General features: G+C 47.1%; 1 protein-coding gene and 28 non-coding genes across 29 annotated transcripts; 1 reads left to right on the forward strand and 28 right to left on the reverse strand.

Moving 5' to 3' along the window:
* The first annotated feature begins 21,090 nt into the window (after window positions 1-21,090).
* Window positions 21,091-54,795, forward strand: YWHAZ (tyrosine 3-monooxygenase/tryptophan 5-monooxygenase activation protein zeta). The gene is made up of 6 exons (XM_048841380.2): window positions 21,091-21,230; window positions 23,917-24,220; window positions 49,931-50,054; window positions 51,604-51,767; window positions 51,875-51,970; window positions 53,745-54,795. Exons 2-6 carry the CDS (start codon window positions 23,927-23,929, stop codon window positions 53,802-53,804), a joined length of 738 nt encoding a protein of 245 aa, XP_048697337.1. The 5' UTR covers window positions 21,091-21,230; window positions 23,917-23,926; the 3' UTR covers window positions 53,805-54,795.
* Window positions 54,796-93,012: 38,217 nt separating this feature from the next.
* On the reverse strand, window positions 93,013-93,085 carry TRNAA-AGC (transfer RNA alanine (anticodon AGC)). The gene has a single exon. It is a non-coding gene; the product is annotated as a tRNA-Ala (tRNA).
* A 1,134-nt stretch (window positions 93,086-94,219) lies between these two features.
* Window positions 94,220-94,309, reverse strand: TRNAY-GUA (transfer RNA tyrosine (anticodon GUA)). Its single transcript is given in 2 exon segments — window positions 94,220-94,255; window positions 94,273-94,309. It is a non-coding gene; the product is annotated as a tRNA-Tyr (tRNA).
* Window positions 94,310-97,235: 2,926 nt separating this feature from the next.
* TRNAY-GUA (transfer RNA tyrosine (anticodon GUA)) lies at window positions 97,236-97,325 on the reverse strand. The gene is given in 2 exon segments: window positions 97,236-97,271; window positions 97,289-97,325. It is a non-coding gene; the product is annotated as a tRNA-Tyr (tRNA).
* Window positions 97,326-98,113: 788 nt separating this feature from the next.
* On the reverse strand, window positions 98,114-98,186 carry TRNAA-AGC (transfer RNA alanine (anticodon AGC)). Its single transcript has one exon. It is a non-coding gene; the product is annotated as a tRNA-Ala (tRNA).
* A 1,133-nt stretch (window positions 98,187-99,319) lies between these two features.
* Window positions 99,320-99,409, reverse strand: TRNAY-GUA (transfer RNA tyrosine (anticodon GUA)). Its single transcript is given in 2 exon segments — window positions 99,320-99,355; window positions 99,373-99,409. It is a non-coding gene; the product is annotated as a tRNA-Tyr (tRNA).
* A 1,994-nt stretch (window positions 99,410-101,403) lies between these two features.
* TRNAY-GUA (transfer RNA tyrosine (anticodon GUA)) lies at window positions 101,404-101,493 on the reverse strand. Its single transcript is given in 2 exon segments — window positions 101,404-101,439; window positions 101,457-101,493. It is a non-coding gene; the product is annotated as a tRNA-Tyr (tRNA).
* A 787-nt stretch (window positions 101,494-102,280) lies between these two features.
* Window positions 102,281-102,353, reverse strand: TRNAA-AGC (transfer RNA alanine (anticodon AGC)). The gene has a single exon. It is a non-coding gene; the product is annotated as a tRNA-Ala (tRNA).
* Window positions 102,354-103,486: 1,133 nt separating this feature from the next.
* TRNAY-GUA (transfer RNA tyrosine (anticodon GUA)) lies at window positions 103,487-103,576 on the reverse strand. Its single transcript is given in 2 exon segments — window positions 103,487-103,522; window positions 103,540-103,576. It is a non-coding gene; the product is annotated as a tRNA-Tyr (tRNA).
* Window positions 103,577-105,569: 1,993 nt separating this feature from the next.
* On the reverse strand, window positions 105,570-105,659 carry TRNAY-GUA (transfer RNA tyrosine (anticodon GUA)). The gene is given in 2 exon segments: window positions 105,570-105,605; window positions 105,623-105,659. It is a non-coding gene; the product is annotated as a tRNA-Tyr (tRNA).
* A 1,993-nt stretch (window positions 105,660-107,652) lies between these two features.
* On the reverse strand, window positions 107,653-107,742 carry TRNAY-GUA (transfer RNA tyrosine (anticodon GUA)). The gene is given in 2 exon segments: window positions 107,653-107,688; window positions 107,706-107,742. It is a non-coding gene; the product is annotated as a tRNA-Tyr (tRNA).
* A 1,993-nt stretch (window positions 107,743-109,735) lies between these two features.
* On the reverse strand, window positions 109,736-109,825 carry TRNAY-GUA (transfer RNA tyrosine (anticodon GUA)). Its single transcript is given in 2 exon segments — window positions 109,736-109,771; window positions 109,789-109,825. It is a non-coding gene; the product is annotated as a tRNA-Tyr (tRNA).
* A 787-nt stretch (window positions 109,826-110,612) lies between these two features.
* On the reverse strand, window positions 110,613-110,685 carry TRNAA-AGC (transfer RNA alanine (anticodon AGC)). The gene has a single exon. It is a non-coding gene; the product is annotated as a tRNA-Ala (tRNA).
* Window positions 110,686-111,818: 1,133 nt separating this feature from the next.
* On the reverse strand, window positions 111,819-111,908 carry TRNAY-GUA (transfer RNA tyrosine (anticodon GUA)). The gene is given in 2 exon segments: window positions 111,819-111,854; window positions 111,872-111,908. It is a non-coding gene; the product is annotated as a tRNA-Tyr (tRNA).
* A 787-nt stretch (window positions 111,909-112,695) lies between these two features.
* Window positions 112,696-112,768, reverse strand: TRNAA-AGC (transfer RNA alanine (anticodon AGC)). Its single transcript has one exon. It is a non-coding gene; the product is annotated as a tRNA-Ala (tRNA).
* Window positions 112,769-113,901: 1,133 nt separating this feature from the next.
* Window positions 113,902-113,991, reverse strand: TRNAY-GUA (transfer RNA tyrosine (anticodon GUA)). Its single transcript is given in 2 exon segments — window positions 113,902-113,937; window positions 113,955-113,991. It is a non-coding gene; the product is annotated as a tRNA-Tyr (tRNA).
* A 787-nt stretch (window positions 113,992-114,778) lies between these two features.
* TRNAA-AGC (transfer RNA alanine (anticodon AGC)) lies at window positions 114,779-114,851 on the reverse strand. Its single transcript has one exon. It is a non-coding gene; the product is annotated as a tRNA-Ala (tRNA).
* Window positions 114,852-115,984: 1,133 nt separating this feature from the next.
* TRNAY-GUA (transfer RNA tyrosine (anticodon GUA)) lies at window positions 115,985-116,074 on the reverse strand. The gene is given in 2 exon segments: window positions 115,985-116,020; window positions 116,038-116,074. It is a non-coding gene; the product is annotated as a tRNA-Tyr (tRNA).
* A 787-nt stretch (window positions 116,075-116,861) lies between these two features.
* On the reverse strand, window positions 116,862-116,934 carry TRNAA-AGC (transfer RNA alanine (anticodon AGC)). The gene has a single exon. It is a non-coding gene; the product is annotated as a tRNA-Ala (tRNA).
* Window positions 116,935-118,067: 1,133 nt separating this feature from the next.
* Window positions 118,068-118,157, reverse strand: TRNAY-GUA (transfer RNA tyrosine (anticodon GUA)). Its single transcript is given in 2 exon segments — window positions 118,068-118,103; window positions 118,121-118,157. It is a non-coding gene; the product is annotated as a tRNA-Tyr (tRNA).
* A 787-nt stretch (window positions 118,158-118,944) lies between these two features.
* TRNAA-AGC (transfer RNA alanine (anticodon AGC)) lies at window positions 118,945-119,017 on the reverse strand. The gene has a single exon. It is a non-coding gene; the product is annotated as a tRNA-Ala (tRNA).
* A 1,133-nt stretch (window positions 119,018-120,150) lies between these two features.
* On the reverse strand, window positions 120,151-120,240 carry TRNAY-GUA (transfer RNA tyrosine (anticodon GUA)). The gene is given in 2 exon segments: window positions 120,151-120,186; window positions 120,204-120,240. It is a non-coding gene; the product is annotated as a tRNA-Tyr (tRNA).
* A 787-nt stretch (window positions 120,241-121,027) lies between these two features.
* Window positions 121,028-121,100, reverse strand: TRNAA-AGC (transfer RNA alanine (anticodon AGC)). Its single transcript has one exon. It is a non-coding gene; the product is annotated as a tRNA-Ala (tRNA).
* A 1,133-nt stretch (window positions 121,101-122,233) lies between these two features.
* On the reverse strand, window positions 122,234-122,323 carry TRNAY-GUA (transfer RNA tyrosine (anticodon GUA)). The gene is given in 2 exon segments: window positions 122,234-122,269; window positions 122,287-122,323. It is a non-coding gene; the product is annotated as a tRNA-Tyr (tRNA).
* Window positions 122,324-123,110: 787 nt separating this feature from the next.
* Window positions 123,111-123,183, reverse strand: TRNAA-AGC (transfer RNA alanine (anticodon AGC)). The gene has a single exon. It is a non-coding gene; the product is annotated as a tRNA-Ala (tRNA).
* Window positions 123,184-124,316: 1,133 nt separating this feature from the next.
* On the reverse strand, window positions 124,317-124,406 carry TRNAY-GUA (transfer RNA tyrosine (anticodon GUA)). Its single transcript is given in 2 exon segments — window positions 124,317-124,352; window positions 124,370-124,406. It is a non-coding gene; the product is annotated as a tRNA-Tyr (tRNA).
* Window positions 124,407-125,193: 787 nt separating this feature from the next.
* Window positions 125,194-125,266, reverse strand: TRNAA-AGC (transfer RNA alanine (anticodon AGC)). Its single transcript has one exon. It is a non-coding gene; the product is annotated as a tRNA-Ala (tRNA).
* A 1,132-nt stretch (window positions 125,267-126,398) lies between these two features.
* TRNAY-GUA (transfer RNA tyrosine (anticodon GUA)) lies at window positions 126,399-126,488 on the reverse strand. The gene is given in 2 exon segments: window positions 126,399-126,434; window positions 126,452-126,488. It is a non-coding gene; the product is annotated as a tRNA-Tyr (tRNA).
* Window positions 126,489-127,275: 787 nt separating this feature from the next.
* TRNAA-AGC (transfer RNA alanine (anticodon AGC)) lies at window positions 127,276-127,348 on the reverse strand. Its single transcript has one exon. It is a non-coding gene; the product is annotated as a tRNA-Ala (tRNA).
* Window positions 127,349-141,019: the final 13,671 nt, after the last annotated feature.

Genomic DNA, 141,019 nt, shown 5'->3' on the forward strand with positions numbered 1-141,019 from the left:
AGAAGTAGGGCATGGGAATGGTGCACCTCAATACTGTGCGTACACCTGCTTTCTGTTTGGAAACTTTCTGAATACTGCTATATCCCTGGAGCAATTTTGTCTCATTGATTTAGAGCTTATCTACACAGCAAATTAGTGCACATCAAGCAAAGGTGTGAACCTACAGCACACCAGCTTAAAGCAGTTTGCTAAGCCACACTCTGGAACTTTCACTGTGCTGTAGCAATGTCCACATGGTGAGACAGTGTAACACAGACAGACCCTGGTCGTCGGCAGGCAGGATCAAACCTGGGGCCACTGGAGCTTAATGCATGAGCTGCTACTGGATGAGCTAAGAGCCATATGGCTGCTGGCAGGTGTGCTCTTCAGCCTTAGCTAACTTTCACACAGTAAATAAGCACCCCAACTTTCACAATAAGCCAAAAATCAAGCTAATCCCATTTCAAAACAAGGCCAAAACAAGCCAATCCCCAAGAACTCCAACACTCTATGTGACTAGATCCCCCTGGCGTGCAGTCTGTGACTGTGGTGGGCCCACTGTGCACCCCTGACTCTCTCCCCCGCTTCCCAGGAGCCGATCCAAAAAAAACAAAAAAAGCAGCAGCAACAAGCTGCAAGCCAAACAAGCGACAAGCTGCAAGGCAAAAACTAGCCCACAAGCAACTCACAAGCCAATTAAGCCAAAAACAAACCCAATTTCTGTTTTTTTTCACAGGTTTGGCATGTCTGCTATAGAAAAGACTCATTAATCTCTCTAAGTGATCTCAGTGCCACTAGATACGACAGAACACCACACCCAGAAGGTGTGTGGGTTACAATAGCACATGGCAAGCTGGTGCACTGTAGATTTATACCCTGGTTTGCTGTGCACTAACTTGCTGTGTAGACACACCTTAGAGCGTTGGGATTTTGGAACTAGAAGGTTCTGTGGGAGCTGGGAAAGAGGTCATGAATTGCATGAGCAGGAAGGTAGGGTGTGCCCAGCTACCACCCAACTCTTCCTGGGAGCAGCACACTGTACAAGTGTCAACAAAGACTTTTCCTAGTTACATCAGAGCCTCTCTATCTGATAATGTTTAATATAATTTGTTTCTGGAAAATCTGAAAGGAGGGACAAACTAATCTAGTTTTGTTCCTACCTGTTGTAAGGAGCAGCTTTTGTGTTTTTAAACAAGTGCATGTGCATTTAAAGTTTAAAACTCAGAGGCTTCAGAGAAGTGTGATGGGGTGGTCCGCTCACCGCTCTGTAGCACTTCCTTGTGGCTTATCTGGGGAATTAGCTCTGCCACCTGATCAAACATTCCTTCCTGGGGTTACTCAATCCATCATTTCACCCACTAACTCTGTAGCCTCTAATGCACTGTTAGCAACATCACTGTCCTCTTCATAGCTTAGCCCCCTGGTTAAGCCACTTTAAAGTTCTCCCCACTTCCAGGGTATCGCAAGCCCTTTGAGGCAAACTGTCCCAGGCAGTCTGCTCCCCATTGCCTGGTCTGTGCCACCCCCCCAGTGGCTAGTGAAGAAACCCAGGCCCACCCTCTACACCTGATTCCACTCTAGGGACTCTCAACCCACAAGCTATAAGCTTTTACTCTCCCAGCCCTTACTGTTCCTTCTCTGGACCGCTTCTTGCGCTTCCCCCTTGTATCAAGGAGTGCAACTGCAGGTCTCCTTCCCCAGCCTGCCAACTTCCTCTCTTGACAGATCCTGACCAGCTCCTCCCCCAAGCTGCATTTCATCTGTAATTAGGCCATAGCATGCCCTACGTTTCCTCCAGGTGCAGCCTAAGGTTAATTGACTTAATTTACCCCTTCAGGCCTTGTGTGGGGCAGACACCACACCACAAAAAGCTAATGATTAGCCATGCCTTTTCATTACTGCTGCCTGGATGGAGGGGATCAGAAAACAATGATTCTGGATAGCACTGAGAAGAGAGTTTGACTCTACATTACCATTCAGTTCTAAAGCACGTATTCTCCATGCATATCCACATGCATCCTTCAGTGCATTCTAACAAGTACTCTTTGCTTGAGTATCAAGCATGTGTTTAGTTGAAGATTTGAAAAATCTCCACCTTGTCATCTGAAGTGTACATAAAAATATTAACCCCATCCTCAGAAATGTCCACTGGCTTTCTAATCATTTCAGAATCCAGTACAAAAATCTTCCTCTTCCTTCAAGACCGTCCATGGACTTGCACCACACCATCCAGTTGCTTCCTTTTCTCTAACCCAGTTCTCAGCTGCTCAAACATCAGACTTTTTTTTGACCTTTTCCTGTCTCTTCACAGTGAATGGTAGAATATTCTCTACACCTATGGCTTTTCTCTTCAGATCCTGTCCCAACACTTCACTTCTCTTTGGCCTGTAACGCCAAAGCGTCTCTAGCTAAACAACTAATCCCTGCTCTTTGAGCTCCCAGTTTTCCTGCGCTCAGACATCATCCCTAAACCTTGGCCTTTGTACTCATTTTAAAATCGTGCCCCCATCATGTCTTTCTGCGTGTTATATTGATACCTGCACACATTGTTCATATTTGCATATATGGACTGTAATTGGCTACGTATCGTGTTGTGTGGATGAGGTACGCTAAAGACAGTGTTGTATAAACACTATGGATCAACTGACTGACAATTCTACTTGTGAAGTACAGAGACACTTTTCACTCAGAAAATAATTTACTGCTCTTATTTTCTCTTGCATACTGCTTATCAGTTGCAGTGATCCTATGATTACTACCTATTTGTGCTCCAACTAGCCCAGCCAGAAGTCTGCCAACTTTAACTTATTTGAAAAGAAATAAATGTTTAACTGAGAAGTGAGACATTAACTATTTGAGAGGTAATAGCGTCCATAAGCATGTAAGTCTCCTCCAATAGCTTAATTTTCTTCCCCTTTAAAGCTATTTCAGGTTGAACCATGAAGCACTGCCAGTAGAAGCCAGAAGTTAGAAAAGAAAGAGCACGAGCCCAGTGAATTGCAGCCTAGAGTTTTTACTCCAGAAATCTGCCATTAAGCTCTGGGCCTTGAAAATCTGTCCCAGAAGTATTATCTAGGGGTTCATATGGTAAAGATGCTTTTGCGTTTAAGGCACTGGACTGGAACATACAGGATCATGGTCAATTCCTGGCTCTGTCACAGATTTTCTGTGTGACATGGACAAGTCACTTTGATCTTGTTTACTGTGCGGCTTGATTCTCCCGCCCTGTCCCTCCAAGAACAGGGGAACAGGTGTAGCTGTCAGTCTGCTGCTGAACTTCAAATTCTAAAAAACAGTCAAATTGTAACATGGTGACACTGCAACCATTCCCACTAATTTCATACTTCCCGTGGCTTTATCATACAGAGTCATATTCAGCTGGCTGGGAAAAGGTGTGGGAGACCAGATTTTGACCTTGTTGGCATAATGGTATGCATAGAATCATAGAATATCAGGGTTGGAAGGGACCTCAGGAGGTCATCTAGTCCAACCCCCTGCTCAAAAGCAGGACCAATCCCCAATTAAATCATCCCAGCCAGGGCTTTGTCAAGCCTGACCTTAAAAACTTCTAAGGAAGGAGATTCCACCACCTCCCTAGGCAACGCATTCCAGTGTTTCACCACCCTCCTAGTGAAAAAGTTTTTCCTAATATCCAACCTAAACCTCCCCCACTGCAACTTGAGACCATTACTCCTTGTCCTGTCCTCTTCTACCACTGAGAATAGTCTAGAACCATCCTCTCTGGAACCACCTCTCAGGTAGTTGAAAGCAGCTATCAAATCCCCCCTCATTCTTCTCTTCTGCAGACTAAACAATCCCAGTTCCCTCAGCCTCTCCTCATAACTCATGTGTTCCAAACCCCTAAGCATTTTTGTTGCCCTTCGCTGGACTCTTTCCAATTTATCCACATCCTTCTTTTAGTGTGGGGCCCAAAACTGGACACAGTACTCCAGATGAGGCCTCACCAATGTCGAATAGAAGGGGACAATCACGTCCCTCGATCTGCTTGCTATGCCCCTACTTATACATCCCAAAATGCCATTGGCCTTCTTGGCAACAAGGGCATACTGCTGACTCATATCCAGCTTCTCGTCCACTGTCACCCCTAGGTCCTTTTCCGCAGAACTGCTGCCTAGCCATTCGGTCCCTAGTCTGTAGCTGTGCATTGGGTTCTTCCGTCCTAAGTGCAGGACCCTGCACTTATCCTTATTGAACCTCATCAGATTTCTTTTGGCCCAATCCTCCAATTTGTCCAGGTCCCTCTGTATCCTATGCCCTCCAGCGTATCTACCACTCCTCCCAGTTTAGTAACATCCGCAAATTTGCTGAGAGTGCAATCCACACCATCCTCCAGATCATTTATGAAGATATTGAACAAAACCGGCCCCAGGACCGACCCCTGGGGCACTCCACTTGACACCGGCTACCAACTAGACATGGAGCCATTGATCAGTACCCGTTGAGCCCGACAATCTAGCCAACTTTCTACCACCTTATAGTGCATTCATCCAGCCTGTACTTCTTTAACTTGCTGACAAGAATACTGTGGGAGACAGTGTCAAAAGCTTTGCTAAAGTCAAGAAACAATACATCCTCTGCTTTCCCTTCATCCACAGAACCAGTAATCTCATCATAGAAGGCAATTAGATTAGTCAGGCATGACCTTCCCTTGGTGAATCCATGCTGACTGTTCCTGATCACTTTCCTCTCATGTAAGTACTTCAGGATTGATTCTTTGAGGACCTGCTCCATGATTTTTCCGGGGACTGAAGTAAGGCTGACTGGCCTGTAGTTCCCAGGATCTTCCTTCTTCCCTTTTTTAAAGATTGGCACTACATTAGCCTTTTTCCAGTCATCCGGGACTTCCCCCGTTCGCCACGAGTTTTCAAAGATAATGGCCAATGACTCTGCAATCACAGCCGCCAGTTCCTTTAGCACTCTCGGATGCAACTCGTCCGGCCCCATGGACTTGTGCACGTCCAGCTTTTCTAAATAGTCCCTAACCACCTCTTTCTCCACAGAGGGCTGGCCTTCTATTCCCCATGTTGTGATGCCCAGCGCAGCAGTCTGGGAGCTGACCTTGTTGGTGAAGACAGAGGCAAAAAAAGCATTGAGTACATTAGCTTTTTCCACATCCTCTGTCACTAGGTTGCCTCCCTCATTCATTAAGGGGCCCACATTTTCCTTGGCTTTCTTCTTGTTGCCAACATACCTGAAGAAACCTTTCTTGTTACTCTTAACATCTCTCGCTAGCTGCAGCTCCAGGTGTGATTTGGCCCTCCTACATGCCCGAGCAATATTTTTATACTCTTCCCTGGTCATATGTCCAACCTTCCACTTCTTGTAAGCTTCTTTTTTATGTTTAAGATCCGCTAGGATTTCACCGTTAAGCCAAGCTGGTCGCCTGCCATATTTACTATTCTTTCGACACATCGGGATGGTTTGTCCCTGTAACCTCAACAGGGATTCCTTGAAATACAGCCAGCTCTCCTGGACTCCTTTCCCCTTCATGTTAGTCCCCCAGGGGATCCTACCCATCCGTTCCCTGAGGGAGTCGAAGTCTGCTTTCCTGAAGTCCAGGGTCCGTATCCTGCTGCTTACCTTTCTTCCCTGTGTCAGGATCCTGAACTCAACCAACTCATGGTCACTGCCTCCCAGATTCCCATCCACTTTTGCTTCCCCTACTAATTCTTCCCGGTTTGTGAGCAGCAGGTCAAGAAAAACTCCCCCCCAATTGGCTCCTCTAGCACTTGCACCAGGAAATTGTCCCCTACGCTTTCCAAAAACTTCCTGGATTGTCTATGCACCGCTGTATTGCTCTCCCAGCAGATATCAGGAAAATTAAAGTCACCCATGAGAACCAGGGCGTGCGATCTAGTAGCTTCCGCGAGCTGCCAGAAGAAAGTCTCATCCACCTCATCCCCCTGGTCCGGTGGTCTATAGCAGACTCCCACCACTACATCACTCTTGTTACTCACACTTCTAAACTTAATCCAGAGACACTCAGGTTTTTCTGCAGTTTCGTACCGGACCTCTGAGCAGTCATACTGCTCCCTTACATACAGTGCTACTCCCCCACCTTTTCTGCCCTGCCTGTCCTTCCTGAACAGTTTATAACCATCCATGACAGTACTCCAGTCATGTGAGTTATCCCACCAAGTCTCTGTTATTCCAATCACGTCATAATTCCTTGACATCACCAGGACCTCCAGTTCTCCCTGCTTGTTTCCAAGGCTTTGTGCATTGGTATATAAGCACTTGAGATAACCTGCTGATCGCCCCTCATTCTCAGTATGAGGCAGGAGCCCTCCCCTCACAGACATTCCTGCATGTGCTTCCTCCCGGTATCCCGCTTTCCCACTTACCTCAGGGCTTTGGTCTCCTTCCCCCGGTGAACCTAGTTTAAAGCTCTCCTCACTAGGTTAGCCAGCCTGCTCGCAAAGATGCTCTTCCCTCTCTTCGTAAGGTGGAGCCTGTCTCTGCCTAGCACTCCTCCTTCATGGAACACCATCCCATGGTCAAAGAATCCAAAGCCTTCTCTCCGACACCACCTGCGTAGCCATTCGTTGACTTCCACGATTCGATGGTCCTTACCCAGGCCTTTTCCTTCCATGGGGAGGATGGACGAGAACACCACTTGCGCCTCAAACTTCTTTATCCTTCTTCCCAGAGCCACGTAGTCCGCAGTGATCTGCTCAAGGTCATTCTTGGCAGTATCATTGGTGCCCACGTGGAGAAGCAGGAAGGGGTAGCGATCCGAGGACTTGATGAATCTTGGCAGTCTCTCTGTCACATCGCGAATCTTAGCCCCCGGCAAGCAGCAGACTTCTTGGTTTTCCCGGTCAGGGCAGCAGATAGATGACTCAGTCCCCCGGAGTAGAGAGTCCCCGACCACCACCACGTGGTGTATGTATTCCTTATTTTGACTTCATCCCTTCCCAGCTGACCTACCCCTGAATTCAGGGCCTGGAGATGGCACCCATAAGAACCACCACTGTAGGAAAAGCTGTTCAACCTTATTGAGGATCCCACAGCCAAAAGACAAAAAAGGGGTGAAGTAATTTCTTTTTGTATCTTCCACTAGTAAACTCACTTGCAAACAAACAAACAAACTCAGATATTATTTAAAAGCAATAAAGATGACACTTCCAGACAATTCTAAATCTCCACTTCATATAACATTCTGAAAATGTCCTTATCTTGTGGTGAAACTAAGTTTTAAAATTTGTATATAGATTAACAAATCCATTATTCTCATTGATACCTATAATCCCCCAAATTAGAGCCACCGATACTCCCAACCAGATCGCTAAAATACCAGAGGCCTAAGGGGGACATTTTAAGAGTCCACAAATATTTGATGAGTGTAACTACCAAAGAAGGAGATTTAGGGTGGGACAGGGGGCTATAACAACTAGAAATGGGCTGGGGCTGTGGACACTGATCATCCAAAGCCATATTCTAATTGGCCAGTTGAACCCATTCTGATAGTGAATGGCTGTGACCCTGGCTCCCAACAGTGCACTGCTGGGATCTCCTGACAATCACACCAACAAAATCCCTGCTCTCATTATATTCAATGGATTGGTAGGGGGCTGGAAGATGTTGGTGGGGAAGAACAAAGGATAAGATGCCCTGTGGGGAGGAAGGGGTGAGAGAGGTTGTTTGGGGTGAGAGGAAAGAATGAGGGGCAGAAGGGGGGGGGGGAGGAGGAATGATAGTTTTAAATTTCTGCTGCCCTTCAAGCCTGTAGCTTCTTTAACATTTCAGCAGCAATTTGTGGCCCTTAAAGTGTTGTTCCACTCACAATCAGCTGTATAAGCTAAATTGGGAATGGCTCGCTAGACCAGATTTCATTTGTATATAAGTCCAAATTGGCTGCTGGCCTACAAACTGATATAAAACAGCAGCTGAGCTTCAATAGGTAAGGGTGTATAGTAGCAGAGCAAACAAACAAATAAAAAACACCCACAAACAAACAGATAGAGACTGAGAGAAAGGGATAGAAAAAAAAATTAAACAAGAAATATTCAAAAAAAGTAGTACTTAGTGTTTTCCCCCCCTACCAGTTTATCTTATACTGACACGATGAAAAAAGGTTCTAATAAAGAATGCCACATACATTCCAAAAACTGCTTAAGAAGGATTTAAAAAAAAAAGTAAAATGGCAATAAGCTATGCCAAAGGTGATCACCAATCACTCACTAGTGCAGAACTTGTGGATTTTTGCAGCAGTAGGGGGAATGAAATTAAGAAAGGGAAAAATTAAGGTATATATTTCGGATACATTTCATGACAGATCTATTTGGCTGTGGAACAGACCCCCCAAAAAAGTGGAGAAAGTCCCATCACTAGGGACTTTTTAAATGTGACTGAACAAAACCCTAGAAAAAGTACCGTAGGGAATAATCCTTTATTGTTAGGGAAATGGAGTGGATGTCCTATTAGTGTGTCTATGGACACTGGTTGTTTGAAGGCATATTCTGAGTGACCAGATGGTCATTTCTGATTATGTCACACCCATGCACCAATTGTAGTGATGCACAGTTGGGATCAATGTAATTTTCCACAATAATATTTCTGAGTGAGTTCTTTAGATATGATGTCAGTGCATAAGAACTGCCAGATTGGATCAGACCTCAGGTCCATCTAATCTAGTATCTTCTCTCTGCCAGTGGCCTGGAACAGATGCTTCAGAGAAAGATCCAAGAGCCCTGCATTAGGCGGCTGCCCTCCACTTTAGGTTTCATCCTAATCTCGAATAGCTAAAGATTGTTTTAAACACTGAAGCATGATCTTTAATAGTCCTTCCAAAATTTTTATTATCATTAGCTATTACAACTTTGGATATTCTTGTTATCCATGTAAATGTCTGATTCCTATTTGAATGTTACTAAATCCTAGGCCTCAAGGCCTTTCATGGCAATGAATTCCAACATTTAATTAGGAGTTGTATGAAAAAGTGTTTATCAGTTTTGAAATCCCTACGTTTTCACAGAAACTTTTCATTGAAATTACGTTCTTATATTATGAGACAGGGAGAACCCAATATATCTTCTTTAGGCCACTCAATTTATATACTTTTAATATGTTCCCTCTGATTCATTTCTTTTCTGAAGTAAACAATTCCAATCTTTTCCATTTCTCTTCATATGACAATTTCCCTATTCATTCTCATCACCCTTCTCTGAACCCTCTGTGATATTAGCAGACCAGGTGCCAACTCTTGCCAAAGTTCCCATGTGTCCATTGAACATGGAGAAATACATAGCTGGATGCAACCTGGCTCGTGTGTTAAGTATTGTTAAAATAGATATTAGAATTATACAAACATGTTTAGACTTTACTGAATGCTTGTGAGTTGCTGCATGCATTAATCTCACTTATAACATCTGTATCCCATACTGCAAGGTAATATTTAATTGGTTGTACTGTGAGCATCTGTGATGTGTAAGTCACCAGACAGGACAGAGACATAAACTAGTCTGCAATGCAGATCTCCAACAGAAGGTGTTATGTCCTGCCCAACGGGAAAAGTCCATTGACACCAGATGGTCTACAGTGGGATGTTGAAGAGGACCTCCATGTGAAGATGAGTCATGCAAGTGGATTCCTCCCCATCAGTTGAGTTTACAGCTCAGAGCACAAGGAAAGAGGGGGATGGAAACTCCTAACAAGAAGGAACTGGATATCTGTGCTGCTTTGACTTGGTGAGGGCGGGGGGCAGCTTTCCTAGGCATAAGCAAGAGATCCCCAGCTGCCTAGCCCAATGGACATGTACAGATTACTTATTATAGAAACTTCTATTGCCTTTTGAAATTTAAGATTGTAACTCATGTGTGTATATGTTTACCTGCTTTAACCTTGCAAATAACTTGCTTCCTTTTCCTATTTAATAAATCTTTATATAGTTTATTATAGGATTGGCTACAAGCATTGTCTTTGGTATGAGATCTAAGGTGCAACTGATCTGGAGTGACTGGTTCTTTGGGACTGAGAGTAACCAGAATATCGCTATGATTCTTGGTGTAAGGGACCAGCTATCACAAAGGTACACTCACCTGGGTGGTAAAATAGATCAGAGTACCCAAACATGCATAATCTGTGACTATGTTTAGACCCTGAAGAGTTTATAGTTGATGGTTGTTTGGTGAAATCTAAGTATAGATCTCACAACCAGGATTTGTGCCCTGGTTCTTAACATTCTGCCCTGAGGTTGCTACTCAGGCTCTTGAGTAACTGACTGCAGGCAGCATTACACCCCCTCTAATTGTACAATATAATTTTGGAGATGCAGTAACTTGTACAGCACACAGTACTCCCAAAGAGTAATTTTATATTATGGCATTATACTATTCTCCATATTATTCTCATCCTCTTCTGTTTGCATCCTAACATCTTGTTTGCTTTTTTTTGAGCATAGTTGCATATTAAGCAGAGTCTTCATTGAGCTATAGACAGTCATGCCTAGGATCCTTTCCTGAGCTGATACGTTCATTTAAAACTCTAAGATGTACAAGTATTTACTTTTTTCCTTCCAAAGTGCATTACTTTGTATTTATTAACAATGAACATTGAACAAGTCCAACTTCCAAATTCCTAATGCTTTTTCTTCTTAGAAACAAGAGGCAAGAGTTCATCCTCAGTTACTAAATCCAGAGGTATTTCACTGGAGTGTAACTGAGGATGGAATGGATGCATCATTAGGTTCTCAGATCTGTATACTATTTACTTAAGCTGTAGGGACTCATGTCTTCAGTTCTGGAGGTCCCTGGTTCAAACGTTGGAGTCAGCTACCAGGATGGCCATCACACCTTCATATGTGATAGGACATTGTATGTCATCTTCAAAAGCAGTGACAAGACTATATGTTTCCTCCTGTGGAGAGAAATGGAGAAGGAATTTCATGTGATACATGTTAGTATTTGTTTTATGTATCTTTGGAATACATAGATATACCACAGTGATAGGCATGGTGTAAGAACCAGAAAAGAATAAAATATTGTGATTTAAGTGATATGTAGGCCTCATGCTGGTTCCTACACACGGATATGATCTATTCTAGACCCATGTTTTCAAACATTACAGCTTAGATCGCCAGTAAATTACTGGAAGCCTGCTTTATGACTGGTAGGTCTATTATATGACTTCTTGTTGGTTCCAATGGTAACAGTACCCACCCCAAATCCAGTTCTTCATTTACACCCCAAAGTGGCCTAATTAGTTTAGTCAATCTAATTCTAGAGAGAGAACTTTGTTCTTCCATTTTGTATCTCAGCTTGCATTTAATGCTGTCACACCAACTCCAAACACAGGAATAAACTGATTCTCCCCCAAGAATATTAACAACCCCCAAACAACATCAAGCTGCCTGGTTTTCAAACCAAGCTCCACTGGATCCAAGAACCCACCGGGCTGCATAATTCCCAACTTAATATAACAGGTGCTCAGACACCACACTAATGGAGGCCATAATAGAGTAATCCATGATTTACACAGTGTACATGTGACACCCATTAGAGACTTATAGAGTCCTCTTCCTTCTCATCAGAGTCTGCAAATTTGCCTGCAGCCCTTCAGACTCAGCCTGGACTCAGATTCAAGCGAGGTTCTATTCATTTCACATATTTATCACCACTAACAAAGGTTCTACAGATCAAATTAAGCCCTTAGTGACACCTTTGCAAACCCACTGCCTTCAGTAGGTTTGCAAAGGTGTAACCAATTGGAACTTTTCACACACAAGACAAGAAAGAACAGAATCCAGCTTTCTCTCTCAGCTGTGTTAGCTCTGCAGTTCTAACAGGAGTAAAAAGCAGTATACACCTACTTTTGTCACTCAGGCAACTAGATAAGCTGAGTAAGAAGTTGTTTTACATCATTTCTTTTCAGAAAATAACTGCATGTTAAGGTTACAATTTATGGGTTCTATGATATTTGTTTGCAAATATTTGTTGTGTATCTGAAGAAGTGGGGTGTTTTACCCACGAAAGCTTATGCCCAAATAAATCTGTTAGCCTTTAAGGTGCCACCGGACTCCTCGTTGTTTTTGTTTGTGAATGGTATGTTAAAATTCTATCATTTTTCTTTATCACTTTCTATCGTTTGTAAACAAACATTTGTAAGATATTTCCTCTCATGGACTGGTAACTGATTAAAAGATAGGAAACAAAGGGTATGAATAAATGGTAAGTTTTCAGAATGGAGAGAGGTAAATAGTAGTGTCCCATGGGGTCTGTAGTGGATCTAGTCTTATTCAACATATTCATAAATGATCTGGGAAAGGAAGTAAAACAGTGAGGTGGCAAAATTTGCAAATGATACAAAACTACTCAAGATAGTTAAGTCCCAGGCAGATTGTGAAGAGCTACAAAAGGATCTCTCCAAACTGGGTGACTGGGCAACAAAATGGCAGATGAAATTCAATTTGATAAATGCAAAGTAATGCACATTGGAAAACACAATCCCAAATACACATATAAAATGATGCGGTCTAAATTAGTTGTTCCCACTCAAGAAAGAGATCTTGAAGTCATTGTAGATAGTTCTCTGAAAACATCCACTCAATGTGCAGCGGCAGTCAAAAAAGCAAACAGAATCTTGGCAATATTAAGAAAGGGATAGATAATAAGACAGAAAATATCATATTGCCTCTATATAAATCCATGGTACGCCCACTCTTGAATATGGCGTGCAGATGTGGTCGCCCCATCTAAAAATATATATATATTGGAATTCGAAAAGGTTAAGAAAAGGGCAACAAAAATGATTAGCGGTATGAAGTGTCTGCCGTATGAGGAGAGATTTGTAAGACTGGGACTTTTCATCTTGGAAAAAAACAAACTAAGGGGGGATATGACGGAAGTCTATAAAATTGTGACTGGTGTGGATAAAGTAAATAAGGAAGTGTTACTTACTCCTTCTCATAACACAAGAACTAGGGGCCACCAAATGAAATTAATAGGCAGCAGGCTTAAAACAAAAGGAAGTATTTTTTTCACACAACGCACAGTCAGTCTGTGGAACTCTTTGCCAGAGGATGTTGTGAAGGCTAAGACTATAACAGGGTTCAAAAAAGAACTACATAAATTCATGGAGGATAGGTCCATCAATGGCAATTAGCCAGGATGGGCAGGGATGTTGTCCCTAGCCTATGTTTGCCAGAAGCTGGGAATGGGCGACAGGGAATGGATCACTTGATGATTACCTGTTCTGTTCATGCCCTTTGGAGCACCTGGCATTAACCACTGTCAGAAGACAGGATACTGGGCTAGATGGACCTTTGGTCTGACCCAGTATGGCTGTTCTTATGTTCAAATAAATTGAACTTCTCTATCAGATAATGTCTGAAGTATCCCCAATGTGGACATCTGCAACCAAGATCTGCATTAATATATCACTCCATATCCAAAGTCATCTGAAGATATGACTACAAGGATTACCTAAACAGGACTTGAGGTTGTACTGGTTCTTTGCGTCTTCCGAGGAGGATATATGTATTGTTTATTTAAGACTTCAGAAGGAAGCCAAGCAGGAAAGAGGGCTTTGGAGAAGGTTCTAGGCCAGTGGTTTTCAACCTTTTTTTGTTTGCAGACCCCTAAAAAATTTCAAATGAAGGTGCGGATCCCTTTGGAAATCTTAGTCTGCTGACCCCCACAAGGGGTCCTAGGCAGAAGCTTTTCAGTGAAGCAGAGAGAGCAAGAATGTGTATAGCTTTAGGGGTAATACTCCTCATCTTATCCTAATCTATCACTGAACAAGGAAAATGTAAAGAAGGAGCTCTTTCTGTGATTTTTTTTATACCATTGTCACATGACATGGTGTTTGCATTTGATTAGTTTGGGACCAATACAAACAGAAGGAAGAGAAAATTCAAAAATTGAATGCCCCAGAAGTTTTTTAGCTTGATCAGCTGACCAAATATCCTGAGAGGAAGGAACATGTCAGTAGATTCCAAAACACAGCCAAGCTTGCCACAGAGAGTGATGAAATACAGGTCTGCTCGTTAATCTACATCATGAGGAATGAGGCTGAAAATATTTATAAATCATTAGCCTTTGCTGAGGAAGGAGATTGGAATAACTATGACACCTTCTTAAAAAGTATGAATGTTCAGTTCCAAAAAGGAATGTAATACACAAGCAGGCACGCTGTTACTGAAGGATGCATGCAAGCCTTTGTAAGGGTACTATAATGTACAAGTACAGCCTTGTGACTTTGATTTCAATAAAGAACATATAAAAGACCATCTAGTAATTAGAATTTTAAGCAAGGAACTGTCAGAAAATTACAGTTAATGTTTGACTTAACTCTACAATAGGCAGCGCCATAAGCACAGAATCATGGAACTGGAAGGGACCTCGAGAGTCCAGTCCCCTGCACTTGTGGCAGGACTAAGTATTATCTAGACCAGGGACAGGCAAACTTTTTGGCTTGAGGGCCGCATCGGGTTTCCAAAATTGTATGGAGGGCCGGTTAGGGGAGGCTGTGCCTCCCCAGACAGTCAGGAGTGACCTGGCCCCCACCCTCTATCTGACCCCCCCTCCCCAGCTTCTCACCCCCTGACGGCCCCCCTGGGACTCCTGCGCCATCCAACCCCGCCTGTTCCCTGATGGCCCCCCCCCAGGACCTCTGCCCCATCCACACACCCCTGCCCCCTTAACACGCTGCTTGGAACACTGGTGGCTGGCGGCGGTACAGACGCACTGCCCAGAGCACCAGGACAGGCAGCCACACCACCTGGCTGGAGCCAGCCATGCCACCGTGCAGCATAGAGCACCAGGTCAGGCTGCAGCTGCGCTGCCCAGCAAGAGCTCACAGCCCCGCTGCGCAGAGCATTGCGCTGGAGGCACAGTGAGCTGAGGCTGTGGGGGAGGGGGAACAGCAGGGGAGGGGCTGGGGGCTAGCCTCCCCGGCCGGGAGCTCAGGGGCAGGGCAGGAGGGTCCCGCAGGCCGTAGTTTGCCCACCTCTGATCTAGACCATCCCTGACAGGTGTTTGTCTAACCTGCTCTTAAAAGTCTCCAATGATGGAGACGCCACAACTTCCCTAGCCAATTTATTCCAGTGCTTAACCACCCACCCTGACAGTTAGGAATTTTTTCCTAATGTCCAACCTAAACCTCCCTTGCTGCAATTTAAGCCCATTGCTTCTTGTCCTATCCTCAGAGCTTACGAAAAACAATTTTTCTTCCTCCTCCTTGTAACAACCTTTTACATACTTGAAAACCGTTAACATGTCCCCACTCAGTCTTCTCTTTTCCGGACAACATAAACCCAATTTTTTCAATCTTGTCTCATAGGTAATGTTTTCTAAATCTTTCATCATTTTTGTTGCTCTTCTCTGGACTCTCTCCAGTTTGTGCACGTCTTTCTTGAAATGTGGCTCCCAGAACTGGACACAATACTCCAGCTGAGGCCTAATCAGTGCAGAGTAAAGTGGAAGAATTACTTCTCATGTATTGCTTACAACACCCCTGCTAATACATCCCAGAAGGATGTTTGCTTTTTTTGCAACAGTGTTACACTGTTGACTCATATTTAGCTTGTGGTCCACTATGACCCCCAGATCCCTTTCCACAGTACTCCTTCCTAGGCAGTCATTTACCATTTCGTATGTGTGCAATTGATTTTTCCTTACTTAGTGGAATACTTTGCATTTGTTCTTATTGAATTTCATCCTATTTACTTCAGACCATTTCTCTAGTTTGTCCGGATCATTTTGAATTATAATCCTATCCTCCTTGCAACCCCTCCCAGCTTGGTATCATCAGCAAACTTTATCAGTGTGCTCTGTATACCATTGTCTAAATCACCGATGAAGATATTGAACAGAACCAGACGCAGAACTGATCCTTGCGGGAACCCACCCACTATGCCCTTCCAGCATGATTGTGATCCACTGATAACTACTCTCTGGAAATGGTTTTCCAACCAGTTTTCACCCACCTTATAGTAACTTTATCTAGGTTGCATTTCCCTAGTTTGTTTATGAGACGGTCATGTGAAACAGTATCAAAAGCTTTACAAAAGCATGACAGACCTGCTGAATCTACAGGATTCTCACAAAGACTAGAGATTTGCAGATATTTCTGGGGGGCTGCTGGGAAAACCCCTAGCCTATGGGGAAATTCCCATTTGGCTGCTATAAGCTATTCCTCACATTCCTTCCCCCTGGAGAAAGGCAGTCAATCAAAACTGCTCTATAGACTGATGCATTCTTTACTCCCTTAGCACAGGGAGAAAGCAATGCTTTTATCTCCCAGTTGATGTGGTGGGACCCCTGTTTCAAGAGCCAGCTGGCAAGCACCTGCTCCCACTGGCTTCTTGTGCTGTCAACCCCAGTACAAGGCCTTCTCCCTGCTGTATCCCTCCTTCCCCAAGGGAGAGAGGGGTTGGAAAAAAACTGCCCTGCTGCCACCTCCGGAGGCCTCGGAGGTGAATAGCCTTGCTCTGCTTCCCCCATCCACCTTCTAAAAGGTTACAGTTGGAGGGAGGGATAATAATATTACGGGAGAAATAATTATGTGTTGTGGAGGGAGGGTGGTGGAATCTTCATCCTTAGAGGTTTTTAAGGCCTGGCTTGACAAAGCCCTGGCTGGGATGATTTAGTTGGGGTTGGTCCTGCTTTGAGCAAGGGGTTGGACTAGATGACCTTCTCAGATCTCTTCCAACCCTAATCTTCTGTGAGGGAAAGAGAAGGATATTTTGGGGTCATTTTCTGTCCACCCCCTCTTCCTCCCACCTGCTCTGTTTTTAATGTACTTTTATGCAAATCTATAAGTGTATGCAAGTTTCTATAATTTTAGAAATTCATGATCTATTGGTTTTTCCTTCCCGGATGTTGACAAGTATGCCTGACAGTCTGAGATAGTAAAAACACAAGTCATCCAGCAAGAAAACTGTAGAAGCACAGTGCAAAAAAGCAGCAAAGAAAAAAATTCTCTTGAGGGAAAAGGAAGCCCCCTGTAACAGGGGATACACACTTCTTAAGCACCTTCTGCTGCTGCTGCATGCAGTACTGCAGTCCTTTTCCTGCTCCTGGCACCCCTTGTAGGTTGTGAAACTCACTTGGCAGCTCTTTATGGCTCAGCCCTCCAGTCAAGTCACAAAGCCCAAATGAACCCCTTCCAAGGTGTTATAAACTCTGATAAATAATTTATTCCCCTTTGGTAGGGTCTTCAGTCCTAGCTCTGGGCCCCTTTAAATGCAGCCCTTTGTTTAGGGTCCCAACTCAGTCCTGCCCCTTAATGGGGTTTACACCATTTTCTGTGAACAGCAGGGGAACCCAGGCCCACCCACTACCCTAGGTTCCAACCCAGGGTCCCTCTTATCAGCAGCCATGTACCACTCACTTCAGTTCATTGCTGCTTCTTCCCTGGGCTTCTTCCTACCTGCTCCACCTGTACCTCTCGGTTAAGGGTCTTAAGATATAGATATAACTCTCTAGAAACCCAGCTAAGCAAAATGCAGCCAGAAGTAGACTGGCTACCAGCTCAGACTTCCTTAGGCAGAGAAGGCCCTCCAGTCCCAGCCAGGAACTGACTTACTAAGGCCTTGCCGCAACTTTTATCTGAGCCCTGTGGGCTCTGATTGGCTGCTCCATGCAGCCTCTCTAGGAAAGCCTGGAGGACGCACCTTCACTGCTCTTTTTCTCAGGTGGGGTGTAGTAGGACAGTGGGGCCTCGAAGGCCAGGTATACCCCATCACACCCCCTAACATAAGTCTTTCAAGAATACCAAGTTCCCTGGACAGAAATGTAACAAGCATGATAAAGTAGAACACAGGATTGATGAGGTTTTCCAAGCCAGTGGAAGCATGCAGGAAATGTAATAATAAAGGATGGTGGTGGGAATATATCTTGTTGAAGCAAATGAATCAGGGAGGCAGCACAAACAAAGGTGAGCAATGTATATCTCCTTGGATCATCACAGCTGCAAGGGTAATAATCCCATTGCTTCTAAAATTGAAACAAGAACTAGATATGATAGAGAAGAATAGTGTAACGGAACCTACAAAGTGATGTGCCTTTATGACGTATATTGCAAAAAAAAAATGGAGACCTCTGTATCTGCACAGTCCTACAGAGGTTCAATGAAGCAGTAAAAAGGAAAAGGTATATTCTTCAAATTTATCTTGAGCAATAATTTTTCCTCACCACATGTAACTAGTGAATTCTGGTGAGTTCTGCCCCACCATTCTGAACACCTTACTTTTGTTACCTCCCATTTGGTCTCACAAGTGCTCCAGAAATCTTCCAAAGGAAAAAGAATGAGGTTTTGTAAGTCCTGGGAGAAGTGAAAGTTTAAATGGATGACATTTTAATTTGTGGGAAATCCAAGAAAGAGTATCATGTAAATTTAAAACAAGGTCTGAAGGCAATTGGGGTGGTCAGAATAGAACAAAATGTACAATAGCCTCTGATAAACCTGACTACAGTTCTTAGGGCATGTGATAAAGAAGGGGCTGTGTCATATAAGAAAAAGTCAAAACTACTGCAGAAATGTCACCACCTAAAAATGAACAAATGATGTTCCTTGGTATGAGTATACTTTTGAAGAGCTAAACAATCTAGAGACAACATCCTCACTTCTGTCATTTTATTATATTTACAAGTCTACAGCCATTTCCGCAGTCCAGACGAGAAATAGAAGGAGAGGACATGCCTAGAAGTTGTCTAGGGAGTGCATGGATCAACAAGACAGAGAAAGGGACACATTGAGCCCCCGCATCCAAACCCCAACCCTGCTGAGCCTCACCTCCTGCAATCAGACCCTCCCCACTGAACCCCATCCCCTTCATCCAGACCACCCTCCCAGTGATCCCTCTGCACCCCAACACCCGCCCTGACGAGGTCCATGCACCCGGATCCCCAACCCACCAAGCCCCATTCCCCCAGCACCCAGACTCCCCTGCTGAGCTCTATCCCTCCTCATCCAGATTCTCCCTCTGAGCCCCAACCATCTTCACCTGGACTCCCCTGCAGAGTCCCATTGTCCCGACCTGGAAACCCCAAATGAACCCTGTGTATCCAGATCCCCCACATACCCAGATCCCCCACTGAGCCACCTGCACTCAGATTGCCCCACATAGAACTCTTTCACCCCAAATCTGGATCCTCCACCCCCCACTTGGATCCTGCTGGGCTGAGCCTGCCCGGCCACACCAGGTGCGGAGGGGCAGGGCCCCAGGCATTTCTGGGGTAGGCTCTGCCCTTCCACTGTGTCAAAGTTTGGTGCAGTCTCACCTCTGAGTCCGTGTCCCGGGGGGGCAGAGAGGGGCTGCAGGGTGATCTCCCACCTCCATGCAGCCAGTGGCCTGTGCTCCCCGCTGCCAGTCTGGAGCCTCCAAGTTTATTTATTGACAACAAATAAAATGTGCAGAATTTTAAAATATTATGCACAGAAATTTCTTTTGGTGCAGAATTCCCTCAGAAGTGTTATAACCTTTGACATATTTGAAGACTGTTATCATGTTGCCCCCAATATTCTTTTCTCTAGGTTAAACATGCCCAATTTTTTTAACCTTTCCTCATAACCCAGGATGACAAATGTGCGAAGTGGAGGACAAAGCATTCTCTGGCAAGGTGATCTGGCTGTAGACCAATTGATCGGGTGGATGCAGTCTGATCATTTTTAGATAATGTTGCAATTTTGTCAGAGGAACCCTTTCCATCATAAGTAATGCTCACAATTCAAACACACCTTTTATACTCAATACCCTTCTCAACCTTCCCCCACCCCTCCTGAAACCCCCGGCCCTATCCCCAGCAGAGATCTGACCGCATAAAGGGAGAAGTGCCAGAGACTCCAGGAAGGCCACTAGGGACTCTGCTATTGCTATTGATTTTCTGTTTAAGGAACTCAGATCCTCCAGTGATGGGCAATGGCATAAAACTCAGATCGATGGATGACAGCAGAGCACCGGCTTTGCTAGAGTGAAGGGTAAAACCAGCTTTCTGCTTCAAGCTCAACTCTCCTAGGTGCTCTAAAGCAGCCTTTTTCGGCATGTCAGGCACTGAGTCGCTCTGGTCAGCACCGCCAACCAGGACATTAAAAGTCCCAACAGCGGTGCTGCCCAGGCTAGTGCCTATCTGTTCCAATACCACGCTGCACCCCAGCAACGGGTCTGGCTTCTAGGCAGGGGGGCCACGGGGCTCCGCGTGCTGCCCCCATCCCAAGTAGCGCTGGGGGGAGGGGGGGCATGCATGCGGGCGAGAGTCATGCGAAGCCGCTTGCGTGCCTCCACCTAGTAACCAGACCTGCTGCTGGCTGCTTACATGGCGCAGTGCGGTGCGCGGTGCCAGGCCAGGCGGGAAGCCTGCTTCTGAACCCTGGTTGTGCCGCTGACCAGGAGCCGCCAGAGGTAAGCCTGTGCCCCAGCCCTGAGCCTCCTAAACCTGGAACCCCTTCCTGCACCCCAAACCCCCCATCCCCACCTCCAGCCCAGACACCCTCCTGCACCCTGAACCGCTCATTCCCAGCCCCACCCTGCAGCCCTCACCCCCCACCCCACTGCCCCAGCCCTGAGCCCCTCCCGCACCCTAAACCCAAGCGCCGTTGGGTCATGGGCATCAACAATTTTCTTCAACTGGGTCCCCAGAAAAAATGTTTGGAACCCACTGCTCTAAAGAGCTGCTGCAGGGTTACTCAGACTGCTTTGAAATGCCGTGTGCCACATGGAAGCCGGGGCTTCAGCCAGCCACATTTGGGGCTATTTGAACTGAGAGACGCCGCCCCACCGAGGGCACCTCGCACAAGTCAGCAGGAGGGATCCCCTCCCCGACGGAAGACGGCATTGTGGCAGGTCTGTGTGGGGGAAGGGAGAATCGGTGCGCAGCCTCTCCCAGCCCTACCGCCAGGGGGGCGGCGCGGACCCCGCAAGCGCTTGCTCACTCACACGCTGCAGTTGGAAGCAAAGGCGCGCGCCCGCGGCACAGGCTGTGGCGGGGCAAGGCGTGTCCCCCGCGGTGCTGCGCGCGCCGACGCCAGCGGCAGTTGGTGCGGCCCCCGCCCTGTGGGGCGGCGGGGAAGGCGCGGGCGCAGGCGCTCGCTCGCTCGCGGTTGCCATGGCCCCGTTTGACGTCACGGGCAGTGTGGTGCCCGTGCGTTGCGGCGCAGTGATTGGCGGAGACCCCGTGTGCGGCGCTGGGAGAGAGGCTGCAGCGGAGAGAGCAGCAGGGCTAGAGAGCTACAGTCCGTGCCGGCTACCCGCCCCGAGACACTCGCGCCGCCGCCGCTTCCTCCTTACACAGGTAACGGGGCCCACGGCACAGCCAGCCCTGCGGGGCGTCCGCAAGGGGGGAAGGAGCTGGCGGGATAGCGGCGCTCCCCCCCCCGTCCTTTCGCAGGCAGCAGGGCGGCTCCCCGCGCCGGGCTCCGCGGGCAGGGCGCGGGGGCGCTGGCCCCCAGGTAACTATTCCGCCGCTGCGGACGTGGCCTGCGCTGCACAGGTGAGGCCGGGTCCGCCCCTCCCTGTGCTCCCTGCCAGGTTGCTGCCTCGGAGAGGGGGAAGATGGAGCCGTTGTGGGAGGCGGGGGCAGCAGCGTGTGAGCCGGGGCAGGGGGTCAGCTCCTCTGGCAGGTGGGGCTGCTGGGCGGGGGCTCCTTCGGGCCGGGCAGGCAGCGGGGCAGGGGGCGCAGTCCCTCCGGGGCCGGTGCGGGCCGCCCCACCTGGGCGCGCGGGGCCCCGCCGGCAGGGGTGCCGCCTGCCTGGGGCCGGGCGCGTAGCTTGTGGGGCGCAGGCGGCTCGCTGGTTGGGTGTGGTCTCCCGCCGGCAGCGCTGCCTCCGCCTGGTCGAGCGGGGTTCCTGGAGCGCCTTGCTGCGGTGGCCCCGCCCCGGATCCCGGCGCGGAGGGAGCCGGGGTGTCGCTGGGGACCCGGGCCGCGGGGCGTGTAGTGGGCGCTTTGCCCGGGCTCCCGAGCGGCCACGGCAGCTCCTGTAGGGCGGCGACTGCGCTGGCGCCGCGGGGCGGGTTCCGCGCCCCCTCTCTCGCCCGTGTGGCGACTGCGCCGGGCTGCGGCTTTCCCCACTGTCGCTCTGTGTCGGGGCGGGGGCGGGGGTGCGGCCGCCTCCTCCCCCCGCCGCTGGGCTGAGGTGAGCGGGGTTAGCGCGCACGGTGGGCTGGGCTCTGGCACGGATCCGCCATGACAAAGAGCCCAGCCGAGGCGCTGCCTGTCTCGGAACCGGGCGGATGCGGCGGCCGCAGCGCGGGAGGGGCGGCGGGAGGAGTCTAGCCCGGTTGTCCCTCCTCGCCCATGCCGCGTCGATTTCATGGTGTAGCTGCCCCACCGCCCCGCGCTCGGTGTAGCCTTGCCGGCTGCAAGCGCGCACCGCGGCCCGGCGCTGCGGAGAGCTCCAGCAGCACCATTTTATGCTGTCAAGACGCGATCTAGTGTACAGAGGAATTGACTGGCATTTTTCCACCATCGCTGTGCTTCATGAAAGTAGCTTCTCTTCTGTTAAAGTGCAGCAGTGCTGTCCAGGATCCTGCCGTGCCAGTCAGCTAGCGTTAGCTGGCCAGTAATCACAGTTTGATCAACTGGCTTTCAGAGAATGTTTTAACCATATCTGCCCTGTCTAATCTATACTGGGTGGTATCATTGCTGTAGCTGCAACCATTATGTAAAATGGCTTCTTAACAGTGTTTGCAGTGTGGTCAAGGCCTTAATCCACCCTAGAAAATATTACAGAGAAATGGAGCAACTGTTCTTGACCAGTGTTGGTTGAAACAGCTACTGAAACGTCTTTCACCCTTGAGATGACCTGATCTCTGAAAAAAATCTAAATTTTTTTAAATTGAGTTTAAATACAAGAAATTCAATTCCAATAGTCTTATGTGAAGTATTACACTTATGTAAGACAAACAAAACTGTTGGGGAGCAATGGGATGGCAGTTGGAATAAGTAATATAAAAACACACTTTTTAGCCTCATCAGTTAAGATTCCAAGGAATCTTATAGCTAGTGAATATTGCAGGGCTTGAAATAATTACCAAATATTATGAACCAAAGACTAGTGAAATGAGTGTGGGGGGTGGTGGACTCTAACCATTCTGACATGCAAAAGGGTATATTTTAATCAAGTTAGATCGGTATGATTGAAAGGGCTTGTTAAGTTGCAGACCAAAAGGTCTACAACACACCCAGCTAACACTTGCATCTCAATGAGGGTTTTTACTCAAATTGGGCAATGTGCCCATCAAGCCATAACCAGTAAGGTGGAAGAGCAATGCCCAGGTGAGAAGCTCAGCCCCTCCCTTTCTAGGAGGGCTACAAGTGTATGTGGGTGTATGATTAGGGCCCAAGCTGTGATATCAACCTCTGGCTAGTAAGTATCTGAAAGTTTAAAAACTCCTCCTCGCTGTGGCAGAGTTATTTTTCTTCATTTTAGAGCCTCAACTTCTTGAGGGAGTTGGGAGTTTTGTGCAGCTAGTTCAGCCTGGAGTTGTTCAGGGTTTTTTTAATTTCTGTTTTTCATTTATTTTTTGGACTGGTCTTCCTCTGAACTGTTTAAGGGTCAGCAACTGATGCTGCTTCCAATTTGTTCTCCAATCATCAGAAAAATGAAACTGACCAACTTAATCATGCTGATGCTGCTTGGAAGTAGTCTGAAGAGAACTCTGAGCAGTGGCAAGAGGCACTTGAATTGTCTACATACTTGGGAAAGCACAGAAATGGTGCACCTTAATCTTCCAAATGTGATGTGATCTCTGAAATGAAAGATTAGAAGTGTTAATTAAAGGTTTGAATTTGTAGAAATGTCATGGCATGAAGACTTAAGTCACTGGTTTTATAAATATCCAAGCATTGAGAGCCTTAGTTGCATAACTGACAAGCTAGAATATTATATAATTTTAAAAAAAGACTCATTCTACATATGAGGCTAATTTGCCCTTGATGAATATTGTTTAAATAATGCCTTCCTATTTTCCTTCTTCAGAAAAATCAGCATGGATAAAAATGAGCTGGTGCAAAAGGCCAAACTGGCTGAGCAGGCTGAGAGATATGATGACATGGCAGGCTGCATGAAGTCTGTGACTGAGCAAGGAGCTGAGTTGTCCAATGAGGAGAGGAATCTTCTCTCTGTTGCTTACAAAAATGTCGTAGGAGCCCGTAGGTCATCTTGGAGAGTCGTCTCGAGTATTGAACAAAAGACGGAAGGTGCTGAGAAAAAACAGCAGATGGCCCGAGAATACAGAGAGAAAATTGAGACAGAGCTAAGAGACATCTGCAATGATGTGCTGGTGAGAGATAATAAAACTGTATTTAATTCGTGTTTGCTTAATATTGCAGGGTAAATAGTTTTGGCCCTGTTAAACTACTATTTTTCAGACCCTTGCTAAAAACTGAGGCATTCTATGCAAAGCATCCAAAATCTCCCCCATACCACCACTTCTGAAAAACAAAATTAGATAACCGAGTGACTTCTCTTCCTTGAATACATAATTCCAAAACTTCTATTAAAGTCTTCATGGGCATCAACTCTTACATATTTGCAAACTTGTTGAAACTCTTTATTGTACGTAGACCTTATATTCCATTGATTTCTTAATTATACACTTGTTTGTATATAAGCAAAAATATTGACACTATACTTATCTATGAATGAACTAATTAAGGGACATTGAACCTGGTTTCTTTTCAGAGAAATATTTTTTTCACATAACCCAGATGACTTTTGTATCTGGAATCTTCAGTATACTGTGCTGCTTGTATGAGGTTGTAATTCTCACTATGGAAATTGTGCCCCTCCCTGGGTAAGATGATGTAATGTTAGTTATGACTCAGCCATGCAGAAAACTGTCTGCACAAGGAGGCAGTAGCAAAGCTACTGATGCCCTCTTCAAGTTACAGCTTTGAGTGATAAAAAGCTATAACAAAGAAGGTGATCTCTAGAGTTAGCCTACTTTTATGGCTTGCAGTATAAAATAAGATTTGTTAACATGAGGGCTGAATGTTTAAGTTTCTAATTATGATGATTCAGGAGCCAAAAACGCTCTTTGAAGTATCTAGTTACCTACATTTTTCGAACTTTACAATAATACACACATACTGGTATACAATGAACTCATTGCTAGTGAGTGTCTTCCTTTTGCATGTGTGCTGAGGTAGAAATCCTATTGCTGGTGAGAACAGCGACAGTAAATCAAGAACTTCACTGAAATTTTGTGATATAAGGATTGAAGTTATACATGTATATGTTGTAAAATCAGCTAAGATACATGCAGGTGTTGATTAAAATGGTATGCACGCTTTAGCTGAACCCTTCTTTTAAACTTCTGTTAAGGTTATTGACTCACCTTAAATCTTGGCTGGTGGATAGTCACTAGATGAAATGCGATATCATTCCTTAGAATGAACTGAAATGTATGGAATACAACTTCTTCAAAGGTGTAGAAGAGAATATGGCAATTTCAGCATCATCCTGAGTGTCTAGTTCTATTTAGGGTCTATCTTCCTTGGAGATTGGCACACTAAAAGTACTCATGCAGAATGTGTCTTATCATTAATATAAGGGTAACTTTAAAGTGCCTATGGAACTGGGACTGCCTAGCTTACGCAGATGTAACACTATTAAAACAACTTTCTCAATGTGAAGTGTGCTTCAATCCAATTAAGGACTACTACCCAAAGCTGCTAATTCCTAATTTTATTTCAGTAGGTCTCATATTGGTGGGAGAGAACAGAATTTTTGAAAAGGACACTGCTTGGGCAGACTTAATACAAAACTCAGCCTTGTAAACTAGGTTCATAAAGCTTTAAGGCCAACAACTTCATAAAAGATTTCTTAATTCTGCTAAAAGATTTATTGGACACAGCAGTGTTTGCAATCAAACACTGAAGTATTTTTTTCTCGAGCATGAAAAACAGATTCTGAAACAAGGTTTTCATTGTTCCTGCTTAAAAAATAAAGCAGGAAACTAAAATATTAAACTATTTCAGCATGTTTTAATCTAAGGTATCTGTGTGTGGAAAAACAAGCCCAAAAAAAAAAAAAGCCTGTCAGTATCCTTCAGATTTCAGAAGGGACTTTAAATTGTTTGCTGTATTTGGTGATCAGAAATATAAATTATCTGTTTAGATCATTACTACTCAGCATACTTAACTGACTTCAGCCAGCTAAAATCTTACTCATCTGGGTGTGGCCAGTCCAGTTATTCTTAATCAAAACTAAACCTGTTTGGACTAAGCCACCATCCAGATGAAACAATGCCCTGGTCAGTGACTTTTTTAAAGAAAACTGCTCTTCTAAATGCTAGGTTTAAAAAAAAAAAAAGTTAGACTATTACTATCTTATGTATCCATGTGACTGGTTATAAAAATGCTTTCAAAGGTGCACTAATTATCAAGGTTAAAATTTTGGTTAAAGAATTAACATTTATAGCTAAACTGACTCTTGTTTCTTGATGGATAAGATGTCCCACATAGACTCATTAATTAAACTAGTATGTACCAAGAAGTTTCTGTACCAGATTCAATGACTTGAGATGGGCAAACGGGATAAAATCCAGTCCACATTCATTTTAGCCCATGTTACTAAGTGAGAGAATCAACTACAACAGCATATTTTAGCTGCATATTCAACATAGGTATCTGCATGATACTACTATCTGAGTGAAAATGAAAAGAGACTTACTTTAATTACAAGTTTTTGTAGTTGGACTCTATAGAATAGCCTACAACTATCCACATAGCAAACTAAATAATTTCAGAGGGAAATGAGACTGAACGGAGAGCATAGTTATTGACTCTGCTTTTATATAGACAACTGGATCTTAAGTGTGGGTAATAAAGTTCCAGTTATACACAGTTCATGGCCTTTACAAAGTTTCATGCAAAAACTACTCAGGCTCCCTATGCTTCCCTAACAAGCTCCATTTAAATGAATGTATTCGCTTTTCTTTCCCACTCTACTTGATCATTAAATAAATGACTTTTTTAAGCTGCTGCTCTCCCTCGGTATTTGCAGGGTCATTCAGGAAACACTGCAAAGTATGAAATATTGTACCACAATTCACTTGGAAGTAGTAGATATCCTAATCGCTAAATTGATAGATTAGGAAAGTGGTGGGGGGAAGCCCTTTAGTCTACTGTTTGTGACATTACCAGAATGTGGCGGCAATTGGTTGTGCTGGAGCTTTATGATGCTGCGTTCGTAATTTGCTGGGAACGTATAAAAGTGGTAGATTAAAATAAATAGCATGAACACAATCCATTTGTTGGGGCAGTGGATTGGGATTTGGGAGACCTGGGTTCTGTTCCCAGCTCTGCTGCTGACCTGCTGTGACCCTGGTATTACCAATCTTCCATTTAAACTGGAATTATTCTGATATGGAAGCGTGGGAAATTGGTCAAGGAATACTTTCTAAAGGATTTGGCACTTCATAGTATGTATACAGGTACTGGCTTTTCCAAAACACTTAACAGCTGTAAAGGAAGCGCAGGGCTTCAGACAAGCATTGGCCTACGCCAGTTGCTAGGTGCTCACTTAAAACACGAGCAGTAGCTGACAATTTACAATGGAAAGTAGTACTGGGGGAACGCATACTTCATAGATTCTCAAAAAGAACAGGAGTACTTGTGGCACCTTAGAGACTAACAAATTTATTTGAGCATAAGATTTTGTGGGCTAAAATCCACTTCATCGGATGCATGCAGTGGAAAATACAGTAGGAAGATACAGCTATAGATAGATATAGATATATTCATAGATCGTATAGGCCTAGCACATTGCACATACCAGGGGCTCCTTGCATTCCTCCATCTCCCTCTTAAGCTCCTTATGTGCTACCTTCCCTGCTTTTCTATTTCAGGGAGTCCCTGCAACTCTTCTGTGCTTGAGTCTGTGTCCTCCATTACCCCCCTGCACCTCCCTTCCCGGGCTCTATTTTCCCTTTCCCAGTCCTTCCACAGACTGCAGGTCACTGTTTCCATGCCCCTACCTCTTTTTTTTCCCTCTTCTGGGTCCCTGATTTCCCTCATCACCACTCCCACCTCTGTTCCCTTGTATGTCTCTCCTTTTGTCCACTCTCTAGAGTTGTCTCCCACAAAGCCACCATGTAAGACTCTCTCTTTGTCTGGCCTCTGACAGAAATATCTTCTCCACACAGCAAGTTAAATGGCTGCCACTGATATGTGTAGGCAGTACCAGGAAGCCTGATTATTCTCTGAATCCAGAGTCTCTGGTGTTTCTTTTTACATCAAAATTAATAGAGTTGTCTTTTGATGCCTAGAATACTCCCTGAAATTTTGGAATTGATCAATGCGATGTTCCATTTTGATCAATGCGATGTTCCAAGTTATTGTTAGAAAAATGCAGTTGAGTTTAGGGCCTTGTTTTGCTCAGCCAAAAAATCCAGGGACAAGTGGTCTGTCCAGGGACTCCTTGAATGAGGTAATGAGGCCTTCTTCCTCAGATTGTGTCTGTAAAACAATTGCTTCATACTAATTTCAGGGTCAGAAGTTTACAGTGGCACTTCTTCAGGGAAGTGCATCTACTTACATTTGCTGTAAGTACACACTGTAAACTGAAGCTAGGTAGTAGCAGAACTGAAGGAAGAGGGCAGAATTTAATCATCCACCTGTATTTTTTTGGTATACAGTTCTCTGAAGAGCATATATAAAACCCCCCAAATTTTATGTGTTTGTGAAGGAGCATAAGTAGTGTCAGAACAGACCCAAGTGACTGCTTGTTCTCAAAGTGCTGCAACAGGGATGTCTGTTGCCTTAGTTTTGGGAATTGGCCATTCTAAAACACTATTTCATATTCCATTGATAAAGATATATAGGTGTAAGAGGTTAATATGCTATCGCCTATTCATATTTACCACATTCCATCTGTACTTAATCATATTTCTGCATCAGATGTTAATGAGTAGTACTAGCAAAATTAACATCCCCCACTTGGCTTGTCTAGGGTTTGAGTTACCATTGAATGCTTTTGCAGATGGACATACATGACTATATTTTTACTTTAAAAGTGGCATCTAACATAGTGTCCTACTTCCAGCCTACTAATTTTTAAGGAACACCGCCGTAATTTTTCTGGCAGGTAGACTGGTGGGTTGCTGGTGGGCTCTAGTGGTGTAATAACAGTGAATCAGTTGGTTGAGTTCAGTGGGGTTTTTTTCAGCAGCTGCATTGCTTAACTCTTGTGATACAATATAATTCACTATACTGTGAAAGATTTTAACAAACTTGCCAGAGAAGATATTCAGTACTTCCATGGAAGTACTATCGCTGCATGTAATTCTATGGCCATTTAACATCTTTTCTAAATGTAGACTTGATATTTAGTCTCCATGTCAATTCATGTTTTTTGTCCTGTATTCAAAACTTTTTGGAGTATGCAGCAGAAGTTTAGCCAGAACTTGTATCAAGAACTTTATTTGAATTTTCAAAGGCATCTAAAGAGAGTTATGTGCTCCAATTATTAAAATTCAGTGGGAGTTGAATGCCTAGTCCCCTTAGGCTCTCTTGAAAAATCTTAGTCATTAGCAGTTGTAATATATCTGTGTTTCTGTTTTAGAACCATTAGTTAAGACTATTATATGCTAAAGAATGTTAGAAATTCTAAATTCATGAATTAAATTGTTAGTCTTTTGGATTTACAAGTGATGCATTGAAGGTAACCGGTATATTTCAGAGAGATTACTAGCTATAGTTCAATTTTTAGTTTTCCATTAAGGCTCTAAATGAGGTCTCCTCTTGATTTAACTGTCTATCATCAGTCTTTCCATTAGGCTTCAGTGTACAGTTGCCAAAGTATTGAATAGGAGGCCGGTGCAAACTCATTGAGTCTTCTGACTTTACACTGTTAATTTGTGAGAATTACTTCCTGGTTGTAGCTGCACCTATCTGAACTCTTTTCCCCATCACAAAGGTGTAGGAACTTGCTAAAATAACAAGATAGTTTTCCTTTAATTCTCTAACAAAAGGTTTCTAGTCAAACTACTAATATGCTGCTAACAGCTCCAAAATCACAAAGCGGAACTGAAACTCTGTCAGTCATCAATAACTTTGAGTTTGAGATGGACTGTTAACTACCCTGATCAGTTTGGTGTAATATAAATCAGAATGACTACATTTGATTCTATTAATTTTTCTGCAAAGGTATGAAACTTTGGCTCACTAACAGGGTAGCAAAGTGTCTGGATTCCAGCACAGTCAAGATACGTGGTTCATTCTTAACAATAAAGCTGTATGGACAAAGGAAAGGACAACTGTCAATATTGTGTGTTCTGGCCTTCTAGCTAGATGTATTTGTTGCACCAATCACCATAGTGACTAGGTGTGAGAGATCCCCTTCATAAGTGCAAGCAGGAACATGGAAAAAGTCAGTACAAGTTTCATGGAACAGTCAGTATTTGGAAGTGAGAACACATCTTTCTGATAGCCATTTGTTTTTCCCTCATTAATTCCCACCTGACTTTAATTTCTAGCATGAATACCAAGAACTACACACAGTGCTTGGTACTATATGATGGCATCCGAACAAAGCTTTTCTTTAACTTTTGCAAGAACTTAAAAATGAACTTGCCAGTAACAAGTAGGAAACTGACACTACCAAAATAAAAATGACACACATTTGGTCAGTTGCCTAATACTATGACTGTCTTTTTCCCTCTGACCCCCTGCTGTTCCTTGTAGCTTTCTACCGATTGTTGATGAAATTATTGTAATAAAGTTGCCTTACTAATAATCCATTCCTCCAGGCCACACTGCTTCTAGTAACCAGTTTTGCTTAAGCTCAGATAAATTTCTATTTGAACAGCATCTCTTAGGGTATGTCTGCACTACAGAATAAGGTCGAATTTATAGAAGTCGGTTTTTTAGAAATCTGTTTTATATATTCGCGTGTGTGTGTCCCCACAGAAAATGCTCTAAGTGCATTAACTCAGCGGAGTGCTTCCACAGTACCGAGGCAAGCGTCGACTTCCGGAGTGTTGCACTGTGGGTAGCTATCCCACAGTTCCCGCAGTCTCCGCTGCCCATTGGAATTCTGGGTTGAGATCCCAATGCCTGATGGGGCTAAAACATTGTCACGGGTGGTTCTGGGTACATATCGTCAGGCCCCCGTTCCCTCCCTCCTTCCCTCCGTGAAAGCAAGGGCAGACAATCGTTTTGCGCCTTTTTTCCTGAGTTACCTGTGCAGACGCCATACCACGGCAAGCATGGAGCCCGATCAGGTAACCGTCACCCTATGTCTCCTGGGTGTTGGCAGACGCGGTACTGCATTGCTACACAGTAGCAGCAACCCATTGCCTTCTGGCAGCAGACGGTGCAATATGACTGGTAGCTGTCATCATCATGTCCGAGGTGCTCCTGGCCACGTCAGCCAGGAGCGCCTGGGCAGACATGGTCGCAGGGACTAAATTTGGAGTGACTTGACCTGGTCATTCTCTTTAGTCCTGCAGTCAGTCCTATTGAACCGTCTTATGGTGAGCAGGCAGGCGATACGGATTGCTAGCAGTCGTACTGTACCATCTTCTGCCGGGCAGGCAAGAGACGAGGATGGCTAGCAGTCGTATTGCACCATCTTCTGCCGAGCAGCCATGAGATGTGGATGGCATGCAGTCCTTCTGCACTGTCTGCTGCCAGCCAAAGATGTAAAAGATAGATGGAGTGGATCAAAACAAGAAAAGACCAGATTTGTTTTGTACTCATTTGCGCTCCCCCCTCCCTTCCCCCCCCCCGTCTAGGGGGACTCATTCCTCTAGGTCACACTGCAGTCACTCACAGAGAAGGTACAGCAAGGTAAATCTAGCCATGTATCAATCAGAGGCCAGACTAACCTCCTTGTTCCAATAAGAACAATAACTTAGGTGCACCATTTCTTATTGGAACCCTCTGTGAAGTCCTGCCTGAAATACTCCTTGATGTAAAGCCACCCCCTTTGTTGATTTTAGCTCCCTGAAGCCAACCCTGTAAGCCATGTCGTCAGTTGCCCCTCCCTCCGTCAGAGCAACAGCAGACAATCGTTCCGCTCCTTTTTTCTGTGCGGACGCCATACCAAGGCAAGCATGGAGGCCACTCAGCTCGCTTTGGCAATTAGGAGCACATTAAACACCACTCGCATTATCCAGCAGTATATGCAGCACCAGAACCTGGCAGAGCGATACCGGGCGAGGAGGCGACGTCAGCGCGGTCCCGTGAGTGATCAGGACATGGACACAGATTTCTCTGAAAGCATGGGCCCTGCCAATGCATGCATCATGGTGCTAATGGGGCAGGTTCATGCTGTGGAACGCCGATTCTGGGCTCAGGAAACAAGCACAGACTGGTGGGACCGCATAGTGTTGCAGGTCTGGGACGATTCCCAGTGGCTGAGAAACTTTCGCATGCGTAAGGGCACTTTCATGGAACTTTGTGACTTGCTTTCCCCTGCCCTGAAGCGCATGAATACCAAGATGAGAGCAGCCCTCACAGTTGAGAAGCGAGTGGCGATAGCCCTGTGGAAGCTTGCAATGCCAGACTACCGGTCAGTTGGGAATCAATTTGGAGTGGGCAAATCTACTGTGGGGGCTGCTGTGATGCAAGTAGCCCACGCAATCAAAGATCTGCTGATATCAAGGGTAGTGACCCTGGGAAATGTGCAGGTCATAGTGGATGGCTTTGCTGCAATGGGATTCCCTAACTGTGGTGGGGCTATAGACGGAACCCATATCCCTATCTTGGCACCAGAGCATCAAGCCGGCGAGTACATAAACCGCAAGGGGTACTTTTCAATAGTGCTGCAAGCCCTGGTGGATCACAAGGGACGTTTCACCAACATCAACGTGGGATGGCCGGGAAAGGTGCATGATGCTCGCATCTTCAGGAACTCTGTTCTGTTTCAAAAGCTGCAGGAAGGGACTTTATTCCCAGACCAGAAAATAACTGTTGGGGAGGTTGAAATGCCTATATGTATCCTTGGGGACCCAGCCTACCCCTTAATGCCATGGCTCATGAAGCCGTACACAGGCAGCCTGGACAGTAGTCAGGAGCTGTTCAACTACAGGCTGAGCAAGTGCAGAATGGTGGTAGAATGTGCATTTGGACGTTTAAAGGCGCGCTGGCACAGTTTACTGACTCAGTTAGACCTCAGCGAAACCAATATTCCCACTGTTATTACTGCTTGCTGTGCGCTCCACAATATCTGTGAGAGTAAGGGGGAGACGTTTATGGCGGGGTGGGAGGTTGAGGCAAATCGCCTGGCTGCTGGTTACGCGCAGCCAGACACCAGGGCGGTTAGAAGAGCACAGGAGGGTGCAGTACGCATCAGAGAAGCTTTGAAAACCAGTTTCATGATTGGCCAGGCTACGGTGTGAAAGTTCTCTTTGTTTCTCCTTGATGAAACCCCCCACCCCTTGGTTCACTCTACTTCCCTGTAAGCTAACCACCCTCTCCTCCTCCCTTTAATCATTGCTTGCAGAGGCAATAAAGTCATTGTTGCTTCACATTCATGCATTTTTTATTCATTCATCACACAAATAGGGGGATGACTACCAAGGTAGCCTAGGAGGGGTGGTGGAGGAGGGAAGGAAAATGCCACACAGCACTTTAAGCACAGCACTTTAAAAGTTTACAACTTTAAAATTTATTGAATGCCAGCCGCCTTCTTTTTGGGCAATCCTCTGTGGTGGAGTGGCTGGTTGGCCGGTGGCCCCCACACCGCGTTCTTGGGCATCTGGGTGTGGAGGCTATGGAACATGGGGAGGAGGGCGGCTGGTTACACAGGGGCTGTAGTGGCAGTCTGTGCTCCAGCTGCCTTTTCTGCAGCTCAGCCATACACTGGAGCATACTGGTTTGGTCCTCCAGCAGCCTCAGCATTGAATCCTGCCTCCCCTCATCACGCTGCCGCCACATTTGAGCTTCAGCCCTCTCTTCAGCCCGTCACCTCTCCTCCCGGTCATTTTGTGCTTTCCTGCACTCTGACATTATTTGCCTCCACGCATTCGTCTGTGCTCTGTCAGTGCGGGAGGACAGCATGAGCTTGGAGAACATTTCATCACGAGTGCGTTTTTTTTTTCTTTCTAATCTTCACTAGCCTCTGGGAAGGAGAAGATCCTGTGATCATTGAAACACATGCAGCTGGTGGAGAAAAAAAGGGACAGCGGTATTTAAAAAGACACATTTTATAAAACAGTGGCTACAGTCTTTCAGGGTAAACCTTGCTGTTAACATTACATACGTAGCACATGTGCTTTCGTTACAAGGTCGCATTTTGCCTCCCCCCACTGCATGGCTACCCTCTCAACCCTCCCCGTGGCTAACAGCGGGGAACATTTCTGTTCAGCCACAGGCAAACAACTCAGCAGGAACGGGCTCCTCTGAATGTCCCCTGAAGAAAAGCACCCTATTTCAACCAGGAGACCATGAATGATATCTCTCTCCTGAGGATAACACAGAGAGATAAAGAACAGATGTTGTTTGAATGCCAGCAAACATACACTACAACAAAGCATTGCACAATGATTCCCGAGTACGTGTTACTGGCCTGGAGTGGTAAAGTGTCCTACTATGAAGGACGCAATAAGGCTGCCCTCCCCAGAAACTTTTTGCAAAGGCTTTGGGAGTACATCCAGGAGAGCCGCGAATGCCAGGGCAAATTAATCCTTTCACATGCTTGCTTTTAAACCATGTGTAGTATTTTAAAAGGTACACTCACCGGAGGTCCCTTCTCCGCCTGCTGGGTCTAGGAGGCAGCCTTGGGTGGGTTTGGGGGCCCTGGCTCCAGGTCCAGGGTGAAAAACAGTTCCTGGCTGTTGGGAAAACCGGTTTCTCTGCTTGCTTGCTGTGAGCTATCATCATCATCATCTTCTTCGTCCCCAAAACCTGCTTCCGTGTTGCCTCCATCTCCATTGAAGGAGTCAAACAACATGGCTGGGGTAGTGGTGGCTGAACCCCCTAAAATGGCATGCAGCTTATCATAGAAGCGGCACGTTTGGGCCTCTGACCCGGAGCGGCCGTTCACCCCTCTGGTTTTCTGGTAGGCTTGCCGCAGCTCCTTAAGTTTCATGCAGCACTGCTTCGGGTCCCTGTTATGGCCTCTGTCCTTCATGCCCTGGGAGATTTTGACAAAGGTTTTGGCATTTCGAAAACTGGAACGGAGTTCTGATAGCACAGATTCCTCTCCCCATACAGTGATCAGATCCCGTATCTCCCGTTCAGTCCATGCTGGAGCTCTTTTGCGATTCTGGGACTCCATCATGGTCACCTCTGCTGATGAGCTCTGTATGGTCACCTGCAGCTTGCCACGCTGGCCAAACAGGAAATGAGATTCAAAAATTCGCAGTTCTTTTCCTGTCTACCTGGCCAGTGCATCTGAGTTGAGAGTGCTGTCCAGAGTGGTCACAATGGAGCACTCTGGGATAGCTCTCGGAGGCCAATACCGTCAAATTGTGTCCACAGTACCCCAAATTTGACCCGGCAAGGCCAATTTAAGCGCTAATCCAGTTGTCGGGGTGGAGTACGGAAATCGATTTTAAGACCCCTTTAAGTTGAAATAAAGGGCTTCATCGTGTGGACGGGTGCAGGTTTACATCGATTTAACGCTGCTAAATTCGACCTAAAGTCCTAGTGTAGACCAGGGCCTAGGTGTGCCTCAGAACTAGATCCCTTTACTTGCCACACATGTTTGTGTCTGGCTTAGTCTGGACTGAACCATATTCATTCATGGTTTTTTTCCATTGGTGAAACTCACATCTGTGAGTAAGTCCTGATAAAAACATGTTTGGCTAACTTGTTATAATTACTAGTCTGAAAGGGGTGGAAGTGTTTTACTCTACTAGTAAAGGACAGGGTAGCCTAAAGCTCTTGACAGAACTCTTGTAATCCAGAGCATCTGAAGAGGCTTCTCCCTAGAAGTTGCCTGTAGCAAGGGAATGCTAAGTACATAGTATCCATGTGATCCTCAAACTAGGAGAAAATGGACATCTTAAAGATTCCTTTTTATTGGCAATAGTTTCAACTTTTGAGAGCTTGATTAATAAAATCATTTAATGCTGCTACTGATTAGCATTTATCAAATTTTACTCAGTGTGAATTCTTTTCTCTTTCTCCTGCTGCACAGGGAGAAAGACAAATGTATGGAAAGAAGCCAGAAAACTTGTATTTTGTAAGTGATGGCTCTCTTATTCCATAGACGTAACTGACGTTTAATAGTTGCTGGATGGCAAACAGTCATAACTACAAATCCAGTGTATATTGCAGAAGAAAATATCTAAGTTTATCATAAAATCTGATCAAGATGAGATCCTGTAAAAGTAGATGTACAGTCCTAAAATGGAATATCACTGGGACAACTATGGTCCTGCACTGTTGGCATGCTCATAAGTTTAGATTTAATATAAAATTCCATTTGGAACACAGACTAGATCACGATCTTTTCTCCTTGTGCTGTGTGTGCACTGAAAAATAACTCAACTTAGATTGTCTAACGTATGTTCTTTCCCTACTTCATTGGTAGGGAGAAAAACCTCTTAAGCTGTTCATTTGAAACATCACATACATAATGCTGTAAAATATAACTTACACTAAGGCAGTTAGTGGCACCCTTGCCTATTGTAGAGTGCCTAGTTCCTTTTGCTTTCAAAGGAGTCCAGATCTCAGGCAGTTTGGATAATGTGGCACTTGATCTTATGCATGGCCAGTTATTGATGTACACGGCCTACATGAAGGGAAGGAACGTGCAAAATATAGTTTTTTAATAAATAACACTGGAAATTGCAGAAGTATCTTACAGCTCTGCACTGTAATCTCTCAAAACTACATGAGTAAATTTAAATGACCAAAATGTGCTACATCTTATAAAAGATTTGATGGACTGTCACTGATTTGCAGTGTAGAAGGGCAAATGGAGAGCCACTAATCACCCATCAACCAGTCACCCTTATTTTTTCTCTGTTTCTTGCTCTTTTTCCTGTCTCTTTATATTCCTTTCTTACTCCAGTCCCTACTATTCCTTCTTAAAGAAACACAAAACTTCTTTGTAATAGACGATATCTTGCATATGGAATTAATATGATGACAAGGGTCTACCATCAAGTGTGGTAGTTTTACTTGTATCCCCTTTTAGACTAAAAGCATTTTTGGCAGGCACTCTTCCTGTTACAGTACCTCTCATAACAGGGCCATGATCCTGATTTGGGCTTACGTACTACTGCAATTTAGATAATACTGAAATAATCTTGGTAGTTTCTACAAAATATAGCCAGATTTAAGTACCAATTTTTGATGCTGTACAAGACATAGATCTGATTGCCTGCCTGCAGGAGTTTATAATACAGAATCAAATAAGACTCAGAAGGTGGTAATAGAGCCCTTTATATAAAAAAGGAAAAGTGTGGAATTGTCGGAAGCCTCATCGAAATGGGTTTTCAAGAGGGATTTAATAGAAGATGAGACTCCAGTGTCCTGGGACAGGGAGGTCCATGTCAGAAATAGGTTGCATAAAAGAAGGCTTAGACTGAGAAAAACAAGTGTGGTAAGACTTAATCAGTAAAACGCAGTAAAATATCCTCCAGTACTTTTTAATCCCTTTCATTCCCTAGTAAAATTAATTTTGAATATAACATTGTAAAATAAAGAAGTTTGGTATTAATGTTAAAAAATGGCATTGGTTTTGCTATAAACTAACATGACACTCATTTGAGTTCTTAAACTAGCGTCATTGTTTTATCAGTCCAACACATTTACAAATACAGGCCTTCAAATTTTTGGTCCTTCTGAAGTTTGATGTCTTTCCAACATAAGGTCTGAGTTTTATATTAGTACTTCTAGGCTTTTCTTTCATTGGATATCTTAACAGTAATCAATGGCTTTAGTGTCCTAGGAAGGAAAGCTTTCATAAGGTATGGATAAGTTCTTACAGGGTAGATATAATTTAAATCAAATTGATTTAAATCACTAGTCAGGAAAACTGGATTTCTACATAAAAGTGCATTCTTATTGGTTGTTATAACCTTAATACGTATTCTTCACAAGTTGGAGATAGATGTCGGTTTCATTTTTAGAAGGTACACCCTATACATTTTTAAAGTGATTTATTTTGAAAACTTTTCAGATTTGTTTTCCAGCTATCTGAAAATGAATTATGTCGTTATTTCATTTACCAAAGCAGATATTTATGAAGTCATTGGGAGGTGAACGATCTCCATTCAACAGGTTAATCATTAATATGTGGAGGATTTTCTTGCCATGCTGTATTAGGAGGAGAACATCACCAGATACATTTTAATTGTTTTAGTTAACTAAAACAACAACGTTATGTATTCTGGATTTTTTTCTTCAACAGCAAACATATATTTTAACAAAACAAGCATATGAATTTTTGAATTTAGTTAAACATTCAATTTTTTTAAAATCAGGTTTGTTTTTGTTAAAATTGTTTAAAATAGTTTAATGAAATATTTAAAAAAAAAAAATCAGCTGTGTCAGCCAGGTCAACATGAGAAACTTTAAAATATTGGCTTCTGCAGCTAACTCAGTCCTCTTCACCTTCATTTTCCTGTTTATTCATAATCTGGAAAAGAAAAACAAGCTTTCCTACTTTTTCAGGTCCCAAACGATTTCTCAATTTGGAGTGAATTAGTCCAAAGGAAGAAAATATTATTTCTACACCGGCAGAAGAAGCTACTGCTCTTAAAAGTGAGATGATCACTTCACTAGTCTCTGAATCCAAGTGCTTAAGTGACTTTCACCAGTTCACTGGTGTGACTTTCTTTAAAACATCACCAGCAAACATATTTCTTGAATGGTTCACCCTTAGCTCTGAAGTTTATTATAGTTGGCATTATGGAGGGATGACTGCTGGATGTCCATGTCATAGCCAACTCCTCTTCTTCAGCAGTTAAGGCTTGACCCTGGAACCAAGTATTGAGAATATTTGCAAGAAAATGAGCTGGAGACAGTGCTTATCCCATTTGTTTTTTTAATGCTTGTAATTTAAAACTCTGTCATTGCATATTTCTCTTTTTAAGATCTCATTCAGTTCCTTCCAGATTTCAACAACATCAGCAATAAAACAGCTATTTCCCTGCGTTTTGTTCAAGGCTACAGAAATAGGCTTCAGGGTACGCAGCATGTATTCAACATTTCTCTTAGGCCCAATGTTGAGAACTTTTGCTGTTACAGTGCCATCTATTTTTTAATGGTTTTGTTCATAAACTGTCATCAGATTAGGCCAGTTCTTGATATAGTGCTCAAAACCGTCCACTACTGAGTTCCATCGCACATCTTGTGGGAGAGTTAGCTTGGTTCCTCCCACTTTTTTCAGAGCAGCTGCTGCAAAGTGCTTGTTAAAGAAGTGTTTTGCAATTTCAACAACATTGGCCTTTATTTCTGGAACACTGAAGTCTTTGGCTAGGAGGTACATCAAATGAGCACTGCAACCGTCTTATTAGCTTGGGACTCTTTTCCCAAGCTAAAAGATTTTTTTAAATTTTTTTTTGTCAATTACCTCTTTTTGTAATCTGCTTGTTCTTATGACAGACTTATCTATGGTTTGGTTCTGGATGATGGAGTTGTTTTTTTTCCTTTTTGCTACAGGTGATATACTGTGGCTATGTGACATACATGATGTGACTGAAACACTATCATTGGCAGATAACTCTGAAACTATAGAAGATGATGGTGATCTCGAAGGTGGATAATCTTCAGAATCCTGTATGTTGAGGGTAGATTCTCCTAAACAAAATAAGTCAAAGCAGTTATTTAATTATTATTACCGTACTGCTCATTTAGTATTCTCATTGCATTCACTGACACTCAGTACCACTTTAAAGGTGAAATTGTAAAAGGAAGATCTGCCTATTTCAGCTTTTTATTTTTTATCACAACTGCATCTAAAATGATAGTACCATAGAGTAACAACTATATTTTTTGCTCAAACATGAGAATTCAAGAATAGTCCAGAAGGAAGACAGGCAATCCTTAAGAAAGAAGTATGAAATATAAAATTTTACTAACCCGAAGATCCTGCATGTTCAGGTATGTTCCTTTCATCATCTTCAACGCAGCTTGCTCCTGAGAAGGAACACTTCTCATGATGTTTCATTCGGGCAACCAGGCCTTGCATTTCTTTGTTGCACTCTTTGTGTTTGCACGCATGCCTGTCTTTCCCACAGGTAGAGGAACTTCATTAAAATATTCCCAAACTGGGTCTCTTTTATGGCCTGCTGCCATTATAGGTTTTCCCTTCTAGTGTTAGAATGGTATGGTAGATCTCAAATCAGTGAAGACTACACTCAAAGACCTCAGGACTTCTGGAATATGCTGCTTAAACAGTTTCACTTTTTTGTTTCTCCTGCCTGTCCCTCCCTTCTCACATTTATTTCCAGACTTTTCCTCCTTGTCCAGATCTATTCTGCCCCCAACAATCTTCTAGTCATTGAACTTTTTGAAACTTTGCACTTTTAGAGAGAGGTAAGGGATTGACTCTGTACACAAATTTGCAGAGGGGACAATAGGGTTGAGGTCTGTTATTTCTCACCTCTAATTATGTATGTATTTATTTTAAAACATTTTTGCCCTTAACAAGCATGTTATCTCTGGAGACACAAATCCACAGTTTGAGAACTGCATCTCTGATAGTATCTTCTGGACTGAGCACCGAGTCCCATTTGGTAGATAGAAAGATTAACCTAAATAATCTATAGAGAAACCCCTGGAATCCCATAAGATTGGGTCCCTAATCCATAAACTATTGGAACTAATTTACAAAATTTTTCTTAAATAGTACATGAATATATTGTCTCATACTATAGAATTACTATAGAATTAGAATTTATAATCCCTATTCCTTGTTTAGATATCTTTGAGTGATGATGTATCTTTATCTTTAGATAATTTTTTTCCTCAAAAAGCATTTTATCAAAATCCATTTGATTTTTATCCACCCTGAGTTCTTATGTATTCTTTCTCTTATATTAAATATATTGCTGTTAATGAGCAGCTGATATCTTTAGGACAAGTAAGCCCACTCCTAATGGCCTGCCCTTGTTTGTCAGAAGGGAAATACTTTAAATAGAACACTGTATTGCAGAAACCTTCCTCAGGTACAATATTAATTATTCAGAATCCCCAGGTGGCAACATTCATTTTTACTGACATCTTCATCAACAATTTCATCAGTGTGTACACTCAGAACTAGAAGCAGCTGGCTAAAGTAGGACATTGGTTTAACATCTTCTGTTGGATTAAGGAACCTGTTCCTGCCAGGTTAGTTTCACCAAAAGAAATGAATGAACACTTTTCTGCAAAGGTAGTTCAGGCCCCAGATGCCAGTAAAGGGCTATTTTAATCGCCATGGGTTGCGTTCCAGTCTTTGCTTGAAGTCCAGAGCACAACTTCATAACTCCAGTATGTACACTACCTACATGAAGGAAAAGCACTTACGTTGCAAAAAGTTTTGTTTTATTTTTTATTTATTTAAAATGTACAAACAGTAAGCATCTCTGGGATAAACCTCATTTTGCTGGACCACAGGAACAAATGACGTTAAATGACTAGTCCCGAAAGAACATATCTGCTACATTTGTAAATCACCATGTAAATTTACAATGTACAGATGTTTTAGTGGTGCATACTGAATATGTATATTTGCCTTGATTTTCTAACTAGCTGGTGGCTTCTCAACAGCTGGAACAGTGGAAAAATAAATCTCTTGCTTTGGTCATTTCTCAGAGTGGAACAGTAAATATCCTTAGCTAAGATCACTAGTTCCAATCTACCCTAAGCTAATATGCAAAAAAGATGCAGTGACAGTGTGCCACTGCAGATTACTGGACATTACTCTTTAACTATAACAAGTGTTCTTGGCTGTTTCATCATAAGCCTAGAAGTAGATCAGGACTGAGATTCACTGGCAGATTAGTGAAGCTTGTGCTGAAGCTGTCTATATTGTATCTTTTTTTATTCTGTTTTAAAAAAAAATTTTTTTTTTGGTAGTACTGAAATTCCCTTGGGTTGGGATAGAAATGTGCCAAGTTTCCTCTTTAAGTGCTGGTCCATATGTGTATTCCATACGTGAGGTACCCACATGTACCATGTGCCCAAGTCTCAAGGTTTGGGCAAGCAGTGTCCATTGGTCCCACATGCATAGTAGATCTCCTTGCACTTCTAAGTAAGGGCATAAGAGGCAGTGTGGGTCAATGCCCACTCAGTTGCTTCTTACCATCATATGGCCTGACTGTGAATCCAGTGTCCTCTCCTGCTCCAGTCTTTCAGAAAATCCTGTAAATAAGATTTTAAATAGTTATTCTTTTAGCATAGTATAGTTAGTTTTTAGTATAGCTTGTTTCCCCAGACCAGGTATAGTCCCTGACTGTGGGGAGGCAATCCAGAGTCCTGGGCTTCAAAAACTGTCTCTCCTGCCGTGTGTATCTCTTCATCAGTGACTAACATCAACGCTGCCTGATGCATATTTCGACGAAGTGCAGCATTTGTTGCTTGTTTCCACTGAGAACTCTCAAAGTCCATGAGCTATGCCTTAGAAAACACTTAGTGGAGAAGGCCATGAGGTGTCTCTCTGATTTGGCAAGGGAGATTTGGTACATCGGCCTCACCAAACGAGCAGCTCCCCTCCGAGCACATGCTTAAGAGTGGAGCCCTCAGTTTCTAAGCATAAAGACATCTTTCTCTAGGGATTTCCATGAGAGCAAGGGACACTTTCATGGGCACAAGGACAAACCCCATTTAAGACCATCCATAAGAGAAGTGCTCCTTCCCTGAGCCCACCAAGGTTGGGTGACCCCCTTCTTGCAGACCATGAGGAACTGATTCCGCAAAAAAACCCTGAGACTGGAAGATGAAGCAGGTAACAAAGCGTAAGGACCATCATCCAGTGGTCCTGTCAATGAGTGCAGCTCCAGAATCTGCAGTACCAACTCATCTGCACAAAGAACACACCTCGTCTAAAGATGCTCCTGTACCATCAATGCTGACCACCAAGACCCATGCACACTGGAGTGCAGAGATCTACACAGCACTGGAGGATATCTTACTCCCCCTATCTCCAGTCTCCCCTTTTCTGTCCCAGCCCTCCTGAATGACATTACTAAACTGGAAGATACTACTGTGATATCCAGGAACCGTCTCTGAATCATCAGGCAGGATTGCCCTGGTACTGACAGCTCCGCCATTCCAGCAGGAGTGATCTCCCCCCCCCCCCCCCCCCCCCCCCCCCCAAGATTCAGAATGAATCTGATGGGCTGGTCCCTCTTTCATCCCCCACAGAGAAAGCCACACGCAGACAGTCACTACTCTTATGTACCCAACCACCGTAGGGGACAGTGGTTTCCCATTCCATGCCCCCTTACCCCCAGTGGTTGGTCCTTCTTTTTGGTCTTGCTGTGGGATCTCTATACCAGATGTCCAGGACCCACCCAGGAGTCTTTCCGCTCTTCTCCCAACCAGTTCCATCGGTGTATGAGGAGGAGGAGGGGTGTTAAACTGGAACTGCAGATACTGACGAGTTCCGATGGGAGTCTCCACCTCTTCTCCAGATGAGGCAGTTTCTTCTTCTTCCCCATCCCAACCAGTAGACCATAAGCAATACCAGGACTTATTACGAATAGTGGCTGACAATCTCCAGTTATCTCCGGAGGAAGTCTAAGACCCACACCACCAACTATTGGACGTTCTGCAGCCTCAGGTCCCGAGTAAGGTAGTCCTTCCAGTTAATGAAACCATATTGGAACTTGTGAGATTAGTCTGGCATACCCCAGCGTCCTGTGCTCCCACACCTAAGAATTTCCCAACTCTGTTGGTGCAGGCTGCTACAGAATGAAATAGGTCACAATACCTAAGGATCCCATTCCATCAGGCAAGGGTTCCAAGAGATGACCTCCTGGGCAGAAAGGTCTTCACTGCTGACTTGCAATTCTGCATTGCCAATTACCGGGCCCTGTTAGTCAAGTATGACCTTTAATAACTATTCTAGACTGGAAGCCTTTCTGGACAAACTTTCCTCTTAGGAAAGAGCATAGTTCCTCTTTTAGAGGCGGGCAGGCTGGTGGCAAAAACGGCCCTTCTGGATGCAGTTAATGTAGCAGATACAGTGTTCAGAGCTTTAGCTACTGGTATTGTTATGTGGAGGATTTGTGGTTGCAATCCTCAGGCTTCCCCAGGGAGGTGCAAAATACCATCCAAGACCTTCCCTTTAATAAGGAGATAACTCCCTCCAATCGTTAAAGGACTCTCACGGTCTACCCTTTACTCCCTGGGGATCCATCCACCAGTCCCCAGGAGGAAGCAGCAAAGGCAAATCTATAACCCAAGACCACCTTCACCACCTCCTCATGCACTCTACTACCAGTGTCCTGCCGAACCTCCCCGTAAGTGATAGCAGACATAGAAGTCCCACTTTTTCATCCCCCTCTACCACTGTGACCACAACCCATTCCCAGCCCACTGCTTGGACATTCAATATTCTGGAGCTGTGGGCAGTCCACCTTGCATGCAAGACCTTCCTCCCACTCATTCACTTCCTTCACATTCAAATGATGTCGAACTATATCAGGAAGGTGCGAGATTGCTCCTGCTTTGTTTGGAGACAGTCAGGCTTTGGACTGGGGCATCAGGCGCAACACCGCCATCCAGGTGGCATACCTCCCAGGAGTTCACATTGAGGCCTTAGCAGAAAACCTCAGCAGGCACTTCTCAGCGGACCATGATTTGGAAATCCGTGACTGCATTTTGTCAGACATATTCACCCTCCGCTAGGAGACCTCTGTGTCTCAAGTGAACAAAAATCTTACTCTTTGTTCCAGAGGAGCCATAAGCCATGACTCCAATGGCGACACTCTCCTGCTGGCAAGGAAAAGTAGTCTCGGATATGCCTTTCATCCCATCCGCCTACTTCACAACATCTCTTTCAAAGCACTCGTGGAAGAGGCCAGTGTCACTCTCAGAGCATTCTACTGGCCAGGATGCTTTTTTGGTTCCAGGAGCTGTCAATGTCAGCTTGTCCTCCAATCAAAATTTACACCTTCCCAGAACTCTTTAACCCTGCCCTTGTCCTGAGTCAACCCCACAGTCCAGACTCTTCACCTCACGGCCTCGTGTTTGGATCGGTGTCGGAAATAGAGCACTCTAGTTAGTCCCCTGTCAGGTGATACTTACCCAGAATAAAAAAAGAATCAATACCTGTTTGGCTAAATGGAAACACTTCTTTGCCTGAATGCAACAGAATCAATCTCACTCAGTCTTGCCAAGCATCCCTATAGTTTTAGATTACCTCCTGTGTCTAAAAAAAAAACAAACTCCTAGTTTCTTAATCAGCCATTAGTGCCTCCCTCCCTCCAGGGTGCTCTCTTTATTTACCCAACTACAATACGGTTCATGAAGGACCTCATCAAGGCCTTCACATCAGTCATTAAACCAACACCAACCACTATGGAATCATAACCTCGTGCTGTCAAAGTTCTGGCCCTTCATTTGAACCTGTAGCAACATGTTCCATATCCCACCTATCCATGAAACTGGAGTTTCTAGTGGCCATCACTTTGGCCAAGAGGGTCAATGAACTGGGAGCCCTCATGGCGGACTGCCCTTCATGGTATTTCCCAAGGACAACATATCCCTTTGCCTTCACCCTACGCTTCTACCCAAGGTCATTTCTGAATTCCACCTTAACCAGTGTATTCACTTGCCTGTTCTTTTTCCAAAATCCCACCCTTCTTCTGAAGAGAAGAGACTTCATTCCCTCAATGTCAGGCAAGCACTGGTCTTTTACCTGAAAAGAACCAAGCCTATCAGGCAGTCTCTAAGACTCATTGTGATAATAGAGGTGTCCTGTGGTCAAGCTATATCATCTTAGAGGATTTCTAAGTGGGTTTCTGGCTGCATTATCAGATGCTACAAACTGGCTCACCTCCATGGCAAAATAACGGCCCACTCCACAAGAGCACAGGCTGCCATGGTATAATCCCTACAGGAAGTCCCAATGTAGGACATATGCAGAACTACCTGGAGTTCCGTATGCACATTTGGTAGGCATTATGCTCAAGTCCAGGCCTCTGCTGTAGCAGTCAGAGTACTGCATGTCAGTCACCCATATGTGAAAGGGGGGTGGTGGGATAGCTCAGTGGTTTGAGCATTGGCCTGCTAAACCTAGGGTTGTGAGTTCAATCCTTGAGGGGGCTGTTTAGTTGATCTGGATTGGCCCTGCTTCGAGTTGGACTGGGTTGGACTAGACGATCTCCTGAGGTCCCTTCCAACCCTGATATTCTGTGATTCTGTGACCTGTGCTCGAAGAAGAAATAGAGGTTACTTACTGTGGCTGGGAGTTCAAGATGTGTGGTCCCTATCTGTATTCCACTACCTGCCTTCCATCTCCTATGCTTCGGTTCTGGATTGGATTTGCCATAAGAAGAGGAACCTGAGGAGCTATCGACCTGCACTGTCTCTTATACCCTCTCTTGGGAGCACAAGGAGATCTATTGCACATGTGTGGGCCAATGGACACTGCTTGCTAAAATCTCCAGACTCTAGCGCATGTTGTACATGCATACCACACGTGTAGAATACATATAGGGGCCACACGTGTCAAAGAACTTCCAGTTACAGTAAGTAACTGCCATTTCTTGAATTTGTATTTTATGTACTTTGCTGTGGTATATAGCAACATAGATAATACTTCTCTAATCACATTAGAGAAGACAATCGAGCAATTTACGAAGCTAGTGGTTGCACAGCAAACAGTGGTAGACAAAACAAAACTAAATGTTGATACATAGACTTCTGGATTGTACAGTGCTGAGCACACTAACAGACATTCAAGTTAATGCATGGTGAAAGGAATAACTCGAACTAATACGTTTTTTGGGTTATATGTGGACAGTAACCATTCCAGAAAGGCTCAGCTATAATCGTGAATCGCTTAATGCATGGCACTGGTCCCAAAAAGCTGCAGGCAGTGGATATGTAGAGAATGGAATAGTCAGTATTTTTAAGTAGTCAGTATTTTAGTCAGTATTAGTCAGTATTTTACTTGTCTAAATAGTCCTTGCTTGTAGTTAGGATTGTATAATCTCAAAGATGCAGCAGAAACAAAACCCAGTCATATGAGAAATTGGAAAGATTAGGTTGTCTCCTTAATAAAGGAGACTGATAAGGAAGGAATAAACCTTGCTTCAGTACGTGCTCCCCCATTAACCACCAGGGACTGGGGAGCAGTGCATAACTCCTATGTTCAGGGTGTGTTGAGGAAATTATTACACCTTCTTTTTCCGAGCAGCTGGCTGCACTGTTAACATCTCAGCTGTACAAGAGGCTTTCCTAATTAGTAATCCTTTCTACCACCAGTGCAAATATGTCTCTTCACTTGGTCGTAAGCAAACAAAACTATTAAGCAACGGTTATTTTTATGGATTTAGAATTTCACCTGGAACTGTGGCAGTGGGGAGTTAATAATAAAGGGATATGCATGCTACTGATTGCTAACTGCCAGACTTCATAAAAGAAGCTAGTTATTCTTCTGCATAGCTGGAATCATGTTGCAGAAAACTTCTGGGGGTAATTCCAATTTCTTGACATTTGTAACTGAGCATGTATAGATATGGCTTATCTGAGGGTGGGGGGACTCGTACCAAAGGGTTATGTGCATACTAACCAATCTGGTAAACATTCTTTTCAGGGCTATAATTAAGAATGAGAGTACTGGCTTTTTTTCTTTTTAGTTCCTGGAATACCTGGAATCACCACTGAATTTAATGAAAGCTGCAAATTCTTGGCACTTGTGAAAAGCAGGTCATAAGACTAAAATTTTGAAGGGTGCCTGGTTAGAACAAAGATTAGGGTGTTCTCCCTCGCTGTGATACTAACTTGCTTTTGGGTCAGATCTCTGCCCAAGGATTGGCCCTGCTGCGACCATTCATGCCAGAAGCAAGAACCCACCAGTCAGTTCTCATGTCTCGTTACGCATCTGTAGGAGTTGATACCTGCTTCACAGGAGCTGAGAAGATGCTGTGAGAATCACTAATCTGATGAAAGATGCTAGAAGTATGCAGTACTAAAACTACACTAGTGGGCTTTCTCTAACCTTCATAGAGTATAGACAATAGACATTCCTTCTGGTCTGACTCTTGCTTCCACCCACCCAACATCCTGGCTACCCCCATCTGCAGGGGTATGGAGAGACATTTGGCTTAAAGTAGTTTTTCATCTTGAATGTGGGTGGAGTTGGTCTTCAAGTCGTATTAAATTTCACAACTCACGAAAATTAACAGCGACCCTTTTTAAGAGTATTGCTACATCCTTTAATTGGTTCACTCCTCCCATATCACTTTACTCAATGAGACACATGGTTTTTCCTGCTACTTCACATGCTGTTTGCCAAATCTGGTACCAAAGGTGCCGGTATAAGAATTCAGTACAAGTGTGTTCTGAATATGGGGATAGCGTCCCTCCCCAAGAAGGAAACATGCATGTTGCTTCTGCTCCAACTGATTTCCTAGTTCAGTCATGTAGTAGTAAGTGCTGCAAAACTCTCCATAGTTCTGGAGTCTTGAACACCCCCCAATTCTATCATGAGTTTGAAAGGATAATCTAAGAACAGTGTGAGATAAAAGTTGAAATGTTAGGGGTTTATTTGTAGAAGTTAAATAGCGGAAAAGTTATCGTTAATCAATAGTCTCTTATCAAACTTCAACATTACATACCCCAGATATCTTTAAATTATAACATGTGTAACTGCCTCTAAAATCTCACTCAACTTTAGATGAATGCTATGCCCAACTTTTTCAACGTGGGTGTTAGACACCTAAAGAAGTGGCCTCCACTCTTAGAAGAAAACTGAGTCATTTATATAGGTGCCTAACTTTAAGCACCTAAGTTGGGGGAGGAAACTTGACTACCATGCTAAATCTGAAATGTCCTGAAAAGTCAAAAGAAACAAGTACTAGCGATGACTAGTCTTATCCAGTTCTATTGTGGTGCAAAAGCAATGTGGCTACACTTCAGCTAAAAACATGTTACAGTGTTTTATTAACATAATTATAAACATGCACCATTAAATGATGTAAGATATAGAATATTGATAGGATAATAATGTCCCAGTGTAACATACAGTTAATGCTAGTAGGTACAAAAGTGTCAAGGTGAATAGTTGCATTGAGCCAAGTACTGTAGTGTTTTTAAATAGTGCTTCTATTCCACTACTGATCAGAATCTGATTTACTTTAAACTTTTAGTAGTGATGTCTGAAACAACATTTGAGAACCAATGTTTGTAATATTGTTTCTGTCTGTTAAAATTTTAGTCAGTGTATGCAGGCATACTGTCCTCAGTTTAAGACTCCATATTAGAACTTATTAGAATTTACAACTAGCAAAATGGAATTATATTCAGATTGGGTAGAGAGGTTATAAAACCAAACATTAACTAGAATTTTTTGTAATCACTGTCTTATGTGAAGTATAAATATATTGCTCCTTTTCAAGGTACTGTTACTCATTTCTCCTCCAGATAACCCATTTTAAATCAGAGTTAAGGAAGAATATGCTAGAAAAACAGTCAAGAATTACGTATGGCATGTTACACAAATAGGTTTTAGGTACTCTCTAATAAGTGACTTCAAACAAATGTAAAATTGCTTTGTAGCCTGGGTGATAGACTCCACATTGTTGCTATGTAAGCACTAATGCTGATACTACTGTAGCTGAAAAAAATCTCCCAGTTTACAATGCTGCTTCTTTCATAAAGTGGAGTTTCATAGGCAGTTAACCTACATTTCAGTTATTTAGGTGTTTTGTTCTGCTGAACATTCTGTACCTAAAACAATTCCTCCTGTAGATCGCAACATGGCACATTCAGCAAAGAAGTGGATAAAAACTAGGCTGACTAAAGCTTGTTATCAGAACCAAGTTTTCTTGACTTTTTGAAAAACCTGCAATATAACTAATTTGATGGATCTACAATACTATTGAAAGGTATGGTTGTGTAAAACATAGTACTCTTTGTTTTGATTTTAGTCTCTGTTGGAAAAGTTCTTGATTCCTAACGCTTCTCAAGCAGAAAGTAAAGTTTTCTATTTGAAAATGAAAGGAGACTACTACCGTTACTTGGCTGAGGTTGCTGCTGGGGATGACAAGAAAGGTACAGTATGTCAGCTTCTTGTTAAATTTGTCAGAAAATGGGCTTGCTTTAAATGGGACAATGCTCTTTCTCTGATTCTGGGAGATGATTAATGTTAAATAGAATTAAAAGGTGGTTTAGCTCTGTGGTTATAGAAATTCCCAGTTTATTGCCTAAACGTGGTAGGTCAATAGCTCTCAAACAAGAGTCCCCAGGAATTCTCCCTTACAAGTGTGCTTTGCAGATCCCCACTGTAGCAAACGTGTGGTTGGTCATGCAACACTTCTGAAGCAGTCAACCATTATGCTTGTGTATGTGTATATCCCTAGTTTCAGAACAGAGATATGAATTCCCTTTGCCCCAGCCATCTCCATTCATATTTCTGCCTTTGGGTGCGGGGTCAGTACCCTACCCTTTCTCCACAAGGCTTAATATTTAGCTTTTTTGCTAGACTTGCTACACTTCTACAATATTTTTAAAAATAGCTGACAAAACTAGGTGTTGACCCTCAATGAGGCTGGAACCCACCTTGGAAGGGAAGTGGCTAATGACCCAAACTCATGATGTACTGGAATCTAGGAATTGTATTGCCATCCCATAAATTGGTTTGCTTATTGTTTTAGAAAAATTTTTTACCTGTCTGCTGTATCTACATAGATACAAACTTGTAACAACCTAGTAGACAGATTAGCAAGGGTAAGCAGTACCCCTATAGCTTAGTCTCTTAGTCCTTGAGGGTCCAAACACCTAGTTTGTCTATTTTTTAAAATACTGTAGAATTGTAGCAAGTCTAGCCAAAAAAAGGTTTGTCTTTCTAATTCTAAACTTGTACCCGAACAGTTCATGGTAAGTCTCTTCTGCTTTGTTTGCAAACTGTTCAGAACTGACTTTGCATTGAACCCGAACTGAATGGTGTATGGGGCCAGTGCAGTGGCACCAAAATCATACCCAGAGACTATCTGTGTCTTCCTTCAACAAAGAGAAGAGTTACATATTTGTACCCGGCAGTTATTTGTGTAGGAGAAATAGTTTCACAAAGTTTTATAAGCAATTGCAAACGGGGGCTTATAATGGTAAATGTGGGAGCAACATTAATCTGCAATGCTGCCAGCCCTGTCTGTAATAAAAAGTAGATTTGGAATACTTTGCAGCATTAAAGAGACACTGTCAGATGAAATTGTAGTCTTATACATATAGATTAGATACTAGAATTCTGAAACTTATGCTAAATTTTTTGTTCCTTGCCTCTTCATTCTTTACTAAATACTATAAAAATGCTGCAATGCTTAGGTGGCAAATTCAGCTTTACATATTGACCAGCTATCTCCATCCAGCCTTAATGCTTATTGTGGGCCAAAGCTAATTTGGACATGTTGCTTTAACTGGCTAATTCCGCAAAACTGTTTTTAAAACAGTATTGTGCTATGAAAATATTTGTAAAGCTAAGAGCTCCTTATTAATGAGGAAACTAAACCCAAACCTATTACTCATGTTTGTTACATGATAAAAACATAGGTCTTGAACACAGCTATGTAAATGCATCTAAATTATTTACATGTTTTTCTTGAAGGGATAGTGGAGCAGTCACAACAGGCGTATCAAGAAGCTTTTGAAATCAGTAAAAAGGAGATGCAACCAACACATCCAATCAGATTAGGTCTGGCTCTGAACTTCTCTGTGTTTTACTATGAGATTCTGAATTCCCCGGAGAAAGCCTGTTCCCTTGCAAAGACTGTAAGTTTTTAAAAAAGAATCAAAAGCTTAAATGTTGTATGTAACCTATATTATATGGGCAATAACATTTAAAAAAAAATTTTTATTTTTTTTTAAAAACCCTCTAGGCTTTTGATGAAGCCATTGCTGAACTTGATACGTTAAGTGAAGAGTCATACAAAGACAGCACACTAATAATGCAATTACTGAGAGACAACTTGACAGTAAGTACCATTAAAACTTGCTTGTTAAGCAAGGAATTTTATTACATGTCATCATGAATCAAGCATTTTGTTCATTGCTTGACTCTAACTAAAGCATATGAGCAGTTAACTGGGGGCTACTATTTTATGCCTAACATGTAGGTAAATAATGTTTGTTAGCAGCAAGTTGTTATATTCCTGAACTGAAATTTTGTTCACACTTTTGCCTCCCATGGTAAGTTGACAACTTTCAGTTTCTATGATCCCATAATTGGCAAATCCACTACGTCGTTGAATAACTACACTTTCTGGCTTATGTAAGGAATCTAGCATTTTTAAAAACAAGCTGCAATGTAGGTTAACTTTCACTTACTTATTTTTAGTGTTATCCCCTAAAAATGGTATTGAAAGCTTTGACTGACAGTGCAATCTTTACATCCTCTTGGATTTTTTTTTTTTTTTTTTTGGTGGGGTTTTTTGTTTTGTTTTTAGAGCTACTCTTCACCTTTGTGTAATGGGTCCAGCCTGATCATATGCATAAGGCATGGGCCCTAGTGTAGTTCTAAATGGCTAAATATCATCCAGTGAGGTGTCAGTTGCCTCAGCAGTAAGGTGGGGTTTTTTTCCTCCCTTTTCTTTGTCCCCCAAATGGTTCGTTCTTGCTCATGTTCCAGAGGATTTTTTTTTTCCAGGCTTACTTGATATTTATGCAAACAAATATTTTGTGAGGTAGATATACTTGAACTTAGTACTAAGACCAATATAAACAAGCTTGTTTCCTTTTTTGGTCATGTTTTTTTTATTTGAAACTTCTCTAGAATCAGTGTTATTCAGAAGTCTTACAAGTGAGCCACAGAACAGTAACTTTCAATTTGTTAAAAACAACAAGGAGTCCTCATGGCACCTTAGAGACTTAACAAATTTATTTGGGCATAAGCTTTTGTGGGCTAGAAGTGGGTTCTAGCCCACGAAAGCTTATGCCCAAATAAATTTGTTAGTCTCTAAGGTGCCACAAGGACTCCTCGCTGTTTTTGCTGATACAGACTAACACGGCTACCACTCTGAAACCTTTTAATTCATTGTTACTCAAACTGACTACTATCCACAGCATGAATCTAGATTGGCCTGCATGTTTTCTGAAATTGTTTCCTGGTAGATACCATGTCTCGGCACATCTGTCATTTATTTTCTGGCCAATTTTTAGGTATTTTCATGCTGCTTCAAGTTTAAGCAAGGAGCATTTGCCATGTGGCATCTGCACTGCATTCAGGCCAGGAACAAGGCTGCAGATCTTGCACAGTATTCTCCACTGCCTTGCATCACTTACACATATGCAAAGTGTGTGTAAATGTCTACTATTCTGAATTCGTAGTATTTTATACTATCTTTGCACAAGAGTGAATGTTGATTTAAGATATGTGCAAGGCAGTGAAGAATTAAACCCTTTAAGGTCTTTCTACTTGTGAGGGCCTTGGCAGCTAAGGGATCCAATTGGAGCGCCACCTTTTGAAGCAGAGGGATGCTCCAAATCATAGTGTGATAGCAATGACCGAAAGACCAGCTGAGGGTTTGCTGACCAGCTGATAGTTAAACTCCCAGAGGAGCAACAAACTCCCAGTGACAAAGCCTTTAAGCAATAATACCATTCAAGGTAGGAAGAGCTTCCCCCTTGAAGAAAAGTAGAAATATTACTGATATCCTCGTCTACTCATAATATTTAGCAAGAATCTGGAATGGGATGGGTTTTCAGCATTCTTGCAAATGCAAACACTTTACTGCTTTTTCTCTCAAACAGTTGTGGACATCGGATACCCAAGGAGATGAAGCTGAAGCAGGAGAAGGAGGGGAGAATTAACCAGCCTTCCAACTTTTGTCTGCCTCATTCTAAAATTTACACAGTAGACCATTTGTCACTCATGCTGTCCCACAAATAGTTTTTGTTTACGATTTATGACAGGTTTATGTTACTTCTATTTGGATTTCTATATTTCCCATGTGGTTTTATGTTTAATATTAGGGGAATAGAGCCAGTTAACATTTGGGGAATTTATCTGTTTTCATCTGAGGTGGCCAATATAGGGTTGTGAAATTTTTATACAAGTTTTACATGTTTGGCATAGTACTTTTGGTATACTGTGGCTTTCCACAAGGTGGCCAGGGTTAAACAGCTTCCTATGTTGAGCAAAGAAAACTGCTTGCATATTGGTCTGTCATGATGGAAAAAGGGGATAATCAGTTGCAGCCACAGGTGTAGTTAGTGTGAGTACTTCAAAGCTGAAGCATACCATGGCTGCAGGGGAACAGATGTCCCATGGATATTGCATGTCAAGCGTGTGAAATCCTATGGAATATACAATCAAGTGTACATCTTTGATTGCAGCTGAAAAGCGTTCCTTAAGACAGTTTTGATCACCCAGTCAACTTTCTCTAGAGAAAGGCAGAAACGGTTCACATTCCATTATTTGTAAAGTTACCTGCTGTTGCTTTCATTATTTTTGCTACACATTTTATTTGTATTTAAATGGTTTAGGCAACCTAAGAACAAATGTACAAGTAAAGATGCAGTAAAAATGAAATGCTTGATATCCATAACTACACTGTATATTGAGCACAGCAGTAAAACAAAAACCCATGTATTTAACTTTTTTAGGTTTTTTTTGCTTTTGTGATTTTTTTGATACTTGCCTAACATGCATGTGCTGTAAAAATAGTTAACAGGGAAATAACTTGAGATGATGGCTAGCTTTGTTTAATGTCTTATGAAATTTTCATGAACAATCCAAGCATAACTGTTAAGAACATGTGTATTAAGTTGATGTAAGTGGAATAAAAGTTTTATGAATGGACTTTTCAACTACCTTCTCTGTAGCTTTCATGTAAATCTGTCTTCCTGTTCTGAATTTTTTTTACAGGGATTCTAGAGAAACTTCACTAAAACAAGAGGCATGGTGAAATATCTTGACTATTCGAATGTCAGTTTTCCCCTGATTAAATGATTCTCTGCATCCAGATTTTGGTTCACTTTCCGCAGGAAATGAAGTAGCAAGATTAAGAGCTTGTCTTAACTATCTTGAAAGCTGAAACTACATTGTCCTGCTAAAGTATGTAATACATACTTGAAGGGGCTAGAGCTGCAGGAGGCTTTTGAGTGTCCAGATGGTACACCCATAAAGGCATTTAAAGCCACGGAAGAGAATATTACAAAAGTGCAACTACCTTCCAGATCCAAAAATTCCATGTGCACCAGGGCATGACCAGAACTAATCTTTGGAGCAGATCCAGAATCTGACCATCACATTGAATCTCTCCATTTGCTTTTGTGTTCTTGCTCTTAAATGGAGCGTTGGAGAGTCTTGACAATTTCTCTGAACCCTCAGAGCACTTTACTATTTGATTCTGGGAAAGGATCTGGAGTCTAATTCTTTCTCTTCCTTCCCCTAGCATAGGCCCCCTGTAAGAGCTGCATTGACAGCAAACCTCTGACAAGTATCTTCATTACCTTCAGGGATGTCAGTGTGAACTTGACATAATCGAGACGGGCGGAGTACTTCTTGATCCTCATTTGGTGTTCCACTGATGGCAGAAACAACATTAATTTCATTTCTAACATTCTGTGGAATTATAGAATAAATGAAAATATTTTAGAATGAAGCTGGGTAAAAACTAAAATAAATGGGGATGAAAAGTACACTACACAGAAAACTCAACAGTACTGTAAGCACAGCTTAACGTGCTATTTACATCCACTTTTTGTAGCATTTTTTACACCAAATAATGGATGCTTCACTGTGGTAGAAACAGGGAACTCTTGAAGGATGAAGTGAACTGAGTTGCTAGATTGGATGTCTGCTTTCCAGCCCAGCTGACTTTCTAGAATACACTGGATTTTACCAAACAGTGCCTCCCCTGCACAGTTGTCTTTCCCTCCTTTTACAAATTACTCTGCTGTCTTACATCCTAGTCAACTGAATAGCAAATTCAAAGTGGCCTGAGAAATCTCTAAAAACAGCTGAGACCCACACCCAACAAACAGTATAACAAAACTGATGGAAGAGGGTGGGGAGAATAATCTCCATTTTAAATGTATAAATGTTATGAGTAGGCTCACGTGTTAAGAATCTACTTTTTCTAATTAGGGTTCACAACAAAATCATACAAATCTATGATGACTTCAAAGGTGGGAGAATGCAAATAAGAGCAAATAGATTGCAGGGGAAAGTAAGGGTGAACAAGTTCCCTTATTAAAAGGAAAAGCTGACAAATCACCCAAGATCACTTCTTACAGTTCCATTCTTTTCTCTAGCATTATGACTAACTGTATAAAAACCAAATACCTGTCTAAAGGAAAAGGCAGTAATTGGTTAAGCTTCCTGCCATGACTAAATAAAGGGCCCAGTTCTATCCTGAAATCTAAGTGTAAACTGAGTTGTCCGTCAGAAGGTGGCTAATACATTAAGAGGATTTTCAAAGCCACTTTCTTAACAATGAACCAAGGATAGGTATCTGCAGTATGTGGTGGCTCTATTTCTGAGCAGAAAACCACTTTTGATGAAGACACAGTTTCACTGTGTGAAAGCGGTAGAATTTAACATCAGAGTTGCATGGGTTGTTTTTCCCCCCCATTCTACGAATAGAATTAATTTAGACTTTGAAATAGTTTCAGCTGAAGTTTTTTTGGTCTAACCCTGCATCAAACTTTCAAAGGAGGGTTTGCCGCCTCCTGTTAAACGTAAGTAGGATGCTAAACTAGTAAGTCCTGCAGTTCTTTGTTTAATATTCTAGTTACAAGTAAGTTAGAATGAGACCATTTTATCATCTAGGAATACGCTATAAATATAATTCCTGGTTTTATATAATGCTTTTCATCAATAGATCTCAAAGAGCTTTATAAAAGGTCATTATCCATAGGAAATTGTATCCAATGTTTTTAGATGTGAAACTATTTTCTAAATATCTTTAGCACAGAGTGCTCATCCTGGAGTCTTGATCCCCACCCCAACTCTTGATGCTAGAATTTTCCACAGCACTTGATTAAAAATGTAATTGCTTCTATGGAATGAGTCTCCTGCCTGTTAGTGCAAGTAAATTCTAACACCAATCTAAGGCTCTTTTCTTATTTAGCTATTTAATTCTTTATTTGCACTGCATATTGCCTAATTAGAACAGTAATTTGCAAGAGTGCTTGTATTACAAGCAGAACCCATGCAGCTACGTCATCCAGAATCCCATCAGCTGAATGTTCTGTTGTAAGCAGAGGAACATGGTGGTGAAAGCTCCTTAAACATTTGGGCATGGAGAAGACAGTGGAAGGGGAGAATTGTCTACAAAGAGAGGTGTGTTAACTACATGTTATGGCAAGGGCCCTACAACTAATAGGCTTAAACTACAGATGGGACAGCTCAATTTAAATAAACTAATTATATAAAGGTAATCATGGAACAAGGTGCTTAAATGAAGTTGAATCATTGCAATGAAGATAGTACAGGCTCGACTGGCCGTTCATCAGCAACAGTTTGGGACTGACTGTAGGGGGCTGGAGAAAGATTCCTACAATGGCAATAGGCACATGCTCTCTTCTAGAAAAAGAATCTGGTTAAGTCCCCTTTCTGCAGCAGCTCTCAGTACCTGCTTATCTGAAGCTCATCTGTAAGCTAGCCAGTGGCATCTCCCCATAGCTCCTTTTGCCTTGGATTTCAGCTCCTCCCAAGTGGTAAGATGTGACTACTGTGAGAGAAAATGACTTCTGAGAGCTGACACCTCTTGGTTGGGTGCATCTCCCTGTTTGCAATAATTCTTAGTCCCTTGTGACAAATTTCCTTCAGGTTAACGTGACCAACCTCTGAATAGTAGGGAAGGTGTTCTTCTAGTATGGCAAAGGATTAGAAATCAGGAGACCTGTGCTCTCTTCCCCGCTCTCTTCCAGATTTTTTTCTGTGACCTTAGTTGGCCTGAATTTTTCAGAAGTGCTCAGCACTCAGCTTTAACTGATACCAGTGAGAGGTGTGGGTGCCCTACGCCTTTGAAACTCTGGTCGTTTAATCTGTTCCCTCTAAAAAGAGGTTTTCACCTACCACACTCAATGTGACACAAATTTTGCAAAATACTTTGAGATTCTTGTTTGGAAGTTGCTGGAAGTGTAAAATATTTTGAACAGTAGTAGAAACTGTGTAGAGCAGTAGTGTTTGAGCAAGTGCTCAAAGGCTTCAAATTTGCCTTCTACTAGGTGAGATTGAAGAAATACCTTTCATCTGCCCTACCCTTTCTCCCTATCCCTCTGCTCAGATGCAAAGTAGTAAGAAGTCTCAGGTGCAACTGCTGATTTTGATGAGTAAAACTTAAGTAGGTGCTCCACCAGTCATGAACCATACAGTGAATAGGCTGAGTGCCAATCACCATAGCAACTAAGTGCTATTGAAGTATTTTAGGAGCACAAATTACATATTGCTACATCATTGGAAAACAAAATCAGAAATCTAAACTAAACCAGATATGCCTTGCACTGTACTTGAAGGCCTCCAAACTCTGCTTCTAGCAGGCTATCAAAGGGGCAGAGTCCCAAAAGTCAGAAGAATCTGCTGGAAACCCAGTCTCCAGTCCTGAAAACTTCAGTCCTCAGAGCTGAAAGCGCACCAGCTGGGAAGGATGCTTTTGCTATAATGAGATCTAAAGTAAGAGATCTTATGTCAGGTAAGCAAGACTCTCACCAACATTTTACATTGTCATCAATACTTTGAATTGCACCCGGTAGTGTTATGTGCACAGAGCAATCTACCCTACTCGTTAGACTACTACGTTTTTCATCAGTTGAAGCCTGTTGGTCTTCAGAGTTTGCCCAAAGTAGAAAGCACTATAGTAGTCTAGACTGTAGGTGACAACACTGTGGTTGACTATGAAGGTCTGCACTGACAAGAATGGTCACAGCAGCTGCATGGTCTAGTGTCCCTCTGACAATTGATGAGACACGATGTAAGTTTGACTCATTATATTAGGTGCCTACATAGCTAACTTAAAACTAGAGCGAAACTGGCAACTGAGGATCACAGACTTTAAGGTCAGAAGGACCATTATGATCATCTAGTCTGACCTCCTGCACAACGCAGGCCACAGAATCTCACCTACCCACTCCTGTAACAAACCTCAAACCTATGTCTGAGCTATTGAAGTCCTCAAATCGTGGTTTTCACAGATTACGTTCCCAAGAGAAGCAGCCAAGCTTGTCAGGGAAACCTACAGTTATTGCAGGCCCATAGTGGATGAAAGTAGCCTTTCCTGGAGAGAGTGGGAGCTGGCAACCACTGAAGCCCCATACTGAAGTCCTCTGTTAGAACAGTGATGGAGAGCTGCTGTAGTCTGGCACAGACCCTATTGCTCTCTGTTGAGTCACAGAAGAAAGGGAGGGAGATACAGAGATTCCAAGAGCAGAGTTGAATATGCTACACTCTGAATCCCCTGTCCGAGGGAGGAGTCCCTTACAGCCCTGCCAAAAAATGTTTGAAAACTAGTCCCACTGGAAGCGTTTTAATACCAGGGAAGGTGTCTACCCTTCTATTGCCCCTTCTGTGTCTATGATCACCTTTTCTTTTATGTATTTCCTGCCTACGTGGAGTCATGTCCCCCTGAAACAGCCTAACAATCTACACAATGCTTCCTGGGAGGAAATGATGTTTTTGTGGGAGGGACTTTCATTCATTCTTCCTGCCTCGTTCTGTTTTCATCTTGGTTTTCCTCTTTTTCCACTGTTTCCCTGCTCCATTCTTCCCCCTTCTAATCTGTTTCATGTCCTGTAACCCTACACAGCTCTGCAAAAGTTGCAGCATTTTGCCCCAGAAGGGGCTATGTTTTAGTGGTGGACAAAGTGATTTCTGTACATTGAAAGCATTTGTTTATAAGGCATCTATCAGTATAGCAGATCTCCTAAGAGTTTCACACGACTGTCCTGCTTTGATCCACAAAAAACTCTGTCATGTGGGTCTGGCTGGGCTTGGCTTCCCATTGTGGCCACAGGTGGATGGGCCATTCCTGAGCAGCGCTGCGACCCCAGGTTGCAACACCTAGAGCAGGCAGCCACTCTCAGCCAGCCCCACGGGACAGGAGCCATAAGAGCTGCCTCTGCAAGGAAAGTATGGGGCAGGTTCACTCTGCAACATCCTCCCCAGACTTCCCCCCATCCCTGCACAGAGGCAGGACCCTTCCTGCTTTAGCTACTTTAAATGTTGGGAGGTATGCTGTAGAATCCAGGCACCGGTTACATAAAATCACAGAAATCCAAACTGGAACAGACCTCTGAGAGTCATTAGTCCACCCCTTCCAACACCAGGGCCCCAGTCCTGCAACTTCCTGCTCATAGGCAGACTGGAGAGCCCTGCATAACTTCAGTGCAACTACAGCTGTTTGCATACAAGAAGTTGCAAAATCAGGTTCCAAGTTTGCCAAGTGTTTTGGGATCCTTGCGTGGGGGTGCAATATGTAAACATAAATAATTATCACATTGAAATGATACTATTCATAGTTTAGTGTCAAATTCCACTTGGTTAAGTTCTCCTCTGAATGTCAGTTTTACTATTTAAACATGTTCTGAGCTGGAGTCATGGTTTCTGGCTGTATTGAAGATACCCCCAATGAGACCCTTGAGAGAGAAAAGGAGGAACTGCCCCCTGGCCTAACCTCACAGCAAAACTCAACTGTCACTATTTTTTAAGAGACTCAATAAAGTTTAACCTTTTGGGACTGGGTAGTTAAGCTGCCTTGCTACTAATGCTAAACCATTTAGCCTTACATGTTTAATTCCAGCTCCCGCTGCCAACAGGAACTGGAGAATCTTGTCTAAGTAGATAGGTAGCATTGCTCATAAAGTTCCAGCAACCCCTTTTCATAAATGAGACTTCTTCCACTTAAAGGCTTTGACACATCATTGGCCCAGATTGCAGTTAAGCTGTACTATATATCCTTGTCCCATTGCCCTTCTGCTGCTTCTCTCTGCCTCTTTCTTTCCCATTCTACTACCCCTTCCTCCTCCCCATGTCATCTCACCTTGTGCTCTCTTCTTTTTATTTGAGCATAAGCTTTCATGAGCTACAGCTCACTTCATCGGATGCATGAAGTGAGCTGTAGCTCACGAAAGCTTATGCTCAAATAAATTGGTTAGTCTCTAAGGTGCCATAAGTACTCCTTTTCTTTTTGCGAATACAGACTAACACGGCTGTTACTCTGAAACCTCTCTTCTTTTTGTTTCCTTTATTGGCCATTTTCATTTTCTGTTTCTCAGTGTATTCTGCTTCGTGTACCTGATGCTGAGTCAGCTTTTCAAACAGCCGGGACCCTTCTCAGTGTATGACTTCAGATTTCACACATTGGGAGAGGCAGGTTTATAAAATGACATTCACAATGAGGGAGAAACAGACTTTTCTTCAATAGTAAAATGCAAATAGAATTGGTGAGAAGGGAGGGGAAAAAATGGAAAACTCCCGATTCAATATATTTCACAGATGATTCTTTTAATAATTCCCCTGCTTTCATTATGGTACTGTCGAAAGGTAACTGAGTGCAGGTATCTTCACAAACCCATACATACCAACCAGCAGAGCTAAGGGAAGGAGAACTAAAACTTGGAAGATACTTATAGAAACTCTGTTTCAGACCGAAGAGTGCTCCTGTAATTGTTGAAATGTGTTAAAATTCAGTTGTACAGTCTGTGGTTGGCCTACTCCGTTTCTGAATGAAAAGAAAACTTAACCCCTTGGTGTCTGGAGGCAAAATTTCACCAGCACTAAAAGATAATGTAAAGTGCATTTGTGCTAATGTGAGCACTTGAGCACTAAGGATTCAACTCTTGTTATAGTTTGAGTGTGACTTTACTTAAGAGAGATGCATCTGAGCACTCTAAAAAATTCACAGAAAACCATATTAGAGCTATATGTCCTCTAGGTTACAGCCACTAGAGGGTGAGAGGATCTCACACTTGAGAGAAAGACAGTGGTCCCCATGTTCATTATAGGAGGACAAAAGGGTGGGAGTATTATCTACAGCAGCTAATATTGGCAATGAGTGATCTAACTGTCTGGTGGCAAGTCTATAATTCTAGCATTGCTGGCACTTGAGTCCTGATCTACCCTGAGTGAAAGGTTTTGGTGCACTATGGCCTCCAATGAACTTCAAGCCAGAAAAATATTATTTTTGTGTAAAGAATTTTGCGTAAGATCAATTTTTTGCTGTGCTAGCTTGACAGACTTGGAATTGCATTCTAGACAGAATGGAAGATTTAGCAGTGGGTCAAGCGATTACAACATGATTTAAGTGTGTATGATGTGGAAACAAAGTTTATTTTTAAGGGTTAGAGAATGAGTGTGTAGAACTATGCATGCTGGAAGATGCATTCTTTGACAATAAATACACTAAAACACATACTCCGTGATATTGCGGAAGAGGTGAGCAAGGGAAGGGTTACAACCAAGAATATAACAAGAAGGAATTAAGCAAACATGCTGAGAATGATAGGGAAGTTAGGCAGCCAGTGTAAAACCTCAAAGCACACAGTAGATTACACCATCCTCCTTCTAAAACAACCATTCTGAACATTTTAATTAGGGTAACTGTAATAATATATTTATCCAAGCCCCTGTTATCTTGGAGGGCCCAAAAGTACTTCACAAACTATACCAAAGTGGGAATAGGTTCATCCCCCATTGAAATGCATCCACCTCTGGGGTTTAGCAGCTGCTAAAAAGTGCCTAAGCAACACTATATGATGGGGGCTATGAAATGAAATGAAAAAAGAATATATCTATTTGAAACTTCATGGGGATTTTAATCAGGAAGAATGCAAGTTTCCTGCTCAATTTCCACTTTTTCATTACAAAGAGTGGTGTGGGATCTTTAAAGGTGGCCTGCAGAGAGAAATAAATTAGACTTGTGTTCTTTTGTTGTCTAATTTTTAAAAATAAAGTCTTATCAGACCTTCTTTATGGTGCTCTGTAAAATATTATAACAAAGCAGTGATAAGATATTCGTCTTCGAGTATCCTCTGCATATGTCTATTCTTGGGTTGCTCCAGCTGGTGATGCCTGAATGGTAGAATTTGTGACCCAGGGAGCTGCTCACTGCCAACTGTCTGAGGGCACACTATGCCATAACCCACATCATGCCTGACACACTCATTGTCCCACCTCACTGTTGTCATAATCCATATCTAAAGGTGTCATGTAAGATATCATATACAAACTGGTAACATGCTGGTCATTAATATTATTGTGTGATGCATGTATGGGTGGAGTATAAACAATTATAGATGTGGGATGGAAATATCTTCTTAAAAGGTATGTGTTTGACAAGCGGTGCATAAGTCTAGCCTGTCCTAGACAAAGGAATGTTGTTTCACCTGCTTGACTGTGTCTCCAATTGAAGTATATTTACATAGATGGTAAACAAAGCCATCAAACTATCAAGGGTCGGAGATGACCACTTAGTAATCATGCCAGGAGATGGAGGCTGCACTTGCAGAAAACCACCCTGGCTCTTGAAACAGACAATGGACTTATGCAGAAACAGAAAACCATTTTGGTATCTGTCACTTGAGGGACACAAGAGGCCAGAGGTCTTGAAATCCGAGAAGGGTGGTGTGATGCTGGCAGACCAGGGATCAGTGCATGCCCAGTCTCAACTGAACACTGACAAATCCGTAGCTGGAAGCAATCTGGCTCACCTATGTGTTAATATTGCTAAAATAGGTATTAGAATTATATGAATGTGGTTAGTGTTTAGTCTTTATTGAATGCTTGTGTGTTGTTGCATGCATTAATCTCAGTTATAACTTCTGTATCCCATACTGCAAGGTAATATGTGAATGGTTGTATTGTGAGCCTCTGTGACTTTGTAAATCACCAGACAGGAGAAAGACATTAACTACTGTGAAGTGCTGATCTTCAACAAAAGGTGTTGTGTCCTGCCCAAAAAGAAAGGTCCATCCACACCAGTCAGACTATTGTGGGACATTAAAGAGGGCAAAATACTTTGTTTTTCTGCCCTCCCCCACATGAATATGAGTCATGCAAGTGGATTCCTTCCATCAGCTGAGTTTGCAGCACAGAGCACAAAGAGAGGAGTGGAATAAAAACCCCTAATAAGAAGGAACTGGATCTCTGTGCTGCTTGGACTCTGGAGGGCAAGGTTAACTAGGCATAAACAAGAGATCCCCAGTACTTAGCCAGGGATAGCCCTAAAGGACATACATTTCAGAATAAGCAAGCTCTATAAGATTATAACTAATTTCTGTGTATATATTTACCTGCTTTAGCCTTGTAAATAACTCTCTTGTTTCATTTCCTACTAATAAATCTGTATATAGTTTATTATAGGATTAGCTCCAATCATTGTCCTTGTTATAAGCTCTAACGTGCAATTGACCTGGGGAAAGTGACTAGTCCTTTGGGACATGGAGTAACCTAAATATTGCTGTGATTCTTGGTGTAAGTGACTGTCACAAAGGTATTGTCACCTGGATGGCAAGATATATCGAAGAACACAAAAGGACTGTCTGTGAGGCCACATTTAGTCTGCTATAGTGCCTGACGAGTTTACACTTGGTGGTTGGTGAAATCTAAGTACAGAACTCACAGCCAGTTTGGGATTTGTGCCCTGGTTCTTAACAGTCTGCCCTGAGGGTGGTACTCAGGCTCTTGAGTCGCTGCAGGCAACTTTATAGATGGATCCTTCAACCAAGGAGTTGAAGTCTCTCAGAACTGACTATAGGTGAGAAACCTGCTTAGACAAGGATTGTAACTTGCTGGAAGTTAAGTGTTAGTCACTAGAAAGTGTGTTTTGTTTGTAACATTTCATATTTCTTACTTGAATTCCCTTAATCCAATGTTCTATGTTAATAAATGTATTCTTGTTTTATTACAAAACCATCTCAGTGCTGTCATATTGGTTTGAAGTGTGTCTTCAGCTAACCTAACAGGCTGGTATGTACTCTGCCTCTTTGGAGGCAGCAAACTTAATAACTTCAGCAAGGGCTTGCTTTCACGTACAGCACTATAGTGGTGCAGTTGCACTGCTAGAGTGTTTTAGTGAAGACGCTACTACCCCGATGGGAGAGCTTCTTCCATCAGTGTAGTTAATCCACCTCCCTGACAGGCGGGAGCTATGTCAATGGGAGAAGTTCTCCCATAGTCATAGCACTGTCTAAACAGGCGGTTAGGTCGGTATAACTACGCCACTCAGGGGTATGGATTTTTCACATCCCCGAGCAACGTAGTTATACCGATGGAGGTCTGTAGTGTAGACCTGGCCTAAGTGTCCAGTGGGAGGGACTGGACACTGCAGGGAGACATCTCTGGTGAACTCAGGAACTGGGGTTCACTGATGGTTACGTGCAAGACAAGGTTTGGAATGGCAGAGTCCTGTAGAGCAGTGGTTCTCAACCAGGGGTCTGGGGCCCCCCATGGGGCTGCGAGCAGGTTTCAGGGGGTCTGCCAAGAAGGGCCGTAATTAGACTTCCTGGGGCCCAGGGCAGAAAGCTGAAGCCCCACCACATGGGGCTGAAGCCCAGGGCCCTGAGCCCCGCCATCCAGGGCTGAAGCCAAAACCTAAGCAACTTAGCTGTGTGGATCCCCCTGTGGCATGGGACACTGGACAACTGCCCTGCTTCCTACCCACTAACGTGTGCTCTGGCTTTTATATGCAGAAAAACAGTTGTTGTGGCACAGGCAGGCCGTGGAGTTTTTATAGCACTTTGGGGGGTCCTCAGAAAGAAAAAGGTTGAGAACCTGGGCTGTAGAGTTTGCTGGCAAGGCAGACAAGCTGGTGTGTCAGGGCAGTGACACACAACTTAGCAGCAGCAAAGCTCACTTGTGCTGAGGCAGAGCAGTACACGGTAACTCAGTTTCCGGTGACCTGAGCAAAGTGTCAAAAAACCCTAGCTAGTAGTAGCTGTTGGAGCACTCGTGCACCTCCTTCTCCCCTCCCTTCAGTGAACATCAGCTGTTCCAGGGTGAGGGTATAACAGGCATGGTGTCCCAGCTATCTCTGTTCCTTCCAGCCATAACCAGCTGAATGGATTAGGAACCACTCTGGGGTATTCCCAGATCCACAGCTAGTTTGATCTTAGTTAATATTTTGGTAGTTCATTCATAGTTTTAGATTTTGATCAAGTTACTTATAAGTTCTTTGCTGCAAAGATGGTGGAACTGAAGACTGAAAAGCCCAGATTTAAAAGGTGCATTTCATGCCTGGCTGTGTTCCCAGCATCTGACACATGTGCCAGGTTCCTGGGATGTTTGGGTGAGGCACACTCACTGTCAAAATGCTCAAGTTGCTCAACCTTTACAATGTGAGCAAAACAAAAGAGGCAGACAGTGCTTCAAGCGATTTTACGATAAGTTCTTGTCAGCAAAACTATCTGGAACTGAGTGAGTGCAAGGTTCAAACACATCTTAGAGACTGGCTTTGGCTCTGAGTGAACCAGTAAGGAAGAAAGCTAAAGCCTCCTCCTCAGTACTCAGCGCTAAAGGATCCAGAAGCAGGAAGGATCCAAAGACAAAAGCCTCTCTCACCATGACGGCAGCTTCTGTTTCTAGAGCCAATCCATTGGTGAGTACAAATGCTCTATCCTTGCCAGTTGCAACCTCTTTGAAAAAACCCAATCCGTGAGAGGAGGCACCCAACCAAAGGATCTTCAAGGAATCTACCAAGAGTACAGATTCTCATGGTAGAACCAGGAGACTTGCTTCTTTGGATCCAGTCCTGTCGAATCCAGCTGAGCCAATTCCAAAAATTAAAACTCAGGAACCAATGGTTTGAGGGAAATATAAGGATCTGATAACCAGTACTGACACAGCACTTCAAAAAATAGTTATAGTGCAGAATATAAATCAGATGCTTCTCTGATTCCATCAGAGATTAACCCATGTGTTGCGACTCAGCAGGAATCAGACATTTTCTTGGCACTGGTTCAACTGGATGCTTCCCCCGTGAAGAGAAGTAGAGTTGAGGATGTCAGGATTTCTCCATTACTTCCATTACCTAAACCTCCTTCTGGATCTCCAGAAAAAGTTTTTCTCCACTCTCCTTTATTCAACCTAGAAGAATGATATCTCCATTTCCATCCAAACTAAGAATGGGCTCAGATGGCAGAATGGGTACAGATTAGAGGTTGCATTTGGAAAAAAGACCATTACAGCAATTACATGCATTTCCTTTGGATCCATACGGACAAAGATATTTCCAGCTGTCAAGAGACTGGCTCCTGAGTGGTTTGGCCTAGTGGTTGGAGCAGGAGTCAGGTGTAGTGAGGGGGGAGGGGGAAAGGTCAGAATAAGAATCAGCGTCAGGAATTGGAACCAAAGGTCAGAACTGGATTACATGGAGTCAGGAAAGGAAGGAGCAGGGGTGGTTTCAAGGCAGGAGCAATGCTGGGACAGGACTTGGACAAGTCTGGATGCCAAGAAGGGTCTAAGCTGGAGCAGAAGCAAGGCAAACACAGAGAGACAGAGAATCTGTGGGCATGTGCATTGAGCAGCCAGTGAGCTACTTACTGCAGCTGGGATTAAGAACAGGTCTGCTAGCTTCCTCAGTCAATAAGGCAGGGCAATCCCTCAGGCGGCCTCGCTGATGTGACCCATTTGTGGGTCAAGGCCACCAGGAGACTGAGCAGGTGCAGCTGCAGTGCCTTATTCCCAGCAGAGTATGGGCTTTTGGCCTTAACAGAAAGTCCCTCCTTGGGTACAATGATCTCATTTTGCCATCTCCAGCTCCGCATCAGGATGTCCCTATGTATTGGAATGGACATTCACTGATGTGGTACCAAGAGGACGTTCAAGTGCCTGATCTGAAAGACATAGATCCGACAATGTCCCGAAGTCAGGATAGATCTCCTCCAGTGGTAAGAGATATACTGTCAGAAGAGGAAGAATTAGCAGACGTACAAGAATGGGATCCAGACTCTTAAGGAATGACTGGTGGAGAATGTGGGATTCACACCAGCCTTGTGGCCATCAGAGAATGTGGTATTATCTCATGAGCTCATGGATCTCATGGTAAAAACATTGGTTAGTCCCTCTGTTTCTGTTGTAGAATCTTCTCACCCTGTTTTCGATATTTTGAGGGCAGCTCCTAGACAGAGGGTCAGGCTCCCTTTAGTGGAAGGATTGTCTTAACTGCCTAAAACAATCTGGAATGCACCTCATCTGTTCAGCCTATGTCCAAAAACACTGACAAATCGTGCCAATTCCTTCAGGAAGGTCTTGCTATGTTCCATACTCATCCCTCGTCTAAACTGTTCGTACTAGAGGTTGCACTACACAGGTCAAAGGGTATACAAGTTCACTCTACTCCTTCTGTTAAAGAAAGAAGAAGACTGGATGTGTTTGGGAGGAAAATATTTTCTTCAGATTCTTTAGGTATGCAAATAGCAAATTACAAAGCTGTCGTGGCTAGATAGCAATATTATTTAGGAGGGTAAATTGTAATGTTCCTGAATGCTCTCCTGGAGAAGCATAAACCTGCTCTTCCAGTGGAAGGGAAAATTGTTGCTAAATACCAGTTGAGAGCAGCATTTGAGTCTTCATATGTATCAACTAGAGCAGTAGCTTCACCTATTGTATTAAGAAGACATGCTTGGCTGAAATCAGTGGGTCTTCCTCAGGAGATAAGGATGAGAACTGAGGATCTTCCCTTTGAGGGAAATGGTTCATTTAGTATACAGACAGACAATGTGCTAGAGAAAATGAAGAATGTCACTCTACAGCTAAATCTTTAAGGATGTTTAATACAATAAGATCATCCTCTGTTCTATTTTTCCGATACCAGAGACCATACCCATCTTTTTTGTCATCAGCACCATACTCCTATTAGAGAAGGAATTATTATTACCAATAATATTACCAAAAACATCATTCCTCTTAACAACAACAGCAGCAGCAAAAGAAGAGGTCGTTTAAACCTCACAATAATTGGAAAATCTTCAATTTCATCTTCTGCTGCTACTCGTCCAAGATTACATATTTGACATAAGGACACAGAGCTTCAAACCTGTCTTGTTAGATTCTGTTGTCTCTCTGTTTGGGGACCACCTGTCCCATTTTTACCATCAATGGGAACTAATAACATAAGACAGGTGGATTCTAGAGATTACTGAATGCTGTTGTTTGATACAGTTCAAATTGGGGGCAGGGATTCCAGCAGGTCAGCCTCATTGTTTGGGAAAGGTCCTGAGAACTCCTTCAATAGATTCCCAATGTATTCCCTGACATGGCCAATAATAAAGGGATAGGCAAGGGACGGGACCAAGCTGACCATCAGGGACTTAATATGCTCCCCCCACAGTTAGATTAACTTGGACATGAGGATAGGGTTTCACATCCCCATGTACACATCGTAGAAGGATGGTGCTCCAAGGTGATGCAGGATTTGGGACCATCAAATTCTGCACCAGGGTTTGGGCACATCCTGAGTCCACAAGACCTACCACTTCTGCCCCACTCACCTTTATGGGAGTGGTCAACTTAGCAGGCTGTGATCTTTGAGCTTGGGTTCGACCATCCCAATTTGCTCAAAACTGCGTTCCATGAATGGGAACTCAAAAATCCATGCCCAGGACAGCCACATGAAAAGCAAAAATCTCAGGCTTTGCCATTGTCTTGGGAGCTTCCCCGGGTCCCTGGGAGGTCCCATTGCATGGGGGCTCCCTACTTGGTTTTCATGGTTGTTACCTTCTTAAGACCAGGTGGGTTGGTGGTTTCTTGAACTGGGGTCTGAGTCAATGGCTCCAGACCTTGGTCCAAGCTATTGAAGGTCCCTGTGACTTATGGGACCTCCTGAGTGCTGGTGAGGGGGGAGCAGAGTGGAGCCCCACAAGATGTGAGCCCCCATGGCCAGCTTTCTCATTTTCCTGCACTGGTCCTTTGGCCCCAGTGGGCCCCTCATGGAGTGTCATCACGGCAATCTTGGCCACCAGATAGTTCTCCATGAGGCAAGTGACATTGGCCATTGTCTTGGGTTGATGCCATAGGACCAGTCCTTTCCACCAAGGAGAAGTATCTGGGTTAACTGTTCAAGTAAAGTTATCTCTGTCTCCTGGGCTTCTGTCTTTGTCTCAGGTCTGACATCTCCAACATGAATGTTGTAGCTTTTGGGTGACCAGGCAAGGCAGCACTCCCAGAGGATACTGCTCCTCCTGAAAACATTGCTGGAACATCTCTTTGGAGATGTCTAGAGCATCAAGCATAGCTGCTTTGACCTGCCATCATTTCATGAAATAACCAAGTCCAAAGCGTGATAAGCTGTGTGCACCGTCCTGCTTAAATACAGGGCCAGCATCACTGCCCATTGTTTGAGAGGCTACCAGGCTGCTGTGGCCACCTCCTTGAAGGTTTTGAGGAAGACCTTGGGGTTCTTGTCGGGCTTCATCTTTGTAAGCCTGACGGGGTTGGGGTTGGGGCCACTGCCAGATGGGCCTGCTGGTCCTGCTATAGCAAGTGGTCATAGTACTGTGACCACCTGTTATATCAGCTGCTGCTTTTGGACCACTAGATCACAGATTAACTGCTGCCACTGTTAGGCCACTTGCTAGAAGAGATGTTGTTGATGTGGAGCATTCTGCTCTGTCATCTACTTCAGCAGTTGATCCATACCCATCTGACAGCGGGGTGGGGGATGGGGAGTAGACTATTTCCTGTAGGGTTCCTCTTTTTTCCCCCCTTTATTTTAAGGATTGACTGGTTCCTTTCCACAGGGACTAAGTTGTTACCCACCAAATCTGTAGTAAGTGGCCTTGTGGTCCTCCCAGGCTTCCCTGCCTAGGGTGGGGAGGGCGTTCCACCTCCAGGGCCCACTGTTGTGTGGCTCTGGCCCACCAGATAACTGTCCCTTCAACTCTTATGCCCCTCTCAGGGAGGCAGAGGGGCTCAGCCCCCAAAAGTTCCAAAACACAAAGAAAACACAACTGAATACTGGGCTGTCCCCCAGCCTTCCAGTGGGGCTCCCCATCCTTCCTTTCAGATTTGTCTCCAAAATAGTCTCTTACTTGAGCATTGCTCCCTTCTGGGCTTTAATGGCTCCTCCCCAGTGGCTACAGTGGCTAGGCAGCCCATCCCTCTGCAACTCTGCAACCGGAGCTCCCTTCAGGCAGAGAGGCACAGCTCCATCCTCCTTCCTGGCTAATCACCCCTCAACTGAGCTAGGCTCTCTCCTCTTGTTCCATCTCCAGCTTGGCATTGTGGAGATATAGCAGGGCAGGGTCAGCTGGGCCCATATGCTCTCCTTAACTCCTTCTCTGCTGGTGTGGGGGTCCTCTCTGCCCCACACACCTACATTTTGTTTTTGTAAGGGAACGTTATATGACTGAAAGCAAAAATGCATTAAGGGGAATGGGAGGGATTTGGAGGATTGGTGATAGGAGAGAGCCTTTTACTCCTAGGTTGCAGGTTCACGTCCAGTCCAGGTTGGTAGTGACTGTGAATGTTTACTATTTGGTTGCCTGTATGAAAGGAGCTGGATGGTCTCAGTTCAGCTCCCACTGGGCTTGTATCCACATCTCCAGTAGCTGGCTTGTGGCAATTTCCTGCAATACCTTGGAAAAAAACCTTCTTGAATTAAGTTTAAGTATCTTTGGAGTCCACTGTATTAAGACTATATTGAACAATGTGGCAGGCAAGAATGATCTTTTGGATCAATGCGTGGGAGTGGATTTCCTGGGGGAATATCTAGGGGAAGGTGAAGGCAAATTCCTTGTCCTCAGTTATTCAAAAATCCCACCTTTTGCAGCTATGCTCTGAGGAGAGAACCATCATCCACTGATCACCTGTTCCAAGGGTTGGAGATCAAAGGCCTAAGCTATATAAAGAAACAGGCTGATCTGTGCAGTCTGTGTCCATGTTATGAGCTGAGGCAGTTATGACCTTGTAACCACATAAAAACTTCAAGGTGGAGTTTGAAGGACTGACTCCTGCAAGAGCCCTGCTGGAGTTGGGGTGATCTCTGACAAGCTTTTCAGCCTGTGCATAGGTTCTTTTATTGTTTCTAATATGTTTTCTCTGTAATGCTTTCCCCTTAAGAATAAATGTACTTTCAAAAAAAAAAAAGCTGTGGAGTAACTCATAACTGTGGGCAATTCCGCTGTTTATAGCCTCCAAGGAGAAAACAAAGCAGAGGACCTGGCCTGTCTTAACAATCTGGCTTGCTGGGAATATCACAGTGTAGGCAGGGAACTGTAAAGTCTGGTCAGAAGAGAGAGAGACACACACACACAGGTCTCCAGCCAAGAGAGGTGATGGCTGAGAACCAGAAGCCTAAACATGGATGCCCTGGCTGAACCACAGAGGGGAAATACAGGTGCAGTTGCCCTGAGCTGTGACATGGCTGTATCAACTTTTCTGAGAAGAACAGGATGGTGAAGACTGAACTCTCTTACCCCTAGAGATGATGCCTCAAGATCAGAGCTAAGGCAGGTTGGCCAGGGAATATGGGGAGGCTTGCAATGCTGACCTGACTGTGTTGTTCCTATTCTGTGGCTCAAAGGAGGATGCTGGTTTCCAGGGCTGCCATCCTAGTATCTTTCACTAGCACTAGATGCACATAAGGTTGGGTTTTTTAAATTAAATGACTATTTGATTAAATTGTTTAATATAGAACAGTTTAAGGAATGTCAAGATGCTATTTTAATCACAAAGAAAAAATATGAATGCATTTGAGGAAATGAAAGAGAGTCACATGCAGAGCAGACTTTGTGCCACATGTAATACCCTGATTGAGAACCACTACACGCTCTCCCGAGCAAGGTTCTTGAGACACAATTAAAGAACCAGTTAGATGGCTTCCAAAAGGAAATGAGACGTCCAAAAGGAATGAGCTCAATGACCTTTTCTTGATTCCAGCAAGGTCTGTTACACAATAATGTTACATTGTTCTTTTAACAGTCAACCCTGCAGCCTGAATCATAATATCACTTTTTATTGTTTTAGATTCTCTTTAATTATGTCTTTTCTTTCATGTAGCTTGTTGTAGGATGTCTTATTGTGCCATGGTCTCTTGTATTTCTCTTGCTAAAAGAGCAAAAGCAAGTGAAGTATTTTATAAAGATGGATCACAGTAGGAAGAAAGATGTGGTTATATTCTATTTAAACTCTACTCACTCTCGCTGAGTGACTGGATCTTTCTGCAAAAACAATGTAATGAACGATGCTGGTATTCCAATTTCTGTCATTAGGCTTCAGAATGAACACCAATTGATGCTTTTTCATTTTTGTTTTGAAATGAAAGCTTACATTTTTCAGAAATTTATGGTGGCCCCAAAAGACTTCTGGAATGCCACATTACCACAGGCTGGCTTGGTTCTACCCCTGGTTATAACTCATATTTATTGTGATGAGAGAGGAGACTGATAACTCACAAGAGGTTAGTGCTTAGGTATTGTAGGGGTCCAAGTAAAGTGTAAGCTTTCATGTACCTAACTTGCTGCAATATTTAGGCACTACAAAGTGAGCTGAGGGGAGATTACCTTAACACACACACACACACACTTGTATTAGTTAGTGTAATAATCTTAAAGATGAATTGCAAATATTTACCCAAATCAAAAATAAATTATATGGCTAAGATCCCAAATCACTAATATATTGTAGATTTAAAATTTACTAGTAAACAGATTCTGTAACAAGCTATTTAAAAACAATGGGTTAGATCCTCAGCTAGTACAGATAAGTAAAACTATACCAGTTTACCCCAGTTGAAGATCTAGCCCCTATTCTTTTAAAAATCAGATTGAAAACTTGTTTGACATAATGCAAAGTAATTTCAGGGACATTTTAGCGAGAGAAGTAAAATCTATGTTTTCAAAAATTTCAAATATTATGGATTTTATAGTGAACAAAGAGAATTTAATTTTGCAGCTACTTAGATTTATTGCTGAAAAGAACTGCTGTGCATGACTAGCTGGCTCTTCGATGCATGTCCAAGCATACTGCTGTAGGCAGGAGTCTAGACAAGATGGAGAAGTAGTGTCTATCTCTGTTCTGCTTCTCAGAGTGGCAAGAAGATACAGGACTCTCTGAGCTAGCGAGTGGAATCAGCTTCCTTCCAGGAGTTGAGTGGTATTATTAGTAGCAGGAAACATGTTGTCACACTGTCTGGAGTGGCTCATGACTGTGAGTGCCTAGTGCAAGGCAGATTGTCAAAACCAAGGCAGAGACCCCAAACTGGTGGTGTGTTCTACAATTAGATTTCACCTAGCCAGTAACAAATGTGAATGCCTGGATCACTGTACCAGTCTTACCATGGAGTCACAGACAGTTCTCTTAGACTCTCCAGTCTATCTTGCCACCCAGACAAACTGGACTTTGTGATAAATGCTCACTTACACCAAAAATTACACTATATTCATGTAGCTCCCCATTCTATGAGACCAGTCACTTACCCCAGATCCACTGGCAACCTAGATCCTGCACCAGGGGTGGGCAAACTTTTGACCCAAGGGCCACATCTGGGTGGGGAAACTGCATGCAGGGCCATGAATGTAGGGCTGGGGCAGGGGGTTGGGGTGTGGGAGGGAGTGTAGGGTGTGGGAGGGGGTGTGGTGTGCAGGAAGAGGCTCAGGGCAGGGGGGTTGGGGTGCAGGAGGGGTGTGGCAAGGGGTTGGGGTGCAGCAGGGGACTCAGGACAGGGGGTTGGGGTACAGAGGGGTTCAGGGAAGGGGGTTGGGGTGCGGGGTGCAGGAGGGGTTTGGGGTGCAGGCTCCGGCTTGGCGCCACTTACCTCAAGCGGCTCCAGGGTGGCAGCAGCACACAGTGGGGCTAAGACAGGCTCCCTGCCTGCCTTGGCCCCACGCTGCGCCACGCTGCTCCCGGAAGCAGCCAGCACGACGTCCCTGTGGACCCTGGGGGGGCAGAGGGCTCCGTGCACTGCCCTCGCCTGTGGGTACCTCCCCCGAAGCTCCCATTGGCTGCGGTACCCTGTTCCCAGCCAATGGGAGCTGCGGGGGGCAGTGCCTGCAGGTGAGGGCAGCACGCAGAGCCCTCTTCCCTCCTCCCCCAGGGGCCACAGGGATGTTGTGCCAGCCACTTCCGGGAGCGGCACGGGACCCGCAGGGCAACAAGGGTGGCAATCCCGCGGGCCGGATCCAAAGCCCTGATGGGCCGGATCCAGCCCGCAGGCCATAGTTTGCCCACCCCTGTCCTACACCAAAGACAATATAGCTAATCCTGCAACAAACTATCTAAAGGTTATTAACTAGGAAAAAATGTTATTTACAGGTTAAAGGAAACAAACATAAACACACAAATGAGCTATCATCTAAATCCTAAGGGTGACAGAGTTGTAGAGTTCTGTCAATTCAAAGTGTCTTTCAGGTTGGACCCAGGACATAACCCCTGGGGATCTCTGGCTTCAGTTTGGTTTATCTGACTCCGTGAGAGTTCAAACAGATGAAAAATCTTCACATCAACTATGTGGATGTGGCAATTAACAAAGCTTTTGTCTTATAAATGGCCCACTTAAATTTGGATAGTTCTAGTTGAGGGGAGGGAGGGGATGTTTCTGTGCCTGGGTTCATAAGTTGAGAGCAAACGTTTTCAAAGTTATAAAGGGAAACTTACATATTTTCTTACAGCCTGGAATTCAGACATTACAAGTGAGATTAATCCAGCAATTTACAAGCATTTCACAGCGTCTAAACACTAAATGAATTCTTATAGGACTCATACCTATTATGAGCAAAACTAACATATGGGTGAACTGGTCTGGTCTCCAGCTATGAGCTTGTCAATTATTAGCTAAAGCCTGCAGTCTTGGCAAGAGCTGGCACATGGTCTGCCAGCTTCACGCATGTGTAATACGGTAGTACTTATAGATCCCAACTGGGATGGGGCCCCTCCCTGTGCTGAGTGCTGTATGGACAATGAAAATTCATGCCCCCAACGGTTTAAAGTCTAAAATATTGTTGATTAAGATGTGGAATTCAACTAGCAAATTAACTCTGGGATATACATTCGTCCATAATTGCCTGGCACCTTTGCCTGGTCAATATCCAGTTCTAGGAGCAGCCATCCCTAGAACGATGTACCACAAACTTCAGCACTTATGATCAAGGGCATGTGCCAACACAGATGTAGATCTAAACTAACATTTTTTTTTACCGGGTTTAGGTAAATAAATAAATTAAATACATAGTGGGCCCCTGCGGGTGGAAGAGAAGGTAGGTACACGTGCTCTTTGGAGCTAGACATATCCATGGGCACAATCCCCACTCCAGCAATGCTCGAAGGTCTATGTGCAGGAGTAGCTCCAAAAAAAGGGCTTCCACGGCATCACTGGCCTCTTTAAGAAAGAGAAGCTAGGAATGGGGGAAGGTACAAAATCCCAGCTCTTAGTGTAGTAAGTTCAGCTGCTACTATGGAACAGGGAAAGCAACTGATGACTCCTTTGAAGCCACTCAGCCATCTATCTGCTGTTGTCCCAAAACACCTGTGCTCAGCTCAGGAGCAGATGACTCCAGGAAATGTACACATAAGAAGGCAGCCATCAACCCCCACCCCCCGAAACACCTGTGCCTCTGCCTTAGCTGTGTTGTTCATGGTGGGCCCTGTGCTCTCTGGCAGCAAGGCTCCAATAGAAGTGTTCTGACAGAGCTTTTGCAGCTAGTGGTTGCCCCCAGAACCTCCCTTTAAACAAGTTTCCTGCCATAGGAGGAAGAGGAAGGGCATTGCCCTACTGAGGGAATCTCTATGGGACCAGTAGAGCCCCATGTGCGTCTCCTCCCTACTTTCAATCCTTCCCTCCTTTGCCCATCCCCTAGGGCCTGTGGAACCTAGGAGAAGGGGAAAACTTTATTTCTGTGAAGGCAGCTGAGCCTACTTCCTTCATTGGTGGGCACAAACCATAGACATAGTTTGACTTCTATATTTGGGGGGGGTAATGGGAGGTGGTGAGGCTCTGTGGGGGATCCAGGTGTGTGTGGGGGGCACTCTGGATGCAGGGGGTAAGCCTTTGTGGGGGTGGGGATTCAGGCACAGGGGCACTCAGAGGAGGGCTTAGTGGAGTTTGGCAGAGAAGTCTGGGAGAAAGGGGGCTCTGGATGCAGGGGGTGAGGCTCAGTGGGGTGGGGATTCAGGTGCAGGTGGCCTAGTGGGGGGGGGGGGGCTGGATGCACAGGGATTGGGTGGATGGGGGCGCAGCCCATCCATGCCCATTGGGGGAGGTCCCGGACAACTGGAAAAAGGTAAATATAGTGCCCATCTTTTAAAAAGGAGAGGAGGATCTGGGTAACTACAGGCCAGTCAGCCTCACCTCAGTCCCCGGAAAAATCATGGAGCAGGTCCTCAAGGAATCCATTTTGAAGTACTTGGCGGAGGGAAAGGTGATCAGGAACAGTCAACATGGATTCACCAAGGGCAAGTCACGCCTGATCAACCTGATTGCCTTCTATGATGAAATAACTGGCTCTGTGGATATGAGGAAAGCGGTGGATGTGACTTACCTTGACTTTAGCAAAGCTTTTGATGCGGTCTCCCACAGTATTCTTGCCAGCAACTTTAAAAAGTATGGATTGGATGAATGGACTATAAGGTGGATAGAAAGCTGACTAGATCGTCTGGCTCAACGGGTAGTTATCAATGGCTTAATGTCTAGTTGGCAACTGGTATTAAGTGGAGTCCCCCAAGGGTTGGTCCTGGGACTGGTTTTGTTCAACATCTTCATTAATGATTTGGATGATGGGATGGATAGCACCCTCAATAAATTTGCAGATGACACTATATGACAGGTTGGACCCCCACTTCTGGGATGCCACCCGATGTGCTGGGGTTTAACTGAGCCTCCCCTGCTCAATCAGCTGGGTTCCCTCTCCCTGCTTTGCTGAATTAGGCTCTCCGGCCTCTTGCAGCACACACAGGGCCACACCCTGCTGCAGACACAGACTGAAGTCAGATCTGTGTGAGAGGACTCCCCCAGCACTCATGTGTCCACCCCTTTTGGGAGACAAACCCAAGATAATGCTGTCTTGCACTGTATAGAAATATCTGTACAGCACAAGCTCATAAAAATCCACTCTCTTCTTCAATGTGAAGAGAGATGTGCATGACTTCTTGCCCCCCCCCAGTTAGAAATGACATAAACTGGGTTATATTATAAACAATAAATAAGTTTATTAACTACGAAAGGTATATTTAAAGTGGTTCAAAGGATAGCAAAGAGAACAAAGCAGATTACCTTAGTAAATAAACAAAAGCCGAGACTGAGCTTAACATACTAGATAGGTAAGATACAAATTAACAAATTCTCACCCTGAGTGATTAAACAGGCTGGCAGGTTCTTAAGGCATAAGTTGTCTTGGCTTTCCCAGGTTTTCTTACAGAGGCTAAAGATCTTAGCCTGGGACCATCACTTCTCACAGTTCAGTCTTTGTTCCTCAGGTGTTTTCAGGTGTGTTGTCAAATAGAGAGTGAGGACCCCTCATGTTGTCATTGTCCCTCTTTTATATCTTTCTCTCACTTGCTGAAAAGCTTTTTTGCTGTGACCTGGGTCAAACAGTTCCCATTGTATAGGGCAGGGGTTCTCAAACTGGGGGTCAGGACCCCTCAGGGGTTTGCAAGGTTATTATATGGGGGGGTCGCGAGCTGTCAACCTACACCTCAAACCCCGCTTTGCCTCCTGCATTTATAATGGTGTTAAATATATTTTACAGTGTTTTTAATTTATAAGGGGGATTGCACTCAGAGGCTTGCTACGTGAAAGGGGTCACTAGTACAAAAGTTTGAGAACCACTGGTATTGAGCTATCTGACCCGAGTCAAACAGTTCCCATTGTGTAGAGCTATCTCTGAGAGGTTTCTATTGCACATGTGATGGGGCAAGGTTAGATGGCTATAGTAAAGTAGTGGGAGACAGATATATTAGCAAATCCCTGTTACCAGGATAAGCAAATAGCAGCTGCTCCAGGTCAATTAAGACACCTGGGGCCAATTAAGATCTTTCCAGAAGGCAGGGAAGACAGCTAGGTTGATTGGGACACCTGAAGCCATTCAGGGGCTGGCTAAAACTAGTTAAAAGCCTCCCAGTTAGTCAGGTGCGGGGGGTGGGATGGGGTGTGTGTGTGTGTGTGTCAGGAGTTGTAGGAGGAAGCCACGCTGTGGGAGAAACTGAGCAGTACAAACCATATCAGACACAAGGAAGAGGCCCTGAGGTAGGGTGAAGTAGCTATTGAGGAAATGGGGGCTGCTGTGGGGAAGTGGCCCAGGAAACTGTATGTGTCCTGTTTCCAAAAGGTCAGCTATATAGCTGATACTATTAGGGTCCTGGGATGGAGCCCAGAGTAGAGGGCGGGCCCGGGCTCCCCTCTTTCTCCCCCAAAAGTAATCACTGAGACTGGGAGACAACAGAGACTGTGCAAGGGAGAGTAGCTTCTCCTCATCACCCTTGCTGGCTTATGATGAAAATGTGTCTGTAGGCTGTGACCCTTGCCTCTAGAGAGAGAAGGGCTACTTGGAGGGTCACAGTGAGCCTCTGAGGCTAGTGAAATCCGCCAGGAAGCACGGGACCCATGGAGACAAGGACAGAGCTTTGTCACACACACAGTTCCTGGGCTGATCCTTATGCTTGTGTTCATTTCTTCAATAAACCACTAACAGTGTTTGGCCTCATTCAACGTACCACATTTGAAATACAGAGACATGGTCAATATTCCCAGCTTCAGATAAACACATTCAGTAAATCATAACCTTTCCAGTGATACCTTACATGAGCCATCTTGCATAAAGTACATCTCAGTTATGTCACATTCATATCATAAGCATATCTTCATAAAGAATATGGAGTGAAACGTCACACACTAAGCTGAGGGGAGAGGTAGATACGCCGGAGGGTAGGGTTAGGGTCCAGAGTAACCTAGACAAATTGAGGATTGGGCCAAAAGAATTCTGATGAGGTTCAACAAGGACAAGCTCAGAGTCCTGCACTTAGGACAGAAAAATCCGATGCACTGCTACAGGCTGGAGACTGACTGGCTACATGGCAGTTCTGCAGAAAAGGACCTGGGGATTACAGTGGATGAGAAGTTGGATATGAGTCAACAGTGTTCCCTTGTTGCCAAGAAGGTTAACGGCATATTGGGTTGCGTTAGTTGGAGCATTGCCAGCAGATAGAGGGAAGTGATTAACCCCCTCTATTCGGCACTGGTGAGGTCACAAATGGAGTACTGCATCCAGTTTTCTCTTTTAGTTTCCATTTAACTAGCTTTCTCATTTTTGTGTAGTTCCCCTTTCTGAAGTTAAATGCTACTGTGGTGGGCTTTTTTGGTGTTCCTCTCACAGGGTTATTAAATTTAATTATATTATGTTCGCTATGACCAAGTGGTTCAGATATACTCACCGCTTGGATCAGATCCTGTGCTCCACTTAGGGCTAAATCAAGAATTGTCTCTCCTCTAGTGGGTTCCAGGACTAGCTGCTCCAAGAAGCAGTCATTTATGATGTCAAAAAACTTTATCTTTGCATCCTGTCCTGAGGCAACATGTCAATATGGGGATAGTTAAAATCCCCCATTATTATTGAGTGTTCTATTTTTATAGCCTGTCTAATCTCCCTGAGCATTTCACAGTCACCATCAAAATCCTGGTCAGGTGGTTGGTAGTATATCCCTATTCTTATTGTTCAAGCATGGAATTTCTATCCATAAAGATTCTATGGTACAGTTTGGTTTATTTAAGATTGTTACTATATTTGGTTACTATTCTGTCATTTCTATATATTTTGTACCCTGGTATTACCCTGTCCCATTGATTATCATCTTTTCACATAGTTTCTGTGATGCCTATTATATCTTATTTAATATGAGGCACTCAAGTTGACCCATCTTAGTATTTAGACTTCTAGCATTTGTATATAAGCACTTATAAAATTTGTCACTTTTTAGCTGGCTGGACTCCTTTTCATTTGACTATTTCTTGTCAGCTCCTACCTGTACTTTATCATCTTCCATCCTCTCCTCCTTACTAGGATATAGAGAATCCCCATTAATAGATCCTCCCCTAAAAGATGTCTCTGACCTAACCATATGCTCCTCCACACTTTAGCTTTCCCTCAGCCCTTAGTTTTTTAATTCCTGTTTGACCTTTTTAATTTTATGTGCCAGCAATCTGGTTCCATTTTGGTTTAGGTGGAGCCCATCCTTCCTGTATAGGCTCCTCCTTTCCCAAAAGGTTTCTACATTCTTAATAAATCTAAAGCCCTTCTCCCTACACCATCATCTCATCCACGCATTGAGACCCCATAATTCTGCCTGTTTAACTGGCCCAGTACGTGGAACTGGAAGCATTTCAGAGAATGCTACCATGGAGGTCCTGGACTTCAATCTCTTACCTAGCAGCCTAAATTTGGCCTCCAGGACCTCTCTCCTATCCTTCTCTATGTCATTGGTACCTACGTGTACGATGACCACTGTCTCCTCCTCAGCACTACACATAAGTTTGTCTAAATATCTTGAGAGATTTGCAAACAAAGCAAAGTAAGGGCTGGCATAGCCCAGAGGAGATTGTTTGGGTGGCTAATAGGCTGATGGTGTCAGAGAGCTGACACCCAGTTAAGCACAAGCAAGTCTCCCTTTTTCCTTGGTGGCACAGAGCAACCAGGTGACTCACAGTCCCGGGCACCCCGAGACATGTCACAGCTATGGAAAGCATAATAAATTTTATATTCTCTTTGCTCTATGACAGTGCATGGGAAAATATTTTTACTTGGAATTCTCTCTTATACTCATGTCATATTGTTACTTGACACTAAACTTAATTATACTCTAATGAAATCTCTGACCCTTAAGCAATGAAATTATGGATTTACTCCTCAGAGCTAGTCATAACTAATATATTTTAATAAATGGGAGATGTTCACAAAAACCATGAGGCAACTACTTATTTCACCTGGGAATCCTTCTCTCATAGTATAATATGTAATATAAAGCTCAAGTGTCAACTCTCTCCATTTTCAAAAGGAAGGGAGGAAAAAATAAATTAATTAGCTGTTCAAGGCCCTACATTAATTCCCAGGGTTTGTTTGTTTGTTTTAATGTATTTGCACACAGACACCCAATACTTTAATTAATGACTGTAAAACAAAGGGACTGAAATCCATAATAGGAATCAACACAAGATTTTCCTAATCTCTAACCTAAATCTCCTTTGCTGTAGATTAAGCCCAATACTTCTTGTCCTACTTTAAGTTGACATGGAGAAGAGTTGGTCACCAGCCTCACCTTTTACATATTTGAAGACTTTTAACAGATTTCCCCCTTCAGCCTTCCCTTGTCTAGACTAAACATGGCCAGTTCTTTCAACCTTTCCTCACAAGTCGTATTTCCTAAACTACTTCTCATTTTTGTTGCTCTCCTCTGGAGGCTCTCCAGTTTATTCACATATTTCCTAAAGTGTGGAACCCAGAAATGGACACACTGCTCCAGCTGAGGCCCCACCACTGTCAAGTAGAGTGGGGCCATTACCTTCCGCGTCTTACATATTACACTTCTGTTAAAACACATCAGAATTATTTTGCCCTTTTCACAACTGCATCACTGTTGACTCATATTCAATCACTGATCCACTATAACCCCCAGATCCTCTTCTGCAGTACTACAGCCTAGCCACTTATTCCCCATTTTGAAGTGTGTATGTTTGATTTTTTTTCCTTCCTAAGTGAAGTACTTTGCACTTGTCTCTATTGAATGGCATCTTGTTGATTTCAGACCAATTCTCAAATTTGTCAAGGTCAATTTGAATTCTAATCCTGGGCTCCAAAAGAGCTTGTAACCCCTCCCAGCTTGATCAACAGCAGGTCACAAAGGCAATATGGAATTCAACTTATGTCTGTGAACACTCTTTTAGGGGCATGGGAACTAACACAATGGCTCAGATCATTGGCTTATGAGATCTGTTTATTTTTTAAACCTCACGACTGTCACTCTATGTTCCAGTGGTGGATTAATGCACGGGCCCATGGGACCCGTGCCCAAGGACTCCAGTCAAGATGGGGGTCCTGCAGGAGTGCTAGAACCTGGGTAGAAGTGTGGAGGGGGGCACCAGTGCCAGAACTGTATCCATGTACCCTGCTCCTCTTCTTCCCACTGAGGCCCTGCTCCAGGCCAGGCAAGAAGCTGGAGCCAGGCCATGGTAAGAGCCGTCCAGGGAGCCTGGGCTGCTGTGAGGATTCTTGGACCCTCCGCCTGTCCTGGGTGGGGGCCCAGGTGCCAGAGAGCAGCCCCGGCCCATGTCCCCGCCTGGTTCTGATGCCCCTCAACCCCCAGGATGTGGGAGGCCCACGTGTTCTTTGTGCCCGGGGCCCCCGTAAATCTTAATCTGCCTCTGCTGTGTTCCCATTAGCCATATAAATGCAGCATCTAATCAGCCCTCCTCTTGAGTTATTCAGATTGTTACTTCACTCTGTTTTCTCTAAGAATGGCCTCCCATTGACTTTGCTGGGCTTTGGAACAAGGCCTGAACTGCCCACATGATGATATTAGAGTTTGTCTCTGATAGTACTCCCAGACCACGTGTTCTCTTTCATGCCCTCTGTATACTGTTTAGTGTCAGTCTCTACTCATCCTTTATGTTGTTGTACACTATGTTTTACTGAGCTTTAATTGGTTTAAAACAAATAAGAACATATAGAGACATTAAAGATTAGGATAAATCTCATCCTTATAAAGTTCGTTTAATTCTCATCTATAAAAATGGAATAAGTAACTAACCTCCAGAAGGGATATTTATTACCTCAGAAGTTCTATTCACAGAATACCAATGTACCATGTAGCTTGCTAGGCTTTACCCACTCATAATGCAACTTTCCTGGACATCAAAATGCACAGGGTGAGATCCTCCTCCCTTCCCATGCCCCTCTCCACCAAGTAGAGGAGCCCTGAAAGCCCCATATCAAGTCTAGAGTGAAGGGCTGGCCTTAGGGCCGGGCAACCTGGGCGCCCGCTGAAGCCAGGGGGCACTGTGGTGCAGAGGCCAAGGGCTCAGCCTTCCCCTCTCTGCCTGTAGGGTGCAGCCTGGCATGGCAGGAGCACCCACTTCTCTGCTCCTGAGCAGAAGGTCCCTTCTCACCACCTCACCTGGTCTGCCAGCCCGGCTCCAAGCCCTGCCTCTGCACTCTGCGGCTGCCAGCGGTGGGCTCTTTCCCCCTCCTCCCCCCAAACTGTCCCAGTCCTGCCGTTCCTCTTTCCATGGACAGCTGAATGAAAGCCATGCCACCCAATGGAAGGTGAGTGTGGTGTCTCAGCCAGCCAATGAGAGCTGGAAGTTGCCGGCCTCTTCCAGGTTGGGAGGGGAAGGGACTGGGAACTAAAACTGCTGGGCAAAGAGACCAGTAAGTCTTACAGGGTCCTGACCCCATGACTCAGCTCCCAGCCCCTCCCCGCCAGCTCCCAGGGGACCCCTCCCTGTGCCCTCAATTCCCAGCCCCCCTCCATGCCCACACAGCTCCCAGGAGGCCCCTCCCTCTGCCCCACATGTCCCAGCCGCCCAGTTCTCAGGGGCCCCCCATTCTCCTCAGTTCTCAGGGTGTCCCTCACATCTTTGAGGTCCCCCTCCTGCATGCCACACTCTGACCCCACAGTTCCCCATGCTCCCCAGATGTCAGGGGCTCCCCCTTTTTCTTACTCATTGCAAAAGGAGATGTTAGTGCAGAGGGTTGGGGATATTTCAGGAGTGAACCTTCCACCATCTCTACCCACCCTAACTACCTTCAGTGTGCTGGAGCATTTTAACCTCCCCCTGCCCCAGTAATCCACCTTTCCTGGGACTGGGGAGGGGCACTTAAATATTGGGGATGCTCAGTATTGGGGTGTGAGGAGAGACATGCCCTTCTAGAGCCCCCATGTCACTGTTATCCCCACACCAATGTCCCTTTCTGGGGCCCTCAGGTCACCATGTGCCCCTGCCACCACAGTCCTTTGTTTCCCTCCTGTCACTGCGCCTCCCCTAGGGCTGCTGACCCTCTGAGGCTCTGGCAGAGAAGATGGATGCCATGCTGAGTGAAGCTCACCATGTCAGAGTGAAGCAGATTGCTTGCTACATCGTCTTGGCTGTCCTGCTCAATGATCAGATGATGGTTCCCTGTAGCACTGGCTGGGGGGGTCAAAGTGACTGCTGGGGGGTTTCCTATGATGCCCATCACCATGGCATCCAGATCTGAGTCACTGCAAGGCAAGACCAGCCCTACGGGTGGGTGATGTGGTCAGGGGGGTGCTGTGATTAAGAGGCAAGAAGCAGGGTGGGCCTGGAGTGTGAGGTCATGGAAGGGAGTTTGGGGTGGTGGGGAGAGAGGCAACTGGGCTGGGGTGATCAGGGTGGGGTGCGGAGGGGAATCTAGGAAGGCAGCTGGGGCCAGGGGTGCCAAAATACAGGTTTTCCTAGTGTGACGTGTCCCCCCCCCCCCAGGATGTAAACCCAAATGATATTGTCTTGCACTGCACAGAAATCTATACAGAATAAGCTCATGAAATTCACTTCATCCCTCAGTGTGGAACAAGATATGCAGAGCTTTTTGCGCCCCCCCCCCCCCCCCGATATGAATTGCACAAACTGGGTTTTAGAAAACAAAACAAGTTTATTAACTACAAAGGATAAATTTTAAGTGATTATAAGGGATAGCAAATTACTGAGCAAATAAAACAAAACACGCAAACTACACTTAATACACTAAATTAACTGGTTAATAATAGCACATTTTCACCCTAAATGTTGTTTTATGCAGGTTGCAGAGTTTCTTGAAGGTAAACTGCACACATTGCACCTAAAATATACAGATATTCCTTTCACAGGCTAGACCTTTCTCACCTGGGTTCAGCCCACCACCCCCAGCTTAGTTCCTTTGTTTAGTCAGGTGTTTTCAGCATCTTCCTTCTTGGGTGGGAAGGCAGTGGAGAAGAACACAGATTAACTCACTCACTCACTCCCCAGCCTTAAATAGGATTTGCATATGGCAGGAATCTTTTGTTTCCCGGTTTGACCCCCACCCTCTCACAGTGGAAAAATAACAGCAGTCCAAGATGGTGTCCACTACCAGGTGACATGATCACATGACCCTGCAGTGTCTTAGGCCCCATCTACACTGGCAAGTTTGTGCGCAGTAAAGCAGCTTTGAGCGCTCTAACTCCCGAGGTGTACACACTGCCAAGCCACTTAGTGCACAGAAACTACGCAGATGCAGCCCTCTAAAAAAACCATCCCAACGAGAGGCAGAGAGCTGTCCGCACCGGGGCTACAGCATTGCGGTGCCAGTGTAGACACTGTGGTGATCACAGTGCAGCGACTGGCCTCCGGGAGGTGTCCCACAATGCCTGTCCTCACCTCTCCAGCCATTGGTTTGAACTCTACTGCCCTGCCCTCAGGTGACCAACCGTCAGCCCCACCCTGTACATTCCTTTGCAAATTTGAAAGTCCCCTTCCTGTTTGCTCGGGGATGTGTTCAGTGGTCTCAGCGCATCTTTCCAGGTGGCCAGGCCTGCTCCACGAGCCAGGCTCTCCCCAGCTTGGAGCAATGCCGAGCTGCTGGACCTCATCGACATTTGGGGAGAGGAGGCAGTGCAGACACAGCTGCACTCCAGCCGTCGGAATTATGATACCTACAGACAGATTTCTCGATGCATGACTGGGACACACTACAGTGCAGGGTCAAAGTGAAGGAGCTGCAGAACGCCTACCACAAGGCACGGGAGGCAAACAGCTGCTTCGGTGCTGCGCCCACGAGCTGCTGGTTCTACAAAGAGCTGGATATGATACTCGGTGGCGATCCCACCTCCACTGCAAAGGACCCTGTGGATACTTCGGTGGCTTGCTTGCCAGTCGAGAGTGGACCGAGTCAGGATGAGGCAATCTTGGACAAAGAGGGGGAGGGAGACCCATGGGCAGATGATGACTCGGAGGCCAGAGAGGCATGCGGCCAGGAGCTCTTTTCTACCCCGGAGGAGCCTAGCCAGTCACAGCAGTCGGATCTTGGCAAAGCACAAACAGGAAAGGAGGCCCCTGGTAAGTGGATCTGATTTTGGGAATTGCTGAAGTGAGTTGTTGGGGACAGGAAGGCTGCAGAAAGCCAGCTCGTCTTCCACCACATGCCTAGTCTGAGCAGCAGAACAGGCTGTTGATACACTCCCTCACTTCACGGGAATCTCCCTCAGAGATATCCAGGAAACTCTCGTGGCAATCCGCTGCCGCAGGTTCCTTGGCAGAGCTGCTTTGTTTCTTGCCCTTTAACAGTAACTTCCCCATGCCACTTTGCCGTGACGGATGGGTGGACCATTGCTGCATACAGGCTAGCCACATAGGCGCCAGGGCGGAAGCTGCAGGCTTGGAGAAGACCCTCCCTTGATTCCCTGCTCATCCTCATCAGTGAGATATCTTCCATAATGATCACCTCCTGTGAAAAGTGTGGGGACAGGAATGATTATCAGGCCCATCCTACGATGCTGGCTCTCCCTAAGGGCCCAAGAGCCACGTGCCCAGTGTACAGCAGGGTCCAGGAACAGTGATTTACCCTGCCCATGAGGCTACTCACCTTTTGGGGGGTCTTGTGCCTCATGTGTGCTTGCCTGGGGTCAGCCAGTTAGTGACAGGTGTGTGAGTACTGGCTGTGTTTTAAAGCATTGAAACAGTGTTGTCTGTGTTGCAAACAGTACTGCTTCTGTCAAATGTTGCATTTAAACTTCACAGAGATGATCTTGGGAGCACAGCCTCCCTCTTTGTTATTGGCGACAGAACGACTGCGCAGAATTAGAAAGCGGCCAAGAAGAACTAAGGAGGACTTTCTGTGTGAGGTTATGATGCACTCTGCAGCCGAGAAAAAAGAATTGAAGGAGGGACAGCGAGAAGGGGGACCGAAAGGACAACGCGGCGCACCAGAAAGAAGCCACGGAGTGGCTGTTAACAGTTATGGAGCACCAAGCGGACACGCACCAGGCAATACTAGCTCTTCAAACCGAGCAGCTCCGTGCCCGCCCTCCCCTGCAGCCGCTGTCGCAAAACTCTTTCCCATGCACCTCCCCACCCCACACACACATACCACCAACACACTCTTATCAACCTCCTGGCTCCACTCTCTACCCGCAGCATTCCACTCTTCCCTCCTCAGAGTCCAGCAGTGCGGATTCCCACTACTCACTGCACTCAACACCCATCCCTCCGCAATTTGGCCCTGCTGAAGTACAGCACTCGTTGCATCATTCTCCAAAGGAGAACGTTGGGTATGATCCCGGGACCCCTCCTCCTCTTGAGACCTTCCCTTCCCCCACCCCCCTCCCTGCTGACAATTTTTTTCATTTGACTCTCTCCTCTGGTTGTATGCTTTCAAAGAAACACAATTCTTTTATTGAAAGACATCTTTATTCTATTAAGTGAAAGCAAAAAGAGCACTGCAAAGTAATATACAATTATGTTAAGGCCCCTTCTTGCATCATGTGCACCATCCTGTGCCTTGTGGAAGTTTTTGGAAAGCGTAGGGGACAATTTCCTGGTGCAAGTGCTGGAGGAACCAACTAGGGGCGGAGCTCTTCTTGACCTGCTGCTCACAAACCGGGAAGAATTAGTAGGGGAAGCAAAAGTGGATGGGAACCTGGGAGGCAGTGACCATGAGATGGTCGAGTTCTGGATCCTGACACAAGGAAGAAAGGAAAGCAGCAGAATACGGACCCTGGACTTCAGAAAAGCAGACTTTGACTCCCTCTGGGAACTGATGGACAGGATCCCTTGGGAGAATAACATGAGGGGGAAAGGAGTCCAGGAGAGCTGGCTGTATTTTAAAGAATCCTTATTGTGGTTAAAGGGACAAACCATCCCGATGTGTAGAAAGAATAGTAAATATGACAGGCGACCAGCTTGGCTTAACAGTGAAATCCTTGCTGATCTTAAAAACAAAAAAGAGGCTTACAAGAAGTGGAAGATTGGACAAATGACCAGGGATGAGTATAAAAATATTGCTCGGGCATATAGGAATGAAATCAGGAAGGCTAAATCAGACCTGGAGTTGCAGCTAGCGAGAGATGTTAACAGTAACAAGAAGGACTTCTTCAGGTATGTTGGCAAAAAGAAGAAAGCCAAGGAAAGTGTGGGCCCCTTAATGAATGAGGGAGGCAACCTAGTGACAGAGGATGTGGAAAAAGCTTATGTACTCAACGCTTTTTTTGCCTCTGTCTTCACGAACAGGGTCAGCTCCCAGACTACTGCACTGGGCAGCACAGCATGGGGAGGAGGTGGCCAGCCCTCTGTGGAGAAAGAAGTGGTTCGGGACTATTTAGAAAAGCTGGATGTGCACAAGTCCATGGGGCCGGATGTGCTGCATCCGAGAGTGTTAAAGGAATTGTCGGATGTGATTGCAGAGCCATTGGCCATTATCTTTGAAAACTCATGGCCATCGGGGGAGGTCCCGGATGACTGGAAAAAGGCTAATGTAGTGCCAATCTTTAAAAAAGGGAAGAAGGAGGATCCTGGGAACTACAGGCCAGTCAGCCTCACCTCAGTCCCTGGAAAAATCATGAAGCAGGTCCTCAAGGAATCAATTCTGAAGCACTTAGAGGAGAGGAAAGTGATCAGGAACAGTCAGCATGGATTCACCAAGGGAAAGTCATGCCTGACTAATCTAATTGCCTTCTATGATGAGATAACTGGTTCTGTGGATGAAGGGAAAGCAGTGGATGTGTTATTCCTTGACTTTAGCAAAGCTTTTGACACGGTCTCCCACAGTATTCTTATAAGCAAGTTAAAGAAGTATGGGCTGGATGGATGCACTACAAGGTGGGTAGAAAGTTGGCTAGATTGTCGGGCTCAACAGGTAGTGATCAATGGCTCCATGTCTAGTTGGCAGGCAGTATCTAGGGGAGTGCCCCAAGGGTCGGTCCTCGGGCCAGTTTTGTTCAATATCTTCATAAATGATCTGGAGCATGGTGTGGATTGCACCCTCAGCAAGTTTGCGGATGACACTAAACTGGGAGGAGTGGTAGATACGCTGGAGGGTAGGGATAGGATACAGAGGGACCTAGACAAATTGGAGGATTGGGCCAAAAGAAATCTGATGAGGTTCAACAAGGACAAGTGCAGAGTCCTGCACTTAGGACGGAAGAATCCAATGTACCACTACAGACTAGGGACCGAATGGCTAGGCAGCAGTTCTGCAGAGAAGGACCTAGGGGTTACAGTGGACGAGAAGCTAGATATGAGTCAACAGTGTGCCCTTGTTGCCAAGAAGGCCAATGGCATTTTGGGGTGTATAAGTAGGGGCATTGCCAGCAGATCGAGGGATGTGATCGTTCCCCTCTATTCGACATTGGTGAGGCCTCATCTGGAGTACTGTGTCCAATTTTGGGCCCCACAGTACAAGAAGGATGTGGAGAAATTGGAGAGAGTCCAGCGAAGGGCAACAAAAATGATTAGGGGTCTGGAACACATGAGTTATGAGGAGAGGCTGAGGGAACTGGGATTGTTTAGTCTACAGAAGAGAAGAATGAGGGGGGATTTGATAGCTGCTTTTAACTACCTGAAAGGTGGATCCAAAGAGGATGGATCTAGACTATTCTCAGTGGTAGAAGAGGACAGGACAAGGAGTAATGGTCTCAAGTTGCAGTGGGGGAGGTTTAGGTTGGATATTAGGAAAAACTTTTTCACTAGGAGGGTGGTGAAACACTGGAATGCATTACCTAGGGATGTGGTGGAATCCCCTTCCTTAGAAGTTTTTAAGGTCAGGCTTGACAAAGCCCTGGCTGGGATTATTTAGTTGGGGATTGGTCCTGCTCTGGGTAGGGGGTTGGACTAGATGACCTCCAGAGGTCCCTTCCAACCCTGATATTCTATGATTCGATGAATCACCTCCTAGCATTACAAGCACTGCCATCCCAAGCACAGCAACAAATATTAGTTGCTTTCAGCTTCAAATTGCTGCCTCAAAGAATCCCTGATCTTTATTTATGGCCCCGCGCTGTGCCCCTTTAATAACCCTGGTCTCTGGCTGTTGAAACTCAGCCTCTAGGCACTAAGCCTCTGCGGTCCAGCCCTCAGTGAAGCTTTCACCCTTCCTTTCACAAATATTATGGAGCATACAGCACACGGCTATAACCACAGGAATATAACCATCGGCCATGTCCAACTTCCCATACAGGCATTGCCAGTGGGCTTTTAAATGGCCAAATGCACACTTCATAGTCATTCTGCACTTGCTCAGCCTGTTGTTGAACTGCTCCTTGCTGCTGTCAAGTTGCCCCATGTATGGCTTCATGAGCCACAGCATTAAGAGGTAGGTGGGGTCTCCCAGGATCACATTGGGCATTTCGACTACCCCTACGCTGATCTTCGGGTCTGGGACGAAAGTCCCTGCTTGCAGCTTCTTGAATAGGCCAGTGTTACGAAAGATGCATGAGTCATGCACTTTTCCAGACCAGCCTGTATTAATTTCTGTGAAATGCCCATGGTGATCCACAAGCACCTGGAGAACCATTGAGAAATACCCCTTCTGATTAGTGTACTCAGTGGCTAGGTGGTTTGGTGCCAGAATTGGAATGTACGTGCCATTGATCGCCCCTCCGCAGTTAGGGAAGCCCATTTGTGCAAAGGCATCCACAATGTCACACACGTTGCCCAGAGTCACAGCCTTCCAGAGCAGGATGCAATTAATGGCCCTGCACACTTCCATCAACACGAGTCCAAAGGTCGACTTTCCCACTCCGAACTGGTTAGTGACCGACCGGTAGCAGTCTGGAGTAGCCAGCTTCCACAGTGCAATTGCCATGCGCTTCTCCAGTGACAGGGCAGCTCTCATTTTTGTGTCTTTGCACCGCAGAGCTGGGGCGAGCTCATCACACAGTCCCATGATTGTGGCTTTTCTCATGTGAAAGTTCAACAGCCACTGCTTGTCATCCCAGACGTGCAGCACGATGTGATCCCAGCACTCAGTGCTTGTTTCCCAAGCCCAAAAGCGGCATTCCACCATGGTCAGCACCTCCATGAATGCCACAAGCAATCTCACGTCGTAGCTACTCCACGTGGCAAGATCCATGTCGGACACCTCTTTCGTTTGTAGTTTAAGGAATAACTCCACTGCCATTCATGAGGTGTTGGTCAGTGTGAACAGTATACTGGTCAACAGCTTGGGATCCATTCCTGCAGCCCGAAAGAGACAGGGCAGGGCGTGCAGTACACAAACCGTTGAAATATGTTGCCAAATGCAAACGGAAGCACAGGGATTGCTGGGATGAGAAACAATGTATCACGGAGCATTGGAACAGGACCCGGGATGCCCCTTGACCCCTTCCGCCTTCCCACAAGTCTTAACGGCAAAAGAGAAAGAGGTGTTCTGTGGGGTAGCTTCCCAGAGTGCACCGCTCCGAACAGTGCCACAAGTGCCACAAGTCTGAACATGCTATTGCACAGGCAGCTGTCAGTGTGAACACACAACAGCGGTTTTCCTTCGGTGCTGTCTGAGCGGCACTGTAATTGTCGGTGCTGTAACTCTGAAAGTGTAGACATGCCCTTAGAAGCATACTAGGAAACTTCTAAGGAAGGACGAAGGTCACTATCCTCAAAGTCCTATTATTAAAGTCCTATTATCCTCAAATTCCTATTATTCTCCCTAACGTCCCAATCCAGACTAATTGCATCTGTGTGGTGGGCATTCCCCAGGTGAAAAAACGGTAGTAATTGTTACCAAGTGAATAATCCTAACTAGTCATACAAAAATGATACATAAATAGAATGGATAATACTATTCAGAATGTCATAACCTTTCCAGTGATACCTCACATGTCCCATCTTGCATAAAACGTATCTCAGTTATGCCATATTCAGATCAAGCGCATAACTGTATTAATATTATGGAGCGTAGAGGAACATACAGGATGCTATTTTCCCAAAGGCCGGATCAGGCTGAGACTGAAGGACAAGGGACTCTCAGATACCGCTTCGGCTGCCTGAGGACAAAAGGCTTGCCGCAAAGCCCAGAGTGGACCGGAACGCTCCTTTCTGCGCAGACGTCAAGGGTGTATGTGGGTGCAAGCAGGTGGGAATGAAAAAAAGAGAGCGACGGGAGGGAAAGAGCAGCTGCACCAACAGCAGCAGCTTGGAGAATGCGGGTATCGATCCCGCTACCTCTCACATGCTAAGCGAGCGCTCTACCATTTGAGCTAATTCCCCCTCTACCTCCAAGGTGCCCCACCCCCTCCACCACCAGCTATCAACTCCGCGCAAACCCCCTCCAGAGAGCTCTTCACCCCGCAAAACAAATTACCTTTACGCTTGCCCAGCACCTTGGAAAGGACCTCCACTCAGCAAGGACACGTGAACATAGCAAACAACGCTGCTTCCCTTTCTTGCCTTTAAACAAAATACACCTGTCCAGAGACCATCAGAGAAAGTCACACACGCCCGTGCCTTGCACACCCACACATACCTAACGCCTCCCTTCATGACAACAAGAAGAGCAAAAACTGCCAAGTAAAGGGGACGAGTTGCCTCCCTGCCCGCCTATTCCGTGCACAGGCCAAGGACAGCAAAGCTTCAGATAATCTACGGATAGCCCGGCAGCTCCTTGACAGAAATTCCGCCAGATCGCGCTTCTAGCAATTCTCCGCCAGAAGCCTTTTACACACTCTCTGCAATCACGGTTGCCCCAGAAGAAATCCCAGCTCTACAAATGTGATGGACCAAAGCCCCAAAAGGAAAGAAATGGAACCGCGCCCTCACACTCCTCCATAAAATGACCTTTATGACGCAGAGGAACCATGGACAAAGGGAGAGCAAAGCATGGAAACGCACACGTTGCTACAACCATGAGCAGAATAGCCCGCCGTCAGCAGCGCACACGATCGGTTGAGCCTGAAGGACAAGGGACTCTCAGCGACTAAAGGGCCTTTTCTTTTCACCCTACGTTCCCCTCCTCCCTGCCACCAGAAACTAAGTCCCCCCGGCACCTCTGCCCCACACAAAAAACACCGAGGACAGCTTGGGGACATAGCTTCGGCCAGTCCATTTTATGAGAGAGGCGCCCCGCTACCAGGGTGACAAATGGCACTTCCGAAGCCTGACATCGATAGCTCCATGTCTACGCTGTGAGTGCGGGAGGGCGAAGAAAAAGGAACTCTGCCTATGAAGGCGTAAACCGTGGCCTAGATCCTTGGAAACAGGTGTGGTAGAGGAAAGTAGTGGCAAGTGGTGCTTTCAATGCAGCAGATTTCCATCAGCCTGTCTCGCACGAATGGAGTAAAACAGGGCAATGGGCAGAGTGGGAGCGCTAAAGAAGAGCGTGTAACAAAGGAAACAAAAGCCAGTTCCTTCGAGCCGGAGTTGAACCAGCGACCTAAGGATTCCCAGGAGAATTAAACCTACAGTCCTCCGCTCTACCAGCTGAGCTATCGAAGGAAGACAGGAACAAAGAGCCCACAGTGACTCAAGGTGTCAGGCTGTCATAAATATAAAGGGAAGGGTAAACCCCTTTGAAATCCCTCCTGGCCAAGGGAAAGCTCCTCTCACCTGTAAAGGGTTAAGAAGCTAAAGGTAACCTCGCTGGCACCTGACCAAAATGACCAATGAGGAGACAAGATACTTTCAAAAGCTGGGAGGAGGGAGAGAAACAAAGGGTCTGTGTCTGTCTGTATGCTGCTCTTGCCAGGGACAGAACAGGAATGGAGTCTTAGAACTTTTAGTAAGTAATCTAGCTAGGTATGTGTTAGATTATGATTTCTTTAAATGGCTGAGAAAAGCATTGTGCTGAATAGAATAACTATTTCTGTCTGTGTATCTTTTTTGTAACTTAAGCTTTTGCCTAGAGGGGTTCTCTATGTTTTTGAATCTAATTACCCTGTAAGATATCTACCATCCTGATTTTACAGGGGGGATTTCTTTATTTCTATTTACTTCTATTTTTTATTAAAAGTCTTCTTGTAAAAAACTGAATGCTTTTTCATTGTTCTCAGATCCAAGGGTTTGGGTCTGTGGTCACCTATGCAAATTGGTGAGGCTTTTTATCCAACATTTCCCAGGAAAGGGGGGGTGCAAGTGTTGGGAGGATTGTTCATTGTTCTTCAGATCCAAGGCTCTGGGTCTGTAGTCACCTAGTCAAATTGGTGAGGCTTTTTACCAAACCTTGTCCAGGAAGTGGGGTGCAAGGTTTTGGGAAGTATTTTGGGGGGAAAGACGCGTCCAAACAGCTCTTCCCCAGTAACCAGTATTAGTTTGGTGGGGGTAGCGGCCAGTCCAAAGATAACGGGTGTAATATTTTGTACCTTGGGGAAGTTTTGACCTAAGCTGGTAAAGATAAGCTTAGGAGGTTTTTCATGCAGGTCCCCACATCTGTACACTAGAGTTCAGAGCGGGGGAGGAACCTTAACGCAGGCAGAAGTGCCACTGGCACTAACGGCTAATTATAGGCTTGCCCGTGCCCAGCCCTTGAAAGGAAGAAGCCACACACACCTATCCCTTCATCCTCACGGCTGCCCCGGTTGCTGGGTAGCCGCCTAGTCTACCCTCAATTCACCCAACGGGAAGCCCGCACACATATACCGCTCAAAGGCTCCCTAACAGGCACGGCACGAAGACAACGCCGCAAGGGAAGAACGGAACGCCGGGGGCGCGACGCTAGCCCTGCCTGCTAGCCGGGACGCCGCCTCCTCCCGCTGACCCACAAGCACGCGCAGCACACCGCTGGGACCCCAGCCCTGATTCCCACCCAGAATAGGGACGCTGGTGCAAGGGAAAACCCCTCCGACGCCGGAGCTTCCTGCCTGGCTCAAAAGGGGCCTTTGAAAACACAACTTTTTCTCAGCCCATTTCCCTTCCCCTTCGTCAATAATTGACACATTCCCACTCCCACCCTTTCACACCCGACTCGGCCTCCCACGCCTCCCTCAGGAAAAACAAACACAAAGAGACTCCCAAAAGAAAAGAACTCAGACACACACGCTCCTGAAAGAGAAGCTGCCCCTTTGGCTGCCTGAGGACAAAAGGCTTGCCGCAAAGCCCAGAGTGGACCGGAACGCTCCTTTCTGCGCAGACGTCAAGGGTGTAAGTGGGTGCAAGCGGGTGGGGATGAAAAAAAGAGAGCGATGGGAGGGAAAGAGCAGCTGCACCAACAGCAGCAGCTTGGAGAATGCGGGTATCGATCCCACTACCTCTCACATGCTAAGCGAGCGCTCTACCATTTCAGCTAATTCCCCCTCTACCTCCAAGGTGCCCCACCCCCTCCACCACCAGCTGTCAACTCCGCACAAACCCCCTCCAGAGAGCTCTTCACCCCGCAAAACAAATTACCTTTACGCTTGCCCAGCACCTTGGAAAGGACCTCCACTCAGCAAGGACACGTGACATAGCAAACAACGCTGCTTCCCTTTCTTGCCTTTAAACAAAATACACCTGTCCAGAGACCATCAGAGAAAGTCACACACGCCCGTGCCGTGCACACCCACACATACCTAACGCCTCCCTTCATGACAACAAGAAGAGCAAAAACTGCCAAGTAAAGGGGACGAGTTGCCTCCCTGCCCGCCTATTCCGTGCACAGGCCAAGGACAGCAAAGCTTCAGATAATCTACGGATAGCCCGGCAGCTCCTTGACAGAAATTCCGCCAGATCGCGCTTCTAGCAATTCTCCGCCAGAAGCCTTTTACACACTCTCTGCAATCACGGTTGCCCCAGAAGAAATCCCAGCTCTACAAATGTGATGGACCAAAGCCCCAAAAGGAAAGAAATGGAACCGCGCCCTCACACTCCTCCATAAAATGACCTTTATGACGCAGAGGAACCATGGACAAAGGGAGAGCAAAGCATGGAAACGCACACGTTGCTACAACCATGAGCAGAATAGCCCGCCGTCAGCAGCGCACACGATCGGTTGAGCCTGAAGGACAAGGGACTCTCAGCGACTAAAGGGCCTTTTCTTTTCCCCCTACGTTCCCCTCCTCCCTGCCACCAGAAACTAAGTCCCCCCGGCACCTCTGCCCCACGCAAAAAACACCGAGGACAGCTTGGGGACATAGCTTCGGCCAGTCCATTTTATGAGAGAGGCGCCCCGCTACCAGGGTGACAAATGGCACTTCCGAAGCCTGACATCGATAGCTCCATGTCTACGCTGTGAGTGCGGGAGGGCGAAGAAAAAGGAACTCTGCCTATGAAGGCGTAAACCGTGGCCTAGATCCTTGGAAGCAGGTGTGGTAGAGGAAAGTAGTGGCAAGTGGTGCTTTCAATGCAGCAGATTTCCATCGGCCTGTCTCGCACGAATGGAGTAAAACAGGGCAATGGGCAGAGTGGGAGCGCTAAAGAAGAGCGTGTAACAAAGGAAACAAAAGCCAGTTCCTTCGAGCCGGAGTTGAACCAGCGACCTAAGGATTCCCAGGAGAATTAAACCTACAGTCCTCCGCTCTACCAGCTGAGCTATCGAAGGAAGACAGGAACAAAGAGCCCACAGTGACTCAAGGTGTCAGGCAGAAGTGCCACTGGCACTAACGGCTAATTATAGGCTTGCCCGTGCCCAGCCCTTGAAAGGAAGAAGCCACACACACCTATCCCTTCATCCTCACGGCTGCCCCGGTTGCTGGGTAGCCGCCTAGTCTACCCTCAATTCACCCAACGGGAAGCCCGCACACATATACCGCTCAAAGGCTCCCTAACAGGCACGGCACGAAGACAACGCCGCAAGGGAAGAACGGAACGCCGGGGGCGCGACGCTAGCCCTGCCTGCTAGCCGGGACGCCGCCTCCTCCCGCTGACCCACAAGCACGCGCAGCACACCGCTGGGACCCTAGCCCTGATTCCCACCCAGAATAGGGACGCTGGTGCAAGGGAAAACCCCTCCGACGCCGGAGCTTCCTGCCTGGCTCAAAAGGGGCCTTTGAAAACACAACTTTTTCTCAGCCCATTTCCCTTCCCCTTCGTCAATAATTGACACATTCCCACTCCCACCCTTTCACACCCGACTCGGCCTCCCACGCCTCCCTCAGGAAAAACAAACACAAAGAGACTCCCAAAAGAAAAGAACTCAGACACACACGCTCCTGAAAGAGAAGCTGCCCCTTTGGCTGCCTGAGGACAAAAGGCTTGCCGCAAAGCCCAGAGTGGACCGGAACGCTCCTTTCTGCGCAGACGTCAAGGGTGTAAGTGGGTGCAAGCGGGTGGGGATGAAAAAAAGAGAGCGATGGGAGGGAAAGAGCAGCTGCACCAACAGCAGCAGCTTGGAGAATGCGGGTATCGATCCCGCTACCTCTCACATGCTAAGCGAGCGCTCTACCATTTGAGCTAATTCCCCCTCTACCTCCAAGGTGCCCCATCCCCTCCACCACCAGCTGTCAACTCCGCGCAAACCCCCTCCAGAGAGCTCTTCACCCCGCAAAACAAATTACCTTTACGCTTGCCCAGCACCTTGGAAAGGACCTCCACTCAGCAAGGACACGTGACATAGCAAACAACGCTGCTTCCCTTTCTTGCCTTTAAACAAAATACACCTGTCCAGAGACCATCAGAGAAAGTCACACACGCCCGTGCCTTGCACACCCACACATACCTAACGCCTCCCTTCATGACAACAAGAAGAGCAAAAACTGCCAAGTAAAGGGGACGAGTTGCCTCCCTGCCCGCCTATTCCGTGCACAGGCCAAGGACAGCAAAGCTTCAGATAATCTACGGATAGCCCGGCAGCTCCTTGACAGAAATTCCGCCAGATCGCGCTTCTAGCAATTCTCCGCCAGAAGCCTTTTACACACTCTCTGCAATCACGGTTGCCCCAGAAGAAATCCCAGCTCTACAAATGTGATGGACCAAAGCCCCAAAAGGAAAGAAATGGAACCGCGCCCTCACACTCCTTCATAAAATGACCTTTATGACGCAGAGGAACCATGGACAAAGGGAGAGCAAAGCATGGAAACGCACACGTTGCTACAACCATGAGCAGAATAGCCCGCCGTCAGCAGCGCACACGATCGGTTGAGCCTGAAGGACAAGGGACTCTCAGCGACTAAAGGGCCTTTTCTTTTCCCCCTACGTTCCCCTCCTCCCTGCCACCAGAAACTAAGTCCCCCCGGCACCTCTGCTCCACGCAAAAAACACCGAGGACAGCTTGGGGACATAGCTTCGGCCAGTCCATTTTATGAGAGAGGCGCCCCGCTACCAGGGTGACAAATGGCACTTCCGAAGCCTGACATCGATAGCTCCATGTCTACGCTGTGAGTGCGGGAGGGCGAAGAAAAAGGAACTCTGCCTATGAAGGCGTAAACCGTGGCCTAGATCCTTGGAAGCAGGTGTGGTAGAGGAAAGTAGTGGCAAGTGGTGCTTTCAATGCAGCAGATTTCCATCGGCCTGTCTCGCACGAATGGAGTAAAACAGGGCAATGGGCAGAGTGGGAGCGCTAAAGAAGAGCGTGTAACAAAGGAAACAAAAGCCAGTTCCTTCGAGCCGGAGTTGAACCAGCGACCTAAGGATTCCCAGGAGTATTAAACCTACAGTCCTCCGCTCTACCAGCTGAGCTATCGAAGGAAGACAGGAACAAAGAGCCCACAGTGACTCAAGGTGTCAGGCAGAAGTGCCACTGGCACTAACGGCTAATTATAGGCTTGCCCGTGCCCAGCCCTTGAAAGGAAGAAGCCACACACACCTATCCCTTCATCCTCACGGCTGCCCCGGTTGCTGGGTAGCCACCTAGTCTACCCTCAATTCACCCAACGGGAAGCCCGCACACATATACCGCTCAAAGGCTCCCTAACAGGCACGGCACGAAGACAACGCCGCAAGGGAAGAACGGAACGCCGGGGGCGCGACGCTAGCCCTGCCTGCTAGCCGGGACGCCGCCTCCTCCCGCTGACCCACAAGCACGCGCAGCACACCGCTGGGACCCCAGCCCTGATTCCCACCCAGAATAGGGACGCTGGTGCAAGGGAAAACCCCTCCGACGCCGGAGCTTCCTGCCTGGCTCAAAAGGGGCCTTTGAAAACACAACTTTTTCTCAGCCCATTTCCCTTCCCCTTCGTCAATAATTGACACATTCCCACTCCCACCCTTTCACACCCGACTCGGCCTCCCACGCCTCCCTCAGGAAAAACAAACACAAAGAGACTCCCAAAAGAAAAGAACTCAGACACACACGCTCCTGAAAGAGAAGCTGCCCCTTTGGCTGCCTGAGGACAAAAGGCTTGCCGCAAAGCCCAGAGTGGACCGGAACGCTCCTTTCTGCGCAGACGTCAAGGGTGTAAGTGGGTGCAAGCGGGTGGGGATGAAAAAAAGAGAGCGATGGGAGGGAAAGAGCAGCTGCACCAACAGCAGCAGCTTGGAGAATGCGGGTATCGATCCCGCTACCGCTCACATGCTAAGCGAGCGCTCTACCATTTGAGCTAATTCCCCCTCTACCTCCAAGGTGCCCCACCCCCTCCACCACCAGCTGTCAACTCCGCACAAACCCCCTCCAGAGAGCTCTTCACCCCGCAAAACAAATTACCTTTACGCTTGCCCAGCACCTTGGAAAGGACCTCCACTCAGCAAGGACACGTGACATAGCAAACAACGCTGCTTCCCTTTCTTGCCTTTAAACAAAATACACCTGTCCAGAGACCATCAGAGAAAGTCACACACGCCCGTGCCGTGCACACCCACACATACCTAACGCCTCCCTTCATGACAACAAGAAGAGCAAAAACTGCCAAGTAAAGGGGACGAGTTGCCTCCCTGCCCGCCTATTCCGTGCACAGGCCAAGGACAGCAAAGCTTCAGATAATCTACGGATAGCCCGGCAGCTCCTTGACAGAAATTCCGCCAGATCGCGCTTCTAGCAATTCTCCGCCAGAAGCCTTTTACACACTCTCTGCAATCACGGTTGCCCCAGAAGAAATCCCAGCTCTACAAATGTGATGGACCAAAACCCCAAAAGGAAAGAAATGGAACCGCGCCCTCACACTCCTTCATAAAATGACCTTTATGACGCAGAGGAACCATGGACAAAGGGAGAGCAAAGCATGGAAACGCACACGTTGCTACAACCATGAGCAGAATAGCCCGCCGTCAGCAGCGCACACGATCGGTTGAGCCTGAAGGACAAGGGACTCTCAGCGACTAAAGGGCCTTTTCTTTTCCCCCTACGTTCCCCTCCTCCCTGCCACCAGAAACTAAGTCCCCCCGGCACCTCTGCCCCACGCAAAAAACACCGAGGACAGCTTGGGGACATAGCTTCGGCCAGTCCATTTTATGAGAGAGGCGCCCCGCTACCAGGGTGACAAATGGCACTCCCGAAGCCTGACATCGATAGCTCCATGTCTACGCTGTGAGTGCGGGAGGGCGAAGAAAAAGGAACTCTGCCTATGAAGGCGTAAACCGTGGCCTAGATCCTTGGAAGCAGGTGTGGTAGAGGAAAGTAGTGGCAAGTGGTGCTTTCAATGCAGCAGATTTCCATCGGCCTGTCTCGCACGAATGGAGTAAAACAGGGCAATGGGCAGAGTGGGAGCGCTAAAGAAGAGCGTGTAACAAAGGAAACAAAAGCCAGTTCCTTCGAGCCGGAGTTGAACCAGCGACCTAAGGATTCCCAGGAGAATTAAACCTACAGTCCTCCGCTCTACCAGCTGAGCTATCGAAGGAAGACAGGAACAAAGAGCCCACAGTGACTCAAGGCGTCAGGCAGAAGTGCCACTGGCACTAACGGCTAATTATAGGCTTGCCCGTGCCCAGCCCTTGAAAGGAAGAAGCCACACACACCTATCCCTTCATCCTCACGGCTCCCCGGTTGCTGGGTAGCCGCCTAGTCTACCCTCAATTCACCCAACGGGAAGCCCGCACACATATACCGCTCAAAGGCTCCCTAACAGGCACGGCACGAAGACAACGCCGCAAGGGAAGAACGGAACGCCGGGGGCGCGACGCTAGCCCTGCCTGCTAGCCGGGACGCCGCCTCCTCCCGCTGACCCACAAGCACGCGCAGCACACCGCTGGGACCCCAGCCCTGATTCCCACCCAGAATAGGGACGCTGGTGCAAGGGAAAACCCCTCCGACGCCGGAGCTTCCTGCCTGGCTCAAAAGGGGCCTTTGAAAACACAACGTTTTCTCAGCCCATTTCCCTTCCCCTTCGTCAATAATTGACACATTCCCACTCCCACCCTTTCACACCCGACTCGGCCTCCCACGCCTCCCTCAGGAAAAACAAACACAAAGAGACTCCCAAAAGAAAAGAACTCAGACACACACGCTCCTGAAAGAGAAGCTGCCCCTTTGGCTGCCTGAGGACAAAAGGCTTGCCGCAAAGCCCAGAGTGGACCGGAACGCTCCTTTCTGCGCAGACGTCAAGGGTGTAAGTGGGTGCAAGCGGGTGGGGATGAAAAAAAGAGAGCGATGGGAGGGAAAGAGCAGCTGCACCAACAGCAGCAGCTTGGAGAATGCGGGTATCGATCCCGCTACCTCTCACATGCTAAGCGAGCGCTCTACCATTTGAGCTAATTCCCCCTCTACCTCCAAGGTGCCCCACCCCCTCCACCACCAGCTGTCAACTCCGCACAAACCCCCTCCAGAGAGCTCTTCACCCCGCAAAACAAATTACCTTTACGCTTGCCCAGCACCTTGGAAAGGACCTCCACTCAGCAAGGACACGTGACATAGCAAACAACGCTGCTTCCCTTTCTTGCCTTTAAACAAAATACACCTGTCCAGAGACCATCAGAGAAAGTCACACACGCCCGTGCCGTGCACACCCACACATACCTAACGCCTCCCTTCATGACAACAAGAAGAGCAAAAACTGCCAAGTAAAGGGGACGAGTTGCCTCCCTGCCCGCCTATTCCGTGCACAGGCCAAGGACAGCAAAGCTTCAGATAATCTACGGATAGCCCGGCAGCTCCTTGACAGAAATTCCGCCAGATCGCGCTTCTAGCAATTCTCCGCCAGAAGCCTTTTACACACTCTCTGCAATCACGGTTGCCCCAGAAGAAATCCCAGCTCTACAAATGTGATGGACCAAAACCCCAAAAGGAAAGAAATGGAACCGCGCCCTCACACTCCTTCATAAAATGACCTTTATGACGCAGAGGAACCATGGACAAAGGGAGAGCAAAGCATGGAAACGCACACGTTGCTACAACCATGAGCAGAATAGCCCGCCGTCAGCAGCGCACACGATCGGTTGAGCCTGAAGGACAAGGGACTCTCAGCGACTAAAGGGCCTTTTCTTTTCCCCCTACGTTCCCCTCCTCCCTGCCACCAGAAACTAAGTCCCCCCGGCACCTCTGCCCCACGCAAAAAACACCGAGGACAGCTTGGGGACATAGCTTCGGCCAGTCCATTTTATGAGAGAGGCGCCCCGCTACCAGGGTGACAAATGGCACTCCCGAAGCCTGACATCGATAGCTCCATGTCTACGCGGTGAGTGCGGGAGGGCGAAGAAAAAGGAACTCTGCCTATGAAGGCGTAAACCGTGGCCTAGATCCTTGGAAGCAGGTGTGGTAGAGGAAAGTAGTGGCAAGTGGTGCTTTCAATGCAGCAGATTTCCATCGGCCTGTCTCGCACGAATGGAGTAAAACAGGGCAATGGGCAGAGTGGGAGCGCTAAAGAAGAGCGTGTAACAAAGGAAACAAAAGCCAGTTCCTTCGAGCCGGAGTTGAACCAGCGACCTAAGGATTCCCAGGAGAATTAAACCTACAGTCCTCCGCTCTACCAGCTGAGCTATCGAAGGAAGACAGGAACAAAGAGCCCACAGTGACTCAAGGTGTCAGGCAGAAGTGCCACTGGCACTAACGGCTAATTATAGGCTTGCCCGTGCCCAGCCCTTGAAAGGAAGAAGCCACACACACCTATCCCTTCATCCTCACGGCTCCCCGGTTGCTGGGTAGCCGCCTAGTCTACCCTCAATTCACCCAACGGGAAGCCCGCACACATATACCGCTCAAAGGCTCCCTAACAGGCACGGCACGAAGACAACGCCGCAAGGGAAGAACGGAACGCCGGGGGCGCGACGCTAGCCCTACCTGCTAGCCGGGACGCCGCCTCCTCCCGCTGACCCACAAGCACGCGCAGCACACCGCTGGGACCCCAGCCCTGATTCCCACCCAGAATAGGGACGCTGGTGCAAGGGAAAACCCCTCCGACGCCGGAGCTTCCTGCCTGGCTCAAAAGGGGCCTTTGAAAACACAACTTTTTCTCAGCCCATTTCCCTTCCCCTTCGTCAATAATTGACACATTCCCACTCCCACCCTTTCACACCCGACTCGGCCTCCCACGCCTCCCTCAGGAAAAACAAACACAAAGAGACTCCCAAAAGAAAAGAACTCAGACACACACGCTCCTGAAAGAGAAGCTGCCCCTTTGGCTGCCTGAGGACAAAAGGCTTGCCGCAAAGCCCAGAGTGGACCGGAACGCTCCTTTCTGCGCAGATGTCAAGGGTGTAAGTGGGTGCAAGCGGGTGGGGATGAAAAAAAGAGAGCGATGGGAGGGAAAGAGCAGCTGCACCAACAGCAGCAGCTTGGAGAATGCGGGTATCGATCCCACTACCTCTCACATGCTAAGCGAGCGCTCTACCATTTGAGCTAATTCCCCCTCTACCTCCAAGGTGCCCCACCCCCTCCACCACCAGCTGTCAACTCCGCGCAAACCCCCTCCAGAGAGCTCTTCACCCCGCAAAACAAATTACCTTTACGCTTGCCCAGCACCTTGGAAAGGACCTCCACTCAGCAAGGACACGTGACATAGCAAACAACGCTGCTTCCCTTTCTTGCCTTTAAACAAAATACACCTGTCCAGAGACCATCAGAGAAAGTCACACACGCCCGTGCCTTGCACACCCACACATACCTAACGCCTCCCTTCATGACAACAAGAAGAGCAAAAACTGCCAAGTAAAGGGGACGAGTTGCCTCCCTGCCCGCCTATTCCGTGCACAGGCCAAGGACAGCAAAGCTTCAGATAATCTACGGATAGCCCGGCAGCTCCTTGACAGAAATTCCGCCAGATCGCGCTTCTAGCAATTCTCCGCCAGAAGCCTTTTACACACTCTCTGCAATCACGGTTGCCCCAGAAGAAATCCCAGCTCTACAAATGTGATGGACCAAAGCCCCAAAAGGAAAGAAATGGAACCGCGCCCTCACACTCCTCCATAAAATGACCTTTATGACGCAGAGGAACCATGGACAAAGGGAGAGCAAAGCATGGAAACGCACACGTTGCTACAACCATGAGCAGAATAGCCCGCCGTCAGCAGCGCACACGATCGGTTGAGCCTGAAGGACAAGGGACTCTCAGCGACTAAAGGGCCTTTTCTTTTCCCCCTACGTTCCCCTCCTCCCTGCCACCAGAAACTAAGTCCCCCCGGCACCTCTGCCCCACGCAAAAAACACCGAGGACAGCTTGGGGACATAGCTTCGGCCAGTCCATTTTATGAGAGAGGCGCCCCGCTACCAGGGTGACAAATGGCACTCCCGAAGCCTGACATCGATAGCTCCATGTCTACGCTGTGAGTGCGGGAGGGCGAAGAAAAAGGAACTCTGCCTATGAAGGCGTAAACCGTGGCCTAGATCCTTGGAAGCAGGTGTGGTAGAGGAAAGTAGTGGCAAGTGGTGCTTTCAATGCAGCAGATTTCCATCGGCCTGTCTCGCACGAATGGAGTAAAACAGGGCAATGGGCAGAGTGGGAGCGCTAAAGAAGAGCGTGTAACAAAGGAAACAAAAGCCAGTTCCTTCGAGCCGGAGTTGAACCAGCGACCTAAGGATTCCCAGGAGAATTAAACCTACAGTCCTCCGCTCTACCAGCTGAGCTATCGAAGGAAGACAGGAACAAAGAGCCCACAGTGACTCAAGGCGTCAGGCAGAAGTGCCACTGGCACTAACGGCTAATTATAGGCTTGCCCGTGCCCAGCCCTTGAAAGGAAGAAGCCACACACACCTATCCCTTCATCCTCACGGCTCCCCGGTTGCTGGGTAGCCGCCTAGTCTACCCTCAATTCACCCAACGGGAAGCCCGCACACATATACCGCTCAAAGGCTCCCTAACAGGCACGGCACGAAGACAATGCCGCAAGGGAAGAACGGAACGCCGGGGGCGCGACGCTAGCCCTGCCTGCTAGCCGGGACGCCGCCTCCTCCCGCTGACCCACAAGCACGCGCAGCACACCGCTGGGACCCCAGCCCTGATTCCCACCCAGAATAGGGACGCTGGTGCAAGGGAAAACCCCTCCGACGCCGGAGCTTCCTGCCTGGCTCAAAAGGGGCCTTTGAAAACACAACGTTTTCTCAGCCCATTTCCCTTCCCCTTCGTCAATAATTGACACATTCCCACTCCCACCCTTTCACACCCGACTCGGCCTCCCACGCCTCCCTCAGGAAAAACAAACACAAAGAGACTCCCAAAAGAAAAGAACTCAGACACACACGCTCCTGAAAGAGAAGCTGCCCCTTTGGCTGCCTGAGGACAAAAGGCTTGCCGCAAAGCCCAGAGTGGACCGGAACGCTCCTTTCTGCGCAGACGTCAAGGGTGTAAGTGGGTGCAAGCGGGTGGGGATGAAAAAAAGAGAGCGATGGGAGGGAAAGAGCAGCTGCACCAACAGCAGCAGCTTGGAGAATGCGGGTATCGATCCTGCTACCTCTCACATGCTAAGCGAGCGCTCTACCATTTGAGCTAATTCCCCCTCTACCTCCAAGGTGCCCCACCCCCTCCACCACCAGCTGTCAACTCCGCACAAACCCCCTCCAGAGAGCTCTTCACCCCGCAAAACAAATTACCTTTACGCTTGCCCAGCACCTTGGAAAGGACCTCCACTCAGCAAGGACACGTGACATAGCAAACAACGCTGCTTCCCTTTCTTGCCTTTAAACAAAATACACCTGTCCAGAGACCATCAGAGAAAGTCACACACGCCCGTGCCGTGCACACCCACACATACCTAACGCCTCCCTTCATGACAACAAGAAGAGCAAAAACTGCCAAGTAAAGGGGACGAGTTGCCTCCCTGCCCGCCTATTCCGTGCACAGGCCAAGGACAGCAAAGCTTCAGATAATCTACGGATAGCCCGGCAGCTCCTTGACAGAAATTCCGCCAGATCGCGCTTCTAGCAATTCTCCGCCAGAAGCCTTTTACACACTCTCTGCAATCACGGTTGCCCCAGAAGAAATCCCAGCTCTACAAATGTGATGGACCAAAACCCCAAAAGGAAAGAAATGGAACCGCGCCCTCACACTCCTTCATAAAATGACCTTTATGACGCAGAGGAACCATGGACAAAGGGAGAGCAAAGCATGGAAACGCACACGTTGCTACAACCATGAGCAGAATAGCCCGCCGTCAGCAGCGCACACGATCAGTTGAGCCTGAAGGACAAGGGACTCTCAGCGACTAAAGGGCCTTTTCTTTTCCCCCTACGTTCCCCTCCTCCCTGCCACCAGAAACTAAGTCCCCCCGGCACCTCTGCCCCACGCAAAAAACACCGAGGACAGCTTGGGGACATAGCTTCGGCCAGTCCATTTTATGAGAGAGGCGCCCCGCTACCAGGGTGACAAATGGCACTCCCGAAGCCTGACATCGATAGCTCCATGTCTACGCGGTGAGTGCGGGAGGGCGAAGAAAAAGGAACTCTGCCTATGAAGGCGTAAACCGTGGCCTAGATCCTTGGAAGCAGGTGTGGTAGAGGAAAGTAGTGGCAAGTGGTGCTTTCAATGCAGCAGATTTCCATCGGCCTGTCTCGCACGAATGGAGTAAAACAGGGCAATGGGCAGAGTGGGAGCGCTAAAGAAGAGCGTGTAACAAAGGAAACAAAAGCCAGTTCCTTCGAGCCGGAGTTGAACCAGCGACCTAAGGATTCCCAGGAGAATTAAACCTACAGTCCTCCGCTCTACCAGCTGAGCTATCGAAGGAAGACAGGAACAAAGAGCCCACAGTGACTCAAGGTGTCAGGCAGAAGTGCCACTGGCACTAACGGCTAATTATAGGCTTGCCCGTGCCCAGCCCTTGAAAGGAAGAAGCCACACACACCTATCCCTTCATCCTCACGGCTCCCCGGTTGCTGGGTAGCCGCCTAGTCTACCCTCAATTCACCCAACGGGAAGCCCGCACACATATACCGCTCAAAGGCTCCCTAACAGGCACGGCACGAAGACAACGCCGCAAGGGAAGAACGGAACGCCGGGGGCGCGACGCTAGCCCTACCTGCTAGCCGGGACGCCGCCTCCTCCCGCTGACCCACAAGCACGCGCAGCACACCGCTGGGACCCCAGCCCTGATTCCCACCCAGAATAGGGACGCTGGTGCAAGGGAAAACCCCTCCGACGCCGGAGCTTCCTGCCTGGCTCAAAAGGGGCCTTTGAAAACACAACTTTTTCTCAGCCCATTTCCCTTCCCCTTCGTCAATAATTGACACATTCCCACTCCCACCCTTTCACACCCGACTCGGCCTCCCACGCCTCCCTCAGGAAAAACAAACACAAAGAGACTCCCAAAAGAAAAGAACTCAGACACACACGCTCCTGAAAGAGAAGCTGCCCCTTTGGCTGCCTGAGGACAAAAGGCTTGCCGCAAAGCCCAGAGTGGACCGGAACGCTCCTTTCTGCGCAGATGTCAAGGGTGTAAGTGGGTGCAAGCGGGTGGGGATGAAAAAAAGAGAGCGATGGGAGGGAAAGAGCAGCTGCACCAACAGCAGCAGCTTGGAGAATGCGGGTATCGATCCCACTACCTCTCACATGCTAAGCGAGCGCTCTACCATTTGAGCTAATTCCCCCTCTACCTCCAAGGTGCCCCACCCCCTCCACCACCAGCTGTCAACTCCACGCAAACCCCCTCCAGAGAGCTCTTCACCCCGCAAAACAAATTACCTTTACGCTTGCCCAGCACCTTGGAAAGGACCTCCACTCAGCAAGGACACGTGACATAGCAAACAACGCTGCTTCCCTTTCTTGCCTTTAAACAAAATACACCTGTACAGAGACCATCAGAGAAAGTCACACACGCCCGTGCCTTGCACACCCACACATACCTAACGCCTCCCTTCATGACAACAAGAAGAGCAAAAACTGCCAAGTAAAGGGGACGAGTTGCCTCCCTGCCCGCCTATTCCGTGCACAGGCCAAGGACAGCAAAGCTTCAGATAATCTACGGATAGCCCGGCAGCTCCTTGACAGAAATTCCGCCAGATCGCGCTTCTAGCAATTCTCCGCCAGAAGCCTTTTACACACTCTCTGCAATCACGGTTGCCCCAGAAGAAATCCCAGCTCTACAAATGTGATGGACCAAAGCCCCAAAAGGAAAGAAATGGAACCGCGCCCTCACACTCCTCCATAAAATGACCTTTATGACGCAGAGGAACCATGGACAAAGGGAGAGCAAAGCATGGAAACGCACACGTTGCTACAACCATGAGCAGAATAGCCCGCCGTCAGCAGCGCACACGATCGGTTGAGCCTGAAGGACAAGGGACTCTCAGCGACTAAAGGGCCTTTTCTTTTCACCCTACGTTCCCCTCCTCCCTGCCACCAGAAACTAAGTCCCCCCGGCACCTCTGCCCCACGCAAAAAACACCGAGGACAGCTTGGGGACATAGCTTCGGCCAGTCCATTTTATGAGAGAGGCGCCCCGCTACCAGGGTGACAAATGGCACTCCCGAAGCCTGACATCGATAGCTCCATGTCTACGCGGTGAGTGCGGGAGGGCGAAGAAAAAGGAACTCTGCCTATGAAGGCGTAAACCGTGGCCTAGATCCTTGGAAGCAGGTGTGGTAGAGGAAAGTAGTGGCAAGTGGTGCTTTCAATGCAGCAGATTTCCATTGGCCTGTCTCGCACGAATGGAGTAAAACAGGGCAATGGGCAGAGTGGGAGCGCTAAAGAAAAGCGTGTAACAAAGGAAACAAAAGCCAGTTCCTTCGAGCCGGAGTTGAACCAGCGACCTAAGGATTCCCAGGAGAATTAAACCTACAGTCCTCCGCTCTACCAGCTGAGCTATCGAAGGAAGACAGGAACAAAGAGCCCACAGTGACTCAAGGTGTCAGGCAGAAGTGCCACTGGCACTAACGGCTAATTATAGGCTTGCCCGTGCCCAGCCCTTGAAAGGAAGAAGCCACACACACCTATCCCTTCATCCTCACGGCTCCCCGGTTGCTGGGTAGCCGCCTAGTCTACCCTCAATTCACCCAACGGGAAGCCCGCACACATATACCGCTCAAAGGCTCCCTAACAGGCACGGCACGAAGACAACGCCGCAAGGGAAGAACGGAACGCCGGGGGCGCGACACTAGCCCTGCCTGCTAGCCGGGACGCCGCCTCCTCCCGCTGACCCACAAGCACGCGCAGCACACCGCTGGGACCCCAGCCCTGATTCCCACCCAGAATAGGGACGCTGGAGCAAGGGAAAACCCCTCCGACGCCGGAGCTTCCTGCCTGGCTCAAAAGGGGCCTTTGAAAACACAACTTTTTCTCAGCCCATTTCCCTTCCCCTTCGTCAATAATTGACACATTCCCACTCCCACCCTTTCACACCCGACTCGGCCTCCCACGCCTCCCTCAGGAAAAACAAACACAAAGAGACTCCCAAAAGAAAAGAACTCAGACACACACGCTCCTGAAAGAGAAGCTGCCCCTTTGGCTGCCTGAGGACAAAAGGCTTGCCGCAAAGCCCAGAGTGGACCGGAACGCTCCTTTCTGCGCAGACGTCAAGGGTGTAAGTGGGTGCAAGCGGGTGGGGATGAAAAAAAGAGAGCGATGGGAGGGAAAGAGCAGCTGCACCAACAGCAGCAGCTTGGAGAATGCGGGTATCGATCCCGCTACCTCTCACATGCTAAGCGAGCGCTCTACCATTTGAGCTAATTCCCCCTCTACCTCCAAGGTGCCCCACCCCCTCCACCACCAGCTGTCAACTCCGCGCAAACCCCCTCCAGAGAGCTCTTCACCCCGCAAAACAAATTACCTTTACGCTTGCCCAGCACCTTGGAAAGGACCTCCACTCAGCAAGGACACGTGACATAGCAAACAACGCTGCTTCCCTTTCTTGCCTTTAAACAAAATACACCTGTCCAGAGACCATCAGAGAAAGTCACACACGCCCGTGCCTTGCACACCCACACATACCTAACGCCTCCCTTCATGACAACAAGAAGAGCAAAAACTGCCAAGTAAAGGGGACGAGTTGCCTCCCTGCCCGCCTATTCCGTGCACAGGCCAAGGACAGCAAAGCTTCAGATAATCTACGGATAGCCCGGCAGCTCCTTGACAGAAATTCCGCCAGATCGCGCTTCTAGCAATTCTCCGCCAGAAGCCTTTTACACACTCTCTGCAATCACGGTTGCCCCAGAAGAAATCCCAGCTCTACAAATGTGATGGACCAAAGCCCCAAAAGGAAAGAAATGGAACCGCGCCCTCACACTCCTCCATAAAATGACCTTTATGACGCAGAGGAACCATGGACAAAGGGAGAGCAAAGCATGGAAACGCACACGTTGCTACAACCATGAGCAGAATAGCCCGCCGTCAGCAGCGCACACGATCGGTTGAGCCTGAAGGACAAGGGACTCTCAGCGACTAAAGGGCCTTTTCTTTTCACCCTACGTTCCCCTCCTCCCTGCCACCAGAAACTAAGTCCCCCCGGCACCTCTGCCCCACGCAAAAAACACCGAGGACAGCTTGGGGACATAGCTTCGGCCAGTCCATTTTATGAGAGAGGCGCCCCGCTACCAGGGTGACAAATGGCACTCCCGAAGCCTGACATCGATAGCTCCATGTCTACGCGGTGAGTGCGGGAGGGCGAAGAAAAAGGAACTCTGCCTATGAAGGCGTAAACCGTGGCCTAGATCCTTGGAAGCAGGTGTGGTAGAGGAAAGTAGTGGCAAGTGGTGCTTTCAATGCAGCAGATTTCCATCGGCCTGTCTCGCACGAATGGAGTAAAACAGGGCAATGGGCAGAGTGGGAGCGCTAAAGAAGAGCGTGTAACAAAGGAAACAAAAGCCAGTTCCTTCGAGCCGGAGTTGAACCAGCGACCTAAGGATTCCCAGGAGAATTAAACCTACAGTCCTCCGCTCTACCAGCTGAGCTATCGAAGGAAGACAGGAACAAAGAGCCCACAGTGACTCAAGGTGTCAGGCAGAAGTGCCACTGGCACTAACGGCTAATTATAGGCTTGCCCGTGCCCAGCCCTTGAAAGGAAGAAGCCACACACACCTATCCCTTCATCCTCACGGCTCCCCGGTTGCTGGGTAGCCGCCTAGTCTACCCTCAATTCACCCAACGGGAAGCCCGCACACATATACCGCTCAAAGGCTCCCTAACAGGCACGTCACGAAGACAACGCCGCAAGGGAAGAACGGAACGCCGGGGGCGCGACGCTAGCCCTGCCTGCTAGCCGGGACGCCGCCTCCTCCCGCTGACCCACAAGCACGCGCAGCACACCGCTGGGACCCCAGCCCTGATTCCCACCCAGAATAGGGACGCTGGTGCAAGGGAAAACCCCTCCGACGCCGGAGCTTCCTGCCTGGCTCAAAAGGGGCCTTTGAAAACACAACTTTTTCTCAGCCCATTTCCCTTCCCCTTCGTCAATAATTGACACATTCCCACTCCCACCCTTTCACACCCGACTCGGCCTCCCACGCCTCCCTCAGGAAAAACAAACACAAAGAGACTCCCAAAAGAAAAGAACTCAGACACACACGCTCCTGAAAGAGAAGCTGTCCCTTTGGCTGCCTGAGGACAAAAGGCTTGCCGCAAAGCCCAGAGTGGACCGGAACGCTCCTTTCTGCGCAGATGTCAAGGGTGTAAGTGGGTGCAAGCGGGTGGGGATGAAAAAAAGAGAGCGATGGGAGGGAAAGAGCAGCTGCACCAACAGCAGCAGCTTGGAGAATGCGGGTATCGATCCCGCTACCTCTCACATGCTAAGCGAGCGCTCTACCATTTGAGCTAATTCCCCCTCTACCTCCAAGGTGCCCCACCCCCTCCACCACCAGCTGTCAACTCCACGCAAACCCCCTCCAGAGAGCTCTTCACCCCGCAAAACAAATTACCTTTACGCTTGCCCAGCACCTTGGAAAGGACCTCCACTCAGCAAGGACACGTGACATAGCAAACAACGCTGCTTCCCTTTCTTGCCTTTAAACAAAATACACCTGTCCAGAGACCATCAGAGAAAGTCACACACGCCCGTGCCTTGCACACCCACACATACCTAACGCCTCCCTTCATGACAACAAGAAGAGCAAAAACTGCCAAGTAAAGGGGACGAGTTGCCTCCCTGCCCACCTATTCCGTGCACAGGCCAAGGACAGCAAAGCTTCAGATAATCTACGGATAGCCCGGCAGCTCCTTGACAGAAATTCCGCCAGATCGCGCTTCTAGCAATTCTCCGCCAGAAGCCTTTTACACACTCTCTGCAATCACGGTTGCCCCAGAAGAAATCCCAGCTCTACAAATGTGATGGACCAAAGCCCCAAAAGGAAAGAAATGGAACCGCGCCCTCACACTCCTCCATAAAATGACCTTTATGACGCAGAGGAACCATGGACAAAGGGAGAGCAAAGCATGGAAACGCACACGTTGCTACAACCATGAGCAGAATAGCCCGCCGTCAGCAGCGCACACGATCGGTTGAGCCTGAAGGACAAGGGACTCTCAGCGACTAAAGGGCCTTTTCTTTTCACCCTACGTTCCCCTCCTCCCTGCCACCAGAAACTAAGTCCCCCCGGCACCTCTGCCCCACGCAAAAAACACCGAGGACAGCTTGGGGACATAGCTTCGGCCAGTCCATTTTATGAGAGAGGCGCCCCGCTACCAGGGTGACAAATGGCACTCCCGAAGCCTGACATCGATAGCTCCATGTCTACGCGGTGAGTGCGGGAGGGCGAAGAAAAAGGAACTCTGCCTATGAAGGCGTAAACCGTGGCCTAGATCCTTGGAAGCAGGTGTGGTAGAGGAAAGTAGTGGCAAGTGGTGCTTTCAATGCAGCAGATTTCCATCGGCCTGTCTCGCACGAATGGAGTAAAACAGGGCAATGGGCAGAGTGGGAGCGCTAAAGAAGAGCGTGTAACAAAGGAAACAAAAGCCAGTTCCTTCGAGCCGGAGTTGAACCAGCGACCTAAGGATTCCCAGGAGAATTAAACCTACAGTCCTCCGCTCTACCAGCTGAGCTATCGAAGGAAGACAGGAACAAAGAGCCCACAGTGACTCAAGGTGTCAGGCAGAAGTGCCACTGGCACTAACGGCTAATTATAGGCTTGCCCGTGCCCAGCCCTTGAAAGGAAGAAGCCACACACACCTATCCCTTCATCCTCACGGCTCCCCGGTTGCTGGGTAGCCGCCTAGTCTACCCTCAATTCACCCAACGGGAAGCCCGCACACATATACCGCTCAAAGGCTCCCTAACAGGCACGGCACGAAGACAACGCCGCAAGGGAAGAACGGAACGCCGGGGGCGCGACGCTAGCCCTGCCTGCTAGCCGGGACGCCGCCTCCTCCCGCTGACCCACAAGCACGCGCAGCACACCGCTGGGACCCCAGCCCTGATTCCCACCCAGAATAGGGACGCTGGTGCAAGGGAAAACCCCTCCGACGCCGGAGCTTCCTGCCTGGCTCGAAAGGGGCCTTTGAAAACACAACTTTTTCTCAGCCCATTTCCCTTCCCCTTCGTCAATAATTGACACATTCCCACTCCCACCCTTTCACACCCGACTCGGCCTCCCACGCCTCCCTCAGGAAAAACAAACACAAAGAGACTCCCAAAAGAAAAGAACTCAGACACACACGCTCCTGAAAGAGAAGCTGCCCCTTTGGCTGCCTGAGCACAAAAGGCTTGCCGCAAAGCCCAGAGTGGACCGGAACGCTCCTTTCTGCGCAGACGTCAAGGGTGTAAGTGGGTGCAAGCGGGTGGGGATGAAAAAAAGAGAGCGATGGGAGGGAAAGTGCAGCTGCACCAACAGCAGCAGCTTGGAGAATGCGGGTATCGATCCCGCTACCTCTCACATGCTAAGCGAGCGCTCTACCATTTGAGCTAATTCCCCCTCTACCTCCAAGGTGCCCCACCCCCTCCGCCACCTGCTCTTAACTCAGCGCAAACCCCCTCCAGAGAGCTCTTCACCCCGCAAAACAAATTACCTTTACGCTTGCCCAGCACCTTGGAAAGGACCTCCACTCAGCAAGGACATGTGACATAGCAAACAACGCTGCTTCCCTTTCTTGCCTTTAAACAAAATACACCTGTACAGAGACCATCAGAGAAAGTCACACACACCCGTGCCTTGCACACCCACACATACCTAACGCCTCCCTTCATGACAACAAGAAGAGCAAAAACTGCCAAGTAAAGGGGACGAGTTGCCTCCCTGCCCACCTATTCCGTGCACAGGCCAAGGACAGCAAAGCTTCAGATAATCTACGGATAGCCCGGCAGCTCCTTGACAGAAATTCCGCCAGATCGCGCTTCTAGCAATTCTCCGCCAGAAGCCTTTTACACACTCTCTGCAATCACGGTTGCCCCAGAAGAAATCCCAGCTCTACAAATGTGATGGACCAAAGCCCCAAAAGGAAAGAAATGGAACCGCGCCCTCACACTCCTTCATAAAATGACCTTTATGACGCAGAGGAACCATGGACAAAGGGAGAGCAAAGCATGGAAACGCACACGTTGCTACAACCATGAGCAGAATAGCCCGCCGTCAGCAGCGCACACGATCGGTTGAGCCTGAAGGACAAGGGACTCTCAGCGACTAAAGGGCCTTTTCTTTTCCCCCTACGTTCCCCTCCTCCCTGCCACCAGAAACTAAGTCCCCCCGGCACCTCTGCCCCACGCAAAAAACACCGAGGACAGCTTGGGGACATAGCTTCGGCCAGTCCATTTTATGAGAGAGGCGCCCCGCTACCAGGGTGACAAATGGCACTCCCGAAGCCTGACATCGATAGCTCCATGTCTACGCGGTGAGTGCGGGAGGGCGAAGAAAAAGGAACTCTGCCTATGAAGGCGTAAACCGTGGCCTAGATCCTTGGAAGCAGGTGTGGTAGAGGAAAGTAGTGGCAAGTGGTGCTTTCAATGCAGCAGATTTCCATCGGCCTGTCTCGCACGAATGGAGTAAAACAGGGCAATGGGCAGAGTGGGAGCGCTAAAGAAAAGCGTGTAACAAAGGAAACAAAAGCCAGTTCCTTCGAGCCGGAGTTGAACCAGCGACCTAAGGATTCCCAGGAGAATTAAACCTACAGTCCTCCGCTCTACCAGCTGAGCTATCGAAGGAAGACAGGAACAAAGAGCCCACAGTGACTCAAGGTGTCAGGCAGAAGTGCCACTGGCACTAACGGCTAATTATAGGCTTGCCCGTGCCCAGCCCTTGAAAGGAAGAAGCCACACACACCTATCCCTTCATCCTCACGGCTCCCCGGTTGCTGGGTAGCCGCCTAGTCTACCCTCAATTCACCCAACGGGAAGCCCGCACACATATACCGCTCAAAGGCTCCCTAACAGGCACGGCACGAAGACAACGCCGCAAGGGAAGAACGGAACGCCGGGGGCGCGACGCTAGCCCTGCCTGCTAGCCGGGACGCCGCCTCCTCCCGCTGACCCACAAGCACGCGCAGCACACCGCTGGGACCCCAGCCCTGATTCCCACCCAGAATAGGGACGCTGGTGCAAGGGAAAACCCCTCCGACGCCGGAGCTTCCTGCCTGGCTCAAAAGGGGCCTTTGAAAACACAACTTTTTCTCAGCCCATTTCCCTTCCCCTTCGTCAATAATTGACACATTCCCACTCCCACCCTTTCACACCCGACTCGGCCTCCCACGCCTCCCTCAGGAAAAACAAACACAAAGAGACTCCCAAAAGAAAAGAACTCAGACACACACGCTCCTGAAAGAGAAGCTGCCCCTTTGGCTGCCTGAGGACAAAAGGCTTGCCGCAAAGCCCAGAGTGGACCGGAACGCTCCTTTCTGCGCAGACGTCAAGGGTGTAAGTGGGTGCAAGCGGGTGGGGATGAAAAAAAGAGAGCGATGGGAGGGAAAGTGCAGCTGCACCAACAGCAGCAGCTTGGAGAATGCGGGTATCGATCCCGCTACCTCTCACATGCTAAGCGAGCGCTCTACCATTTGAGCTAATTCCCCCTCTACCTCCAAGGTGCCCCACCCCCTCCACCACCAGCTGTCAACTCCACGCAAACCCCCTCCAGAGAGCTCTTCACCCCGCAAAACAAATTACCTTTACGCTTGCCCAGCACCTTGGAAAGGACCTCCACTCAGCAAGGACACGTGACATAGCAAACAACGCTGCTTCCCTTTCTTGCCTTTAAACAAAATACACCTGTCCAGAGACCATCAGAGAAAGTCACACACGCCCGTGCCTTGCACACCCACACATACCTAACGCCTCCCTTCATGACAACAAGAAGAGCAAAAACTGCCAAGTAAAGGGGACGAGTTGCCTCCCTGCCCACCTATTCCGTGCACAGGCCAAGGACAGCAAAGCTTCAGATAATCTACGGATAGCCCGGCAGCTCCTTGACAGAAATTCCGCCAGATCGCGCTTCTAGCAATTCTCCGCCAGAAGCCTTTTACACACTCTCTGCAATCACGGTTGCCCCAGAAGAAATCCCAGCTCTACAAATGTGATGGACCAAAGCCCCAAAAGGAAAGAAATGGAACCGCGCCCTCACACTCCTCCATAAAATGACCTTTATGACGCAGAGGAACCATGGACAAAGGGAGAGCAAAGCATGGAAACGCACACGTTGCTACAACCATGAGCAGAATAGCCCGCCGTCAGCAGCGCACACGATCGGTTGAGCCTGAAGGACAAGGGACTCTCAGCGACTAAAGGGCCTTTTCTTTTCCCCCTACGTTCCCCTCCTCCCTGCCACCAGAAACTAAGTCCCCCCGGCACCTCTGCCCCACGCAAAAAACACCGAGGACAGCTTGGGGACATAGCTTCGGCCAGTCCATTTTATGAGAGAGGCGCCCCGCTACCAGGGTGACAAATGGCACTCCCGAAGCCTGACATCGATAGCTCCATGTCTACGCGGTGAGTGCGGGAGGGCGAAGAAAAAGGAACTCTGCCTATGAAGGCGTAAACCGTGGCCTAGATCCTTGGAAGCAGGTGTGGTAGAGGAAAGTAGTGGCAAGTGGTGCTTTCAATGCAGCAGATTTCCATCGGCCTGTCTCGCACGAATGGAGTAAAACAGGGCAATGGGCAGAGTGGGAGCGCTAAAGAAGAGCGTGTAACAAAGGAAACAAAAGCCAGTTCCTTCGAGCCGGAGTTGAACCAGCGACCTAAGGATTCCCAGGAGAATTAAACCTACAGTCCTCCGCTCTACCAGCTGAGCTATCGAAGGAAGACAGGAACAAAGAGCCCACAGTGACTCAAGGTGTCAGGCAGAAGTGCCACTGGCACTAACGGCTAATTATAGGCTTGCCCGTGCCCAGCCCTTGAAAGGAAGAAGCCACACACACCTATCCCTTCATCCTCACGGCTCCCCGGTTGCTGGGTAGCCGCCTAGTCTACCCTCAATTCACCCAACGGGAAGCCCGCACACATATACCGCTCAAAGGCTCCCTAACAGGCACGGCACGAAGACAACGCCGCAAGGGAAGAACGGAACGCCGGGGGCGCGACGCTAGCCCTGCCTGCTAGCCGGGACGCCGCCTCCTCCCGCTGACCCACAAGCACGCGCAGCACACCGCTGGGACCCCAGCCCTGATTCCCACCCAGAATAGGGACGCTGGTGCAAGGGAAAACCCCTCCGACGCCGGAGCTTCCTGCCTGGCTCAAAAGGGGCCTTTGAAAACACAACTTTTTCTCAGCCCATTTCCCTTCCCCTTCGTCAATAATTGACACATTCCCACTCCCACCCTTTCACACCCGACTCGGCCTCCCACGCCTCCCTCAGGAAAAACAAACACAAAGAGACTCCCAAAAGAAAAGAACTCAGACACACACGCTCCTGAAAGAGAAGCTGCCCCTTTGGCTGCCTGAGCACAAAAGGCTTGCCGCAAAGCCCAGAGTGGACCGGAACGCTCCTTTCTGCGCAGACGTCAAGGGTGTAAGTGGGTGCAAGCGGGTGGGGATGAAAAAAAGAGAGCGATGGGAGGGAAAGTGCAGCTGCACCAACAGCAGCAGCTTGGAGAATGCGGGTATCGATCCCGCTACCTCTCACATGCTAAGCGAGCGCTCTACCATTTGAGCTAATTCCCCCTCTACCTCCAAGGTGCCCCACCCCCTCCGCCACCTGCTCTTAACTCAGCGCAAACCCCCTCCAGAGAGCTCTTCACCCCGCAAAACAAATTACCTTTACGCTTGCCCAGCACCTTGGAAAGGACCTCCACTCAGCAAGGACATGTGACATAGCAAACAACGCTGCTTCCCTTTCTTGCCTTTAAACAAAATACACCTGTACAGAGACCATCAGAGAAAGTCACACACACCCGTGCCTTGCACACCCACACATACCTAACGCCTCCCTTCATGACAACAAGAAGAGCAAAAACTGCCAAGTAAAGGGGACGAGTTGCCTCCCTGCCCACCTATTCCGTGCACAGGCCAAGGACAGCAAAGCTTCAGATAATCTACGGATAGCCCGGCAGCTCCTTGACAGAAATTCCGCCAGATCGCGCTTCTAGCAATTCTCCGCCAGAAGCCTTTTACACACTCTCTGCAATCACGGTTGCCCCAGAAGAAATCCCAGCTCTACAAATGTGATGGACCAAAGCCCCAAAAGGAAAGAAATGGAACCGCGCCCTCACACTCCTTCATAAAATGACCTTTATGACGCAGAGGAACCATGGACAAAGGGAGAGCAAAGCATGGAAACGCACACGTTGCTACAACCATGAGCAGAATAGCCCGCCGTCAGCAGCGCACACGATCGGTTGAGCCTGAAGGACAAGGGACTCTCAGCGACTAAAGGGCCTTTTCTTTTCCCCCTACGTTCCCCTCCTCCCTGCCACCAGAAACTAAGTCCCCCCGGCACCTCTGCCCCACGCAAAAAACACCGAGGACAGCTTGGGGACATAGCTTCGGCCAGTCCATTTTATGAGAGAGGCGCCCCGCTACCAGGGTGACAAATGGCACTCCCGAAGCCTGACATCGATAGCTCCATGTCTACGCGGTGAGTGCGGGAGGGCGAAGAAAAAGGAACTCTGCCTATGAAGGCGTAAACCGTGGCCTAGATCCTTGGAAGCAGGTGTGGTAGAGGAAAGTAGTGGCAAGTGGTGCTTTCAATGCAGCAGATTTCCATCGGCCTGTCTCGCACGAATGGAGTAAAACAGGGCAATGGGCAGAGTGGGAGCGCTAAAGAAGAGCGTGTAACAAAGGAAACAAAAGCCAGTTCCTTCGAGCCGGAGTTGAACCAGCGACCTAAGGATTCCCAGGAGAATTAAACCTACAGTCCTCCGCTCTACCAGCTGAGCTATCGAAGGAAGACAGGAACAAAGAGCCCACAGTGACTCAAGGTGTCAGGCAGAAGTGCCACTGGCACTAACGGCTAATTATAGGCTTGCCCGTGCCCAGCCCTTGAAAGGAAGAAGCCACACACACCTATCCCTTCATCCTCACGGCTCCCCGGTTGCTGGGTAGCCGCCTAGTCTACCCTCAATTCACCCAACGGGAAGCCCGCACACATATACCGCTCAAAGGCTCCCTAACAGGCACGGCACGAAGACAACGCCGCAAGGGAAGAACGGAACGCCGGGGGCGCGACGCTAGCCCTGCCTGCTAGCCGGGACGCCGCCTCCTCCCGCTGACCCACAAGCACGCGCAGCACACCGCTGGGACCCCAGCCCTGATTCCCACCCAGAATAGGGACGCTGGTGCAAGGGAAAACCCCTCCGACGCCGGAGCTTCCTGCCTGGCTCAAAAGGGGCCTTTGAAAACACAACTTTTTCTCAGCCCATTTCCCTTCCCCTTCGTCAATAATTGACACATTCCCACTCCCACCCTTTCACACCCGACTCGGCCTCCCACGCCTCCCTCAGGAAAAACAAACACAAAGAGACTCCCAAAAGAAAAGAACTCAGACACACACGCTCCTGAAAGAGAAGCTGCCCCTTTGGCTGCCTGAGGACAAAAGGCTTGCCGCAAAGCCCAGAGTGGACCGGAACGCTCCTTTCTGCGCAGACGTCAAGGGTGTAAGTGGGTGCAAGCGGGTGGGGATGAAAAAAAGAGAGCGATGGGAGGGAAAGTGCAGCTGCACCAACAGCAGCAGCTTGGAGAATGCGGGTATCGATCCCGCTACCTCTCACATGCTAAGCGAGCGCTCTACCATTTGAGCTAATTCCCCCTCTACCTCCAAGGTGCCCCACCCCCTCCGCCACCTGCTCTTAACTCAGCGCAAACCCCCTCCAGAGAGCTCTTCACCCCGCAAAACAAATTACCTTTACGCTTGCCCAGCACCTTGGAAAGGACCTCCACTCAGCAAGGACACGTGACATAGCAAACAACGCTGCTTCCCTTTCTTGCCTTTAAACAAAATACACCTGTACAGAGACCATCAGAGAAAGTCACACACACCCGTGCCTTGCACACCCACACATACCTAACGCCTCCCTTCATGACAACAAGAAGAGCAAAAACTGCCAAGTAAAGGGGACGAGTTGCCTCCCTGCCCACCTATTCCGTGCACAGGCCAAGGACAGCAAAGCTTCAGATAATCTACGGATAGCCCGGCAGCTCCTTGACAGAAATTCCGCCAGATCGCGCTTCTAGCAATTCTCCGCCAGAAGCCTTTTACACACTCTCTGCAATCACGGTTGCCCCAGAAGAAATCCCAGCTCTACAAATGTGATGGACCAAAGCCCCAAAAGGAAAGAAATGGAACCGCGCCCTCACACTCCTTCATAAAATGACCTTTATGACGCAGAGGAACCATGGACAAAGGGAGAGCAAAGCATGGAAACGCACACGTTGCTACAACCATGAGCAGAATAGCCCGCCGTCAGCAGCGCACACGATCGGTTGAGCCTGAAGGACAAGGGACTCTCAGCGACTAAAGGGCCTTTTCTTTTCCCCCTACGTTCCCCTCCTCCCTGCCACCAGAAACTAAGTCCCCCCGGCACCTCTGCCCCACGCAAAAAACACCGAGGACAGCTTGGGGACATAGCTTCGGCCAGTCCATTTTATGAGAGAGGCGCCCCGCTACCAGGGTGACAAATGGCACTCCCGAAGCCTGACATCGATAGCTCCATGTCTACGCGGTGAGTGCGGGAGGGCGAAGAAAAAGGAACTCTGCCTATGAAGGCGTAAACCGTGGCCTAGATCCTTGGAAGCAGGTGTGGTAGAGGAAAGTAGTGGCAAGTGGTGCTTTCAATGCAGCAGATTTCCATTGGCCTGTCTCGCACGAATGGAGTAAAACAGGGCAATGGGCAGAGTGGGAGCGCTAAAGAAAAGCGTGTAACAAAGGAAACAAAAGCCAGTTCCTTCGAGCCGGAGTTGAACCAGCGACCTAAGGATTCCCAGGAGAATTAAACCTACAGTCCTCCGCTCTACCAGCTGAGCTATCGAAGGAAGACAGGAACAAAGAGCCCACAGTGACTCAAGGTGTCAGGCAGAAGTGCCACTGGCACTAACGGCTAATTATAGGCTTGCCCGTGCCCAGCCCTTGAAAGGAAGAAGCCACACACACCTATCCCTTCATCCTCACGGCTCCCCGGTTGCTGGGTAGCCGCCTAGTCTACCCTCAATTCACCCAACGGGAAGCCCGCACACATATACCGCTCAAAGGCTCCCTAACAGGCACGGCACGAAGACAACGCCGCAAGGGAAGAACGGAACGCCGGGGGCGCGACACTAGCCCTGCCTGCTAGCCGGGACGCCGCCTCCTCCCGCTGACCCACAAGCACGCGCAGCACACCGCTGGGACCCCAGCCCTGATTCCCACCCAGAATAGGGACGCTGGTGCAAGGGAAAACCCCTCCGACGCCGGAGCTTCCTGCCTGGCTCAAAAGGGGCCTTTGAAAACACAACTTTTTCTCAGCCCATTTCCCTTCCCCTTCGTCAATAATTGACACATTCCCACTCCCACCCTTTCACACCCGACTCGGCCTCCCACGCCTCCCTCAGGAAAAACAAACACAAAGAGACTCCCAAAAGAAAAGAACTCAGACACACACGCTCCTGAAAGAGAAGCTGCCCCTTTGGCTGCCTGAGGACAAAAGGCTTGCCGCAAAGCCCAGAGTGGACCGGAACGCTCCTTTCTGCGCAGACGTCAAGGGTGTAAGTGGGTGCAAGCGGGTGGGGATGAAAAAAAGAGAGCGATGGGAGGGAAAGTGCAGCTGCACCAACAGCAGCAGCTTGGAGAATGCGGGTATCGATCCCGCTACCTCTCACATGCTAAGCGAGCGCTCTACCATTTGAGCTAATTCCCCCTCTACCTCCAAGGTGCCCCACCCCCTCCACCACCAGCTGTCAACTCCACGCAAACCCCCTCCAGAGAGCTCTTCACCCCGCAAAACAAATTACCTTTACGCTTGCCCAGCACCTTGGAAAGGACCTCCACTCAGCAAGGACACGTGACATAGCAAACAACGCTGCTTCCCTTTCTTGCCTTTAAACAAAATACACCTGTCCAGAGACCATCAGAGAAAGTCACACACGCCCGTGCCTTGCACACCCACACATACCTAACGCCTCCCTTCATGACAACAAGAAGAGCAAAAACTGCCAAGTAAAGGGGACGAGTTGCCTCCCTGCCCACCTATTCCGTGCACAGGCCAAGGACAGCAAAGCTTCAGATAATCTACGGATAGCCCGGCAGCTCCTTGACAGAAATTCCGCCAGATCGCGCTTCTAGCAATTCTCCGCCAGAAGCCTTTTACACACTCTCTGCAATCACGGTTGCCCCAGAAGAAATCCCAGCTCTACAAATGTGATGGACCAAAGCCCCAAAAGGAAAGAAATGGAACCGCGCCCTCACACTCCTTCATAAAATGACCTTTATGACGCAGAGGAACCATGGACAAAGGGAGAGCAAAGCATGGAAACGCACACGTTGCTACAACCATGAGCAGAATAGCCCGCCGTCAGCAGCGCACACGATCGGTTGAGCCTGAAGGACAAGGGACTCTCAGCGACTAAAGGGCCTTTTCTTTTCCCCCTACGTTCCCCTCCTCCCTGCCACCAGAAACTAAGTCCCCCCGGCACCTCTGCCCCATGCAAAAAACACCGAGGACAGCTTGGGGACATAGCTTCGGCCAGTCCATTTTATGAGAGAGGCGCCCCGCTACCAGGGTGACAAATGGCACTCCCGAAGCCTGACATCGATAGCTCCATGTCTACGCGGTGAGTGCGGGAGGGCGAAGAAAAAGGAACTCTGCCTATGAAGGCGTAAACCGTGGCCTAGATCCTTGGAAGCAGGTGTGGTAGAGGAAAGTAGTGGCAAGTGGTGCTTTCAATGCAGCAGATTTCCATCGGCCTGTCTCGCACGAATGGAGTAAAACAGGGCAATGGGCAGAGTGGGAGCGCTAAAGAAGAGCGTGTAACAAAGGAAACAAAAGCCAGTTCCTTCGAGCCGGAGTTGAACCAGCGACCTAAGGATTCCCAGGAGAATTAAACCTACAGTCCTCCGCTCTACCAGCTGAGCTATTGAAGGAAGACAGGAACAAAGAGCCCACAGTGACTCAAGGTGTCAGGCAGAAGTGCCACTGGCACTAACGGCTAATTATAGGCTTGCCCGTGCCCAGCCCTTGAAAGGAAGAAGCCACACACACCTATCCCTTCATCCTCACGGCTCCCCGGTTGCTGGGTAGCCGCCTAGTCTACCCTCAATTCACCCAACGGGAAGCCCGCACACATATACCGCTCAAAGGCTCCCTAACAGGCACGTCACGAAGACAACGCCGCAAGGGAAGAACGGAACGCCGGGGGCGCGACGCTAGCCCTGCCTGCTAGCCGGGACGCCGCCTCCTCCCGCTGACCCACAAGCACGCGCAGCACACCGCTGGGACCCCAGCCCTGATTCCCACCCAGAATAGGGACGCTGGTGCAAGGGAAAACCCCTCCGACGCCGGAGCTTCCTGCCTGGCTCAAAAGGGGCCTTTGAAAACACAACTTTTTCTCAGCCCATTTCCCTTCCCCTTCGTCAATAATTGACACATTCCCACTCCCACCCTTTCACACCCGACTCGGCCTCCCACGCCTCCCTCAGGAAAAACAAACACAAAGAGACTCCCAAAAGAAAAGAACTCAGACACACACGCTCCTGAAAGAGAAGCTGCCCCTTTGGCTGCCTGAGGACAAAAGGCTTGCCGCAAAGCCCAGAGTGGACCGGAACGCTCCTTTCTGCGCAGACGTCAAGGGTGTAAGTGGGTGCAAGCGGGTGGGGATGAAAAAAAGAGAGCGATGGGAGGGAAAGTGCAGCTGCACCAACAGCAGCAGCTTGGAGAATGCGGGTATCGATCCCGCTACCTCTCACATGCTAAGCGAGCGCTCTACCATTTGAGCTAATTCCCCCTCTACCTCCAAGGTGCCCCACCCCCTCCGCCACCTGCTCTTAACTCAGCGCAAACCCCCTCCAGAGAGCTCTTCACCCCGCAAAACAAATTACCTTTACGCTTGCCCAGCACCTTGGAAAGGACCTCCACTCAGCAAGGACATGTGACATAGCAAACAACGCTGCTTCCCTTTCTTGCCTTTAAACAAAATACACCTGTCCAGAGACCATCAGAGAAAGTCACACACACCCGTGCCTTGCACACCCACACATACCTAACGCCTCCCTTCATGACAACAAGAAGAGCAAAAACTGCCAAGTAAAGGGGACGAGTTGCCTCCCTGCCCACCTATTCCGTGCACAGGCCAAGGACAGCAAAGCTTCAGATAATCTACGGATAGCCCGGCAGCTCCTTGACAGAAATTCCGCCAGATCGCGCTTCTAGCAATTCTCCGCCAGAAGCCTTTTACACACTCTCTGCAATCACGGTTGCCCCAGAAGAAATCCCAGCTCTACAAATGTGATGGACCAAAGCCCCAAAAGGAAAGAAATGGAACCGCGCCCTCACACTCCTTCATAAAATGACCTTTATGACGCAGAGGAACCATGGACAAAGGGAGAGCAAAGCATGGAAACGCACACGTTGCTACAACCATGAGCAGAATAGCCCGCCGTCAGCAGCGCACACGATCGGTTGAGCCTGAAGGACAAGGGACTCTCAGCGACTAAAGGGCCTTTTCTTTTCCCCCTACGTTCCCCTCCTCCCTGCCACCAGAAACTAAGTCCCCCCGGCACCTCTGCCCCACGCAAAAAACACCGAGGACAGCTTGGGGACATAGCTTCGGCCAGTCCATTTTATGAGAGAGGCGCCCCGCTACCAGGGTGACAAATGGCACTCCCGAAGCCTGACATCGATAGCTCCATGTCTACGCGGTGAGTGCGGGAGGGCGAAGAAAAAGGAACTCTGCCTATGAAGGCGTAAACCGTGGCCTAGATCCTTGGAAGCAGGTGTGGTAGAGGAAAGTAGTGGCAAGTGGTGCTTTCAATGCAGCAGATTTCCATTGGCCTGTCTCGCACGAATGGAGTAAAACAGGGCAATGGGCAGAGTGGGAGCGCTAAAGAAAAGCGTGTAACAAAGGAAACAAAAGCCAGTCCTTCGAGCCGGAGTTGAACCAGCGACCTAAGGATTCCCAGGAGAATTAAACCTACAGTCCTCCGCTCTACCAGCTGAGCTATCGAAGGAAGACAGGAACAAAGAGCCCACAGTGACTCAAGGTGTCAGGCAGAAGTGCCACTGGCACTAACGGCTAATTATAGGCTTGCCCGTGCCCAGCCCTTGAAAGGAAGAAGCCACACACACCTATCCCTTCATCCTCACGGCTCCCCGGTTGCTGGGTAGCCGCCTAGTCTACCCTCAATTCACCCAACGGGAAGCCCGCACACATATACCGCTCAAAGGCTCCCTAACAGGCACGGCACGAAGACAACGCCGCAAGGGAAGAACGGAACGCCGGGGGCGCGACGCTAGCCCTGCCTGCTAGCCGGGACGCCGCCTCCTCCCGCTGACCCACAAGCACGCGCAGCACACCGCTGGGACCCCAGCCCTGATTCCCACCCAGAATAGGGACGCTGGTGCAAGGGAAAACCCCTCCGACGCCGGAGCTTCCTGCCTGGCTCAAAAGGGGCCTTTGAAAACACAACTTTTTCTCAGCCCATTTCCCTTCCCCTTCGTCAATAATTGACACATTCCCACTCCCACCCTTTCACACCCGACTCGGCCTCCCACGCCTCCCTCAGGAAAAACAAACACAAAGAGACTCCCAAAAGAAAAGAACTCAGACACACACGCTCCTGAAAGAGAAGCTGCCCCTTTGGCTGCCTGAGGACAAAAGGCTTGCCGCAAAGCCCAGAGTGGACCGGAACGCTCCTTTCTGCGCAGACGTCAAGGGTGTAAGTGGGTGCAAGCGGGTGGGGATGAAAAAAAGAGAGCGATGGGAGGGAAAGAGCAGCTGCACCAACAGCAGCAGCTTGGAGAATGCGGGTATCGATCCCGCTACCTCTCACATGCTAAGCGAGCGCTCTACCATTTGAGCTAATTCCCCCTCTACCTCCAAGGTGCCCCACCCCCTCCGCCACCTGCTCTTAACTCAGCGCAAACCCCCTCCAGAGAGCTCTTCACCCCGCAAAACAAATTACCTTTACGCTTGCCCAGCACCTTGGAAAGGACCTCCACTCAGCAAGGACACGTGACATAGCAAACAACGCTGCTTCCCTTTCTTGCCTTTAAACAAAATACACCTGTCCAGAGACCATCAGAGAAAGTCACACATGCCCGTGCGTTGCACATCCACACATACCTAACGCCTCCCTTCATGACAACAAGAAGAGCAAAAACTGCCAAGTAAAGGGGACGAGTTGCCTCCCTGCCCACCTATTCCATGCACAGGCCAAGAAGAGCAACAGCTTACTGCCCTCGGGTAACATTTTCAAAAGCAGATTGTAATTCTGAGAGCTCAGTTGGTGACAGCATGGGCCAGATTTTCAGAAGTGCTGAGTACTTTCAGCTTCCATTAGATGGGGTGGTAAGTGCTCAGCAATTCAGAAATGCAAGCCCAATATGTCTTAGGCAGCACACCTAATCAGTTGCCACTTCTGAAAACCTTAGCCTTTTCCACTCTCTACATACCAGACCTCTGTGTATCCCTCTCCCACTCAACCATTTTTCCCTCAAAGGCATGATTTGTCATAGATCCCATAAACTAACGGTATCTGAAGCACTGAAATACTTTTCTTTGTTTGGATAAGACTATGCAAAAGAAGTGTGCCATGTGTTTGAGATCATTATTAACCATAAACCAATTACCTACTCGTAATTTGTACAAACCTGGATGCATTTTGAACCCATCGAGTGTTTCATATTTGAAACTGAATCGAACATGGCAACAATATGCTGGTGATAACTTTCATCTCTTAAAAAAAAAAAAAGAATACCTGAACCCTATTTAGGATCTTATGGAGGATTTTAAAGTTGTGCATAATTTAGAATTGTGTTCATACCTTTCAGAAAGATTCTGGCTGCAAGCCAGTAGTTTATATGATTAAGATCATTTTGGCTTTCTATAATACCAAGAGAGCTTTCACATTTGTCAAGTGAACTGCTTCTGTTTCTTTTATTCTGCAATCTTTATGCCTATTACAGCTTGCTGCATGTAATTTTTACACTAAGAGTTTTCTAAGCCTCATCTATATAACAAGCCTTCTAAATTATTATAAACATTTTCATTCTGCACAAAAGCTTTTCAGTTGTGCAAGTACTTTTTGTTATTTCCTGGTCAGAAATCCCTGCTAAATTACTGTGGTTGGAAGGGAATCTAACACTGTGATTCAGGTTTGCCACCTACTGATGCTAAACTATTAGTGTTTCCATTTCTGTATATTGACATGTGACTGCAATCTGTAACACCTCCTGCCACCCTGAATTTTCCAAGCTGAATTTGAGCCACATGACTCCCCATTAAAAGAAGTCACTGAGAGTCATGGAACTAAAATTCCATGCACTGCTCTGAAAATGCTCATCCTCACATGCCACACAGAGAGTGGGGCTCCCCCGCCCCATCTTATATGTTAAAGGCTTAATATAAAAAAGAATCACAAACGCTTTTTACTGGGATTCAAGAAGGGACCTCTGGGTGTTCGGCACCCTTCCCTCATTAAAAGTCAATGGAAATCAGGCACTTAGCTCCCTTAGGCTTCTTTGGAAATCCCAGCCATAAGAAATAAATGTAATGCTCATACAAGCAGCTGGATTGACAGCCCCAGAAAATGAAGTCCTCTGTTTAGCTACAGAACATGCAGAGGTAATGTGTTCACCTCTGCCCTGCCAATATACCTAAATTCTGATTTGAAAGGACTAGCCACATCTGCGGATGAGACGGCAATTCAGTCTTCATGTCCATTCACTTCTTGGTCTTTCTGACAGGGCTGCCAATTATTGGTGATTGTGAAGGTATGGACAGAAGAAATGAAAGATAATGCTACACAACAGCAGCAAAGGGCTCTGGGTATGGTTACTTCCTAGCTTTTCAGCTGCCTGAGAAATTGAAACCTTTCTGTTTCTAAAGGAAAACACACAGGGCCTAATGCAGACCCAGTGTTGGAGTGGCACCTGCTGGCACTCACGAAACCTGAGTTTGGCCCAGTTTATTAAAAGCAGGTTTTTTCTTGGCACACAGTGGATAAGCAGCCACTGCAGAGCTTCCCCCAGCAATGTATGGGGTCACTCCCCACACTCACATGGGGCAACGAGACTGGCATCAAAGGCAGAGTGGAGGCATTGAGCGGGGGAGGCACTACAGGAGACCAGATCTGAGATGAGGGTTAGGGCAGAGCTGGAAAGGGCTTTGAAGACACGAACATGGAAGCCCCAGGGAGGCTTTGCACTTTCCCCACAATCCATCAGCTCTGAAGCACAGTGTGAGACGATGCCTGTGTGATAGTGGACAGTTTGGTGTTCTTTGGCTTTGCTATTTTCATACCACATTTCCTCAACGGTGAATGGCATAGAAATGCTTTTCCCCTACTAGCATTTTTTTCTCTAAAAGACATACACCTTCCTTCAAGGTCTAATACAATGTTTCAGGAAATCCCTTTGCTTACCTTACCAGTGCACAATCAAAATCCTGCCGAGTCTGTGCATGAGCATCCTAAGAACTGGAGAGGGCGACCATTCACTAGAACTGGGGAGGAGGGAAACGGGAAGTTTAGCTCACTTTATATACAGAGAGCCAAATTCAGCTCTGGATCACACCAACGTAAATCTGGAGTGATTCTGTAGAAATCAGTGGAGTAAATCCAGATTTACAGTGATGTAACCTAGAGCAGAATTTGGCCCAACAATTTGATTTCCACAGTTTATAATGTGATGATTTGATAATGGCCCAGGTTTCTGTCACTTACCCGGTCACAGCACAAGTCAGATGGGTAGACCAAGTTTGCAGCCATGTCAGTGGAGAAAAACTGCAACCACTTAAACTGTTCCATAAATCATTCACTAATTTCTTCAGTGTCTCAGGGCACTGCATAATAAATGAACATAATGAATGATATACTGCAGGAAAGCCCTATGGCTATGTAGTGAATATGACTCGTAAGTGAAGATCAAATGACTATTTTTATGAACAATTAATGACCATATTTAATAGCCACTAAACTTGGTAAATGGCTCAATTTAAAAAACAAAAGCGGTGGGGCATACAAAAGTCACTGGAATTGTGGGGCTGGTGACTTTCACAGCCTGGCAGAGGCTCTGCAGAGGGTGCAGTTTGTCTCAGGTCCTTGCTGGTGCACAGCAGACATCAGGAGTTTCACCTCAGGTACCTGCCTTCAGGGGAATGGAAGGAGAATTTATGAGCTGAGAGCCTGGGGCCCAAAAGGCACTCCAGGTGCAGGTGCTATTCTCACTCGTCACCCCCAGCACCCAGGAATCAGAGGAGGTCTCGACCAGGTCCCAACAAAATTCGTCTTGCTGGGAGAAGCTTGGTTGGTGACCAAAGCCCTGTCCCAACTGCCGCTCCATCTGATTTAAAGAATAGAATTTATACCAATTAGAGACCTGTTCTCATAAGACAAAAATTCATGTTTAATCCCTGTGCTGGAGAATTTAAACATGGCTGTGGCCCAGTGGAGACCAGACAGTATGGAGAGGCCAAACCATGGTTTGTAGTTGACTTTGCCTTAGATTTCTTCCTGGGCTAGTGCATGATTTCTTCCTTCTTTAACCTGATGTAATTACTGGGACTGCTCCCTGCTGGAATGCGTAGAGTGCCACAAGTATGCCTCATGTTCCATGAATCAGAGGCAAGCACTGTAGGTGTTTCAGCAGCAAGGCCTTGTAGACATTAGCCCTGGTGGGTCCCAATAGCCACTCAGACGTATGGCTAAGGGAAAGGGTATTTTACTAGGGCTGGCAGGAAAGGAAAAGATTGCAAAGACCTGAGATACAGAAGCTTCAACAGTTACAATTCAAAGTGAGCAATAGTGGCTCTTGTTTGGGCTCCTGGGGCAGTCTAATCCAGAGTCATGGCTCTTCAGTGCTTGGGGTGTCACTCCAGTCCAGTCTCTATTCAAGCAAATAGGAGCTTGTGGGTTTCCAGGCCAGACGCAGTTAGGTCTCTCATTGGGGCCCCTCTGCACTGGTTCCCTGCCCAGCTGCTGCTGCTCCCCTATAAGTCCCACACTGATTTGCACCTAGCTGTGATGTCTGGCACTCGCAGACAGTTCTACAAGCAGCTCTACACACAGTTCCAGGAGTTCCTCTCTGCATCTTGCTTCTCTGCAACTCCTAGCTCACCATGCAGCTGCTACTTCCTAAAAGAGTTTGTGATGGGGCAGGGAAACTGCTGACTGGCACAGCAGGGGTTAAAGAAAACCTTTGGGTTCAGCTAGCCCCACCCCATTATACCTGCAGCCAATGCCAGGCCTGGAGGGGGAAGAAAAGAGGGGAGCCTGGCTCAGTTGGGGACTGATTTGTGAGGAAGCAGGAGCTCTCTGTTAGCCTGCCTGAAGAGGTGGATCAGCAACCTGCCAGACAATATAGCCACTGGAGGCAAGTAAGCTTTCCCCTGCCAAGAGGAGTCTGTAGATGAGTCCCAACCGTGGGGCAACTGGACTAGCATGGCCAACTATAGAGACTTTAGTAGGAAGTAGCCCAGAGAAACTGGTCTTGACCCATCTCCCCTGCTTAGGGATTGAACTACACAGGTCCCTGGGCTGGGACCTGGTGGAGAGGGAGGGCCCAGATTTCCCCCCACCACCACCTTCTCTGACCAGTAATCTAGACACTAGGCCACCTGGCCACTGAAGACCCTATCACAGGACCTAATCCTTTCCTCGCTCAGGACCTTTTCCTTCCCTGGCCAGGAGGAAGAGAGGTGTGTAGTGGGGAAAGGAGTGCTGCTGGGAATAGTAGTCCCCTGTTTAGCAGATGTACCACACTGGTATAATGTGTTTTGCCCATTGTTTTGGTTTAAATTAGGCATAAGTATTGCAAAGCCAATCTATTTCTTTCCTTTCTGGGGGAAGGAGGCATGTGGTGAGGGTGGATCTTTGGAGGAGGATGGCATAGTTTTCAGGTGGCTCTTTCTGGTAATGTGAGTGAGACTAGATGTACTGCGCCCTGTGCAAAGTGGGTGTCAAATGCTACTAAATCAGATGGGTGGAGTTTTACACTCAAAGTGCAACTCACTTGCACTGGTGTAAATGACTCACCAGAGGCTCTATTCTCCATCATGTTCCAGCTCTGCAGGAAGGTTAAAGGGGTGCAGCAGGAACCTGTGTTGCACAGTCACAGAGGAAGTTAAGTTAGCTGGAGGAAGGATTGGTACAGTGGAACTCCACTCCTTCACACATACCCCAAAGCAATCCTGCCATGTCTGATTCCTTCCCTGAACACCAGAGGGGTGACTGCACAGGAGCTGGTTCTGCTTCCTCTGCTGGGCCTTTATCAACAGAGAGCTGTCCTTCATCAGGGGATGTTTCCCCTGGCCAGCTACAGTCAGAACCCATCTATTTTATGTCCCACAAGTGACACAGAATGGACACATTCTCTGGGCATTGGAAAGCCAGGGCCACTGTTTATAAGAACTTGATTTCAAATAGCTGGTAAAGGTGCTGAGCACTTGAGAGGTGCCGTAATGAATGTCCATGACTGTTGATCTGGAGCCCCAACTGATATAGGTCCCCTGAGATGGAGGGGTAGGATGTCAAGGGCAGCAAAGTTTCAGCGCACTCCTCCCACCATCACAGGACCAGAGGCTGGAGGCCAGTACAGCTGAATGGGTCTAACTGTCAAACAATGGAACTACCATCTTAGGTGACCTGGCTGGCCAACTGGAAAAGACTTCAGAGGTCCTCAAACAAAAACAGTTGGTCAGGAGGGTAACTGGGTTCAGGCACACCCAGGGAGGGTGGAATGTTGAGAACAGGGTGCTTCCCTGAGAAGGGGGAGCAGCTTGGGAACATCTCTCTAAAGAAGGTAAACAGAGACCCAACTGGGTCCCAAGAGCTCCTTGGCTTCCCAAAAGAACACAAGTTGAGTCTGTTCCATTCCTGTAACTTGAGGGAAGCCCACCTAACATACCTGTAGCAAGGCATCCAATTAAATGAGTCTAAACATACACATAGGCTGGCTGTTTTTAAAAAAAATCTCTTATGCTGTTAGAGGGCTTATTCCTTCACCCACTTACTTCCCTGGTCCTTCTTGCATGAACAGAGAGCAACAATACCCAAAGTCCAAAGGTGCAAACAATTTGATGTTTATTGGGGTGAACTTCCAGCAAGCATGATTCCAGTTTCCTTCCTTAGTATCCTCCTTCCCAGCTCTGACACCACAGAGCCTTGCACCTGTGTCCCTGTTCCCATTCCTGCCCTTAGCAAAACATGATTCCAGTTTCCTTACCCCATTCCCTGTTCCCATTTTCCCCTCCCACCCACTCATTTACTTCCTGATTGACTGCAGACTATATAGTAAAACTTGAGTTCTGCTTAGCTATACCTAACCAATCATTTTCCTGAAATTTAACTAACCAATCCTAACATTGTAACATGATTATGTAACCAATTATATCCCACCACCTTAATTAATTTACACCCAGCAAAATTAATTATACAGTAGACAGAAACAATCACAGAACCAGACAGAGATTATACAAACAGTAGCAAAGTGGGAACTATAATGACAAAACAATACAGAAGTGAGGATTTCACATCCCAGCTATTGATAAGTGAGTTCTTGCCATCTTTGACAGGATGCTATCAAACTAAGTTTCCTTTTACATTTTCTAGGCACTTCCCTTTCTCTGGAGGCGATAGGCATTATCAGGACAGGATTGTATTCCTAACAGCCCAATAGCATCTTCTTTCAATGTGACTAGTTTGGAATGTGAGGATGTGACCGTTCACTTCCCAGCTTATGGCTTCCTCTGCTGCTTAGCCAAAGGCCTTAGCTTAAGAACAGGGCCTAACTCTGTCACACTAAGAGAAGGCCCTTACACTGGCAGACAGTGATTTTGCTTCTTTCTTTTATACCTCTATAACTAGACAATTGATAAGAATACACCTAAATTCTTAAAGTATAGGCCTTTACAGACAGACCTGAATATCTATATCCTAACACTCCACCCCTTTTTTTTCTTTTTCTTTTGGGATCCTCCTGCCCAGGTATCCCTGGAAAAGCATAGGACATATGGCAACACATTTCCTGATAGGGCCAGGCATCAAGGTGGAAGGTGTCGATATTCCATTTGTCCCACTGCCCCTTGTGTAGTATAGTGCCCTGCACCTTCTCTCATACGGGCATACCACACCTATTCCAATTAGTGTTCCAGACTTCCCATTATAGCGGGCCCGAGAAGGTTGGGTCCGGGTTGTCTAGTACACTGCAGGGTTTGGAGGGCTTATTACATTACTTATAGTTATCTCCCTATGCAACATAACACAAGTACAGTTAACAATACAAAATCCACAGCAACACAGAGTCCTGACCACGGCAGTATGATCCAACATCCGAGACACCCCCAAAACACTGCCTCTCCTCCTTCGACGGAGTCACAATCTTACGTGTCCAATTGCTGGTAGTTGCAACAAGCTGCTACTGCAAGTTTTGCATGCTTTTGTCCATATAATAAGTCCATTGAATGTTCACAGAGAAATGGGATATTGTCCAAACCAGCTTGACCACTTGGTATGGAATCAGGCAGTATGCCCTGGTTAGATTATTCACAGCAATAAGATTCACAGATCCATTTGTGCACCAAAGTCCAGATAGCAGCATGTAGATGTGTGTAGTTTGGTTATGGGCTGGTGTAATTGTGCCCCCAGTAATATGTAAGTTCCCAGCAAAACACCTTATACACAGGACACCCAATTGTCCACCCCTTGTATAGGCCATTGATCCTGCTCCTCTATAGTCATAGGAGAGGGGCACATCCAAACATCTTCTATTGATTTACACTATTTTACACACCCCTCCATTGATTCCCAGTGAGCTCCTCCCCTTCTCATTATTTCCATAGGGCTTGTGGGGGGCCACCTTAGTTGCCATTCCATTTCCAGGTACCATGGTAGCTATTACTCAGGTGCTGGCCTCCTAGTTGAGCATTTTGCATTCCCATACACATCTTCATCCAGGGTCAGCCTTTTGAAGCCATCCCCCACCCATGTCATGAGGTTTTCTATTCATTAAAACACAACAATGCTAGCAACAAGACAAACACCACAGACAAACAACACAAAACATAGATCCATGGTATTCTGAGTTATTCTTCCACTGGCACCAGCTTGCTTGTAGAGTGTCTGAAAAACAAAAGAAACAGTTTCCACCCCCATGGTGGGGACAGACTATTGCTTAATAATAATACCACTTTCTTTTACAAACTTCCTTGCTAATTGCAGAAAAAACAGAAGAATTACCTCCAGGCTGTCCTTATTTTGTTCTATAGTCAGGCTAGTGAATTACCCCACTCACTGGTCATTTATGAAATTCATGAGGTGGTGTACCTCAGTTTCCCCTCTTGTACAACAGACCATGTTTGCAATAGTTTCTCTGCTGTACCAAGCTTTAAGTTTATTCTCAGGTAATAGCTGAGACACAGCTTCAGACTTTAGCACTGTGTGTACACACACACCCTTAAGGTTAACCTGTCCCCCTTATTTTCAGGCTTGACTTGTTTTTTCACCTCCCTTTCCTGGAGGGCCATAATTTGAGTCTTCCAGCAGCTTGTTTGCTGACCAGATGTATTCATTATTTGCAGCTCCTTTGTGCCCATCAGCTAGGTAATTTGCATTTACACACAGAGGCTTACTAGCTTGCTTTTGGATCCAAAGCTGTTAGCTGTTTAGAGAGTCTTAAAAGGGAAACATTCCACTTCCACTAGAGTTCTGATTACTTTCCACTTTCATCTCCTGCTCCAAAACACACACAGATCTGAAAAAGAAAGCACAACCTATTGTGGCCCCTTTTGGAGCCCTAATAGGATTTTAATTAAGTACCATGTTTTATTTGCATTTCTTTTACCCCTTCTCCAATATACACTGCACACGTCCTGGGAAAATACACATTCCTTCCATATAGTTTAACCTCCATAACATTATATTAGCCATATTAATTTTACACAAGGTGTAACTGCCTCCCCCATGCCCACAGAGTTTTCATGCACACCCACCAAAGCAACAATCTGATCCCCCCCCAGAGCCACCCCAAGGCTCAGTGTTCCCATCATTCCTCCCCCTTTCCTTTTCTTTTACCACACAATTCTCTTTTGCCTAACATTTCTTGCACTGTGATTACGCTTTTTTACACAACTATACCCCGATTACACTTCCATCTTGTACAACTAGACACAACCAGGGGCAGCCAAGTTAAGTTCCAATAGAAACCCCTTACATCCTTCAGTGATTTTGATTACATTACCCAATAGTCAAATAATTTTGATCAGATTCTCTCTCTGCTTGCAGCAGTCCCTTATAGACCATTTCCGTGGGAAAAGGGCCCATTTTCCCTCAGAATAGCTGTAAAGGCTTCTGGGGACAGAAGCATACTGGTGGTAGTAACCACTCTACCTGACCTCCTTGGATAATTTAATTACCAAGCTTCCATCCAATGTGACTGCACAGAGTTGCACATACAGTTACATTTATATAACTGCGTTTTATCATTAAACAAACTTCCTTCTTGACATCTCACATAAGTATCCAAAGTACCCTCCATTAAAACTTCAGAAAAACAAGAGTGTGGAAAGGCAGGTTGCACTTTGCAACTTTTTTTTTCTTCCCCTTTCTCTCCACTCCTCCAGGACCAAGTACCACTCCAGTCTCTAAAGGTAGTCTGGTAACTCTGCTTTTGACTTTAAAGATGATTTGGCACAACAGGGTTTAACTACCCCTAACTAATTTACAACCCTTCAGCAGCCCTTGCTGAAGCAGCACCAAACTTGAAAGATTACTAGCAGCTTCCCATAATGCTGCCCTTACTTCAAACCTCTCACAAGCAGACTGAAGTGCCTCCTTTCCCCGGAAGACATTCAGTCCCCATGGGCAGGGACCTTCTTCCACTACCCATATACCAAGGAGGGTGGGCTCCTCAGCCACCCCCCATCCCTCTGGGTCCCCTAACACTTTCTCCATCTCCTTTTTAATCTCATCCCAGGTTGACCCCTGCACCTGGTATGGGCCCTGGTTCTTCCTTATCCATTTATCCAAAATATCCTTTCCCCTAGCTTGCCAGAACCCGCAACTGCCATCATGAGAGTTCGCGATACCCCCTCCAAGCAGCTGCGCGGACTGTTGGGGAGGGGGACTTACAGGCTGCCACTCACCTATCCAATGCGATGCATCCGAGTCACCGGCACCAAGATGTTAGGGGGCTTATTCCTTCACCCACTTACTTCCCTGGTCCTTCTCGCATGAACAGAGAGCAACAATACCCAAAGTCCAAAGGTGCAAACAATTCAATGTTTATTGGGGTGAACTTCCAGCAAGCATGATTCCAGTTTCCTTCCTTAGTATCCTCCTTCCCAGCTCTGACACCAGAGCCTTGCACTTGTGTCCCTGTTCCCATTCCTGCCCTTAGCAAAACATGATTCTCATTTCCTTACCCCCATTCCCTGTTCCCATTTTTGTTCTATTTGCTAATAAACATATTTGTTTTAGGTGGGCTGCTTTTCATTATAGCATTGGTCACAGGCTCCCAAAGGGAAGTGTCCAGTTGGACCTGTGTGGTAATAAGCTATTGGCATAGGTGGGGTGCTGTACCCACATCCCACTCTGGTGAAATTTTGCAGTTTTCTCACTTAAACAGGTTCAGGCACGAGGCCTGACAGCTGGTGGCGTGGCAGGGGGGCAGTGGCACTCAGACACCAGGAAGGGAACTAAGGTGCAAGCAGCCCCATAACTGTCACAGATACCGTTTTATTTTATAAATCAAAATCAGTAAACAAACAGTTTGACTTGTGTAACCAATGGTGGCCAAGCATGAAGGAGCATATGAATGTTTAGTATATCTGGCACATAAATACCTTGCAATGCCAGCTACAAAAGTGCCATGCGAACATCTGGTCTATTTCAGGTGACACTGTAAATAAGAAGCAGGCAGCATTATCTCACATAAATGTAAACAAACTTGTTTCTCTTAGCAATTGGCTGCACAAGAAGTAGGACGAGTGGACTTGTAGGTTCTAAAGTTTTACATTGTTTTGTTTTTAGTGCAGTTATGTAACAAAAACCCAACATTTCTAAGTTGCGCTTTCATGATAGAGAGATTGCACTATGGTATTTGTATGAGCTGAATTTAAAAATACTATTTTATCATTTTTACTATACAAATATTTGTAATCAAAATAATATGAGCACTGTAAACTTTAGAGGAACAGCCGTGTTAGTCTGTATTCGCAAAAAGAAAAGGAGTACTTGTGGCACCTTAGAGACTAACCAATTTATTTGAGCATGAGCTTTCGTGAGCCACAGCTCACTTCATAAACATCTGATGAAGTGAGCTGTGGCTCACGAAAGCTCATGCTCAAATAAATTGGTTAGTCTCTAAGGTGCCACAAGTACTCCTTTTCTTTTTACTGTAAACTTTGTATTCTATTGTTATTGAAATCAATATACACCTCTACCCCAATATAATGTGGGTTCATATACAACACAGTAAAGCTCCAACACCCGGCTCTGAGCAGCATGTTAAGGGTGCTGGGCTGGGGCCCAGGGATTGGATAAGGGGCCGAGAGTCTCGGGGGCAGTCAGAGGCTCCCCCTCACCCCACCTCTGGATCTGGGAGGCAGGAGCTGTGTGGGGGCACTTTTGGGGTGGCCACGCAGTGCCAGAGTGGCCTGGGGGATTAGTGAGGGCGGGAGCAGCCAGCTCCACTTCCCTCGCTCCGGCCCCAGCCGTGTCCGTCAGAGGAGAGGGCTTGGGGAAGGGATTCCCCCCGTACTCACCAGCGGAAGCGGAGCAGCCCGGCCCCAGCCTGCTCCACTCCGCCAGCTCCCAGCAGTGGCGCTCCGCTTCCCGCCACAGGTGAGCGCGGGACCTTTCCCAACCCACCTCCCCCGCCCCCCAGCAACACGGCTGGGACCGGAGCAAGGAAATTGGAGCGGGCTGCGGCCGCGTCGCTCTGCTTCCTGCTGCAGGTGAATACGGGGGGGGGGCGTCCTTTCCACAACTTACCCGCACTCACTGGTGGCGGGAAGCGGAGCACCGCGCTGGGGAGGTGGTGGAGTGGAGTGGGCTGGGGCCCCGTTGCTCCGCTTCCGGCCGCTGCTGGTGAGTGCCTGTCCTGGGGAGGGGGGTGGATAGGGGTCTGATCAGTCAGGGGACAGGGAGCGGGGGGTTAGGTAGGGTGTGGGGTCCTGGGGGTGATTAGGGACAGGGGTCTCTGGAGGAGGTGGTCAGGGAACAAGGAATGGGGGACCAAAGCAAGTTTGATATAACTATCTCACCTATAGTGCGGTGAGATTTTTTTGGTTTTGGTCTCCCAAGGACCGCGTTATATCGGGGTAGAGGCGTATTTGAAAATGTAGAAAAACCTCCAAAAATATTTAATTTCAGTTGGTATTCTAGTTAATTAAAACTGCGATTAATCACAGTTAACTCACGTAATTAACAAAAAAAAAAATTAATCGACCGCCCTATAAAACACCAGAGACCAATGCTTTATAATTGTCTTATACCCTTAATTAATTTGCCCAGCTCAACTCATTTAAAAATGTTTTGCTTCTTGGCTGAACTTTTAGCCAATTTTTGTATTTTGCTATCCAGTTTATGATGGAAGTAGCACTACTGTAATGGGGATGCATTTTACAACACTAAGTCAGATAAGAAACCACTGAGTCTTGATTCCTAATCGGCTAGGCTGCAATACGGATTTAGGGATTTAAAAGAGGTCTCACATGCTTCAGTTCTCCATGCATAGTGGCTGGCCAAACCACATTAGAAACTGGTTCACCTTGAAGGGTGTTTGTACTCTGTTCCCAAACTGGTTTAAAGGTTTGTACAGAGGAGGCCTGTAGGGAAGCCAGCATCTGCAATAGCTGCCTGGGGAGGGGGGGCAAATAGCATCTGAGTTGAAATCTACCCTTCCAAGAAGAGTGAACTTACTGAGCCTTGGTCTACACTACGAGTTTAGGTTGAATTTAGTAGCATTAGGTTGATTTAACCCTGTACCTGTCCACATGACCAAGCCTGTTTTGTCGACTTAAAGGGCTCTTAAAATCTATTTCTGTACTCCTCCTCGGTGAGGGGAGTAGCACTAAAATCTACCTCACTGGGATGAATTTGGGGTAGTGTGGATGCAATTTGATGGTATTGGCCTCCAGGAGCTATCTCGGAGTGCTCCATTGTGACTGCTCTGGACAGCACTCTCAACTCATGCACTGGCCAGGTACACAGGAAAAGCCCTGGGAACTTTTGAATTTCATTTCCTGTTTGGTCAGCGTGGCAAGCTGATCAGAACAGTGTGATCATGCAGAGCTCATCAGCACAGGTGACCGTGAAGTCCCAGAATAGCAAAAGAGCTCCAGCATGGACCAAATGGGAGACACTGGATCTGATCGCTGTATGGGGAGAAGAATCCGTACAGGCAGAACTCCTTTCCAAAAGACTAAATGCCAGTATATTTGCCAAAATCTCCAAGGGCATGATGGACAGAGGCTACAAGAGGGACACACAGCAGTGCCGCTTGAAAGTTAAGGAGTTGAGGCAAGCCTACCAAAAAACAAAGG

The sequence above is a fragment of the Caretta caretta genome, chromosome 2 (genome assembly GCF_965140235.1).
Source record: "Caretta caretta isolate rCarCar2 chromosome 2, rCarCar1.hap1, whole genome shotgun sequence".
NCBI lineage: Eukaryota > Metazoa > Chordata > Testudines > Cheloniidae > Caretta > Caretta caretta.

Bases quoted from the DNA above. Each gene is read 5' to 3' on its own strand.
- YWHAZ (XM_048841380.2), top strand. From the start codon at position 23,927: ATGGATAAAAATGAGCTGGTGCAAAAGGCCAAACTGGCTGAGCAGGCT. The intron at 50,055-51,603 runs GTACAGTATGTC...TTTTTCTTGAAG, and splicing joins TGCTGGGGATGACAAGAAAG to GGATAGTGGAGCAGTCACAA. The intron at 51,768-51,874 runs GTAAGTTTTTAA...AAAACCCTCTAG, and splicing joins CCTGTTCCCTTGCAAAGACT to GCTTTTGATGAAGCCATTGC.